Raw genomic sequence first — 144,179 nt, 5'->3', positions numbered from 1 at the left:
CAGGAGGACTGCTACAGTCTGTGCGCTGTGAGGTGAATCCAGACCAGGGGGACTGAGGAGAGAGAACAACAGGGGGGTGGTCCTGACAGGTACACCGCAACAGAGACGAGTTAAAAGGGAATAGGCACACCGTGTAGAGTACGACGTCTGACCAGTGAACGGACTATTGGTGATTTGGCTTAGGGCAGCCACAGTGTCGGAAGCTGTAACTACGTCAGGAAAGGAGAGAGGACAGGACATACATATACGTCCCTGGCGAGAAACACGGTGTGTGAAGCGGCTCTGGATATAGAGGGCCATGAGTGAGGTACTGTGCTGTGTCGTGAAGCGGCTCCGGATGCGGAGGGCCGAGAGAGAGCGATATGGCGATGTGTTGCGAGGGCCGTCAGACGGACGGCGCGCAGAAATAAACTTGGACCTGTTGTACCCAGTACCTGCCTCCATCTTGTCTCTGTCTCGTCTCTGCACGGTAAGAAGAGGGACCACCCCCCCCAGCTCGCCCCCCACCAACCCTACAGCTGCACTGGATCTTCCCCAAGGCAAAGCTTGTAGAGCCTGCGACCGCTGCAATACCACCGGCAGCGTCCCCTGTAATCTCTCCATTACCACCGCCGCTGTATGAAGCTTTGGGAGCTGAAGCAGAGGAAGCAGAGTTGCGGTCTGGACCTGACGCGGCTGCGCAGGTCCCACCGGAGACCCCCGTGGGCCGGACAACCACAACTACCACCGCTACCCCTGTGGATTCCCCTGCAGCTGCCCACCGTCTCAGGCCTGCACCGGAACCGCAACACCGCCAGGAGGCACCAGGTATGCCCGTCGGCCCTGAAGTTAGAGAAGCCACTGGGTGCCCGCCGGCCACAGCAGCCGGACAGGTGGTGCTGGACTTGGTTTGGGACTGGGATATCAGTCCCCGGGGGGAAACATCAACCCCTGACAGTGGTGCCGCGGTCCACGGTGGGCAGGGGCCAGTCCCAGGAGGAGGAGGAAGGTACAAGGGACTACTGTCAGGAAACCATCCGCCAACTGGCAGACAAGCAGCAGGAGAGAGAACAGAGGAGGTTGGCTGTGCTGGACCCTGACCTGGACCACAAGGAGAGAGCCCGTGCGGGTCACTATGGGTTCCGGGATTCGGCAGGATGGGTCCAGGTCCTTAATGTGAATCACGAGTGGGGGTTCGGCTTCATCGCAGACCCTACACGGATCTCCGACCTGTTCTTTAGCCGGAGAGATGTGGAGTCTCATCTCCGGAAAGGACACCCTGCTCGAGACCTGCAACCGGGGGAATATGTGACTTTCACACGGCATTAAGGGCTCCGTGGCTGGTACGCTTTAAACGTACGCTGGATACCAGAGGATTTCCTCGCCACCTTCAGGAAGGAAAAGGCCTGCACGTCCCCGGTACCTCCCACCGTGATCACCAAAACTGTGTTGGTACCCACGCCCAGTTGGCAACATTCATTGTTGTTGCATTCTGGTAAACACTAGTGATGAGCGAGTATACTCGTTGCCTGGGTTTTCCCTAGCATGCTCGTATGATCTCCAAATATTTTGGCGTGCTCGGAGATTTAGGCTGTGTTCACACGTAGCATTTTTTTTGCGTTTTTTACCACGGATTTTCCAATAAATCCGCTATAAAACTGCGAAAAATAAGCTTCCCATTCATTTCTATACATTTTCCACTTTTTGTGCACATTGATACGTTTTTTTACCGCGAAAAAACCGCATCGCGGTAAAAAACACAGCATGCTCATTAATTTCACGGATTTTTCCGTGTTTCTGATTTTTTCTATGCATTTAGAAAACGCGCGTAAAAAAACGCATAAAAACCACGCAAAAATCACGGTAAAAACGCGCAGAAAAAAACGCGCGGTTTCTGGGAAGGGAGTCAGGTTTTCTAGCAGAAATTTTCTGCTACGTGTGCACTTAGCCTAAGTGTTTGTTGATGCAGCTGCATGATTTGCGGCTGCTGGACAGGCTGAATTCATGTGGTGATTGCCTGTTAGTTAGGAATTCCACACATGCTGCAAATCATGCAGCTGTGACGACAAACACTAAATCTCCGAGCATGCCAAAATACTCGGAGATCACCCGAGCAACGAGTATACTCGCTCATCACTAGTAAACATCCACCGAGTCAAAATCGTCACTACACCTGTAGATAAATTCCAAAAGGGATATAATTGCCAAAATAGGGTCACTTGAGTGGGAATTCTGCTCTTCTAGCAATTAAGGGTTCTGTATAAGGAGTCCGCAAACTGTTCTAGGAAAATATGCGCTCCAGGAGGCATACAGCGCTCCTTTCCTCCAGAGTCTCTCTGTATGGCTAAGTAGTACCGCACAGCCACATATGAGGTATTGCCATGTTCAGTAGAAATTGTGGGACAAGTTATGGTGCCATTTTTACCCACTTCTTGCGTGAAAATGTAAAATCTGGTGCTAAAACAACATTTTAGTGGCAAAAATGTAGTTCTTTTGTCTTCCTTCCAAATGGTATAAAATTCTGTGACACACCCGTGGTGTTATTACGATGATTGTACCCATAGATAAATTGGTTGAGAAATGTAGTTCGGAAAATGGTGTCACTTATAGGGGGTTCTGCTGTTCTGGTAACTCATGGGCTCTCACAGTGGGTCATGGCACCTGCAAACCATAACAGTAAAATCTGCACTATAGAATGGTGCTCCTTCCCTCCTGAGCTTTGCACTGTGCGTGAAAAATATTTCCCGATTACATGTAGGGTATTGACGCACTCAGGAAAAAATGGACCACAGTTTGTTGTAAAAAACATAAGTTGTATCCTTCTAGCCTTGTATTCCAATCATGTGTATCGCCCACCAAGATTCAGTGATTCCAATAACATCATATTTCTTTTCCTGCGTTAGTAGTTCCAATTCTCCTTGTTTGTTGTCCATGTGTTATGAGCTCATTTTCTCCTTCACCTTTGATGTCCGATGAACTCCCTCTGCTGGTGAAAGGAGGTAGTGAAATTGATTTGGATGGGAAAAACCTGTCATCTGAACAGGTGGAGTGTGATTGGACATCCGGAATCTCTGAGTGGATATAAGGCCGCCGACGCCCTGCTGGGTTGCTGGTGATTCTTTCTGCTCTGAGCTCTGGCCTCCAGTTTAGTCCTGTCTACTAAAGCTAAGTTTTTGCTCTGCTATTGTTCCATGAGATTTTCTCTGGTTAACTTAGTGTTTGTGTTCAGCCAGCCCTGGTTGGGACTGGCTGAACTCCATTTTTGTCTCATCAGTTGATCTCTTTGCTCTGTTTTCAGAATATACCTGAGTGCTGATATAGTGATTTTGAAGTCTAGTGACTTCAGGGCCTTTTCTATCAGACGTGTTGGACATTATTTTTGGCAGGGTTATTGCGTGATTGCAGACAGTTGCTTTTCTGTCCTTCCCTATCTAGTTAGTTGGGCCCCATCGTTTTCTTAGCCTGTCTTTCTGTCTGTGTTTGTGTTTTCATCTGTTTTCACCGTCAATACATGTTGGGGGCTGTCTATTGCTTTGGGGTCTGATCTGGGGCAGTTTAGATTTCCCCTTTCTTTCTTTAGGTTTATTTAGTTCTCCGGCTGTGAACGAGGTGTCTAGGACCACCGTAGGAACACCCCACGGCTACTGTTAGTTGTTGTGAATAGGATCAGGGGTCTGCAATCCGCTAGCTTCCAACCTCTCCGGTTTTCTGGACTTAGCTTGTATTTTTGTTTTTTCCTCCTCCGGTGACTCATTCATAACACCCATGCTTTGTGCATTAGTATAGAAACATTTTAGTTTGTGATTGGTTTCTCTTTCTCCAATATTTTTTTCCCACTTCTAATAACAGAGTTCTCAATAGTATTTTTCAGGTGTATGGCTTTTCTGGCCTTTTGTTTCCCCTAAACCAAATAAAGCAAAGCCTATAACAGTCCGAAATGGCAAATATTTCCCATCAAATTTTACAATATAAAGCAGCAAATCAGATAAAATACAACTTTTAATATACCAATTAAAACAATACCAAAAATAATAATGTCACCCATAAGTGAATTTGTTAAAATACAGAAAGAATGGGTGATCCTCAGAGGATATCTGAAAACACCCAACACTTTCCCTATAAGGAGCGTCCCAACGCGTTTCATCCAAGTAACTCTTCAGGGGACTAACTTGTTTAAAGTGCCATAGTGCTATAGCTAAGAGAAATACATCCTCCCGCTCTTTATACTATCTGCTGTCTGCACTTTAAACAAGTTAGTCCCCTGAAGAGTTACTTGGATGAAACGCGTTGGGACGCTCCTTATAGGGAAAGTGCAGGGCATGTGCAATATAGGGCTAGTTGTGGACTGCCCTTGTAAGGGCAGGAGTCTGGGGATCAGTTTAATGGTTAGCATGTAAGGGAATTGACAGGGTATTGCCTTCCCGTTGCTACCTTCCTGTAGGTATACAGAGTATCCCTGATGACTCCTGACCGTCTGCATTTATTGGTGAGATTGTTCCTTTCTTTGTGAAATCTCGTACCTATTTCTAAATTTCGTTATTTGGGGCTATGAACCCTTTGGTCTGTTCTCATATATTATACATGTGTATACATGTGCGATTGGTTATAGTACTGTGCTATTTTTTATGCTGTATCCATCATATAGGTTGTTGTCTGTTGTAACAGCTACATTCTATATCCCTAATGTTATGCCTTTGGGTGTTTTCAGATATCCTCTGAGGATCACCCATTCTTTCTGTATTTTAACAAATTCACTTATGGGTGACATTATTATTTTTGGTATTGTTTTAATTGGTATATTAAAAGTTATATTTTATCTCATTTGCTGCTTTATACTTTTGTTTCCCCTCCCACATTGTTCTAGTTTAAAGCTCTCCTGATGAGTGTAGCAAGCCGACTTCCAAATACATGTTTTCCAGTCTTCGTAAGGTGCACCCCATCTCTAGCAAGTAGTCCATCATAAAGGTAAATCACTCCGTGATCCAGAAATCCAAATCCTTGCTGACGGCACCATTGACGTAACCAGTTGTTCACCTGCAGAATCTTATTCCACCTCCTTGTTCCATGGCCATCCACTGGGAGGATGGAAGAGAAGACCACCTGCGCTCCCAGTTGTTTCACTTTGTTACCTAAGTTTTCAGAGTCACTGCAGATGGTTTCCTAGGTCGTTTCTTGCTGTGTGTCATTTGTCCCCACATGTATTCATGTATGCACATGCATTGCTTTTATCTCTTCCTTCTGGAAATTCCCTTCCCAGTTCCGTGACTCCGCCACCATGACTCTACGGTTTCCCTAGCCTAAGGCTGTTATTGAGTCCTTCTCTCACTGCTCACTGTCTCCATCTTGTGGCCAAAACCTGATACTACATCGTCCTTTACTATTTCCAGCTGTTATCCCACACATATATATTCACATCAGAATAAAGCATAGTGCACATCATCTTTTACATTATCTTTCCACATCAGACAGGTCCATAGGTGAGTCCACCCCTTACAGAGACTCAGGTAATTTTTGGAAAACTTTGCACATTGTGCAATGGTGAAACTTGTACTCTATATCTCTACCTATTGTAATAACTGCAAAGTGTATTGTGATGTCCCCATCATGGTCTCTTTCAGCGTGTATGATATAGACCCTTCGGGGTAAAATTTGGACACCTTTGTACACTGTGCAATGGTTAAATTTCTACTCTCAATCTCTATATATTATATTATAATTTTTTTATTCTCTTGCCCTTCACATGGTCTCTTGTATCTGATAGCCTGATGTTGATTTTTGGGTCTGCATTTGAACATTTTGGAACATCAATGCATTAATATGCTCCACACAATTCTTCAGCCGCCATTTTGTGGCCAATTCTTCACACCGCCACAAAATGACAATGTGGGATAAGGCGGGCTGTATCACATTCAGCAACAGAAAAAATTATATTTTTTTTTAATGTGCCTTAGGTCTGCAGACAGTTTCATATCACCACAGCACTAAATGACAAGGTGGGATACAGCAGGCTTTTTCACATTTAGCTATTGAAAAAATATTATATAGAATGCTCTTCTTGTGCATGGAGCACAATAGAAGCAATGTACAACACACTTGTAGGACATGTGGCCTGCTGGCTTTGTCTATGGATCTCAGTAATGGCCCCCCAAAAAATTCTGGAAGGTAAATTTTACAGCCACACTGGACACTATTTAGCTACACTATCTGATATACAACCACCTATCTAACTAGCTAAAATGTGGGATAAAGCAAGCTTTTACACATTTAGCTACTGAAAAAATATTATTTAGAATGCTATACTCATACATGTGTAATATGCAGGTGCTTGGATGCAGTAACACAAATGCTGCAAAGCAAGGGTTAACTATTATTTAATTGCTCAACACTAATTAACTCCTCGCAGGGAGATAACAAGGGAAACGGGATGACAAACTGAACTATAACATGATTGTTTAACTAAACAGTCTTTTGTTACAAATTCACTTATCGTGGCTCCGCAGTCCGTCACTCTCTGAAGGTCCAGTGGGTAATGGAATGCTGGCGAAGGTCAGTGCAACATCTTCAGGCGTTCCCGCCCAATACACAGTCCTTCTTCTGGTGGCAGAGGGCGGCCTCCGGTTCTGCGAGCTGAGCCCCTAGTCCATTTAACGGCGGAGCCGAAGGGTATAGATCTCAACAAGGTTCCATGTCTCTTTGAGCAGCCGCCATCACTTTAAGGGCTACACTGCAAAGCTCTGCTTGGCGTGTGCTTCTCTGTGTGCCAGCCGACACCTGAACGTCCATGCTGCAGTGCTCTGTCTGACGCGCATTACCCTGCGCGCATGCCGATATGAGTGAGTTTCTCATGCAGCCTCCCTGTCTCTTCATGCTGTGGCCTATCGTTCCCCTCACTGCTGCCATGATCCGTACCTGCTTAGCGTTCCGGCGGGAAGACCCCTGCATTCCCACGCAACCACTTTTATCTTACTTCCCCTGGTTATGCCCACTTCACCCAGGTTACCTGCTCGCTCCATCTGCAATTTCATTCCCTCCAGCACAGGAAGTTCGGCCCTAACAGTTCCGGACACGGTGCTTCAGTGCCTCTTGCAGCTCATTCCTCTTTTCTGCACTATAGAACTGTAGTAGCAGTGCGCAACACACTTGTAGGACATGTGCCCTGCTGGCTTTGTGTGTAGACCTCAGTAATGGCCCCCCAAAAAATTCTGGAAGGTAAATTTTACAGCCACTGGACACTATCTAGCTACACTATCTGATTGATGTACAACCGCCTAGCTAACTAGCTAACTAACTAGCTAAAATCTTGCTGTTAACAGTGGCAGCTGTTGTGAGTTCATTTTCCCCTTCACCATTGAGGTCTGATGAACTCCCTCTTCTGGTGAAGGAAGGTAGTGAGGCTGATTACCAAGCACCTGAGCAGGATGATGATGACTGGGTGACTGAAATTGCTGACTGGATATAAGGCAGCCAACGCCCTTCTGCCTTGCTGGTGATCTCTCTGAGGGATTCTAGGAGACCAGTCTGATTCCTGCTCCTCAAAAGCTAAGTTTTCTGCTCTGCTTTTTGCATTTGTGTTTTGGTTTGCCTTGTTTTTCTGGATTTCTGCCATTCCCTGCTGGGGTAAGCTGAATTCCTTTTTGCTCTGTCTTCAGAAAATACCTGAGTACTGATATAGTCTTTTTGAAGCCTAGCGTCTTCAGGGCTTTTTTCCCTATCAGTCTGTTGGCTCTTGTTTTGATAGGGTTTTGGCGGATTGCAGACAGCAGCTTTTCTATCCTTTCCTATTTAGTTAGCTTGGGCCCCATCATTTGCTCAGCCTATCTTTCTATCTGTGTGAGTTTTTTCATCTTGCTTCACCGTCATTATATGTTGGGGGCTGCCTATTTCTTTGGGGTCTGCTCTTGGGCAGTTTAGATTTCCCTTTCTGTCTTTAGGCTATTTAGTTCTCCGGCTGTGATCGAGGGGTCTAGGGCACCGTAGGAACCCCCCACGGCTACTGCTAGTTGTTGTTGATAGGTTCAGGGGTCTGCAATCCGATAGCTGCCAACTTCTCTGGTTTTCTGGACTTAGCTAGTATTTCTGTTTTTGCCTCCTACGGTGACTCATTCATAACAGGCAGCATCAGGAGCAGCCTCTCTGCGCTGTTACAATCTCAAAATGGCGCTAAGAAGAAAAGTTATTTCAGCTCACCCCTTCAACGGAAAAAGCCTTTGATTCCATGGATCCTGAACAAGGACTCGTGTCTCCACCAGACACCAGGAAATATGCTTGAAAAAAGGAGAATCCAGCTCCAAGGAATAAAATTGATTTCCTTTATTTAATTCAGCAATAAAATATGACAAAATCATGCATCACGCTAGTACCAGGTATACCAGTGAGAAAAAGTGCCTGGCTGGAAACTGAACGCGTTTCAAACACACGCGTGTTCTTAGACTCAGTTAATTATACACAGGCATGAGATCTATTTATATAAAAGACTCAACAGGTGTATCAAATAAATTTTGACAAGAATTGACAGATATAAAAGCAATAAGTGTTTAAAAAAATATATACAAAAATAGACCTATGTTTAACAAATATCGAAAAACACGCACAATTAATTTCAGAGCAATAAAAAAAAAATTAATAGTGTAATCTTAAGGCCAGCGTCACACTAGAGAGAAATACGGACGAGAGAGAGGCGTTAAAAACACTCATTGCACACAGACCAATGATTTTCTATCGGGTAGCTCCCATCAGCCGTATATTTCTTGCGTATATTTTACGGTCCGTGCCAATCGCAGCATGCTGCGATTGTCAGCATACTACACCCGTAGTACGCCAATTCAAGTCTATGGGTGCACAAAAAATACGGATTACACATGGGCCAGATGTGTGACTTGCGAGAATTATGCACCCGGTTTCCTTTAGAAAAGCCGGCAATTCAGTGCGCGATACAGTAAAATCACAATGACAGGTTTAATAAAGAAACAAAAGAATAGATATATACACATAAAATACATACATATATGTATATATATATATATATATAATGTCATTGAGATATATATATATATATATATATATATATATATATATGTTTATATTTCATAGAGTTCTACATAGCAGAATAGCCGCAAAATCAAATGCCGGCTTTTGTAAATCATTCCCCAACCCGACATGAAATAACACATGGTTTACATACAGTAAACCATTTCATTTCATGTTTTTTTTATATGTCTGTCACTAGTAATTAGATGAGGGTTTGTGTGTAAAATTTGGGAGGTGTAGGTGTTAATTTAAGGGGTTAATTCGTTGTCAAAAACTGCGTGGGCTCTCGTGGTAGTTTGTCAACCAGAGAGGTAAAGCAGGTGAGTGAGGGCAGATTTTAATAGCCTTGAGAGGGACCATTGTTTTAAGCCCCCCCGGCTACAAAAATCTGCCCCCAGACACCCCAGAAAAGGTGCATCTATAAGATGTGCCTTTTCTGGCACTTATCCTCTCTATTCCCATTGCCCTGTAGAGGTGGCAAATGGGTTAATAACAAAGGGTTAATGTCACCATTCGATTGTAAGGTGACATTAAGCCGATTAATAATGAAGAGGTGTCAATAAGACACCGATCCATTATTAACCCTAGACTATGAAAGGTTATAAAACACACACAGACATTAAAGGGAATCTGTCACCCCTTTTCTGAGATATCATATAATGATATCATTCAATTGTGTGTCACATAAGGATTCTCTTAGTACTTTTGCTTCCCTCTGACCCCGCACCTTTCATGCATAAATACCTTTTTTATATCGGTTCAGATGTATGTAAACTGCCGTGGTCAGGTCCGATGGGCAGGGCTTATTCACCTGCTCCCCCCCTCCCTGTCTTGCTCTATGCATTTCTTCTTGCGTAGAGTAAGACGGAAGGGGGAGCAGTTGAATAAGCCCCGCCCATCGGACCGGACCGTGGCAGTTTACATACATCTGAACCGATATAAAAAAGGTATTTATGCATGAAAGGTGCGGGGTCAGAGGGAAGCAAAAGTACTAAGAGAATCCTTATGTGACACACAATTGAATGATATCATTATATGATATCTCAAAAAAGGGGTGACAGATTCCCTTTAATTAAAAAGTCTTTTAATGAAAATAAGACACCAAGTTTTTGACAAAGTTTTATTACTCTGCTATTCCAAAATTAGACCATAATCTGCAAAAAAACCCCCCATAAAAAATCAACAATATACTTACCTCTCCGCCGTTCAGTCATGTCCCATGCTGCAATCCTTCACAAGGGATTAAATTGTTTACAATGAGGACCGGTGCTAATGCGATTAGCCCTACTGTAAACTACTACAGAATGAATTAATTCAGCTCTGCGCAGCCTCCCTGGCTGCCTGGAGACGAAGTTTCTAACTTTTTTCCCACGCTCATCAGTTCACCTCAGGTCAGCCGGGGACTCCGCGCAGCCTCACTGACGTCACTGCCTGACCTGAGGTGAACTGATGAGCATGGGAAAAATGCAGAAACTTTCCCACGGTAATTAGTTCATCTCAGGGCAGCCAGGGAGACTGCGCAGAGATGAAATCATTCATTCTGGCAGTGTTTTACATGGGGCTGGTCGCATTAGCTCCGCTCCCTGTGTAAACCACTTAACCCTTTCTGATGGATTGCAGCGGGGGACGTGACTGAGCAGCAGAGAGGTAAGGATATGGTTGCTTTTTTGCTTTCTTTTTGTTACAGGTCGATGGTTTATTTTTGGATTAACAGCGCAATAAATCTTGTCAAAAACTAGGTGTCTTTATTTCATTAAAATCATTTTTAATTAATGTCTGTGTGTGTTTTTTAACCCTTTAATAGTCTAGGGTTAATAATTGATAAGTGTCTAATTGACACCTCTCCATTATTAATCGGCTTAATGTCACCTTCCAATTGCAAGATGACATTAACCCATTAGCCACCGCTACAGGGCAATGGAATAGAGAGGATAAGTGCCAGAAAAGGCGCATCTTATAGATGCGCCTTTTCTGGGGTGTCTGGGGGCAGATTTTTGTAGCCAGGGGGGCCAAAAACAATGGTCTCTCTCAAGGCTATTAAAATTTGCCCTCACTCACCTGCTTTACCTCTCTGGTTGCGATTTTGCAGCGGTAGCAGAAACAGATGCAATTAACAAAGTTATTTCAGCTCACCCCTTCCATGTAAAAAGCCTTTCATTCCATGGATCCTGAGCAAGGACTCGTGTATCAACCAGACACCAGGAAATATGCTTGAAAAAGGGGAATCCAGCTCCAAGGAATAAAATTGATTTCCTTTATTTAATTCAGCAATAAAATAAGACAAAATCATGCATCACGCTAGTATCGGGTATACCAGTGAGAAAAAGTGCCTGGCTGGAAACTAAATGCGTTTTGAACACACCCGTGTTCTTAGACTCAGTTAATTATACACAATCGTGAGATCTATTTATGTAAAATACTCAACAGGTGTATCAAATAAATTTTGACAAGAATTGACAGATATAAAAACAATAAGTGTACAAAAAAAATACAAAAATAGACCTATGTTTAGCAAATATCAAAAAACACGCACAACTAATTTCAGAGCAATAAAAATAAATAAATAATAGTGTAACCTTAATTCTTTTTTCAAGTTTAAACCCAATGGAACTCTTGTATTAAACTAGTAGATCAAGAAGGCTTCCTTGTCACGAAGTCTCCTCTCTGTCTCCATCTCTTAAGGCCCCTTTACATTTAGCGATGCACCAGCGATCCTGACAATGATACGACCCGGTCAGGATTACTGGTGCATCGCTAAATGGTCGCTAGTGAGCTGCGACCCAGGTAGATCTCACAGTGATGTAGCAACGCAGCAGCGGTCGTTACTTACCTTTCAGACGCAGCAATCCTGACGTCCTCCCGCCCGCGTCCACTTGTCGCTCGTCGGCGCCATCAGGAAGCCCAGCAGGAAGCGCCTGACGAGAAATGGATGTGGACGATCTTGCGCGATCAGCGACAGACAGCGGGGGAGCCGGTCGGAGGTAAGTATCACACACAGCGATATCGCTAGCAATATCGCTATAACGTCACAAAATCTGTGACGCTTTAGCGATATCGCTAGCGATATCGCTATGTGTAAAGGCCCCTTTAGATCCGCATGAATCTGTTCAATTGCAAAGACTTTAAAAAACATTGTCTGTCTGTTGTGAACAGTGACAAAATGGTTAGACAGGTTAGAGATATTTTGGGTAGAAGGATGTAATATATCATTCAAATGTTCTCTGATTCTGCTTTTTAGTTTGCGAACAGTAGAACCCACATATAGCAGAATCAGAGAACATTTGTATGATATATTACATCCTTCTACCCAAAATATCTCTAACCTGTCTAACCATTTTGTCACTATTCACAACAGACAGACAATGTTTTTTAAAGTCTTTGCAATTGAACAGATTCATGCGGATCCAAGATATGGAGACAGAGAGAGGAAACTTTGTGACAAGGAAGCCTTCTGGATCTACTGGCTTAATACAAGAGTTCCATTGGGTTTAAACGTGAAAAAAGAATTAAGGTTACACTATTTTTTTTATTGCTCTGAAATTAATTGTGCATGTTTTTTGATATTTGTTAAACATAGGTCAATTTTTGTATTTATTTTTTGTACACTTATTGTTTTTATATCTATCAATTCTTGTCAAAATGTATTTGATACACCTGTTGAGTCTTTAATATAAATACAGTAGATCTCATGCCTGTGTATAATTAACTGAGTCTAAGAACACGTGTGTGTTCGAAACGGGTTCAGTTTTCAGCCAGGCACTTTTTCTCACTGGTATACCCGGTACTAGCGTGATGCATGATTTTGTCATATTTTATTGCTGAATTAAATAAGGGAAATCAATTTTCTTCCTTGGAGCTGGATTCTCCTTTTTTAAAAAATGGCGCTAAACCAAGATGTCCGCTATTTATATGAAGAGGTACACACGTGGTCAAAACTTGAATCTGACAAAAGTAATAATAAATAAAAAATCTATGAAAATGAACAAATGAAAGTCAGACATTGCTTTTCAACCATGCTTCCACAGAATTTAAAAAAAATAAAACTCCTGAAATAGGCCTGGACAGAAATGATGGTACCCCTGAAAATAATGTGACAAAAGGGACATGTTAAATCAACGTGTGTCCACTAATTAGCATCATAGGTGTCTACAATCTTGGAATCATTGAGTGGGCCTGTAGAGAGGGCTACAGATACTCTCTGTGCTGTTTGGTGACATGGTGTGTATGACACTCAACATGGACCAGAGGAGGCGAAGGAAAGCGTTGTTTCAGGAGATTAGAAAGGAAATTATAGACAAACATTTTAAAGGTAAAATTTATAAGACCATCTCCAAGCAGCTTGATGTTCCTGTGACTACAGTTGCATATATTATTCGGAAATGTAAGCTTCATGGGACTGTAGCCAACCTTCCTGGACGTGGCCGCAGGAGAAAATTGATGACAAATCAAAGAGATGGATAATAAGAATGGTAACAAAAGAGCCCAGAAAAACTTCTAAACAGATTAAAGGTGAACTTCAAGGTCAAGAAATATCAGTGTCAGTTTGCACCATCCGTCGTTGTATGAGCCAAAGTGAACTTCATGAGAATATGGGAAGCAAGGTGTGCCACAGTCCACACTGCTGAGTCCACAAAATCACCTGGGATGCAAGATGTTGTAACAAAGTACTTCTTTATTCCTTCCTATGCGTATCGGCGCCCTTCCTGGCACCTTCCCTGAGGAAGTACTTTGTTACAACATCTTGCATCCCAGGTGATTTTGTGGACTCAGCAGCGCGGACTGTGGCACACCTTGCTTCCCATATTCTCTGGCAGTTTTTCCACGTTGGAGTGGTCGGTGGAGGTCCTGCAGCAGCTGATACTGTGTTATGTCTTCAAGCCAGGTGTGGGTCACACAACTGGAATAGGTGAGTGGAACTGCATTACACCACTCACATCGTAGTGTCACTAGTGATAGGGCACTATTGCGCCTCTTGTTCCCCCACCCTTTTTGTATTGATAAAGTGAACTTCATGGGAGACGACCAAGGAGGACACCATTGTTGAAATAAAATCATAAAAAACCCACACTGGAATTTGCCAAACTACATGTTGACAAGCCACAGAGCTTCTGGGAGAATCTCCTATGGAGATATGAGACACAAATGGAACTTTTTGGCAAGGCACATCAGTTCTATGTTCACAGTTGGAAAAATGATGCATATTAAGAAAAGAACACTGTCTCTACTGTGAAACATGGAGGAGGCTCTGTTATGTTCTGGGGCTGCTTTGCTGCATCTGGCACAGGGTGTCTAGAATCAGTGCAGTGTACAATGAAATCTCAAGCCTATCAAGGGATTCTAGAGAGAAATGTGCTGCCCAGTGTCAGAAAGCTTGGTCTCAGTCGCAGTCTCAGAAAGCTTGGGTCTTGCAACAGGATAATGACCCAAAACACACAGTTAAAACACCCAAGAATGGCTAAGAGGAAAACACTGAACTATTCTGAAGTGGTCTTCTATGAGCCCTGACCTAAATCCTATTGAGCATCTTTGGAAAGAGCTGAAACATGCCGTCTGGAAAAGGCAACCTTCAAACACGAGACAACTGGAGCATTTTGCTCTTGAGGAGTGGGCCAAAATACCTGTTGAGAGGTGCAGAAGTCTCATTGATAGTTACAGCAATCGTTTGATTGCAGTGATTGCCTCAAAAGGTTGTGCAACAAAATATTGAGTTAAGGGTACCATCATTTCTGTCCAGGCGTATTTCATGAGTTTTATTTTTTTTTAAATTCTGTGGAAGCATGGTTGGAAAGCAATGTCTGACTGTCATTTGTTCATTTTCATAGATTTTTTTTATTTATTATTACTTTTGTCAGATTGAAGTTATTTCTGTCACCATTCTTGGTTTTTATGTCATTAAACGAGAGGTACCAACAATTTTGACCATGTGTGTACATGTGACTTCACCAGCCAATTACACAAGCCGTAGCGTGAGGACATTGCGGGTGTTTCCTGTGCCTTGATTGGCTACAGCAATGTGCACACATAAAGTTAGAAAAAAAAGACTCCTGTGCTGTGCTTCCAAGAACGACGTGTCTCTGAGCTCTGGAAACCCCTTCCCCTCATCAAACACATGCAAACGCTCATGATACACCGCCATTATAGTTGCTAAAGTGCTGAAAATATTTTCCCGCACTTTTACCAAATGTTACCGATTTTATAAAATTTTGCTTGTGTTTTCGATCACGAATCCGAATGTGCCAAATTTATGGCTTCTTCATTGACTATTACATTTCTTTTATGGTTGCGGCTAACTATCTGATGATATAATAAACCCCGCATTTTTAGCTGACGTGTATTATTGTTAAGTCTTTATTTTTCCATAACTTTCGCCAACTGTATTTTCTACTTTTCCTCTTTTTTCTTGGCTCCTCACTGTTGCATTGATCAAAGCCTGGCCTTTCTATTTTGTATTTCTTCTCCCCATGGCTGCTTCATTCATCACCATGGTTACTAAACGTGGAGATAAATGAGCACTTGGCTCATAATGGCAGAATCTCAGCTCTACGCGACTGTCTCCACTTTCACATAGTAGGTAGGCGCAGAATGCATAGCAAGCACGAGAAAGACTTTCATGAATAAGGAACAATGATAATTTATTTTTTTAAAGGAAGCGCTTAGAATAATAATGTGTATTTATTATGTACGCTATGTTCTCTAAAGGTTGAAAATAAGGAAATGACGAATCAACATATTAAGGTACTTCCCGTGAAAAAAAACAAACCTTGTTTTTTGCTGTTGAAGGTCACTTGTACATGACAAAGGTGACAGTTTCCAGATATCACTACAATGCCTACATTGTCACTGAGCACATATCTAGTTATTGTTTGTTTTATACTATCCTATATATTTTATTACTTATATTATGATATTTTTTTTTCTGCTCGAGCCTACTGGCATGTATACTTTACAAAGCCATGTTCTTATTGAGAAAACAATGTCCCAGATCTATCTGTGTAAGGGCTTCCCTCATAAAACCCCAGTGTACCCGGTCAAATGCTTTCTCTGCGCCTACTGACAACAGGCCTAATGGTTTTGATGATGCCAGGGCACTCGCCACGAGTGATATGGTTTTGTTCACGTTGTCCTGTGCCTCTCTTCCCTGCATAAACCCCACTTGGTCAGTATGTATTATTGAGGGGAGGATGGGTGCTATGTTATGAAATAGGTCACTGATGAGGATAGTAGGAATAGGCTAGGCCACCAGGAAACCAGAAAGGTTGGTAACTCAGCGGCTTGCAGACCCCTAATCCTAACAACACAACCAGCAGTAGCCGTGGGGCATAGCTACGATGCCCTAGATGCCTCGGCACAGCCGGAGAACTACTGTATTTTTTGGACTATAAGACGCACCAGACCATAAGAAGCACCCCAAATTTTCAGAAGAAAAATAGGGAAAAAAAATTAATGCATCAAATGAGGGTCCGTCTTACTGTCCAAATTATTCAGCTTTCCTGGGGGGAGTAGGGTGTGATTTGGAGCTCTGGAGGAGTGGGGTCACAGGAGGTGGTCTGACTCATCCCTAACTGGTGCAGCAGGTTCGGTGGTGTGGGGGCTCTGCCATTTTGTGAAAGCCCCCACACTTCCATCCTAGGCTGATGGGTGGCGATTTGGCAGATAATCGGTGGTGTGGGGGCTCCGCCGGCATTGGTGGAAATCCTGGGAGACGAGATCTCATCTCCCGAGATCTCACTATGCGCGGCCATTTTCATGAAGCTCAATTCAGCATTACAACGATGGAAGTGCGGGGGCTCCGACCTTTCACAAAAAGCCGGCGGAGCCCCTGCACCGCCGATCACCTGCAAAAGTGCCGCACCAGCCCAGGATGGATGTGTGGGGGCTTTGGGATTTCCACCAATGCCAGCGGAGCCCCCGCACCTCCGATCATTTGCCAAATCACCGCCCATCAGCCTCGGATGTGTCTCCTGGTATGTGAATCTGCACCATAAGACGCACCCCCATTTTTCCCCAAAATTTTTTTGGAAAAAAGTGCGTCTTATGGTCCAAAAAATACGGTAACTAAGCTTAAAGCAAGAAAGGTGAAATCTAAACTGACCCGGAGTTGAACCCCAAAGAAATAGCCCCCAAAACATATGTTGTCGGTGAGACAAGATGAGGCACAAACACAGGCAGAAAATAGACTGAGCAAATGATGGGGCCCAAACTGTCTAGATAGGACAGTAAAAGAAAGACACTGTCTGCAATCATGCAAAAATCCTAAAAAATCCAACACGTCTGATGTACAAAAACACTGAGGTCTCATGACCTCTCCCCCACTATATCAGCATTCTGGTGTGAACTGGCATCAAAGCAAAAGAGACTAATATTAAAAGGGACTGAACAAACTGACACAAGCTGTAACATATGGAGCAGGGTCCAGCACTGCCCAGCAGGGAGCACGCTGAACCCTCACAGCAAAGCAGAAAGAGACAAAACCAGATCAGATGCAAAGGATTAGCAAATGAACAACTTAATTGAAAAATGCAGGATCAGGAAGGAGACAGCAGACCTCAAATTGCACAGAAAGAAACAATCACCAGCAGCAACTGAAGGAAGGCTGCTCACTTATATCCTCCCAGTCAGTAACCCCTGATTTCCAATCATCGTCGTCAGGTGGCAATCGTAACAAATTACAGAATCTGGTGCAATCACTTAAAAACACAATATCACTCCCATTTAGTGAGATCACACATATAATTGTTTACAAGGAACATATGTGAGAAGCCATGCAATTGAGAGGAAACTGTCTTAAGCCACAATGGAATAACAACTGAAACAGAATAAATATAAAAATATATACATCGGAATTTCATGAATGGAGAGTACTGTTGTTTTGCAACAAAAAAACATAATAAAACGAAAAAAACACACACAAACAATACAATGAGGGAGTTCATCAAGGCATTATTTAAATATTGATGATTTAAATTAATCAAAAAAGGGGGTTATGGAATATTAGCATATTAATCAAGACTGTAAAGCACTTCTTTCCTTTCCCTATTTTCTCAATATAAATACATTGTTAGTTATATTATCAGCAACAACCTAAATCTCAAATTTACCTTCTCTGAATTTGGACAATTTCTTTTTTTGACATTTTATTAATAGCAGATTCTGGTACAGGAGGGGTTAATACTACTATTTACCGCAAGCCTACTGCCGGTAATACAATACTCAGGGCAGATAGCTGCCATCCTAAACATACAATTATGGCGATTCCATATGGTGAAATGGTGAGAGCAAAACGTATCTGTACTAATAATGAGCTATTTGATGAGTAGTGTGATATAATACAGTATAGATTAAGACAGAAAGGTTATCAAGACGCACTGTTAAAGTCCAGAATAGATGGAGTTTCTAGGTCTGATCTATTGTTGAACAAGGGAACTACAAAACCTAAAAAAATGGCAACGCTGATTGCATTTTTCAACTCAAGGCAAATAAAAATAAGAAATCTCCTTTTGGGACAGATAATGGTCAGCAAAAAAATAGTTTTGTCACTGTTTACAGCAAACAGTTGAATGAAATTAAACATATAGTGTCTAAATACTTACCAGTTCTAAACCAAGATGAAATGTTTGCATCCTTTTTAAAATCTGGATGCAACTTTATAGCCAGAAAGGTAGATTTCTGGGTGATATTTTATCCCCAAGTTTATTTGATGAAAATGCTAAAAAAAAAAACATAAAAAAAAAAACTGGCTATAGGTAACAGGATTTTTCAAATGTGGATTAAACCAGTGTTCGGTATGTCAATATGTGTTTAAAACACAAAAATTTGGAAATGGACAGAATTCTGATGTTTATTCTATTAGGAGTTTTATTAATTGTGAGAGTACATATGTTATATATGTTATTTGTGTACACAATGCAATCTCATATATGTGAGGTATACTATACTTCGTTTGAAAGTAAGGATTGCCGAACACATTGCAGATATAAAAAAGGGAAAAGTTTCTAATACATCAGGAGCTGCCAAACATTTTTGTGAAAAACATGCTATGAGTCTGGAAATTTTGCATTTTTTGGTATAGTAAGAATAGACAGACCAAAAAGGGGAGGTAATTGGAGAAAAATATTATTAAAACATGAAGCATTATGAATTTTGAAACTTAATACTAGAATTCCTTTTGGATTGAATTTTTGCAAGGACCTTATGTATTTATATTGAGAAAATAGGGAAAGGAAAGAAGTGCTTTACAAGCTTGATTAATAGGCTAATATTCCATAACCCCTTTTTTGATTAACTTAAATCACCAATATTTAAATAACGCCTTGATGAACTCCCTCATTGTAGTTTTTTTTTTTCTTTTTATTATGTTTTTTTTTGCAAAACAATTGTACTCTCCATTCATGAAATTCCGATGCATATATTTTTATATTTATTCTGTTTCATTTATTATGCCATTGTGGCTTAAGACTGTTGCCTCTCAATTGCATGGCTTCTCAAGTATGTTCCTTGTAAATCATTATATGTATGATTTTACTAAATGGGAGCGGTATTGTGTTTTTAAGCGATTGCACCAAATTCTGTAATTTGTTATGACTAAGGGTACCGTTACACCTAGCGATGCACCAGCGATCCCGACCAGCGATATGACGCGGTCAGGATCGCTGGTACATCGCTAGGTGGTCGCTAGTGAGCTGCCAAACAGGCAGATCTCACCAGCGACATCGCTGGGGACGGGGGTCGCTACTTACCTGTCAGACGCGGCGATCCTGCGTCCTCCCGCCCGGCTCCACGCGTCGCTCGTCGGCGCCGCAGGAAGTGACCGACGAGGAATGGTCCAGGAGCTTCTCGCGCGATCAGCAATAACCAGCGGGGGAGCCGGTCGGAGGTAAGTATCACATGCAGCGATATCGCTAGCAATATCGCTGCAACGTCACAAAATCGGTGACTTTACAGCGATATTGCTAGCGATATCGCAGTGTGTAACGGGGGCTTAAGGCTTCCGCCCAAATGCGTCAACCAATTACTGAATACCCTGATGTGATTTTTTAAATGATTTTCTAATAAAAACAAGGATATTTTTACTTCAAGAATCCAGCACAATTCTTTTTTTTTTTTCTTTGGGCGGCTGTGTTTCCTGCTTACATGGATCAGTCAAGTCAGATGACTTACTTGTGATAAACATATTCTGTACTGACTTTTGGTTTAGAGATAGGTTGAAGTCACCTCCGATGATCATTACTGTCTTTGCAAAATCAGATAGAACCTTTAAGAAAGAATGACATGTATTAGCTTGACCCTGGTTAGGGGCATACCATCCTGCGATCGTGTATAAAGTAAAATATACACTGCTCAAAAAAATAAAGGGAACGCTTAAACAACAGAATATAGCTCCAAGTGAATCAAACTTCTATGAAATCAAACTGTCCACTTAGGAAGCAACACCGATTGACAATCAATTTCACATGCTGTAGTGCAAATGGAATAGACAACAGATGGAAATTATTGGCAATTATCAAGACACCCTCAGTAAAGGAGTGGTTCTGCAGGTGGGGACCACAGACCACATCTCAGTACCAATGCTTTCTGGCTGATGTTTTGGTCACTTTTGAATGCTGGTTGTGCTTTCACACTCATGGTAGCATGAGACGGACTCTACAACCCACACAAGTGACTCAGGTAGTCCAGCTCATCCAGGATGGCACATCAATGCGAGCTGTGGCAAGAAGGTTTGCTGTGTCTGTCAACGTAGTGTCCAGAGGCTGGAGGCGCTACCAGGAGATAGGCCAGTACACTAGGAGATGTGGAGGGGGCCGCAGGAGGGCAACAAACCAGCAGCAGGACCACTATCTCTGCCTTTGTGCAAGGAGGAACAGGAGGAGCATTGCCAGAGCCTTGCAAAATGACCTCCAGCAGGCCACAAATGTGCATGTGTCTGCACAAACGGTTAGAAACTGACTCCATGAGGATGGTCTGAGGGCCAGACGTCCACAGATGGGGGTTGTGCTCACAGCCCAACACCGTGCAGGACGCTTGGAATTTGCCACAGAACACCAGGATTGGCAAATTCACCACTGGCGCCCTGTGCTCTTCACAGATGAAAGCAGGTTCACACTGAGCACATGTGACAGACGTGACACAGTCTGGAGATGCCATGGAGAGCGATCTGCTGCCTGCAACATCCTTCAGCATGGGTCAGTAATGGTGTGGGGTGGCATTTCTTTGGAGGTCCGCACAGCCCTCCATGTGCTCACCAGAGGTAGCCTGACTTTCATTAGGTAACGAGATGAGATCCTCAGACCCCTTGTGAGACCATATGCTGGTGCAGTTGACCCTGGGTTCCTCCTAATGCAAGACAATGCCAGACCTCATATGGCTGGAGTGTGTCCACAGCTCCTGCAAAATGAAGGCATTGAAGCTATGAACTGGCCTGCCCGTTCCCCACACCTGAATCCGATTGAGCACATCTGGGACACTATGTCTCGCTCCATCCACCAACGCCACGTTGCACCAAAGACTGTCCAGGAGTTGACGGATGCTTTAGTCCAGGTCTGGGAGATCCCTCAGGAGACCATCTGCCGCCTCATCAGGAGCATGCCCAGGTGTTGTACAGTAGGGAGGTCATATTGGCATGTAGAGGCCACACACAATACTAAGCATCTTTTTCTTGTCATGAGGCATTTCCACTGAAGTTGGATGAGCCTGTAATTTGATTTTCCACTTTGATTTTGAATATCATTCCAAATCCAGACCTCCACGGGATATTAATTTTGAATTACTGTATATACCCGTGTATAAGCCGACCCGTGTATAAGGCACCCTCCTTAATTTTGCCACTAAAAACTCTGAAAGCTTATTGACTCGCGTATAAGCCTAGGGTGGAAAATGCAGCAGCTACTGGTAAATTTAAAAAGAAAAAAACAATAATAGTAAAATTAATTGAGACATCAGTAGGTTAAATGTTTTTGAATAGCCATATTGAATCAGGAGCCCCATATAATGCTCCATACAGTTCATGATGGGCCCCATGAGATGCTCTATACAAAATACGCCCCATATAATGCTGCACAAAGGTTAATAATGGCCCCATAAGATGCTCAATAGAATAATATGCCCTGGCCCCATAAGACATTCCATGGATTAGGTCCCATATGTTGCCCCATAAAATGTTCCATAGAATGGGCCCCATAAGATGCTCCATAGAAAATGCCCCCATATGCTGCCCCCATAAGATGCTCCATAGAATATTCCCCCATATGCTGCCCCCATAAGATGCTCCATTGAATATGCCCCCATATGCTGCCCCTATAAGATGCTCCATTGAATATACCCCTATATGTTGCCCCATAAGATGGTCCATTGAATATGCCCCCATATGCTGCCCCCATAAGATGTTCCATTGAATATGCCCCCATATGATGCTCCATTGAATATGCCCCCATATGCAGCCCCCATAAGATGCTCCATTGAATATGCCCCCATATGCAGCCCCCATAAGATGCTCCATTGAATATGCCCCTATATGCTGCCCACATAAGATGCTCCATTGAATATGCCCCCATATGCTGCCCCCATAAGATGCTCCATAGATTATGCCCTCATATGCTGCCCCCATAAGATACTCCATTGAATGTGCCCCCATATGCAGCCCCCATAAGATGCTGCATTGAATATGCCCCCATAAGATGCTCCATTGAATATGCCCCATATGCTGCCCCCATAAGATGCGCCATAGAATATGCCCCCATAAGATGCTCCATTGAATATGCCCCCATATGCTGCTGCTGCAGGTATTAAAAAAAAAAGACATACTTACCTCTTGTCCCTGGGGGCCAGGTGCCGGTGTGCTGAGCAGGCAGAGACACCTTCGCACTATGGGGGACACGTGTCGCCGCTGGCTCAGGACCCGGCACCTGAGATATTCACCTGTCCCAGTTCCAACGCTGCTCGCCGCTGTCTGCCGGGTCCCTCTTCAGTGACGTTCAGCAGAGGGTGCACACTGACTATGTCATCATGCCCTCTGCTGTCTGAACATCACTGACTGTGGGACCCGTCGGGCAGACAGCGGCGAGCATCGTTGGACCCGGGACAGGTGAATATAGCATATACTTACCTTCCCCTGGCGCGACTCTGCAACCCTGTTCTCTCACGGTCTCCCTTCCTTCAGCGGTCATGTGGTACCTCTAATTGCGCATATTCATGACTTTAATGAGCGGTACCATGTGACCGCTGTAGGAAGGAAAGGAGACCGTGGGACATGCAGGGGGCTGCAGAGATGCGCCGGGGGGGTCAGTATGATCTGACACCCCCGCTCCCCCTCCCCCACCTACTCCACGATATTTAACTCACGTATTAGCTGAGAGGGGGACTTTCAGCTCAAAAAAATGGGCTGAAAATCTCGGCTTATACGCGAGTATATACAGTACATTGATAATTGTTATGTTTTATTGTTCTGAACACATTCCACTATGCAATGAATCAAAATTTGCAACTGGAATATTTCATTCAGAGATATCTAGGATGTGGTATTTTAGTGTTCCCTTTATTTTTTTGAGCAGTGTATTTTAAGATTAAGAATGATGTATCTTCCCTCAGTATCAATGCGTGTGTCAACAACTGAGCGTATCAGGCATTTATGTATTGCTACGGAGACCCCCTTTGAGCGCGATTCCGAGTTGGCACTATGGTGCCATGAGGTCAATGGCGGATCCTAATAGGGGCGGATGGGGCGGTCGCCCCGGGCCCAAGGTTTTTTGGGGGCCCAGGGGCAGGGGCAGGGGCGGGCTGGGCCGGGTGGCAGAGAGGCAAATGCCACCCGGACCGCTCCCCCAGCACCTGTACAGGGCCGGCCGTGCCCTGTGCTGCCTGTGACGCCGCCGGCAGCAGACAGCCGCCTGCGTCACATTCTATGAGGGGCCGGGAGCTGTGCACGGCCGTCACCTTGATGGCTGCTCAGCTCCGGCTCCCTCCGGCTGTACTTCCGGGTCAGATGTCGGGCGTGCGCGATGACGTCATCGTGCATGCGCCGACATGTCCCGGAGGATGCTGCAAGCAGAGGCGCTGCTGGGGAGCGAGCCGGCTGTGAGGTAAGTATGGGGAACTTTTTTTATTTTTTTTTATTTATAAAATGAATTAAATGGGGGACGGGGTGAGTGGGGGCTGTACACAATGAAGGGGGGTGACTGGGGCCTGTATATGATGACGGGGGGTGACTGGGGGCTGTATATGATGAAGGGGGGGTGACTGGGGGCTGTATATGATGAAGGGGGGTGACTGGGGGCTGTATATGATGAAGGGGGGTGACTGGGGGCTGTATATGATGAAGGGGGGTGACTGGGGGCTGTATATGAAGAAGGGGGGTGACTGGGGGCTGTATATGATGAAGGGGGGTGACTGGGGGCTGTATATGATGAAGGGGGGTGACTGGGGGCTGTATATGATGAAGGGGGGGTGACTGGGGGCTGTATATGATGAAGGGGGGTGACTGGGGGCTGTATATGATGAAGGGGGGGTGACTGGGGGCTGTATATGATGAAGGGGGGGTGACTGGGGGCTGTATATGATGAAGGGGGGTGACTGGGGGCTGTATATGATGAAGGGGGGGTGACTGGGGGCTGTATATGATGAAGGGGGGTGACTGGGGGCTGTATATGATGACAGGGGGGTGACTGGGGGCTGTATATGACGGGGGGTGACTGGGGGCTGTATATGATGAAGGGGGGTGACTGGGGTTGTACAGGATGAAGGGGGTGTGGGGGCTTCACATGGTGGAATGGTGGCGGGTTTTCCGTATGGACCCGCAGCAAACCAAGTGCTGCGGTCCTTACGGCTGTCAATTCCCGCACGGGGACCGCAGCGCTCAGGTGGGAAGGGGGGTACAGGGGCCCAGGTTTTATGAACAGCCCCGGGCCCATAGTCCACTTAATCCGCCACTGCATGAGGTTAAGTATCGATCTCTTATGGTAGGAACATGCTCCATTTTAAAGTGAGTCTCCTGTAAGATTAATACTTGTACCTTTTGTTTATGCATCCCATACAATATCTGGGACCTTTTCTGGGGGGTATTAAATCCTTTCGTGTTCAAGGAACCAAATTTTATTGATGGCATTATTATTAGTGCACAAGCCCAAAGAAGGAGGAGAAGAAAGAAAGGTAGAGAACGAGAGAGGAGAAAAAAAGGGGGGTACGAATAAAGAGAAATGAGAAAGGGGTGGAATAAAGAAGGGGACAAGGATGATCTAATAAAATAATATGAAAACTTGAAGCTAAAGTAGCAAAGCCCACTCCTAAAAGGTGGGGCTCAACAAGTGTAAGTATTGGACGAGATGTAATTTAGAAATACTATATCACGACCAGTGAGATATAGTGCCCCCTTCTTGGAAACGGGTTTTCCAAGGAAAAAGCCTCCCCCTGAGCCGATTCTACCCCTATTGATATATGAAGAAGAGAAACAACATATGTAATCACAAACTTCAGCTGTAGATTAATAACGTTCTCCTGTTGGATGATGTGTGCTTAATTCATGTTATATAAGCTGCGTGGCTGAAATGATTTAGTGGCTAGGATCTGCAGCCAACACCAACCAACACAATCTAAGGATAATCGCATTGAAAAGACCAAACAAGTAAACTGAACTCCATGTGATTATGGATTAGAGGTGTCATCCTGTTTTTCTTTAGGGAGATCCAAACAGATCTCTGATGTTCTCAGTCAAGTGAATTTGGAAACTGATTGCCTTTCCCTCTGATCCTCATACGTGCTCTGTCGTTATGTCCTCTGGGGTCTCTTTGTCTCTGTGGCAGAAGCAGGGTGGTTCATCCCGATGAAGTGTTGCAGGCAGAGAGGGCCATTCTGAGATCATGACTGAAGGAATATGGAGAGTGGCTGTGAAAGCTGGAATACCACTTGGGTGACTCAAGATATGTACTCTGCCCACCATTCGGACCCACAGGCGAAAAGGAAAACCCCATGTATAAGGAATGTTGCTTGCGCGGAGTATTTCCAGTAGAAGGTTTCAAAGCCTTTCTCTTCTGCAAGGTTCATCTGGATAAGTCTGGGAGTATTTGAACAGTTTTGCCTTGGTGCTGTATAGCTCCCATTGTGCGAACTTTGGCCATTATGGCATATTTTTGCTGGTATCTGTGGACATGACATATCACATCCCTAGGGTGTTCTGGATTTGATGATTTGTGGCCCAGCGCTCTATGAGGGTGATCAAGTTCTATACAAGAGTCCAGAGGGGCATTGCCAATAAAATTAAAAAGATGACAGAGTTCCTTGCCTAGTTCGTTTGATTCAATCGGTTCAGGAAGACCCCTAATTCTTATGTTGTTCCGCCTATCTCTGTTCTCAGCGTCATCTAATAAGTCTGCAAGGTATTGTATTTGGGATGACTGAGATGCCAGTTCGGTATTCTGAACTTCTATTTTGTCTGCTATGGTAGAGGTTGAAGTCTCCAATGCTGTGACTTTCTCTCCCCATTGTTGTACCTCATCTCTCGGTGAGGATAATTCAGATCTGTAGGAGTTCTCAAGCCAAGTGATATATTGTTCCATGCCCTCCCTTGCAGGAATAGCTTGAATTTTGTTACTTAATTCTCTCAGGTCGAACATTATTGGGTTAATGCCTGAAGTTTGCTGTTTCTCTCTTATGGTGTTACAGTGGGTGCAGAGCAGCTTCTGTCTTGTTGAAGGTGTTGGGAGGGGGATGTGTGACAGGGATCTGGTCTGGTCTGAGGGTCCCCATGTCCTGCCCTGGTTGATGTTACTGCAGCATATGTTGTCTTTTGCATGTAATTAGCCTTAGGGTCACAGTGAGGGGTATAAGGAGGTGTCATTACCTCCTCCCTCATCAGTGATTGTCCCTCCGGAATCTTCCTGTCTGTTATCTGTGTACTCAGCTGAGTGCATACACAGCTATCTCCCCTCAGTTCCCGGGTTTCCTTCTCGGCGCCATCTTGCCTGTGCTGGACAGGTGGTGACTCACTCCTCATTGCAGCCACCGGGTCCACAGTGTCCCCCCTGGGGCTTCTCCTCCATCCCGCCGTCTCCACACATAGTACCTCTGGTTCTGTGTTTCCATACATCAGCAAACTGTCCAGGGGAGGTTGTGAGTTCTTTGCTAAGTCCAGTGAGGCCTGTATCTGTCCGGAGGTGGAAGGTCCTGATAAGATGCGCTTTATATCCTGCAGAGGTTGTGCTGGGATGAAAGGATTAGTAACCTGCTGTCCTCTCCTCTTCGTAAGGCTGTGTGCACACGCTGCGGATTTTGCTGCGGTTCCGCAGCGGTTTTGGCCGCTGCGGACCCGCAGCAGTTTTTGCTGCGGTGTACAGTACCATGATTCCCTATGGGAATCAAAAACCGCAGTGCAGACGGTGCGGAATTTTCCGCGCGGATTATCTGCGGTTTTCAATCCGCAGAAAGAATTGACATGTCAATTCTTTCTGCGGATTCTCCTGCGGTTTGCCATCTCCTCTATTGAGGAGATGAAAAACCGCAGGGCAAAACCGCAGAGCAATCCGCAGGTAAAACCGCAGGTCTTTTGACCTGCGGTTTCACCTGCGGATTTTACAAAATCCGCGCGGATGAATCCGCACCTAATCCGCAGCGTGTGCACACAGCCTAACACCCATTTGTGGGTTTTGTGATTTGAGATAAGGTGCTTTGCTGTGGGTTTCTTCAGCTCAGGTCAGGAGCAAGATGAACATGCATCTCTACTCCTCCATGGCCAGCCACGCCCACCCAGACATACTCTTTTAATATGCCTATTAAGTTTATTGTCCACATATTCTTAAGTTTATCATGAGGTATATCTTGTTTTGAAGTAAATCAGCTAATATCTCCCCTTTCTTTCTGGCAGCACGCAGGCGCAGAGATTAAGGGCCCGTTTGTGACACATCAGCGATTTCTCCAGCGAGATCGCGCTGTGTGACATCCAGCAGCGATCGGCCCCCCCGTGGGGTATCGCTGATCGTGCTGGATCGTCCTGGCCCATTTTTTCATCGCTGGTCTCCCACTGGCCAGCGTGCATCGCTGCGTGTGGCAGCGGGAGACAGTGATGAGCAACGCTGCACGCTGGTTACCAATGTAAACATTGGGTTTCTATGGGCCGCCGGGCCCTTAGAAACCAGATGTTTACCCTAGATACCAGCATGCACTGCTGGCAGGGCGGGAGGTGGAGGCAGAGCGGCGCACAGACCGGAGTAGCTCTGCTATCTGCTACTCCAGTCTGTCGGACCGGAGTAGCAGATAGCAGAGCTACGCCGGTCTGTCTGCGCCGCTCTGCCTGCAGTGCACGCTGGTATCTAGGGTAAACATTGGGTTTCTAAGGGCCCGCGGCCCTTAGAAACCCGATGTTTACGTTGGTAACCAGCGTGCTCGCTGGTCCTGATCGCTGGAGGGGCTGTCTATGTGACAGCTCACCAGCGATCAGCTAACAATGTCCCAGCGATCCCATCCACGTCGGATCGTTGGTGGGATTGCTGGGACATCGTTATCTGTAACGGTACCCTTAAACTAATGAATCCTCATCTGTTCGAGCTCCGGACGCATGCACAGTTCCACGCAACCATTCTCGGCCGCTTTCACCTTGATTCGGATTTCTCCGGCGGTTCCCATTCAGCGCATGCGCACTTCTCACGGCCGATCACATCTAACCCAGAAGTTCTTTGTAAATGCACGGCAGCTTCTTATATAATATCTCTGCTTTTTCTGTAGAACACTGCAATCAGCAGTTCTGTCTTCATTTGTGCTATCATTGGGGCATCGTCTTTCTAAGGACACTAGTGATGAGCGAGTATACTCGTTGCTCGGGAATCCACAAGCATGCTTCGGTGGTCGCCGAGTATTTTATATATAATATAAATATACATGTTTCATGCAAAGATGTATAACCCTGACATAGCTTTATTGTATATTTTTGACATCATAAACCTATATTATAGTCCAGTATTATCTTTATGAGTGTAACCTTTACATCTCTTTACTAAAGGCTGAATCTTTCTACAGCTTTACTGTTTTTTTTTTTCGTTTTTTCCCTTTTTCTATCCTTTTTATTATACATATTATATTATACATATTATATATCACTAGATTGTGCTTATGAACTTTAGGACCCTTGTTGTTTTCTTTTTTTCTACGTTTTCTATGATTATGGACCATTTTACATGTCATAATTACATCATCTTGCATCATCTTGTCTTCACAGAAACAGACTTCTCTTGAAAAAGGCAATACATGCCAAAACGTTGAGATTTATACTTGTCTGTACTACTTTTTTTGGGGTTTATTGTCTACAACAATCTTGTTTACCTTTTTTTCCACAATAAAGTGGATCCTTTAAAGTGCCGGTATTTTTCATTGCAGTGAGCACACCTTTCTGTATTTTATAGGCTGTTAATATGTTATATATATTATGTAGTGTGAGACAGTGACCGGCGTTGTTGTAAATGGCCGGTATGTATCGCAGAGGAGGAGGTCCTCTGTGCTGTAATCCCGAAACGTTGCTCTGGGACCTGTAGTTCCACAAGCCTTGTTTAGCTTATAAGGGGCTGGGCTTACAGGGTTAGCCGGAGTGCTGGGAGGGACTGGTTAACCACACACCTCCCATCAATGGGTGTGTTTAATGCGATATAATGAGACTGTGGTTTGGTCACATGGTCTCTATGTTGGAAGGTCCTGCAAGAGGACATATTTCCTGAATAGCACAATGTGAGGCCATGTAGCTGCAGAGTCTGTGATGGCTAACTGCGTTGGGGAAAAAACCATCCTTCTGAGTGTCTGGAACTGTCAGATTTGACCTGTTGAGCAAGTCAGCATCCGGGACAGTGATCCCAGTAAGGCAGCTTCCCTGGAAGCCAGGACTGACAAGAAGTCAGCATGTGGAGCAGAGTTCCGGGAAGGTAACCTCAAACAAGGGGGTTTTAAGAAGGCAGAGAGGTGTATCTGCTACATGAACAGACTGATTACTTATTATGTTTCGTGAATGTAACGAAACGGACTGTACTCTACCTGGTTTATGCTGTGTTCAAATAAACCAGATGGTCTGTTTAAGTGAGAAACTGTTCCTGTGTGCCTTAATCCTGTTGACAAGCGAGTGACCCCCAACACATACAGTGAGCGCTGCCATACATTAGAGAATGTGTGTGTCTATATACAGTGTATATATATATATATATTACAGGGAATACAACAGAGTGCATATACAGTATATTACATAGGGTATAGATTTGAATGTGAATACATGTAGTTAAACCCTGCTGCAGGGAGATAGAGCTGTGTTTGCAGCCATATGTACAGAAGAAGTGAGTGAGCTCTGCTGAATAGAGCCCCACCCACTCACAAAGCATGAAAAGTCACATGTTTATGACATCATGACTGATTCCAGAGCCAGAAACTGGGAGAATCTGATGTGACATCACAGGATATGTATGACGTTGCAATATTTGGGATATTAAGGTATTTACAAAAGAGCTAATCTTTGACAGTTTGGGTTCTTTCACACGTTTGTGTCTCCGTTATGTGTGGGGACAGTTTTCACATGTACCGGGGACACTGACACACGTAGACCCATTATAGTGAATGGGTCTGTGCACATGTCGGAGTGTTTCCACAGATCGTGTATCCATGTGACTCACACATAGATATGTCCATTTTACCAGCAGTACGGGCCACAAATTGACCTGCACCCATGCACACAGATGACACACTGGGATGTCATCAATGTGGCACGTCCCAGTGCTTGAGAAGCAGTGGTACAGTGACCACTGTTTCCTGGCGCTGGGTAGTGATGATGGCTCTCATCATTCTCCTATGTTCTGCCGGCCATCATCGCGAGCATCGGAGAATGATGACAGTTATATTCAAGTGAGAACAATAACAGCAGGTGCTAGCTGATTGGACTACTACTCCCATCAGCCTACACCTGCTGCCGCTAATAACAGTGACAGCAGGAGCAGCTGATGGGAGTATTCATCACCCGCCGTCTGCACTATAAATAAATGAAAAAAACTATGTGGGTTGCCCTGTATTTTCTATAACCAGCCAGGCAAAACTCACAGCTGGAGGCTGCAACCCTCTGCTGTCAGCGTTAACAAGGCTGGTTATCAAGACTTGACAGGTCCCAAAGTTGTTTTGTTAAGTTATTTAAATAAATAATAAAAAAAGGTGTGGGGTCCTCTCCATTTTGACAACCAACCTTGCTAAAGCTGACAGCTGGGGGCTGCTATTCTCAGGCTGGTAAGGGGCCATGGATATTGCCCCTAGCCTAAAAATTACAGCCCGCAGGTGCCCAGAAAAGGCACATCTAATTCTGGCGCTTTGTCCGGCTCTTCTTACTTGCCCTGTAACGTTGACAAGTGAGGTTCGTATTTGTGGGGATGATGTCACCTTTGTATTGTTAGGTGACATCAAGCCACGGCTTAGTAATAGAGAGGCATCTATAAGACACCCATCCATTACTAATCCTACAGTTGTATTGTAAATAAAGAAACAGCAAGAATAAAGTATTTTATTAGAAATAAAACAAAACGCAGTTTTCCATTTTTATTTCAAAACTAGTTGAAGAGCTCAGCTTTGCCCGAGCATAGTAACTATCTGTGGTTAGTTATAACAAATAATAATGACTATCCTCTATCCCATAGTCCAGTGCCCATATACCCATCACACATCCTTCATCCCATAGTCCAGTGCCCATATACCCATCACAATCCTCCATCCCATAGTCCCTTGCTCATATACCCATCATTCATATTCTCCATCCCATAGGCCCATGCCCATATACCCATCATACATATCCTCCATCCATAGTCCAGTACCCATATACCTATCACACATCCGCCATCCCATAGTCCCATGCCCATATACCCATCATACATATCCACCATCCAATAGACCCATGCCCATATACCCATCATACATATCCTCCATTCCATAGTCCAGTGCCTATTTAACCATCACACATCCCCATCCCATAGTCCAGTGCCCATATACCCATCACACATCCTCCATCCCATAGTCCCATGCCCATATACCAATCACACATCCTCCATCCCATAGTCCCATGCCCATATACCCATCATACATATCCTCCATCCCATAGTCTCATGCCCATATACCTATCATACATATACTTTATCCCATAGTCCGTGCCCATATACCCATCATAAATATTCTCCATTCCATAGTCCAGTGCCTATATAACCATCACACATCCTCCATCCCATAGTCCCATGCCCATATACCCATCATACATATCCTCCATCCCATAGTCCCATGCCCATATACCCATCATACATATCCTCTATCCCGTAGTCCCATGCCCATATACACATCACACATTCTCCATCCCATAGTCCAGTGCCCATATACCCATCACACATCCTCCATCCCATAGTCCCGTGCTCATATACCCATCATTCATATTCTCCATCCCATAGGCCCATGCCCATATACCCATCATACATATCCTCCATCCATAGTCCAGTACCCATATACCTATCACACATCCGCCATCCCATAGTCCCATGCCCATATACCCATCATACATATCCACCATCCCATAGTCCTGTGCCCATATACCCTTCACACATCTTCCATCCCATAGTCCCGAGCCAGGTGGCGCTGAGCAGGGAGTTCCTGGAGATGTGCTGTTTTGTAACCTGGCAGTGTGGCTCTGTGTGCAGCTGCTGATGATGCGATTTTCTATGCCGGTAACAAGAGAGCCTGGCAGTAATAGAGGAGGGGTGATTCATTTCTGTCATGAGTGATCTACTCCTTTCTGGGGGGCACACAATGACTGGGAGCTTATGTTCCTGGGGATGCTAGATTTCTCCCACACGGTCAGTGTCTGCTGAGGTGTGGAGTGGAAAAACTGTTGCTCATAGCAACCAATCATAGCTCAACTTCATCTTTTAAACAGCTCTGGTGAAATGAGAGATTCTTTTAGATGTGCCAATTCTGGCACTTAGCCTCACTCTTCCCACTTGCCCTGTAGCAGTGGCAAGTGGGGCAATATTTCTGGGGTTGATGTTACCCTTGTATTGTCCGGTGACATCAAGCCCACGGATTAGTAAAGGAGAGGCGTCATTAAGACATCTAGCCATTACTAATCCACTTTCATGACTCTGGACAGGATGGTGCCACCTCCATCCTGGTCAGATCAGGGTTAATTTTAGTCCTCCTCTCTTCGATTCTGTTGTGGCTATTTAATGTTGGCAGTTCGTGAATTGTGTGTCGGTGATACTTCCGTATACTTGTGTGCCTTGCTGTGTATGACTTGGTTCTGTTCTTTGACTTCTGTCTTTTCATTCTGCTTTGTTCTTCTCTGTCTGTCCTGGTAATCAGACCCCTTGGCTTGTCCCTGTTTACTCTTTGTCTTATCCTTAGTTACGTCGCTCCATCCTGGCTTTGACCCTCGGCTCTCCTTTACTACATTTTCTGTTTGTGCCCTGCACCCTGTGTGTTCAGTGTCTTTGCCTGCAGTCACTTGCGGTGGCTCCGCCCCTGGTCATGTGACTGCTCCGTACCAGGTCCTGCTCTCTGCATTAGTTTAAGGTCCTTGACCTCAGCGTGCCTTGTTTCTGCACTCCGTACATTTATTCATATGCCCCTGATAGCGCCCCCTATGCAGCGCCAGTGACACCTTAGATGCCATGACATTATCACCGACCCATACAATTTTTCTGCCTATTTTTGTGTACATGTTTTGGACCCGCTGCATGCTCTGACAGATCAGGTATCTAACCTGACCAAGATGATGCAGAATCTATCTGTTGAGCAAAGGCCTTGGTTGCCTCTCACCAACAGGTACAGAGGGAGCTGGCAGATATGGTTAAGGCTGTTCGGAGTGCCTCTTCCTCGTCTGGCAAGGGGAGGGTATTGTGTCTGATTGTAGAGTGCAGTTTGTGTCCAGGTTCTGGAGGGCGTTTTGTAGAAGGTTGGGTATTGAGTTGTCCTTTTCATCTGCTTAGCATCCGGAGACCAAAAGACTGAAAGGACCAATCAGTCGTTAGAACAAATTTTGCGTTGCCTTGCTACTTCCAGTCAAGAGGACTGGTCCGACGCCTTGCATTTAGCAGAATTTGGATTTATTTACTGTGTTAACCACTCTATAGGTACCATCCCTTTCTTCTGTAATTATGGGTTTAATCCACACTTTGGGGAGTTTTCTCGCCTGGAACTGGAATCCAGTTGCCCGGGGCTGTTATTGCTGTACAGCAGTTGGGGAATTTGTGGTGGGAGGTCCAAAAGAATATTGGGGAGGCTCAGAGGAAGTTTAAGCTTTTTGCTGACAGGAAATGGACTGTGGGTCCCACCCTTTGGGTTGTGGATAAAGTGTGGCTACCTACCAGGAACGGTAAACTTAAGGTTCCTTCGGCAAAATTGGGACCTAAGTTTATTGGTCCTTATGAGATCACGGAGATGGTTAACCCAGTGGCGTTTCATTTGCATCTTCCAGCATCTTTTAAGATCCCCAATATCTTCCATAGGGTCCTGCTGAAACCCTTGCGGGCTGTGGAAGAAGCGTCATTGCGTGCCTCGCCGCCTGTGTTGGTAGATAATCAGGAGAAGTTCAAGGTGGAGCGCATCATGGATTCCAGGTTGGTCCATCGTTCCCTCCAGTATTTTGTGCACTAAAATGGGAATGGTCATGAGGACCGATCCTGGGTTCCTGCTCAATCGGTTCGTGCCAATTGCCTGATGCGCTCCTTTCATGCCCAGTTTCCTGGGAAACCTGGGGGTCCGGTGGCCCCCCGTTGAGGGGGGGGTACTGTCATGACTTTGGACAGGATGGTGCTGCCTCCATCCTGGTCAGGTCAGGATTAATTTTAGTCCGCCTCTCTTTGGTTCTGGGGCAGCTATTTAATGTTGACAGTTCCTGGATTGTGTGTCAGTGATACTTCCGTATACTCGGCTTGTGGTTGCTGGCCCAGGTTTACTTTTCCGTAAACGATATGCCTCTGTGCTTGTGTGCCTTGCTGTGTATGACTCAGTTCTGTTCTCTGACTTCTGTCTGCATTCTGCTTTGTACTGCTCTGTCTGTCCTGGTAATCAGACCCCTTGGCTTTGACCCTCGGCTCTCTTTGACTATGTTTTTTTTTGTTTGTGTCCTGCACCCTGTGTGTTCAGTGTCTTTCCCTGCATTCACGTGCGGTGGCTCTGCCTGCTTGTCATGTGACTGCTCAGTGCCAGGTCCTGCTTTCTGCATTAGTTTAACCCCTTAACTCCAGGAGCTTTTTTTGATTTTTCATTTTCGTTTTTCACTCCCCTTCATTCTAGAGCCCTAACTTTTTTATTTTTCCATCAATATGGCCATGTGAGAGCTTATTTTTCGCGGGACAAGTTGTACTTTTGAACAACACCATTGGTTTTACCATGTAGTGTACTTGAAAGTGGGAAAAAAATTCCAAGTGCGGTGAAATTGCAAAAAAAGTGCAATCCCACACTTGTTTTTTGTTTGGCTTTTTTCCTAGGTTCACTAAATGCCAAAACTGACCTGCCGTTATAATTCTCCATTATGAGTTCATAGACACCAAACATGTCTAGGTTATCTTTTATCTAAGTGGTGAAAAAAAATTCCAAAGTTTGCTGAAAAAAAAATTGCGCCATTTTCCGAGACCCGTAGCGTCTCCATTTTTCGTGATCTCGGGTCGAGTGAGGGCTTATTTTTTGCGTGCCAAGCTGACATTTTTAATGACACCACTTTTTTGCAGATACGTTCTTTTGATCACCCGTTATTGCATTTTAATGCAATGTTGCAGCGACAAAAAAATATAATTCTGGCGTTTTGATTTTTTTTCTCACTATGCCGTTTAACGATCAGGTTAATCCTTTTTTTTATTGATATATTGGGCGATTCTGAATGTGGCAATACCAAATATGTGTAGGTTTGATTTTTTTTTATTGTTTAATTTTGATTGGGGTGAAAGGGCATGATTAAAAATTAAAAAAATTAAAAGTTTAAAACACTTTTTTTTACTTTTGGCATGCTTAAATAGCCTCCATGGGAGGCTAGAAGCCTCCCATACTTCATCTGCTCTGCTACATATAGGAGATGCTCAGATCACCTACATGTAGCAGATTTACTGCATTGCTATGAGCGCTCATAGCAATCTGCCGGCAACAACCATAGATTGGTTGTCAAGACAACGCGTCACTGACCTCCGATCACATGACGGGGGTCGGCGATGCACTCATTTCTGTCCTCGCGCCGGAAGTGCTAGTTAAATGTCAGTGGGTTTCTGTCTGCGGGTTTCTGTGTCTGTCTGAATTTGACAGCGGGATTTAACTAGTTAATAGGTGCAGGAGGATCGCGATTGCCCTCCCGACATGTTGCAGCTTTGAGGTAGGCTCACCGCCGGAACCTACCACAAAGCAGGGGATACTTACCCCTGACGCCATGGTACGTCAGCGGTAAGTAAGGGGCTAAGGTCCTTGAGCTCGGCGTGCCTTATTTCTGCACTCCCTATGTTTATTCACATGCCCCCTGATAGCGGCCCCTAGGCAGCGACAGTGATACCTTAGGTGTCACAATATCCTATAGTTATATGGTAAATAAAGACACAGCCAGAATAAAGTTGATCTCCTGGAGCTCTCCATCCTGAATTGTCTCAGCTGTTCTGTGTTTGCCACTCCCCTCTGGTATATATGCTTGCTACTGGCACTTGGGTATGACCAGAGATAATTCTTTCTTCCTTGTTAGATGTTGGAGGAGAAATTCAGTGTTTGGAGTAGGCAGTTGGAGAGTTGTTCAGGAGATTTCTGAGTGGCATTGGTTGCATACTTATCCTGATCCTTTCCTATTTGGTTTTTCCTATCTATAACTCCTGTGTTCTATGCTGTTGCTTTGTGAGTATATTTGTCCAGGGTAATCCAGGGGACAGGGATATTGTAGGGCACCCCCTATTTTGAGGGATCATGTAGGTGCCCACAATCCCCTAGTAATTACGTGACCTTATTAGGGGAAGTACCTTTTTGCATCCATTATGGATCCTGTGGCTGCTCTGGCAAGGCAGCTACAACAACTCAGCCTGGAGGTAGCGGACTTGTGCTTAATTGCCTTGCAGCACTCATTAACTCCAGGCGTAGAACCTGCGGCTCCTGGGCAGCCCCTGGTGGAGGCCAAGATCACACTGCCGGATAGGCTCTCTGCAGGTTGGGATAAGTTTGTGGTTTTCACGGAGACCTACAAACTTTATTTTAGGTTGCATCTTTACTCCTCGGGTGTCAAGACACTGTTGTCGCATGTCCTGGGACCAGGGGATCCTTCCCTGTTCCTAACAATAGGGGCGCCCTATCTCACCCTGTTCCATGGATTACTTCTGATAGTGAAAACACTGGGGCCACATACCTTGCCTTAGTTCCTGAATCCACCCTCAGCCTGTACCCTTCCCCCACCCAGGGAAGAGGGAGTAGTAGTGTACCGTAATACACCAACCAGAGTAGCAAGGTAATATGAACAGGGGTAACGAAAAATACCAATCATAAAAATATACTCACACTTACAACAGAGGAATGCAATGAGAAGTAGAGGATGTGGTTAAACCAAAGTAAGAGAAGAAAGGGAATTATCACACACTCAAAACCTTGCAACAATCACAAATAAATCCACCAAATGCCTTCTCCAATAATAACCACCAACAACCTCCAGCCATGCAGCAAAAGCTACTCTGACAATGAGTGCTAGCCAGGGCCCAGATTATATAGGAGATGGGAGTGGCTAACAGTGCCCAGCTGAGCCTTAACGCAGCAAAGCTTTGCTCTCAACTGAGCAGATTAACCCCTGCACTGCTTAAAGAAACTTGCACCCGTTAATATGAAGGTGAAGTGCTTCTAATCAGTGCAGGAGTAGAAAAAATCAGACGCTGCTGTCTTCTGGCTCCTCTCTGTCGCGGTAAACCCGTGACATGATGAGTAACAGGTGGGGATCATAATCTCTCTTCTCCAGGGTGACCTCAAGCCTGGGCATTTTTTTGTTGTCTGATTCCCAGTCGCTTCAGATGATCGGGGAATTTTCTCAGGCTCTGGGTCTTATCTTTGACGGTCTTGACCGTGTCACTATGGCTAAGTCTACGTCAGCTTCAGGAGGGAGACCGGTCAGCGGAATATTGCTCCGAGTTCCTTAGGTGTTCTATAGATACTAGGTGAAATTACTCTGTGCTCCATAGTCAGTTCTTTCAGGGACTTTCTAAGATGTAAAGAATGCCTTTGCTCTGTATGAGTTGATCGGTTTCCCTGGAGGCGGTTATGCCTCTAGCTATCTGTGGTGGACCGCCATTTACATCAGAGATGCCTCAATTTTTGGGGGCTGGGGGGAGGCAGAGGTCAATGGAACCTAGGGCTGAGTCTACTGAGGAACCAACGCAATTGGGTTGGGGCGACAACTTGTTTTATTGGTCCTCCTGCAGTTCAGTGCAAAGAGGGAGTGTGTTTTTTTCTGTGGCAAGAAGGATAATTTTATGGAGACTTGTCCATCCATACGTAACCTCAAACAGACACAAGAAAACTAAGCAAAAGAAGGAGAAAAAAGTTCCAGCACCAGGCGTCTCTTCATCAAAATCTTCAAGATTTTATTTTCAAGAAAAAACATCTTGCGGGGACGCAGCCCCTAAATGCTGACGCGTTTCAAACAAAGTTCTTAGTTATAGGCATATGAACAATACATAAAAACATCCTTACTGTATATATCCATTCCATTAAGTTAAACCAGGGGCGGACCTACCGCCCGTGCAGCCGGTTCATTGAACGGGGGCCCCGGGGGAGAGGGGGCTCCTCCAGCCTCCTGGACCGCATGGCTAATTATTCAATTTTCAAATTAGCCATGTGGAGCACAGGAGGAGAGGAGAGCAGTGCCTAAGGGTTGAAGGACCTGTGGTGATGTCATCGTTATGTGATCAGGGGGCGGAGCTGATCACAGGCCTTCACCATTGATCAGCTTCGCCCCCTGACCACATGACGATGACATCACCACAGGTCCTTTTAGATGCGCTCACACAGGAGCCGCATCTTCCAGCAGGAGCGGGGGCCAGGTAAGAAGAAAGGTTTTTTTTTTTTTTTAATTATTATGTTTCCCCGCAGGATGGAGACACATGGACCATGTGTCTCCATCCTGCCAGGGCATGATTGCAGACACAGGGGGCATGATTGGAGACAAAGGGGGTAGGATGAAAGACACAAGGGGCATGATAGGAAGCAAAGCAGGATTGGAGACACAGGGCACAGGATTGGAGACAGATGGGGCAGGATAATGGGGCAGGATGGATACGATGGAGGCAGAATGGGGAGATCATATAGGGCACAATGGATACTCATGAGGGTGGGATGGGAGAACATATGGCTGAAGCCAGGAATGAGACACACGGGGGCCAGGATGGGGGATATTATTACCATAGGGGCTAATTAAAGGATATTATTACTGCAGTGATGTATTTATTTTATTTTTTGAATATACTGTTTTAAATGGGGGAGCAGTCCTGTTACTGTGTAGAATGATACTATGTTGCCTTTTTTCTTCGCATGATGTAATGTAGAAATTGGGAAAAAAATAAGTAATGTGTTCTGCACGTGGAGCTCTAGATAACTTTGTTATTTCCTGCAGAGATGAGCCCTGGCTGGAAGAAGTGATGCCGATCTGTGCTGGATTAAAGATGAAAAGCAAGGATGAAGGACTTTACCTAGAGACGTCACTGGTGAGTTAGTGTGTTACCTATACACTGACACTATATACTGTATACTAAATACAGAGGTCCTGTGTATAATGTCATTGATCACTGTATTACCTGTACGTTATATACAGAGCTCCTGTGTATAATGTCATTAATCACTGTATTACCAGAAAGTTCCCACACAGCTTTTGCCATAAAGTGAGACTAGGGACTATTTTTTTACAGTGGCAGAGGAATACAGTGCGGAAGGATACCTACCTTCTGTCACTGGATTATTGAAGCCCCTAGAGAGCGGTCGCATCAGCTGATGCTGCTGTTCTCCACGAAAATCGGCGTGGGACCCTCGTGGATTTCTGCGGATCAGGGAGTATATGGCTTGTTTGTTATTTTCTAATTTCTTTCATAGATGACACTGGCTTCGGGGATCAAAGTGACAAGTGATGGTGAGTATGTACTCTGTTATATGTACTGTATGTCTATATGTATGTATTGTATGAATGTATGAATGTATTGTATGCAGTATGTATGTAGTATGTATGTAGTATATATGTATGTTGTATGAATGTAGTATATATGTAGCCTGTATGTAGTATATATGTATGTTGTATGAATGTAGTATATATGTAGCATGTATGTAGTATATATGTATGTTGTATGAATGTAGTATATATGTAGCATGTATGTAGTATGTAGTATGTATGTTGTATGAATGTAGTATATATGTAGCATGTATGTAGTATATATGTATGTTATATGAATGTAGTATATATCTAGCATGTATGTAGTATGTATGTTGTATGAATGTATTATATATGTAGAATGTATGTAATATGTATGTATGTATGTATGTTGTATGAATGTTGTATATATGTAGTATGTATGTAGTATGTATATATATATATTTTTTACATTCAACACATTAGCCGGATTATAGGACTACTACTGTCCCATCATTGGCTAATATGTCAATCACTGTCAGTGTAGCAGTCATTGCCCGATGGGACTTGTAGTCCCATCGGACGATGCCTGCACACACACAAGACCCCCGGCAGGCCCGCACAGACCACCGACAGCCGGCACAGACCACCGACAGCCGGCACAGGCCCCCGAGAGGGCCGTACAGACCACCGGCAGCCGGCACAGGCCCCCAGCAGCCGGCACAGACCACCGACAGCTGGCACAGGCCCCCGAGAGGCCCGTACAGACCACCGGCAGCCGGCACAGGCCCCCGACAGCCGGCACAGACCACTGACAGCCGGCACAGGCCCCCGAGAGGCCCGTACAGACCACCGGCAGTCGGCACAGGCCCCCGGCAGGCCCGTACAGACCACCGGCAGCCGGCACAGGCCCCCGAGAGGCCCGTACAGACCACCGACAGCCGGCACAGGCCCCCCGGCAGCCGGCACAGACCACCGACAGCCAGCACAGGCCCCCGAGAGGCCCGTACAGACCACCGGCAGCCGGCACAGGCCCCCGGCAGCCGGCACAGACCACCGACAGCCGGCACAGGCCCCTGAGAGGCCCATACAGACCCCCCTCAGTCGGCACAGGCCCTCGAGAGGCCCGTACAGACCCCCCACAGTCGGCACAGACCGCGCATCATGATGCGCACAGACCGCGCATCATGATGACATCATTTCAGCAGCCAATCACAGCCACAACAGTGGCTCATTGCATTATGGGGACTTCCGATTCCGGTATCCGATATTGAAAAAATATCGGTACTCGGTATCGGAATTCCGATACAGCGAATATCGGCCGATACCCGATATTTGCAGTATCGGAATGCTCAACACTACTGATCAGTATTGTAGTATTCAGTCACTATATGGTGGTAATATGTGGTCTGGACATGGTGTTGCGGTATTTGTCCCTTGTATGTGCTATTATTTGGTCACTTTGTGGTGGTAATATGTGGTCTGGTCATGGTGCGGTGGTATTTGTTCCTTGTATGTGGTATTAATTATATGTTACTATATGGTGGTAATATTGTGTTTGGTCATGGTGCGGTGGTATTTGTCCATTGAAAAATAAATACAAAAGTACCTAAATTGTATATTTTAACAAATATTTAACAGGTTACAGTAGAGTAGAGCTCGGCCAAAAGTGTCTACAGTGTTGTGATGGCGGCTTAAAAAATATTTTGGCAAAAAAAAAAATCTGCCGGCTATATGTGTGATCTGGTGATGGGAACTGTTAATGTGTGATTGGTGAGAAGTGGAGATTTCCAAGAGAGGGCGGTGGGACTGTGGACAGTTTGAAGGGTGGAGGCGGGGCTGGGTTGGAGCCTGGGTGGAGTCTTACCGGGGCCCCGAAAATTTTCCCAGTATGGGGCCCCGAAATTCCTAGTAGCAGCCCTGCCCCTGCTCATATGCTGCAGCAGTTCAGGAATGTGCGGAGTGCGGACACTGGACAGTGTGGAATGGATGGATCCTCTTGGTCTGGCCTGCCCTGCCTGCTCCAGGTAAGAGTACTGCCAGAGCTGAGCAGGACTGAGGGATGGGGACCGAGGTGCAGGCATGATTTTGGGGGGTTCCTGGGGTGGGGGAGAACTGAACATGGCAGGCATGATTTTGGGGGGCTCCGTCCTGGGGGAGAACTGAAGCATGATGACCTGGCTGCTCATGAATGGGGGGCCCCTTGCCTGGGGAGAAGGGAAGCATGGCCTTGGCTGCTCTTGAATGGGGGGGGCCCCTGGGGAGAAGCATGGTTGCTCATGAATGGGGGTGACCCTGGGGAGAAGCATGACTGCTCATGAATGGGGGGGCCCTGGGGGAGATGCTTGGCTGCTCATGAAAGGGACGGCTCATGGGGGGAGAAGAAATCGGGTGGCCCACATAGGGGGAAAAGCAGCATAAACAGGGGGGCCACATGGGGAGAAGCAGCATAAACTGGGGGGCCACATAGGGCGAGAAGCACTATGCCAAAAGTAGACCGCATATGTGGGAGAGCATTATGAAACAAAAGGAAACGGGGGTGCCTATATATATTACCTATCTATATGTTTACATAACTTTGTTGCCCTATGAAGGACGGGGGGGGGCCCAAAAAATTTCTTGCACAGGGGCCCACTACAGTCTGTGTCCGCCCCTGCTGGGAACACAACATCCTGATAGAGAATGTGCAAAAACTTATGCATCAGTGCGACAATGTTATTATAGTTCACACTATAGGCATTGTTGTAAATGGCCAGTATGTGTCGCAGAGGAGTATATTCTCTGCGTTGTAAGCTGGAAATGTTGCTCTGGGACCTGTAATTCGATGAGCCTTGTTTTTGTTTATACTAGGGGGCTTACAGGGCTGGGCGGGACTGGCTAACCACACACACCTCCCACCTATGGGGGTGGTTACAGCTACATAATGTGACCATGGTTTGTGTCACATGGTCTAGGGTGTATGGTCCTGTATGAGGTCAGGCCTGTGTGTTGGAAGGTCCTATGGGTGGACGGACTTTCTGAAGAGCACATGGTGAGGCCATGTACATCAAAGGTCTCTGTGTTGGAGGGTCCTGTGAGTGGACCAGATTCCAGAATAGCACATGGAAAGACCATGGATCGGGATGGTCCCTGTGTTGGAAGGTCCCATGAGGGGACCAAATTCCTGAAGAACACAGGGTGAGACCATGTGTGTGCAGAGTTTGTGATGGCACTGCGTGGGGGAAGCTACCGACCTACTGAGAGTCTGGAACTGTCATTAGTGCCCTGGTCACAAAGACAGTGATCCCAGTAAGGCAAATTCCCTGGGAGAGAGGTCTGACAAGGAGTCAGCATGTGGAGCAGGAGCTCCTGTAAGGTATCTCCAGACAAGGATGTTATGGTAATGGCAGACAAGTATCTGCCATTGGAACAGACTGTTGATGCTTGTTGTGTTCCATGGATGTTAATGAACTGTGTGGTCACCCACGGTAACTGGATTAAGTAAGGTCCAGCGTGTTTAGAGGCTGCAACCTAATGTCAGGTATTATGAAATAAAGTTGTGAGAGACATTGGTCTGGCGTATTTAGTGACTGTGAGTTAAAGCCATGAACTGTGAAGTGCTATGGACTATATGTTAGGTGTGTGATATATAACATGGCCTACAGTGGTTTATGAGTGTTTATGAGTGTGTAATAAACCGCATGGACTGTTTGAGTGGAAAAAACATTCCTGTGTGCCTTAATCCCATTGCCAAGTGAGTGTCTCAAAACACAGGCAATAAGCGCTCTCTTAAGCTGGATTCACATTTACGGTTGTGTCCACAGCGTTTATGCCATCATGTTTTCCTGTCTATAACATTGTGGATGCAGGTATATGCGTTTGTATGCTTTCAGCCACGTTTCACTACGCATGCGTCGTTTTGGGTTTTGCGGCGGGGCGCGGCTAGCGCAACATGTTGCAATTTTGGAGGCGGCAATTTGCCTCCGCCATACACATGCGGCCGCTTGCGGAAGGAATGTGTGAAAACAATGCATTACAGTCTATGAGAATGCATGCTAACGCTAGTACACACGTTCGCTAGCGTTTCCATACGCATGTGTTTTTCCAGATTAAACCTGTCTAGACACTGGTTAGCCACCCCCCATGCCTAGATAGATAAAAAGAGAGGCTAGGCAGTGATTGTCCATTACTTTCAAGACACTGGAGACAACAAGACGAAATCACTGAGAGAGCAAGACTTTGCAGCACTGAATTCCAGGCAAATGTAAGTATACAACCTAATGTCTGTGTGTCTTTTGTAATCTTACTCCCTGCAGTCTGTAATATTCTGTCTCTTTCTTGCAGCATTCTTCAGCATGGCCTCTAGCCCTGAGCAGACAGGACAGGATTCTGAAGTGAGTACCTTTGGAACTATGGTTGGTATGTATCACTGTACATATGTGCCAAAATCATGTTTTTTCTTTTACAGAACACTTCATCAAGTGGCCAGGAACCAGACCAGCAGGAGCAGGACCAACAGAGGGAGGCACAAGGACCGGTGGGCAGACGGCGTGTAAGTTTTTCTTTTTTGGGGGGATTTTCCTTGTTTTATCTTGACAACAGTAATGTTTTTATTTCATTTATAGGTTCCACAACGGGAAGAGGACTACATTGATAATGACATCCTCATCTCCCTCGTTGAAGAGAGAATCGCCATGTGGGAGACCCGGCATTGAGACCACTCGGACATAGTGGTGCTTCGGCGGCGTGGAATGAGGTGGCCAAAGAGCTGATGGATAACTGGGACAACGCTACACCAAGAGCCAGAAAGGACTTGCAATGTTGTCTGACGCGGCAGTGAACCTGTGAAGTCCGGGATCACACAACTGTGTGTGATGCGATAAACTCCTGCGAGTTTCTCATATCACACACAGTTGTGTTATTCCGGCATATAGTGCATTGTTTAACCCTTTTTTTATCCCCCTTCACAGTGACCAAAGTCAGAACCCGGTGGAGTTCAATGAAGGATCGCTTCAATGAGGACCTCAGACAGGAGAACCAGGCTCGCAGTGGCAGTGGTGGTGGTGCAGTAAGGCTCAGGAAATACAAGTATCCCCGTATCCTGGCTTTCCTGAGGCCCGTCCTTGCTCAGAGAATGTAAGTATTTTTGTGTTGTATTCCATTGTGTTGTGTTCCCTAATCTGATTTTTTCTATTCCACAGGAGATGATGCTTGTACAATTTATTGTTTTGTGGTACTAATGTTTGGCTTTTGTTTTCACAGCCCATGGAGCAGCACCCTGGAATCTGGTTCATCCTCTGGAGCGGTCCTTCAGCGAACAGCCTCGGAGCCGTCCCAGCCATCCACCAGCGATGCAGCAAGTAGTCTGGCATCACAAGCTGAAGAACAGGCAGCTGGCCCATCAAGTCTTCCCCTGTCCCAGGCCTCCTCCACCTCTTTTTTTAATGTTGGGTCTTCCCAACAGCGGCAGAAGGCCTCGGACAGGACAATCATGCCCGTGTTTCTACACTCGAGCTCGGTTTTCCAGGATGGCATGAAGTCGATGGTAGATAGACTGGAAAGTGCTCGGGCCATGTTGACACACTTTTCCAGTCTGTCCACCAGCGAATTGACCGTCTGGAATCTGACATGCAGAGGCCAGCACATCATTTTTTATGGCCATTGAACGGGGCATGGCGGAAAACCTAACGCCTGAACTTCAGCTGAATGTGATGCAGGCCTGCAATGCTGCTTACGTTTAGGCTATGCAGCAGACTCAGTTGTACCCGCTGGCAGCGGTATTTCCCACTGTGCCACCAGTTACCTGTTTCACATCTCTACCGAGTTCTGCTGCATACCCCTGTATGGCCACCACCATGCCCAGTCCTGCCGCACTCCACTACAGCGCCTCCACCATGCCGAGTGCAGCTGAGAGCCACTTCACCACCACGCCTAGTCCTGTTCCTGTGCGGATTGTCACCGCCACCATCACCCGGAGTCCTGATCCTGCCCAGCCATCCACCGCCACAAGCACGCAGGTTCCTGCTACATCAAGGCCGTCCACCAGCTCACAGATTGCGGGACATACTGCATCCACCGCCACCACGCCTTCTCAAACCACCACTCCAAGACGAAGAAGGTCAAGCAGCCACCCAACACATGTGTGATGGTCAACGTGTGGCTGGACACACCGCCTCCAGCAGGGCGAATTTCTATGACACACGCGACCCTGGATACACCGCCTCCAGTAGGGCGAATTTAAATAATATAACGTGCAGCCGGATACACCGCCTCCAGCAGGCGAATTTCAGAATTACACGTGAAACTGGAGACACCGCCTCCAGCAGGGCGAATTTAAATAATAAGGGGAAACACCAGGGAAACTGATACAATGGAGGGCCCTGCGATAGGGAATGGGGACGTGGAGACCTCCTGCACTCCCTTGAGCCAGTCTCTACACTCCTAACAGTCCCTATACAGAGGCTCCGCACCTGTCGCCGAGCGGGAACCTAAGAACCCTAGCTCGCCCTGCACCTAGCCCTTTCTAATGAAATGGACAGTGCAGAAACTAATCCCACCACTGCACTGAAACACACATAAGGGAAGTCACAAACAGGGATAAAAGCACTTAGCTTTGCTCTGTTGCTCTTGCTCCCAGCAACAGAGTCCACCACCAGAATGCAGCTTTCCTCCAGAATCGCTGCTACTTCTCCAAGCTTTGTCAGAGCTGCAAGGAACACCTCTCTGTAATTCCTTCCTTCACCAGACTTTACACCAGAGCTCTCCTGAGCTGCAAGGAACTCCTCTCTGTAGTTCCTTCCTCCACCAGACTTTGTTGGAAATTAGCAATATCACCACCAGTGATTGCAACACCTGACACTTTTATAGCAGAGCCAGAGCAATCAGACCTGCTTTATAATCGCGTGCACTAAACTAAAGTAACCAGAGTGCAATGACCCTAACGGCCACTGGGGGCAAAATTAGAACTGAAACCACCACAGTGCAATGACCCTAATGGCCACCAGGGGCAAAACTATCTTTAAGCACACAGCTTAAGGAAAAAAAAAGGTTATTAGTGCATTTATCTGTCATAATCCAACCTGGATCATGACAACATGGGAGAAAAAAAAGGGGAACAGAGGTGGGACAGGACAGTGGTGCTCCCTCCACCACCCTCACCTCACAATGTGTCTGTTATGTCAAATTTGTCCCTCCCTTCTAATGTGTCTCTCCCGTCCCATGTTTCCACTCCTAATGTGTCCACCTCCATCCTTGATCTTCCAGACCCCACACATCTATTAGCCCCTACCCCTGGAACCCCTTCAGTATCCACCCCAGGCCAATCCTCCCGTCTGCACAACCCCTGGTCCGTAACATTTCCCCCTCAGTATGTAAGAAAAATTGTTTTATTTTGTAAATAAAAATTTTTGTTTTTTGCCCCACACCACTCTATGTTCTTTGTCTCTTTCGTCGCCGGCAACATACACCGTGCACCGTCAACACACAAATCGCCGTATGCACACACTTTTTTTTCCACCTCATATCTTCATGAAACACAATTTTTTTTTTTTGGTATTGTCTCTGTCATGGAAAAGCTATGAGGTGGAAAAAAAACCCAAAGAGGCCTGATACTCTTCACCCCCAAAAAAAGGTAAACAGCAGAAATGGTCAGGGGTCTGCAATACTCACCTGCCCATGTGTCAGTCCTATTACACTCAGGATGCTGTATTTTTTGGCATCCTGAGTGCAGTAGTTCTGACACACGGGCTGGTGAGTAAAGATATGAGGTACATTTCCTCCATCATCTCTTCAGTGTGCAATAATCTTTTGGACTATAGATTAATGCAGACTGAAGAGATGGAGTTCATAAGAACCAACCATAGCACTGACATAGAACAGGTGAAGTGTAAAGCATGAGACATAAACAAAGTAAACAGGTGTTGTACAAATTTTTTTTTATGTAACATCAAACATTTAAAATACAGCTAAACATTCAAAGGCCATAACATTACATACAATAATAAACATTAAACCATTGCATCTTGCCATGCCACACGTCCAACCTCAGAAACAAAGTAGTCCGCGTATGTATCCCTCATTTCAGCAACTTTCCTTGTTGTCCTCAGAGGGTGATGCTGGTAATCTGGCAATGGGTTAGCAACTGGTTAGTCTAGTTCGAAGGATGGTTGCTCTTTAGCCATTATGTAATTGTGTATAACCACACAAGCCTTGACCACCTCATCGACTGTTTGAATTTTAAGATTAATTGCTGTCCCTAGAATGCACCATTTTGAGAAAAGAACACCAAAGGCACACTCAACAGTTCTGCCCTGGTCAGTCAGTAATTAAAAATCCTTTTTGTGTGGTTCAAGTCCCGACTGGAGTATAGGCTTGAGTAGGTTTCCACACATCTGAAAAGCCTCATGCCCTACCACAACAAATGGCATTGGCGGGCCTTGAGTGTTGTGAAGAGGTCGTGGGAGGGGGAAATTAAAAGTATTGGCATACAACCGTTGGCCCATGTCAGAGTTTTTAAAGGTTTGGGAGTCATTTCCACGGCCAAAAGAACCAATGTCGACGGCAATGAAACTACAGTCTGCAGCTGCTATGGCCATGAGCACTATAGAGAAGTATTTTTTATAGTTAAAGTACTCTGATCCACTTCGAGCCGGTTTTGTTATCCTAATATGTTTCCCATCAACAGCTCCCACACAGTTGGGGAAATTACAAATTTCCCTGAATTTTTCAGCATTTTCCTGCCAGATTTCCGTGTTGAGTAGGGGGATAAATTCATGACGAAGCACGTCCCACAAAGCCTGGCAAGTGTCCGCAACATTCCCAGAAAGGGTGGAAAGGCCTATCCGGAACTGGAGCGATGATTGGCAGATTCCTGGCTACTGGAGAGAGCCTAACAGAGAGAAAAAACTTTTTATGAATAATATTAACGACAAGGGGTTTTGCCCCCCAAAAAGGGACATTGAAGAACAATAGTAATTATGACAGGCGTGCATTTATTTTTAAATATTACGTACCTTAGTGTCACCAGCACACGTTCCTCAGCTGGAATAGCTCTACGGAGCTGGGTGTCCTGTCTGCTGATGGCTCCTTGTACGTGACCCAGCAATTCCTGGAAGATCTCTTGAGACATCCTCGTGTAATCAAAATATTTGTTCGGGTTTTCACGGAGCTCACTGAATAAGGAGTGGTAGGCTCCATGGCTCTCCTGGACTTCAAGAATGGGGTGTTGCCAAAAGCAATGACGGCGCCTTCTTCTCCTTTCTCTTTCCCTTTCTTGCTCACAAGCAAAGGAAAGGCAAGAGCCAATTTGATATTCAAATCCAGGTAGTTTAAACAAGAAACTCTCCTTGGAAATATCCATCTTGGCGCAGGATACAGCCTCAAAATCTGCTGTTTTCAGCTCTACAAGGGTCTATATAACGAAATCCCATGAGACACGCCCATTAGGCATGATTTGTGTCCCAGAATATCTCCTGGAAAATTTTTTCCAAATGGGAAGCATGCGCATAAAAAACGCAAACGCATGCAAAAATGCATAAAAACGCAGCGTTTATTTGACGTCTTGCGTAAGATGATGGGGCTAAAAACCACTGGGTTTTCAGGCGTTTGCATGCGTTTTTGCATGCGTTCATGGTTGCGGACAATACGCTGCGGACTCAACCGCAAATGTGAACCTAGCCTTACACCTTGTTATGCTGCTTGTGTTGACAAATGCTCTTGCCGCCTTTTAGTACTTTGTAAATGACATTTTTTGTTATCTGGCAGGTAGATTGGTGGCAGTCTATCTGAATGACATATAAATTTATTTGCCAGACCTTGATCACATCAGGTACATGTCATGTCAGGCAGGTCTTACAGATACCCAGGTACAATAAAATATATGCCAAACCAGAGAAATTTTGGTTCAGGAGATCCCTTTTCTGGGTTATTTTTTATCATCCACCGGTTTTCACATGGATCCAGCAAACGTCCGGGTGGTAGTGGATTGTGATCAACCTGAAGAATTAATAGCTTTACAAAGGTTTTTAGGGTTTGCTAACTAGAACCATAAATTCATCAAGAACATTTTGGTTGTGACCAAATGACTGACGGATGTGACCAGGAAAGGGACGGACTTTTCTAAATAGTCCCATTCGGCCAGTGAGGAATTTGCTACCGTAAAGAGATGTTTTGCTATTGCGATGATTATTTTACAACCTCATGTCACTCACCCATTAATTGTAGAGGTTTATGCATCAGAGGTGGGGTTGGGGTTATATTGTCACAGGGTTCATCTCCAAGTAAATGGCATCCGTGTGCATAGTTTTCCAAGAATCTGTCATCTGCCAAGAGAAACTACGACATTGGTAATATAGGGAACTCTTGGCAAAAAAAGGGCCTTTGAGAAGTGGCATCATTTTTTTAAGGGGGCTGGCCATGGTAATCACTGATCATAAAAATATTTTGTATTTGGAATCTGCAAAACATCTGACACCTAGACAGGCAAGATGGCCATTATTCTTTACCAGATTCAACATTTTTGTGACTTATAGGTGTGGGAATAAGAACATTAAGTCGGATGCCTTATCTCATTGTTTTCCGGGTGGAGCAAGTAATTGTGAGCTGCTTACTATATTATAGAAAGGGGTACTTATTGCTACTATATGTTCTGATCTGGAGAAGGAGGTCATAGAGGCTCAGGGGAATGCTCCTGCTGTCTGTCCTTCAGTTTCAGGCCGGCATCACAGTAGAGAGAAATACGGATGAGTGAGAGGCGTAAAAAGAACGCATTGCATACGGACCAATGTTTCTCTATGGGGCAGCTCCCATCAGGAGTATATTTCTCGGCCGTATTTTACGGGCTGAGAAAATCGCAGGATGCTGCGATTGTCAGCGTATTACGCCTGTAATACGCCAATGCAAGTCTATGGGGGTGCAAAAAATACGGATTACACATGGACCAGACGTGTGACTTGCGAGAAATACGCACCTGGTGTCCTTTAACAAAAGCCGGCAATTCATTTTGCAAGACAGCAAAATCACACTATGTTTAATAAAGAAATGAAAGAATAAATATATACACATAGAATACACATATATATATATATATATATATATATATATACAGTACATATACATGTCATTGAGACACACACATATATATATTTTTACATTTAATAGAGTTCTACATAGCAGAATAGCCGCTAATTGAATTGCCGACTTCTGTAAAATCAATCCAAAACCTGACATGAAATGACACATGGTTTACATACAGTAAACCATTTCATGTATTTTTTTTATATGTCTTTGACTAATAATTAGATTAGGGTTTGTGTGTAAAATTTGGGACATCTGGGTGATGAACTAATGAGCATGGGAATGTTTCTGCCTTTTTTCCCCATGCTCATCAGTTCACCTCAGGTCAGCCAGTGACGTCAGTGAGGCTGCGCGGAGTTCCTGGCTGACCTGAGGTGAACTGAGTGTGGGAAAAAGGCAGAAACTTTTCCACGCTTATTAGTTAATCTCCGGGCAGCCAGGGAGGCTGCGCAGAGATAAACTAATTCATTCTGGCAGTGGTTTAGAGCGGGCTGGTCGCATTAGCACTGGTCCCGTTCTAAACCACTTAATCCCTTCTGATGGATTGCAGCGGGGGACCTGACTGACCAGTGGAGAGGTAAGGATATTGTTGCTTTTTTTTATTTATTTTTGTTACAGGTCCATGGTTGATTTATGGATTAGCAGAGGAATAAATCTGGTCAAAAACTAGGTATCTTTATTTCATTAAAATAATTTTTCATTAATGTCTGTGTGTTTTTTTTTTACCTGTTAATAGTCTAGGGTTAGTGTCTTATTGACACCTCTCCATTATTAATCGGCTTAATGTCACCTTCCAATAGCAAGGTGACATTAACCCATTCTTATTAACCCATTAGCCACGGCTACAGGGCAATGGGAATAGACAGGCTAAGTGCCAGAATTGGCACATCTTATAGAGAGACCATCGGACTCTAAAGCGAATTGTGAGATAGGATCGCAAGACCACGGCTCCGAAAATCACTGCTGAGCTCAACAAACACCTACAGAATCCAGTTTCCACGAAAACTGTTCGTCGGGAGCAGCACAAATCTGGATTCCATGGAAGAGCTGCAATTCGAAAACCTCTGCTCTCAATGACAAATGTTTCCAAGCGTTTAGAGTGGTGTAGAAACCTCCAGAATTGGTCCCTCGAGCATTGGAAACATATGATATTCTCAGACGAATCATCGTTTACCCTATTTCCGACCTCCGGCCGAGTGTACGTGTGGAGACAGCCGAAAGAAGCATTCCATCCAGACTGCCTTCTCCCAACCGTAAAACATGGTGGATGTTCTGTGATGATCTGGGGTGCTATTACGTCGAGATCCGCCGGGCTAATGATGTCCCTTCATGGAAGAATTAACAGCTGAGATTATTTAAGCATTTTGGGCGACCAAGTGCATCCTATGGTTCAAGCACTGTTCCTGGAGGGGAACGCCATCTTTCAGGATGATAATGCACCAATTCATACAGCTAGAATCGTTCAAGCATGGCACGAGGAACATTCTAATGAAGTTGATCATCTCATCTGGCCCCCACAATCCCCAGACCTCAACATTATGGTCGATTTTAGAGATTCAAAGAACTGGAAGGTGTTTTAACTGAATAATGGGCTAAAATTCCTTTGGAAACAATTCACACCTTGTATGAATCCATACCTCAGAGAATTGAGACTGTAATTGCCGCAAAAGGTGGACCTACACCATATTAAACTAACTTTTGTTGATTTTTCCAGGTGTTTCCATTATTTTGTCCAACCCCTGTATATATATACACATGTATTCTATGTGTATTTATCTATTCTTTCGTTTGGGTTTTAACCTGTCATTGGGCTCCATTATATGTCCATTTTGCAAGCCTGCGAGAAAATCTCGGCATACGGATGCCATATGGATTACATACGGATGCTTACATGCTCAAAATATGCGGCCACACCTTGACAATGGATGACATACGGATCACTGTTCAGGGAACATTTCTGCATATTACGACCAAACAATACGGTACGTATTTTTATACATTAAGTGTGACTCCAGCCTAACTGTCTGTTCCTGAGAACCTTCTTTTAAAATTTTGAGTCAACACCCTGGTAATAAAACCCATACAGATCTTATTACTCTTTGTTTTTGATGGTCTAGGTTGCACCAGGGAGTACGTAGCTGCTTTCAGAACTTGTGCATGTTCTAAGACCCCAGATACTTGTCTGTCCGGGTCTCTTCAACCTTTGGCGATTCCCTGTAGACCATGGACTCATTTATCTTTGGATTTTATCACTGATCTGCCAGTATCATTAGGTAAAACTGTAATATTGGTGGCTTTACCAAATGCCAAGACTTTGGTTCAATTTTTTATTAAAGAAATCATGAAATTACATGGGATTCCATCTGATATTGTTTCAGACCGGGGGTTCAATTTATTTCCAAATTTTGGAAAGCATTTTGTGCTCGCTTGGGGATTCATCATTCATTCTCATCCGCTTTTCATCCACAGTCTAATGAACAAACTGACTGAGTGAACCAAAATCTTGAGGCATATCTTAGGCAGGGGTGGGCTGGGCTGGGTGGCAGGAATGCAGGAATACATATGCCCCCCGGGCTGGTGCCTAAGCAGCTGCACAGGGCCGCTGGAGGACTGGCACGGCATGCAGGGCCGGGCTGAGCATTGGGCACTTCTGGCAAATACCAGAAGGGCCAGTGCTTATAGTGGGCCGCATTGTCAGATATGTTCTTAACAGTGTCGGTGTTATCGGGACGCCCAGACTGTGCTAAAAGCCTGTATACCTGCCTTTTCATATTCTTTTGCCCCACTTCCGTCTTATCTGCATCCGCCTCATCTCAGTGTATGTTCTTTAAGTGCCTCACTTCCACCCTCCCCCCTGCCCCACTTCACTGTGAACGCTCTCTGCCACATTTCTTATGCAATCACAGAATGATGTCATCTCCAGCAGGAGCGGTTTATTCAAACCAGGCTTGTTGACACCTCCTGCATCTTCAGCAGCAGAAGGACATTTGTCTCCCCTGCCTGGTGAGTGCTTGTGAGGCTGTAGGACAGGGATGGGGAACCTCAGGCCCCAGGGCCATTTACGGCCCTCAATGACCTTTTATCAGGCCCCTGAGCAGATTCTCAGGGACCGTATTCTTAGGCAAGGAGCTGTATTTTGATTGCAACCAGTTCATTAATTTCTTCTTGCTCTGTTAGCACACACACGCAGTGTTCACTACTGAACACTGAAGATCATACAATGAAAGATTACATCCTGACACCATTGCCTGAGGCAGTATGTACTTTGTGGGTGGAGTTTGTACGGCCCCCGAAGGATGGTATAAATATCCAAATGGCCCCTGGCAGAAAAGAGATTCCCCACCACTGCTGTAGGAGGAGAGGCCCCCGCCGAGTGTCTGAACCGGAACCAAGGGGACCGTTATCTAGGTTCCTAGGGGGTCCGTTTCCGGGGAGCAGAGTTTGGGGACGGACCACTGAGACTTCCAGGACAGTTGGGGGAGGAGCCCATATAAAAGGGGCGGGAAACACCAGTCAGAGTGAGTCAGCAGAACGCGAGAGAAGGAGCAGGAGACCGTGGGTACGCACGGGAGCCAGAGCCTCCAGCAGTAACCAGAGAGGTGGACAGCGACAGAAGGGAGACTTTCGGTGGACCGCAGGGAGACGGCGCCAAGCCGACTGACAGAAGACTGCCGCTTCTCCGCCACACGTGGCCGTTGCCGCCTTGCTCCAGCGGCCTGCCTGCAGCCACCTGCGGCCGTTGCCGCCTCGCTCCAGCTCATGGTTGCGGCCTGTTCGCAGCCACCCACAGCCGTTGCCGCCTCACTCCAGTCCATGGCTGCGGCCTGCCCGCAGTCACCCACGGCCGTTGCCGCTCCACTCCCGTCCGCGGCTGCGGCTTGTCCACTGCTGCCCGCAGCCGCCACCACCCTGCAGTAGGGGCAGGGCTGTCGCCCTCCGCGGGTCCCCTAGTGCAGCCGCTGGCTGTGCCGGTGGCCTACCAACTGCTACTCAGCACCGCCGCTGCCCTCCCCTGTCCGGGGCCTGTGGCCTCCACTCTCCCACTCCCAGGCGGTATCCTGCTGCCTCCGCTGGGGGGACATTCCGCCAAAGAACTCTTCTAGGGCCTGTTGTGCCCCTGCTTTGTCTGGGTGTTGAAACGCACAAAGACTACGCCAGATCCTCAGCGGCTGGGCCCAGCGGCTGCGACGCCGGAGCACCACCGAACGACATACCGAGGGACGTCAGGACGACTAAGTGACACATAAAAACTAAGGACCTGTAGTCGGCCATACCGCGGCCCTATAGTGACCGGCCTTTGCCGGAGTAGTCATGTTCTCATTATCAGTGTTTTCTTGTATTTGGTCCCTGCGAGGACAATTGCTGTTATTTTGCTTGGTTGCTTAGGATAGCCCTACCGTCATCTATCTATAAAAGTTACTACCTAAAGTTTAATCCGTCTCGCGTCTCGTCACTGCATCCCGTGTACCTGCCATGATCACATTTGGCATAGTCGGCAGGATGCAGTCTCCGAGCGGACAACGGCACCCCAGACCAGAGCGGGGCCATAGACTCAGCAAATAACGAGGGCCCCCGGTCCAGCATCTCTTTGGGGGCTATGCTAAGCAATCTGCCTAGGTTCTCCGGTTCCAACACCATGCTGTGGAGCTGGGCAGAGCAGATGCGAGGGCTCATTCGAATGCATCCAAAGATCCCTGACCTGGAAGCCGAGGTAGCTCTCATGGCATTAGAGGGGGAGGCCCGGGATTCAGTAATGTTGAGGCCCCCCGGGACGCCGCAACACCTTTGCTAGGGTCTTGCGGATTCTGGAAGAGACCAATGGGGATCCATCAAATGTGGGAGAGTTGAGGACCCGGTTGTTCAGTCGTATGCAGGGAGAGGGGGAGACCATCACCCAGTATATGAATGTCCTCCAGGATTTATACACGGCCATCGAGCGGAAGTACAGCGTAGGGGTAGGACCCATCGATATTACCCTACGTGACCGGCTAGTGACTGGACTCCGAGACCCTTTGATAAAGCAGGCAGTATGGGAGCAGGTCCTAGTAAACCCACGCATGACTTTCTCTGAGGTGGGGAGTCAGGCGCGTGTTCGAGAGCAGGAGCAGAGACTGACGGTCCCGCGGGGAAGGTCCGGAGTGTGGAGGCCTCCGTGAATGTTGTCGGGGAGCCCCAATGGATAGAAGAGATGAAACAAGAGCTGAAGAACATCAGGGGGAGTTGGCCGAAGGGAAAAGAAGTACCGAGGTCACGACTGAGAGGCCCAGTTCCAAACCAGGGCCCTGGGGGCCTCGCAATGCCCGGGGCAGCCGGCCCTCGCAACCCTGGTGTTATGAGTGCGGGGAGCTTGGCCACTTCGCACGAGAGTGTCTGCGGCATGGGAGATACCCACCCCGGCAGCCATTAAACTTGAGGGCTCCGGGACGGGGGGACGCCGCTCGGAGCCAGAAGCCACGACATGGGGTGGTGGAAGTCCCGAAGATCTGGTTGCAAAGTGTCCAGTGGTATGGGAAAAGAGGTTGAGGGCCGTGCCGTACGGTGCCTAGTGGACACGGGGTCACAAGTAACAACCATGCCTGCAACTTACTTTCGGCAGCATTTTCCCAAGGCAGTGAGACCCCAGTGGGGGTCCATGATTACACTGGTAGCCACTAATCAACTACCGGTCCCTGTTGCCGGAGTGGTTTGGATGCAGATGACGCTGTGTGGCAAATCCCTCGGCCACCGGGGAGTAGTCCTGACCCAAGGGGAACCCAATGACAAACATCCAGGGGTATGAACATACTGCAGGAGTTTGGCAATTTACTCCTCAATGACCCCACGCAAGAGACCCTGAAACAGTGGGGTTCCTGCATGCCCCAAGGGCGGGTCTTCCAGCAGTTGGTGCGGGAGGCGCGAGTACTGCAGGACTGCCAGGAGGGTGAGGCACTGGGCAAAGTCATCGCGCCAGCGGCTCCCCCACTCATGCTGCCCCCCCGGGCAGACAGTGGTGGCCCTGCCTATTCAGGCCCCGGTACCTGTGGAGGGTGTGGAGATGCAGGTGGAGCTGTGCTACTCAGATCGCCTACATCCTGGCATACTGGTGGCCCGCTCCCTGACTACTGTTCGGAGAGGGACCGTCCTGGTGCGCTGCGTCAACCTAGAAGACCAAGACATCGTCTTAAAGCCCCGGACCAAAATGGCCAAGCTGGTGCGGCCTTTAGAAGAAGTGCTGCCAGCCCCTGCGGTCCAAGTAAGGATGCAACCCGAGGAACCTTGGGCAGTGACTAGCCGAACCCTGCAGACTGCCGAGTCCTCAACCCAGGAAAAGGGCCAAAACATCCTGGAAAGAATGCGGGCCAAACTCTCCGGCCTGACTCCAGCCCAACTTCTCAAGGTGGAAACATTACTAGGATAGTACCACAAGGTATTCGCCTGCCACGAGGATGATTTTGGATGCACCACAGCCATCACGCATGGAATTCGCACGGCACGTTCCGGCCCCCATTCGAGAACGATATTGGCATATCCCTCCACAGCTATACCAGGAGGTGAAAACTTTATTGGGCCAAATGCTGCGGAAGGGGGTCATTCAAGAAAGCCAGAGCCCCTGGGCGGCTCCCATCGTGTTGGTTCGCAAAAAGGATGGCACCCTGCCGTTCTGTGTGGACTTTCGGAAGCTGAACACCTGCACCATCAAAGATTCGTACCCGCTGCCCCATATAGAAGAGTCCCTATCCACCTTGGGGAAGGCGACCTACTTCTCGACGTTAGATCTGGCCAGCGGGTACTGGCAGGTGCCGATGTCAGAAGAAGACAGGGCCAAGACGGCGTTCATTCTTCCCATGGGACTGTTTGAATTTAATCGGATGCTGTTCGTGCTGGCCAACGCCCCGGGGACCTTTCAGCGGCTGATGGAGCGGTCTCTTTGAGATCTCAACTTCGAGGCCACGCTGATATATCTGGACGATATCATCATCTATGCCGCCACGTTTGAGGACCACCTGCAGTGGTTGGGGCAAGTGCTCGGCCGGCTGCAGAAGTACGGGTTGAAGGTAAAACCCCAGAAATGCCACTTGTTTCGCTCCCAGATCGAATATCTGGGGCATATAGTTTCTGCCGGGGGCATTAGACCGCCCCCGGAAAAAGGTTGCCGCCATCCAGGGATGGCCTACCCCCCGAGACGGTAAAAGACGTGCTGGCCTTCCTGGGGTTGGCCGGATACTACCGTCGTTTCGTAAAGAATTTTGCACGCCGAGCCCGAGCCCTGCAGGGGGCTCCTGCCGGGACGAATGGGCGGAAAATCCAGTGGCAACAACTGCAAGAGGAAGCCTTCCAAGACCTTAAGGCTGCACTCTCGGGTGCCCCGGTGTTAGCTTATGCGGATTTCTCGCAACCGTTCATACTGCACACCGACTTGAGCCTCCACGGGCTAGGGGCTGTATTGTCAAGTCCAAAACGGCTAGGAGAGAGTGATCGCTTAAGGTAGCCGATCACTTCATGACTCCGAACGTAACCCTGACAATTACAGCTCCTTTAACCTTGAGCTCCTCGCGGTAGTGTGGGCCATGATGGAGCGGTTCGCAGAGCACCTGGAGGGCTCCAAGGTGGTGGTGCGAACCGACAACAACTCGCTGGCCCACCTTGAAAATGCCAAACTATGGGCTCTGGAGCAGCGGTGGGTGGCCCGGATGGCCAAGTTCAACTATAAGATCATTTATAAGAGGGGAGCAGAAAATGTGCACGCTGACGCCCTCTCCAGGATCCGGCATGCAACTCCGGCGAAGAGTCGAGACGATGAACTAGAAGGGGAAGAGACACCGTTCACCCTCACCGCCGCCGTGCTCATGGCTGCTACGCAGAACGTATCCCATCTAGGACCCCCAAGGGGTATGCTGGAACAATTACGTGACGGATGGATCCAACAGCAGCAAGAAGACGAAGAAATTGGGCTCCTACGCCGATGGGTGACCACCGGCAGACTACCTAACATCTCCCGAAGACAGACCTTGACTCAGGATATGTTGCTAATGCTACACCAATGGGAGAAACTAGTCATCAAGAAAGGACTATTGTATCGGAAGGCAATATCACGGGTGACGTCTGCAACAACGTGGCAAGTAGTCGTGCCCGGGGCCCAACTCAGTGAACTGGCTCAAGAAGCCCATGAAAAGGGGGCTCACTTCGGAGCTCAAAAGACCTTGCAATGGCTGCAGCAGATAGTTTACCATCCGCGTCTGCACGCTGCTGTGGAAGAAACTTGCCGGGCCTGCTGCCTATGCAAGCTGGCTAAACCCCGTGCAACGGGCCCCGGTAAAGACGATAGTGACATCAGCGCCCCTCGAGCTCTTGACAGTGGACTACTTGACCATTGGCCCTGCATACCAGGGGTATGAACATTGTCTCGTCATGGTGGATCATTTCACCAAATTTGCCACGGTAACTCCCACCCGAGATCAAACTGCGAGTTGGCCGCCTATGCAATCTGTAAGAACTTTATTCAAGTGTACGGCTGCCCCCAATGGATACATTCAGACCAGGGAGCGTGCTTCCTGGGAAATGTCATGGAAGAATTATATCGTCTCTATGGTATCAATAAATCCCGGACCACGCCGTACCATACGCAGGGGAACGGTGCCTGCGAACGATTTAATTGGACACTAATTCAAATGTTGCGTACCTTGGAGAGTGACCGGAAGGCCCGCTGTCCAGAGTATGTTCCTGAGCTCGTGTGGGTTTATAACAACTGGGTGCACCGGGTTACCAGCTATACCCCCTACTCGCTGTTGTTTGGGCGGGAAGACAAAGGGATCACGGAGGTGGAACTGAACCCGAAGGAACCCCAACCCTGGACCGGGGTGTCATCGTGAGTCTGAAACCACCAACAGCGGCTACAAACCCTCCACCGAATCGTCCATACAAAACTCCAGGACCTGGAACACCCAGGGGGGACTCTGCCTCTGCCAGCCAACCTCCAGACTGGGGATCGAGTACTCGTGCTAGACGAGCACCACAAGAACAAGTTAGAACCTCGGTGGGAAGCAAGTCCTTACCAAGTATTGCTCCGAATAAGCTCCGACGGGCCTGTGTACGAGATACAACCTGAAAAAGATGGGGCCCTTCCCACTCGCACTGTGCACCGTAATATGTTGCGTCCCTGTACATCCACCGACCCCATGTGACCTGAGCTTCCTCCTCAGGTCCCCAAACAGTCTGGGACCCAGATGACGAGGAAGATCACCCAGCGATACAAGCAGGCCCTCCAAGGAGTAATATCTTAGCAGGTCCAGTCAGGCCGCCAGAGTCGACCAGCCCACCACCTGCCACCACCCCAGAAAGCCCCACCACAGTCGAACCAAGATGCTCCGAGCGGTCAACAGCTGGCAAAACCCCCGAAAGTTATGAACAGGACCAGTTCGTATGGCAACAAGAACTTTTGCCTCAAAAGGGCAACCCGAGCCCACCAAAGCCCTCGCCAGAGGACTGGCGAGCATACAGGATGGGGGAGTGTAGGAGGAGGGGCCCCCACCGAGTGTCCGGGCCGGAACCAAGGGGACTGTCATCTAGGTTCCTAGGGGGTCTGTTTCCGGGGAGCAGAGTTAGAGGACGGACCGCTGAGACTGTTGGGGAGGAGCCCATATAAAAGGGGCGGGGAATGCCAGTCAGAGTGAGTCAACAGAACGGGAGAGAAGGAGCAGGAGACCATGGGGAAGCCCGGGAGCCAGAGCCTCCAGCAGTAACAAGAGAGGTGGACAGCGACAGAAGGGAGACTCTCGGTGGACCGCAACCGACAGAAGACTGCCGCTTCTCCGCCACCCGTGTCCGTTGCTGCCTCACTCCAGCCCGCGGCTGCGGCCTGCCGGCAGCCACCCGCGGCCGTTGCCGCCTCACTCCAGGTCATGGTTGCGGCCTGCGTGCAGCCAACCGCGGACGTTGATGCCTCACTTCAGTCTGCGGCTGCGGCCTGCCCGCAGCCACCCATGGCCGTTGCCGCTCCCTCTCCCGTCCGCGGCTGCGGCTTGTTCACTGCCGCCCACAGCCGCCACCGCCCCACTCCAGTCCGTGGTAGGGGTCGGGCCGTCGCCCTCCGCGGGTCCCCTAGTGCAGCCGCTGGCTGCGCCGGTGGCCTACCAACCGCCACTCAGCACCGCCGCTGCCCTTCCCTGTCCAGGGTCTGCAGTCTCCACTCTCCTACTCCCAGGCGGTATCCCACAGTCTCCACTGGGGGACATTCTGCCAAAGAACTCTTCTAGGGCCTGTTGTGCCCCTGCTTCAACTGGGTGTTGGAACGCCCGAAGACTATGCCAGATCCTCAGCGGCTGGGCCCAGCGGCTGCGACGCCGGAGCACCACCGAATGACACGTCGAGGGACGTCAGGATGGCTAAGTGACACATAATAACTAAGGACCTGTAGTCGGCCATACCACTGCCCTACAGTGACCGGCCTTTGCCGGAGTAGTCATGTTCTCATGATCAGTGTTTTCTTGTATTTGGTCCGTGCGAGGACAATTGCTGTTATTTTGTTTGGTTGCTTAGGATAGCCCTGCCGTCATCTATCTATAAAAGTTACTACCTAAAGTTTAATCCGTCTTGCGTCTCATCACTGCATCCCGCGTACCTGCCATGACCACAAGGCCTCCTCCTCGTGCTCGTTTACCAGTTATCTATCATGTAGACACTTTTTTCAGAGTATTTCTATTCATTGCATTGCAATCCTCATTTCTCCTCACTCCTAGTTCCCTCCTATTTGCCTTTTTTTTTCATTTTCCATCATAATCGTTTGCTGCATTACATATTTTAGCCTGTGCTCTCCATTTTACTGCTGGCTTTTTTGTTCATCTTTTTTCATTCTTACCTTTATTTACCCCTCCTGTTATATTATTATTATTTTATCACCCTTTTTCTTTTTTTCCCTCACATTCTATACCTAGTTCCTTCCCTTGACTTTATCACCTACTTTAATCCTTATGCGCCTTATACCGTATTTTTCGGATTATAGGATGCTCCAGATTTTGAGGAGAAAAATAAGAAAAATTGTTTTTTTTTAATAAAATGGTGCTTCTTATAATTCTTGCATCTTATTGCTTACCGGGGGTGGTGGCTGCAGTGAAGCGGGGTCCCAGGGTCGCTGCTGGAAGAGGCAGGAGTGGGGTGATGCTGCAGGCCGCAGGCAGGGATGAGGGGAGCTCCGATGTGCAGCGCGCTGCTGCGGGGGTCTTGTGCTGCTACCGGGTGTCTCTGGATGCCCGGCGATTGCTGGCCTCTGCTGCTGGTGTCTCCGGTGCCCAGCGGTGCTGCGTGGGTGTCCGGCGCTGCCCGGGGCTCTGCCGACATTTTGTGACAGGTTCGAACCCCGTCACTTCCACGGTTCCATGTGCGGTGGTCTCCGGTAATATTGCCGGGGGTGGCAGATGGTGATCTAGGGACCAAGATCTCGAGAGAAGAGATTTCAACGCTGAGATCTCATCTCGCGAGATCTTGGTCCCGAGAGCACCATCTGCGCATACGCCACCCCCGGCGGCGGCCATACCTCCAAGCAGCACTGCTGGGCACCGGAGACACCCACAGCACCGGCCAGCAACCCCCAGCCACCCGGAGACACCCGGATACCCCCTCATCCCAGCCTGCGGCCTACACCCACAGTATCGGTAAGGCATGTACGCTTTCTAGGAAGCACCCCCATTTTCCCCCCAAACTTGGGGGGAAAAAGTGCGCCTTACAAAGCAAAAAATACGGGTAAGTTACTCTTCGATTCACTTTTACTGCCGTTCCATGTTCATTTTAGTCCTTATCTTATTTGTTCCCACCCCCAGGACATATTTGCGGGTTTTTTCCCTTTTTTTTCCCTTGTATTCTTTTTCTGCATTTTTTACTTATTCTTTTTCTCTATGGCTTAGTTCCATGTATTTACTGATATATAACTATTATTAATTTGCATTCTTATTGATACTCCTCATGCGTTTAAGAATTTTTGCATAGGCAGTATGTATTATATACGTTTTTATCTTCAATGTTTTTTATTCTATACTTTTTTCACAATTTGCATGTATCCTGTTTTTTCATGTGTGTGTGTGTTTATATGTGTATTTTATAGGCTGTGAGCAAGGTCTGAGGACCGAAACATTGGCCAAAAATTTTGTACAGACAAGTTTTTGCTGCACCATTAAAATTATGTCTTTTTCATTGCAATACAGTATAGCTGCCGTGGTATTTCATTCCATATCAAGTTTATTCTTCCACTGAGCAAGAAATCTATTGATCATCTGAGTGCATACCATATCATTGTCTACTCTTAGCATAGTGCGATTGCAAAGGGTGCCGCAACCTCCCCCCCTTCCTGATCTATGAGATTTCAAACAGCTGCCATAAATCCCATCATACCACAGACAGCGTGACTGACCGACCGCAGAGCAGAATCCTGCTCTAGTGCACTGGACTGAGAACTGTGACCCAGGCAACAGAACACCACTGATAAGACCATCTGTCTCCCTATCTCTCCTACAGTGTTCATTTTAGGACATGATCACATATCAAAGTCAAACATCAGAAATACTCTGTCTGATACCTGACTTTGATACTTGAGTGTGATACTTGACTCTGAAACCTGACTCTGAAACCTGACTCTGAAACCTGACTTTGATACATGATTCCAGGCTTAGTCTGGCTTGGCGAGGTAGCAGGGAAATGCCCAGTGGGCCCCATTGAGGGAAAAAATAGGTCGCTGGGGCCCTTTAAAAATGCATCCGAGTGTTTGCATTGTCGCGCGTGCCTACCATAGCTCTCTGACGCGGCGACACTTGCTTTGATTGGCTGTCAGGCTGCAATTGGCCTGACCCGATGGGTGTTCTGTGGCATAGGACCTGTGATGAGGTCACAGGAGGGGAGGAGTCAGGGGTCACATGATCAGGGGCTTCGCTGTATGCAGGACTCTGCTGTGCTGGTTGTCATGGTGCTGGATGAGGGTAAGTTTTGTATGTGGGGTCAGGAGGGGTTTACAGTGTGATGTAGCAGAGCCGTGTGTGTACAAGGTGTATGGAGTGGAGCCGTATGTGTACGAGATGTAAGGAGCAGAGCCGTGTGTGTACGAGGTGTATGGAACAGAGCCACATGTGTACGAGGTGTACGGAGCGGAGCCGTGTGTGTACGAGGTGTACTGAGCGGAGCCGTGTGTGTGTGTGTACGAGGTGTACGGAGCAGAGCCGCATGTGTACAAGGTGTACGGAGTGGAGCAGCGTGTGTACGAGGTGTAGGGAGCAGAGCTGCGTGTGCACGAGGTGTACGGAGCGGCGCCGCATGTGTACGAGGTGTATGGAGCCAAGCCGCGTGTGTACGAGATGTACGGAGCGGAGCCGCGTGTGTACAAAGTGGCACCGAGTGTGTACGAGGTGTACGGAGCGGTGCCGCGTGTGTACGAGGTGTATGGTGCGGAGCCGCAAGTGTACAGAGCAAAGCCGCGTGTGTACGAGGTGTACAGAACGGAGCCACGTATGTACGAGGTGTATGGAGCAGAGCCTTGTGTGTACCAGGTGTACGGAGCGGAGCTGCATGTGTACGGAGCAGAGCCGTGTGTATACGAGGTGTACGGAGTGGAGCTGCATGTGTATGAGGTGGACAGAGAGGAGCCACGTGCGTACGGAGCGGAGCTGTGTGTGTACAAGGTGTACGGAGCGGAGCCTTGTGTGTATGAGGTGTACAGAACAGAGCCGCGTGTGTATGAGGTGTACAGAACGGAGCTGCGTGTGTACGAGGTTTACGGAGCAGACCCACGTGTGTACTAAGTGTATGGAGCGGAGCCACATGTGAATGAGGTGTACGGAGCGGAGCCGCATTTGTATGAGGTGTACAGAGTGGAAATGTGTGTGTACAGAGTGGAGATGTGTGTGTACGAGGTGTGCTGAGCGGAACCACGTGTGAACGAGGTGTTAGGAGCCGCGCGTGTACATGGTGTATGGAGCAGAGATGTGCATGTATTTTGGCATAGGGGGGCCCCATTTGAAAGTTCGCACCGGGGCCTATAACTTTGTAGTTACGCCACTGCATGTGGGACTGTGCTGTATACCATGTGATGCTGTGCTATATACCATGGGCCTGTGCTGTATACCATGTGGGGCTGTGCTGTATACCATGTGGGGCAGTGTTATATACTATGTGGTGCTGTGCTATATACCATGGTGCTGTGCTATATACTATGTGGTGCTGTGCTGTATTATACATGGTGCTGTGCTATATACTATGTGGTGCTGTGCTACATTATACTATATAATGAGGCTACATTGTATTCTATGGGGGGCTGCATTATATTTTATGGGGGGTCTAGATTATATTGTATGGGGGCTTTATTATACTTTTTGAGGGGGCTACATTATATTGTATTTGGGCTGCATTAAACTATATGAGGAGGGCTGCATTGTATTCTATTGAGGGGCTACATTATACCATATAAGGGGCTGCCATATATTCTATGGAGGGGCTGCATTATACTAAATGAGGGGGGCTGCATTATATTCTATGGGGGGTTACATTATATTCTGTGGGGTGGCTACATTATGCTCTAACGGGTGGCTGCATTATACTATAAGAGGAGGGGCTGCATTATATTCTATGGGGGTTACATTATATTGTATGGCAGGGCTGCATTATACTCTGTGGGGTGGCTGCATTATGCTCTATGGGGTGGCTGCATTATACTATATGTGGGCTGCATTATACTGTATCGAGTACTATGGGGAATACATTATACTATATGATGAACTATGGGGTGCATTATACTATGGGAAGTGAATTGTGCTACATGGATGACTGGCAGTGTATTATACTATATGGAGCACTATGAGGAGTGTATTATACTATATGGAGGACTAAGCAGTGTATTTTAATATACGGAGGAGCGTATTATATTCTATGGAGGACTGAGTGTATTTTAATATATGAAGGGCTATGAGGAGTGTATTATACTATATGGAGCACTATGGGGAGTGTATTATACTATATGGAGGACTGACTCCCCGTAGTCCTCCATATAGTATAATAAACTCCTCAGTCCTCCATATAGTGTAATACACTCCCCATAGTCCTCCATATAGTATATTACACTATATGGAGGACTTAGGAGTGTATTATACTATATGGAGGACTATGGGGCACATTATATTATATGGAGGACTATGGGGTGGAAACTGTAGATGTGCTGCTGATAACATGATACTGTATGGGGACAGATTGATCCATTAGTGATTGTTCTGTCCCCATCATTCTTTCTCAGATGGTGAAAAGAGGCCAGGAAACAAGTGTTGAACGACTTCAATATTGTCAATCACACTCATTTAGCGTCCTGAACTCAGCGCATGTAAATACAATCAAAATGTTTCTGTGTGATGTGCAATATGTTAGCATTTGGGGCCCCATTTACACTTTGCCTAGGGCCCCACTTTACCTAAAACCGGCCCTGCTCATACACATGACATGTTGCAGCATCACAGATCACAATCTCTGCCAGTGCCTCCTATATAAGATACAGTCGTGGCCAAAAGTTTTGAGAATGACACAAATATTAATTTTTACATAGTCTACTGCTTCATTTTTTCTAATGGCAATTTGCATATACTCCAGAATGTTATAAAGAGTGATCAGCTTAACAGCAATTACTTGCAAAGTCAATATTTGCCTAGAAAATTAACTTTATCCCCCAAAACACATTTCAACATCATTGCAGCCCTGCCTTAAAAGGACCAGCTAACATCGTTTCAGTGATTGCTCCATTAACACAGGTGTGGGTGTTGATGAGGACAGGGCTGGAGATCAATCTGTCATGATTAAGTAAGAATGACACCACTGGACACTTTAAAAGGAGGCTGGTGCTTGGCATCAATGTTTCTCTTCTGTTAACCATGGTTATCTCTAAAGAAACACGTGCAGTCATCATTGCACTGCACAAAAATGGCCTAACAGGGAAGAGTATCGCAACTAGAAAGATTGCACCTCAGTCAACAATCTATCGCATCATCAAGAACTTCAAGGAGAGAGGTTCCCTTGTTGCAAAAAAGGCTCCAGGGCACCCAAGAAAGACCAGCAAGCGCCAGGACCGTCTCTTAAAAGTGTTTCAGCTGCGGGATCGGGCTACCAGCAGTGCAGAGCTTGCTCAGGAATGGCAGCAGGCAGGTGTGAGGCGGAGACTCTTGGAGCAAGGCCTGGTCTCAAGGAGGGCAGCAAAGAAGCCACTTCTCTCCAGGAAAAACATCATGGACAGACTGATATTCTGCAAGAGGTACAGGGAGTGGACTGCTGAGGACTGGGGTAAAGTCATTTTCTCTGATGAATCCCCTTTTCGATTGTTTGGGGCATCTGGAAAACGGCTTATACGGAGAAGACCAGGTGAGCGCTACCACCAGTCTTGTCTCATGCCAACTGTCAAGCATCCTGAAACCATTCATGTGTGGGGTTGCTTCTCAGCCAAGGGAATGGGCTCTCTCTCAGTCTTGCCTAAAAACACAGCCATGAATAAAGAATGGTACCAGAATGTCCTCCAAGAGCAACTTTTCCCAACCGTCCAAGTGCAGTTTGGCGATCAACAATGCCTTTTTCAACATGATGGAGCACCTTGCCATAAAGCAAAGGTGATAACTAATAGGAGGCCGACAGTCTGCATGTCTTATAGGAGGCCTAATATGAGGCCGACAGCCTGTATGTCATATACGAGGCCAATATTCCGTATATACCACAATATCGGCATCCTATATACTGTACATACCACATTCTCAGCCTCTTATAGAAAATATCTGTTATAGGAGACCGAGAGTGCGGTCCGTATGTGATATAGGATGTCAAGAGTACAGTCTGTACGATATATAGGAGGCTGAGATTGTGGTCTGTATGATATATAGGAGGTTGAGAGTGCGGTCTGTACGATAAATAGGAGGCTGAGAGTGCGGTCTGTACGATATATAGGAGGCTGAGAGTATAATAAAAATTATTTTTCTTATCTTTCAGGTCGGATCAGGGGCTTATCTACAACATTATAGAATGATGTAGATAAGCCCTGAAAAGGCACTGGCCGCATCTTATAGCGGCCAAAACAGGTGACAGGTTCCCTTTAATCTACATGTCTACAGTCACTATGTGTGAATCTTTATATCGTGCACTGTGGGGATACTCTGGTGACGGCACCGGGAACAGGTGGTCTTGTGACCACAAGCATGCCATATACAGTATATATATTCCCAGACGCATTCCTACTAGACTTTCTGGCCTTGCTCAATACAGCTGCATTAGGCCGTACAAGTCTAGTCGGCATGTGATCGCATGTATGCAAATCACAAACTTGCAGTCATACACCTGAATAACCACAGCACAGAGTGAGTGCACCAATGACACACACAGACACACAGCCCCACTGTACAATGACACACAGCGCTCCACTGTACAATGACACACACATGCACAGCCCCACTGTACAATGACACACACGCACGCACAGCCCCACTGTACAATGGCACACACAAGTACAGCCCCACTTTATAATTACACACACGCACAGCCCCACTGTATAATGACACACACATATGCACAGCCCCATTGCATAATTTCACACACACACCACAGTACTTGAATCTGCGCTAGCAGTAAAACACTTTGCCCAATACTACCTTCCCTCCTCTCCCGTAGTCAGGCCATATAATCTTCAGCTCCTATGTGGATCACTGCTCACCTATCCCACCATCTGCCACTCATGCAGTCCCTCCATAACAGCACCATACAGTCCCTCCATAACAGCAGCACAGCACCATATGCTTCCTCCATAACACCACCATACGGTCCCTCCATAACAACACCATATGGTACCCCATAACAGCACCATATGGTCCCTCCATAACACCACCATACGGTCCCTCCATAACACCATACGGTACCCCCATAACAGCACCATATGGTCCCTCCATAACAGCACCATACGGTCCCTCCATAATACCTTGTCCACCATACAGTTTCTCAACAGAACAGTACACTGTCTCAGTAAACCAATGAACAATGCTTTATTAATACCACCATAATGTGCCTCAGCAAAACCAACACACAGTTTCTGAACAGTACCACACACACATATCCATGGAGAGTACAGTGTCCATTTTAGGACATGATCACATATCAAAGTCAAACATCAGAAATTCTCACAGCTGACACCCAGTACTCAGTGCCTGCACCACTCGAGGCACTTTAACCCCTCAAATACTGTGATCGATATCGATTGCAGTATTTAGCAGGCAAGCAGAGGTAGGGAGCCCTTTCTGCTCTCCAATTGGCGCCCCCAGATAAACCTGGTTCTGAGGTTCCTGAGGTTCCTCTTAGGCGGGGGGGTACTATCATGGGGATACTGAGACAGACAGAGACTAGAAGATATCAGCATCTGGTCATGAAATTCTGTACTGACCACAATTGCTTCACCATCCTATAAACCCCATAACGACCGCCGATACGCCTTTTAACGGCGGAAGTTAAGGGTACGTAACTGTGGAAAAAGTGTATAGCACCCTCCAGAGTCAGATTTTTTCTGGGGGTCTCAGCTGCCGGGGGTAGCCGACACCTCAGAGAACATGATTCATGGCCGGTTTTTACCAACCCCGCTTTTGTGATCACCGTTATTAACCGTATAACGGCGACCGCAAAGAAAAAAAGTCTGATGTGCCATTTAATTTCTCTCTCCTCTGATGTGATCGCACATCAGAGGAGAGAGAAATAGGGTCACTGATCCCCCCTGGTATCTCCAGATTCTCCTCGGCCCTCGTGCTTCCCCTCCATGGGCGCCGCCATCTTCTTCTGGGAAGAAAATGGCGGATGCATGCGCAGTGCGCCCGCCAAGATCTGCCGATCGGCACCTTGCAACAATAGGAATATTTTTCCTATTGGTTCATTTTGGTCACTGTGATAAACCCTATCACAGTGATCAAAATAAAAAAAATAGTAAATAAACCCCTTTAACATGCACTTAGGGAAAAATAATGAAATAAAGAAAATGTATTCATTTTTCCATTAGGATTAGAGTTAGGCTAAAATTACTTAAAATTTTTGTGTACATGTATTCCCTTAAAAAGAACTTTATTGATAATATAGATTAAAAAACACCTATTCCCGTGAAAAGAATGGAACAAAGTCCACAAAAATATCAAAATAGAAGACCATAAAAATAAAGCCCTACAAAAGGACTACAATAACCTATCTGCACACCTTCCTTACCGTGGAGGTTGGTGCCTCTAAAAGATACGATTGTTTGGCGCACCCACTCAACGTTGACTCACCCTATCTCCCCTATCTCACCCTAGATGGAAAGGTGGGAAAACAATGTTCAAATAGAAAGGGGATGAAGGAAGGGAAATAAAGGATGCAGAAAAAACCTTTTGTATAGGAAAAGATAACATATCATATTGTATCCACATGAAGGGCTAACATTGAAAAAGGCTATTTAGCCTAAAAATACTAAGCAATATATGCTACCCTAAAAAAGACCACTTTACAAAGATTTATAAAATGTGATCAAAAAGAAGTACTAAACGTACATTGCCATAATTAAGGATAGGCATAACCCCATGCAGTAATATACATGCGCCAAAAAGCGGTACTGATAGTAAACAACCTTATTTTGGACATTTAAAGTCCAATAGATGAAAACATATATAATATACACCACATGGTGTTACTTATCATAAGAAGTCGCCTCAACGCGATTCTCCGGTGTAACGGTTCATCAGGAGGCCTAAGACTTTAGTACCACAGATGTTGGATAAACTCTATGATGCCCCAGATACCATGATGAAAAAGGCATGGAGGCGGTCTCAAAAGGGCGGACTTAAATAACCCCCATGATGTATGCAGACGATATGTCAGAGTGCCCAATCAGCATCACCCACAAATAGCACGGTCACAGGAAATAAAATCGCTCGCTTACCTAACCAATTACTGATTGCTTCTGCGGTATGTGTTCACTCTGCGTTCCATCCACAGCCAGCTTGCGTGTCAAAACCACTGCGCATGACCGGAAGTGATGCGTTCCAGTTCCTTCAGCGCATGTCTCAAACACAGACGCAGCGCGCCAGCACCAGCACGCGCAGGCGCGTGACCCACACTAAGCGCACGCATCAGATTCACCACGCATGCCCGGATAGGATGCACCAAAAATACAACGGCGCACGTCTCAAAACCAGACCTCATACATCGCGCCAGCATCAATAAGCGCAGATGTGCGACTTACCGCGCACGCCCTGACATAATACATTCTAGTTCACAGAGAGCATGCCCAAAAGAGATATTTTAAACACATGATGCCCATATATGCACGCACCAGGTATAAATATAAGGGATTTAACCCCTACATGACCGGCCAAATGAACAGAAAAAGATCATACAATAGCAGATACTAGCCCAAAGGATTATGTAAGCTTGGATTTAGAACTACAAGAATAATTAATAGAAAATATAATATACAATTAGATAATGATACTATAGCTCATGATAGAGCTAGTGCGACAATATAACACACTACTTGCAATAGGCTAACTAGACATTTTCAAAAACACCTAATTCAGTTTAGAAGGACGAGAAAACCAAAAATACTGACAATATAAAATATAAGAATGACTCCTATAAGAAACATGTGAATGATAAGCATTCGTTAAGGCCTTTAGGGGGAAGAGATTGAAGCCTATATACCCACTCTGTTTCTCTTCTTTGTATGATTTTGTCTAAATCCCCCCTGGTGCTGGCGCGCTGCGTCTGTGTTTGAGACATGCGCTGAAGGAACTGGAACGCATCACTTCCGGTCATGCGCAATGGTTTTGACACGCACGCTGACTGTGGATGGAATGCAGAGAGATCACATACCGCAGAAGCAATCAGTAATTGGTTAGGTAAGCGAGCGGTTTTATTTTCTGTGACCGTGCTATTTGTGAGTGATGCTGATTGGGCACTCTGACATATTGTCTGCATACATCAAGTCTGCCCTTTTGAGACCGCCTCCATGCCTTTTTCATCATGGTATCTGGGGCATCATAGAGTTTATCCAACATCTGTGGTACTAAAGTCTTAGGCCTCCTGATGAACCGTTACAGCGGGGAAACACATCGAGGCGACTTCTTATGATAAGTAACCACCATGTGGTGTATATTATATATGTTTTCATCTATTGGACTTTAAATGTCCAAAATAAGGTTATTTACTATCAGTACCACTTTTTAGCGCATGTATATTACTGCATGGGGTTATGCCTATCCTTAATTATGGCAATGTACGTTTAGTACTTCTTTTTGATCACATTTTATAAATCTTTGTAAAGTGGTCTTTTTTAGGGTAGCATATATTGCTTAGTATTTTTAGGCTAAATAGCCTTTTTCAATGTTAGCCCTTCATGTGGATACAATATGATATGCTGTCTTTTCCTATACAAAAGGTTTTTTCTGCATTCTTTATTTCCCTTCCTTCATCCCCTTTCTATTTGAACATTGTTTTCCCACATTTTCATCTAGGGTGAGATAGGGGAGATAGGGTGGGTGAGTCAATGTTGAGTGGGGGCGCCAAACAATCGTATCTTTTAGGGTGCCAACCTCCACGGTAAGGAAGGTGTCCAGATAGGTTATTATAGTCCTTTTGTAGGGCTTTATTTTTATGGTCTTCTATTTTGATATTTTTGTGGACTTTGTTCCATTCTTTCATGGGAATAGGTGTTTTTTAGAGTTAGGCTAAAGTTAGGGTTAGGGTTGGAATTCGGGTTAGGGTTGGGATTAGGATTAGGGTTGGGAGATGGGTTAGGGTTTAGGGATAGGGGTGTGTTGGGGTTAGGTTTGTGGTTAGGGTTATGGTTAGGGTTGGGATTAGGGTTAGGGGTGTGTTGAGGTTAGAGTTGGAGTTAGAATTGAGGGGTTTCCACTGTTTAGACACATCAGGGGGCCTCCAAACGTGACATGGAGCCACCATTGATTCCAGCCAATTTTGTGTTCAAAAAGTCAAACAGTGCTCCCTCCCTTCTGAGCCCCGACGTGTGCCCAAACAGTGGTTTACCCCAACATATGAGGCATCAACGTACTCAAGACAAATTGCACACCAACTTTGGGGGTCTAATTTCTCCTGTTACCCTTGGGAAACTAAAAAATTGGGGGCTAAAAAAATTATTTTTGTGGAAAAATAATTATTTTTATTTTCACAGTGCTCACCACACATCTAAATAAGCTCCTTAGGGGGGTTTAGTTTCCAAAATGGGGTCACATGTGGGGGTTCCTACTGTTTAGGCACATCAAGGGCTCAGCAAACGCAACATGACGCCCGCAGACCATTCCATCAAAGTCTGCATTCCAAAAAGGCGCTCCTTCCGAGCTCTGTCATGTGCCCAAACAGTGGTTCCCCCCCATATATGGGGTACCAACGTACCCAGGACAAATTGCACAAAATCTTTTGTGGTCCAATTTCTCCTGTTACCCTTGTGAAAATAAAAAATTGTGGGCTAAAAAAATCATTTTTGTGAAAAAAAAATGTTTTTTTCATTTTCTCGGCGCTACGTTATAAACTTCTGTGAAGCACTTGGGGGTTCAAAGTGCTCACCACACATCTAGATAAGTTCCTTAGGGGGTCTAGTTTCCAAAATGATGTCACTTGTGGCTTTTTTTCACTGTTTAGGCACATCAGGGGCTTTCCAAACGCCACTTGGCGTCCGATCTCAATTCCAGCCAATTCTGCACTGAAAAAGTCAAATGGTGCTCTTTCCCTTCCGAGCTCTGCCGTGCGCCCAAACAGTGGTTTACCCCTATATATGAGGTATCAGCGTTCTCAGGAGAAATGGCACAGCAGATTTTGTGGTTCATTTTCTCTTTTTACACTTGTGAAAATAAAAAAAATGGTTCTGAAGTAAAATGTTTGTAAAAAAAGAAGTAAAATGTTAATTCCACATTGCTTCAATTCCTGTGAAGCACGTAAAGGGTTAATAAACTGCTTTAATGTGGTTTTGAGCAACTTGAGGGGTGCAGTTTTTAGAATGGTGTCAATTTTGGGTATTTTCTGTCATATTGACACCTCAAAGGGACTTCAAATGTGATGTGGTCCTTAAAAAAAAATGGTTGTCAATTTTGTTGTAAAAATGAGAAATTGCTGGTCAACTTTTAACCCTTATCAGTTAATAAAAAAATTTTGTTTCCAAAATTGTGCTGATGTAAAGTAGACATATGTGAAATGTTATTTACTAAGTACTTTATGTGACATAGCTCTCTGATTTAAGGGCATAAAAAATAAATTTTGAAAATTGCAAAATTTTAAAAATGTTCTCCATATTTCCGTTTTTTTCTTAAATAAACGCAAGTCATGTCAAAGAAATTTTACCACTAACATGAAGTAAAATATGTCATGAAAAAACAGGATCAGAATCAGCAGGATCCGATAAAGCGTTCCAGAGTTTTAAACTCATAAAGTGACAATGGTCAGAATTGTAAAAATTGGCCTGGTTATTAAGCTTCAAATAGGCTCTGTCACTAAGGGGTTAAACAGTGCATGTTTTTCTTGCTATGTCACTGCAAGGGTGAATCAGTTCAGTTGATCTCCTGGAGCTCACATCTTGAATTGCCTCAGCTATTGTGTGTTGGCCACTCCCCTCTAGTATATATGCTCACCATTGGCACTTGGGAATTGCCAGTGTTAGTTCTTAATTCCTCGTTAGGTGATGGAGGAGGAATTCTGTGTTTTGAGTAGGTGGCTGGAGAGTTGTTCAGGAGATATCTCCATGGAGTTGGCTTGCATGTTTATCCTCATCCTCTCCTATTTGGTTTTATCTACTTTTCCTTCCCCTGTGTTCCACTCTGTATGATTGTAGTTTTCTTTCATCCCTGTCTGTCTTCCCTTGTCTATCTGGTTAGTTTAATCTTATACAGCCTCACACCTCCAGGGTGGGGAAGGGATCAGATGAGGTTAAGACAGGAGCATAGCAAGGTACGCGACCTCGGCATCTCCATCTTCTGGGGTAATCTTTGGGATAGACCAAGGCACCCCTTAGTTTGAGGGATCAGGTAAGTGCCCACAGTCATTAGTCACTATGTGACAAAGTGCTTGCTCTGAAAGTGAGCACTGTCAATCAGAAACAGGAAAAGGTGCCAATATGCAAATAAGGAGGTGTAACAGTGCACCAAACTTTTGGTCATACCTAGTATACATAGAAGTCCCCTCATTTGCATATGAATTAAAAGTTATTTTCTCAGGCACTGTATATAATAATAATACAGTGCTAGTATGATTTGTATTGGGGCTAGGTCCCCTACAACATTGTTTAGCTATTTTAAAATGCATTTTGGGGAAGACATACTCCTTTATAAAGAAAAATTAAGGCACCCTTCAAATATGAGAGACGTGAAGCAGTTTGCAAAAGAAGATTGGTCTAAAATTCCTTTTGAGAGGTGTAAAAAGTTTGTTGATGGTTATAGGATTGCAGTTATTTATTCCAAAGGGTGTGCAACCAAATATTAAGTTGAGGGTGCCAACAATTTTGTCCAGGCCATTTTGAGGATTTAGTATGAAATTATGTCCAATTTGCCTTTTTTCTCTTTTTTGTGTGTGTTGTTACAAAGAGGAAATAAACATGTGTATAACAAAACGTGTAATTGCAATAATTTTCTGGGAGAAATACTTCATTTTCTGGAGCAATTTTAATGTTGGTACCAACATTTTTGGTCATGACTTTAAGTCACCTCTTTGGATAGAAGCAGTGGTAACAGTTGTACCTATTAAACCTTGACACACAAGTTATTTATAATAGATACAAGCATCTCTATTCTGCACCAACTTCACCTCTTCACTACTCTCCTGGGCCTCTTTTCTGCTCAGTAACCATACACTTCGTAATACAGTTCAGTTTTTATACAGTTTTTTTGTAGTGAATATCTGACCCTAACTAAAACATCTCTCAAATTACTACATCTTATAAAGGATATTATTGGCTGTTTGCTAGCAATATCTGTTAGGAGAGGATCGCTTTCTATCATATACTAGTTTTTATGATGATTTGATGAGTTTACTTACAATAGTATATTGGAAAGAAAACACAAATCTTTTATATTTATTCTTTTTACGATACTGAACCTATTGGCTTTGATTTTGGCAAATGTTCTTTAGAAGCCATTATTAATAATACATCTGTGATTCTTCCGCTGTAATAATCTATATTTCAAACTTTCAAATTGGTGTAAAAAAGTACCATTGGTACTGTTTATACAACGCAGTCTTAAGAATTGACCATATTGTGAGGACTTCTTCATAGAGAAAGGGTGGTAACTATCAAACCTCAATAACTGATTTGTGGCTGTAGGTTTTCGATATGCCTTTGTGTGGATGAATCCCTCAATTATTACTATTTGGACATCTCAGAACACTGAACTTATTTCCAATGTTGCTAGTAAATTTTTTCATTTACCTGAATGAGTAATTAACAAAGTCCTCAAATAATTGTGGGGTGCCATCCCACACAATAAAGATATATCAATGTAATGCAAAAAAGGTTAATATTGATGGCTAAAGGATTGACTTCATTAAATACCTTATCAATTTAAAATTGACCTAGAAAAATATTGGCAAAAGTTGAAGTTGTTATCTCAGCATATGGACTTTTTTTTAACACATCCAATTGTGGAACTTATTATTATTCCAAAATCTATTGATTAAAATGTACTTTGTGGGAAAACCCCTTTAACGTTTGCACATACCCTTAAAGGGCCTGTCACACTAAGCAATATCGCTAGCAATATCGCTATGACTTGTGACGTTATAGCGGTATTGCTAGCGATATCGCTGTGTCTGATACTTACCTACGACCGGCTCCCTCGCTGATTATCGCTGATCGCGCAAGAACGTCCAGGACTGTTTCTCGTCGTCAGCTTCCTGCGGCGCTTCCTGTGGAGAGACGAGCGACGAGCGTGGAGCCGGGCGGGAGGACGCAGGATCGCCTAGAGTGACAGGTAAGTAGCGACCCCCATCCCCAGCGATGTCGCTGGTGAGATCTGCCTGTGTGGCGACTCACTAGCGACCACTTAGCGATGTACCAGCGATCCTGACCGCGTCATATCGCTGGTCAGGATCGCTGGTACATCGCGAAGTGTGACAGTACCTTTAGACCACATGGATGACAATAAAGATGAAAATGTGTCTGTTTTTATTGTATCAAAATCAAACAGTTTTTTACATGCATGTGAATTTAGCCTAAATTTGTCCAAATTTCTGCACTTAAGAGAAACTACTTCACCTCTGGTCCCTATAGCAGTTGCTATAGTGAAATCCATGGCTACACCACAGAAAGTTGATGTATCAGAAATATACTTTATAGTTCAGATTACAGTGTAACATCATGAAATATTACATTCCCTTTGACCTCTATGACTACCTTGCAATAATGTATCATTTTTTAGCAGAATTATTCACATATTCTCATTCATTGTATGACTACACTTGCACCTGAAAGACTAGAGAGATGTTTGATAGGATAACCTTTTATTAGTAATTCTTTTCCCAGCAGTGTTTATTGCTTCCACTCTGTGTTGTGCTTCCCCTATTATTATTTTTTCAAGGCATTGTATTTAAATGCCATAACTTACTTTTCCAGCTCATTTCTTTTAAGCTATATTCCACCCACAGAGTTTATTCTTTGTAGACCTCTACAATGTCATGTTTGGTGAGTCATTCGGTGCTTTATTTTTCCTTACTTCATTTTCAATAGAGACTTACCTATATAAAGATTTGTGTAGTGTTATTTTTTTTATCCTAATAGCAGGAGTGTAGTACCTCCCAAAAGTGTCTTAAAGGGGTTTCCAATGAAAACAAGCTACTCGGCGAGCATTGGGTGGTGCTCGATTTAAAACTCAAATCCCTGTCCCACATGGTTACACAGCAAATATCATTCCTAGTTTTTATTTATTTTATCCTGTTTGTATATTTGTGTGTTTTTTGTACATTGGTTTTAACTTTTTTCTTTTGTTTATTTAGTTTTGAGCTATTGTTAGAAGCTCTCTACATTTTCTTTGCAAGAAGGAGGTGAATGGGTCCACTACGTGCAGAAGCATTCTATATAAAGCTATCAAGTTTTTTTCATCTAATGGCCCTGCTTTCTTCTCTTTCTCAAAATAATTATTTGGATTTGTATTTTAGTGATTGGCTTATAAAATTAGTTTTGCTAGATGGGGCTAATATTGGGGTTATATATTTATATAAATATGGATTTTGGTATATTTATCATTGTCTCTACAGTATATCGTTTGGGTGATTTATAGTGGGTTTATTAAGTTTTTGTATATAATTTGTGTATTGTTAAGTAGTTGTATATTTTTGTATTATATATGGATATTCTTTGCACTTTAAGTATATATGAGCTATTTTCTTAGTAATTTATTTATAGTGTTTATATGTATTCGCCTTTTTATGAAATATATATTTAGCCCGCTACTAGATAATTAATTTCTCTATTGGCCAATGTTGTGCTGCTTGCCCTTGTTAATTTATGTTTACACTAGCGGAGTCTCGGTGTCCGGTTAGCGCATGCGCAAGTCTGGACAATCTCGTGATTTCCTGCCTCGCTCTCTGTAGTGACGCGTAGCATTCTACGCTTGCGTTCCAAGTGCGAGGAACAGGAAGTCACTATTTTTAATAGAGGAAGTCCGAGGACCAGCGCATGCGCAGTTACTGGCCGGAGACGCCGACATTGCCATTATCTGTGTTTGGGGATATTTAAAGCCGGACAGTTTAGAAAACACACATGCCCCTTGTTGAGGAAGCCTGAGAGGCGAAACGGCGCTGTCGGAGTAGCTGTGGGGGGTCGTGCCAGGACCTACAGTATATATATGTAAGTAGAGGATATTAATCTGTTTGGGTTGCTAGCGTTTTTTATGCAGCATAGTAATATCAGCACCTTTTGGTATTAGGCACTTTTTGCATTCTGGCTCATAATGAATAGGTACACTGTTATTAATCTATTGCACTAAGCACTTTATTGAATATTGTTTACAGAGTACCCGCCTTTAATGTGAATAGAATTGTGCGTCCTTAATTGTAAATCCCTATATGGTCCTTGGCTTGTGCTGTACCCACCGCATTTATGTGTAAATCCCTTGTTTTATTTTTATGGATTTAATGTTTAATAAAATATTGGAATTTTTAATTAAGCACTGATTTACCTTTGCCTCTTCGCTACTATTTAGTAATGGTGGATATGGATAATGGACAGCCAATATCATGCAGGGATTATCTGCGCATCACTGTAATGCCATAGCCATCTTGGTACTGGCATTGCTGTGATTTGCTGGCGGTATTACATCATCAGGGTATAAACGCACAGACACCGCTACGCTTGACTCACTAATACCATTGCACAGCTCAGGGGCAGTTCATATTAGAGGGAGAAAGTGCTTGTCCAGGTCTGTGTGTGCACAGTTTAACTAATCTGAGCCATCTAGCGTTTATACGGGTGCTGATGCTGAGCCATCATACTAACAGCCCTTCTGGGCTAATATTGTTCTTTGCTGTTTGTATCAGATACATTGTGCATTTAACCTAGGGACACTTTCAGGAGCAGAGAGAGTGGTAGAATACAGACTCAAGGCAGGACTGAGTGCTTCACAGTCCACTGCTAAAAATATAGATGCTGCATGTGACCAAAATTTTAATGGTGCAAAAAATTTACTATATTGTCATCAATAGAGTATTATGTGTTTTTTGCTACCTTTTGGTGTTATAAAACACTTCCAAAAATCATTTAGTTTTTTATGGATTCAATTACTCACCCATATAGTATCACATGCTCTGATGTACATTTTGGTATTATAAAACACTTCCAATAAACTTTTAAAAAATGTTCTGGGTTCAATTACTCACCCTTACAGGATTCCGTGATGTGGGGTACATTTTTGTGATTTCTCACACAAAATATTTTACAAATTGTTCTCATCCACACAGTATTATGTGGTCTGTACATTTCAGTATTATAAAAAACTTCCAAAACCGTGTAAACATTTTTCTGGGTTCAATTACTCATCCAAACAGTATTATTGTCACGGCCACGCATGACTGGACACAGCGCCTCCAGCAGGGCGGATTTAGTTGACACACGTGACCCTGGATACACCGCCTCCAGTTGGGTGAATTTAAATAATAAAACGTGCAGCTGGATATGCCGCCTCCAACAGGCAAATTTCGGAAATACACGTATGTCTGGAAACCCCGCCTCCAATAAGGCGAATTTAAACAATAAAAGGGAAAACCTGGGTAACAATAACAATGGTGGCCCTGCAATAGGGAAACGGGGAAGTGGAGACCTCCTGCACTCCCCCGAGTCAGTGTCTCTACACTCCTAACGATCCCTAGGCCGGTTCCGCACCGGGCGCCAATCAGGAACCTAAAAACCCTGAATCGCCCTGCACCTAAACCCTCACTAGTGAAGTGGACGGTGCGGAAACTAATCCCACCACTGCACTAAAACACACATAAGGAAAAGAGACAAAACAGGGGAACACCACTTAGCTTTGCTCTGTTGCTTACGCTCCCAGCAACAGAGCCCACCACCTGCGTGCATCTTTTCCTCCGACCGGATCCAACACCATAGTGCAGCCTTGGAGCAAACAGAGTCCACCACCTGCGTGCAGCTGTCCAGAAACAGAGTCCAGCATATGAGTCCAGCTTTCCAGCAAAAGAGTCCAGCATCTTGAGTCCAGCTTTCCAGCCAGCGAGTCCAGCATCATGAGTGCACCTCTACACCATAGCTGTCACTCCACCAAGCCATGCAAGAACTCCTTGCTGACACCATAGCTGCAACTCCACCAAGCTATGCCAGCCCTCCTTGCAGACACCATAGCTGCCACTCCAGGACTCTCACTGAGATGCCTGGGACTCTCCTTCAGCTCCATCCTTCACCCAGGCTTGCTTGTAACTGACGACTATCACCAACAGTGATTACCACACCTGAAACTCTTTTATAGAGCAATCACACCTGTTTTATAATTACGTGCACAAAACGAAAGGAACCCAAGTGCAATGACCCTAATGGCCACCGGGGGGAAACTATAACTGAAACACACAGTCAAAGGAAAAAAAGATTACTTGCGCATTTTCTCTGTCATATCCAACCAGGATCATGACAATTATGTGGTCTGTTGTACATTTTGGTGTTATAAAACACTTCCAAAGACTGTTTAAAAATTTCTCTGGGTTCAGTTACTTATCCATACTGTATTATGTGGTCTGTTGTACATTTCGCTATTATAAAACACTTCCAAAAAGCGTTTAAAAATTTTTCTGTGATCAGTTACTCACCCATACAGTATACCGTGGTGTGGGGTACATTTCTGTGATATCTAACACTACAAATAGGCATATGAAAATTTTTAAGGCTTCAAATCCTCATCTATACAGTATTGCGTGGTCTGTGGTACATTTTTGTGTCATAAAACACTTCCAAAAGCATTTAAAATGATTCTGGCTTAATTGTCTCATCCAAAAAGCATTAGGATGTCTGTTGTGCATTTTGGTGTTATAAAATACTTCAAAAAGTGTTTACTTTTTTTAAATTTATTATGTGGTGTGGGGTACATTTCTGTGATATCTAACACTAGAAAAAAGTGTTTAAACATTTTTATGACTTAAGTTTCTCATCCATACAGCATTACGAGATCTGTTGTACATTTCAGTGTAATACAATACTTCCAAAATGGGTTTAAAATTTTTTATGGCTTCAATTCCTCATCCATCCATACAGTATTCCATGGTGTGAGGTACATTTTGGTGTTATAAAATATTTCCAAAAAGCATTTAAAATGTTTTCTGGCTTCATTTCCTCATACATACAGTATTTTATGGTCTGTTGTACGCTTCCAAAAAAAGCGTTTAAAAGTTTTTCTGGGTTCAAGTACTCACCCATTGTAGTGCCAGGTGTCTGTGCAAGTGTCCAGGATTGCACTCACGGGCACACGTGCATACTTCCCCTCTCTTAAAGGGGCCATGTGCATCCTCCTAAAGTGTCCCCAGCCAATTGCTGGAGGACACTTACTATTTAAAGCACCTCATCTAGCATATATGTGCCTGTGCAACATTGTAAGCTTTTTCCTAAAACACTCATGTTAGTTCTCAAGTTGCCAGTGTTTGTATCCCCTCATACCTGCCTATCTATCAGCCATGGCCGCCTACCTGTCTATCATCTGTGCCTGCCTACGTGTCTCTCTGCTGTGCCAGCTCAGCTAGTCTAGTCTGCATTTGTCAGTGCTCATCTGTTCAGCCGGTCCAGTCCGTACCAGCCAGTGCTCTTCTGTTCTTCAGCCAATCCCTGGGAACTGCGGCTGTCTGACCAGCGGTGATGATTTTACTGCCGATCAGAAGCTGTGCTTGCTGCGCTGTCATGCACTCGATGTTCAAGCACCTCATTCAAGTGAATGTGATCTGGGTTTGGGTCTGGGTACTGTTCTGGTACCTGAACCCAAACTTTTTGTGACTGTTTGGCAGAACAGAATATTACATGCTCTGTGGCACATTTCGGTGGTATATAACATTATAAAAAAGCGTGCCCCATTAGCTAGAAATTGATATGTTCTGGGTCTCGGAAAATGGTGAGACTAGCAAAATTTATTTTACAAATTTACAATTTTTTTTGCCACTTAAAAAACCTACCATACCTGTAAGCCGAGTTTTTAAGCACATTTTTTTGCCATTAATTGAGTGTCTAAACAGAAATGCATCGCGTTTAAGCTTCTGCATTGCAGATCCCCAGGAAAAAGCTTAAATGGGAAACGTGCATTGGGGTTTTCGCTACTTCCCTTTATTTTACTAAATCTAATGTTGAGTGCCTCTTTATTTCCTTTAGTGTGTCAGACACAAATTGCATATATGCTAAGCACTTTTCATGCACAGCACTTTCCTGCTTTAGGTCTAGGCCAAATACTGCTTTACCTATTTCTCAATGTTGGACTTTTACAAACTCCTTTGCACAATGCTATGCACTTTTCATTGCTGCATTTATGTTAAGACACTCAACTAATCATATAATCACCAGAAACCACATATTTTATACTAATAAATAAAATTTTTTTCACCCTAGCCCTCGGGCCTTTAAACATTAAGAACAATACTGGGGTTATGATTTAGCCTCCATCATGCCACATAGTGTTTTTTTTGTTTTGATATTTCAGCTGTTTAGAAGTTTTACTATGTCAATTATGTTCCCATACTAGTGAATTACTACGTTAAAGGAATAGGTCATCTCCTGCAGGTGTAGTTTTCTGCACTTTCCCCCCCCCTATTTTTTATCATGGTTTTTAACTTGATATCTATTTGCTTAAAAAGTTTCAATATTTACTCTCAGTGGTGTCAGCTTTTGCTTAAGCATAGATCTAATTAGCTAAATGGAAGTGCTGGTACCTTAAGGGCCTTTAAAAGGTATACTACTTGTATATCACCAGTTAGTGTGATGCAAGTCACTACTTATGGACAGACTGTGAGGCAGAGAAGTCAGACATTCCAGGGTCAGTTCCAAGAGAGCACGTAGTAAACTAAGGGAAAAGACAAAGGCGTAAGTCAGGTCACAGTCTGGGGCCAGAATACCAGAGAAATAGCGGATCTAAGCAAAGGGGCAAAAACAAATGGGTAGTAAAAACATGGTCAAAAGGTAAGGCAGCGGTAGATCAGAACTTACAGCACAGGAATCAGGCAAACACACACCAGAGAGCAGAAGCTTTGACTGGCAGTGATCTGGGCCAGACAGCTCACCTAAATAGCAAGGCAATTGCTAAGAAAAGGGAGCACCTGGAGAAATTTCTGTACCTCCCAGTCTCAGGTATGTCAACTAAGCTGTCAATCAAAATACTGACAGCTTAACATGTCCCAGCACTGGATATGATGTCATAGTTGTCCATCACTGAGTCCCTGAATAAGCAGAGGAATCATGAAAGTACCCGCTCTCCTAGGTGGGGCCACCGGCTCCCAGGTTTCCCAGTAAACTTACAATGAAAAAGCCTGACCAAACGATCACACTTCACCAAATGATCCAGAACCCAGAATCTCTCCTCAGATCTGTAACCCCTCCAAAGAACATGATTTTGGAAGAAATTTCGAACCCTCTGAGAATCCTCGATCCTTTTTAACTTGTTTTCCAAACCTCCGTCGACATACACTGGAGGAGGTGAGGATGAGACAGACAACACTGAAGGGACAAACTTCTTTAACAGGTATCTGTGCAAAACATTAGGGCCTTGATGGGAATGGGGAATCTTTCATCTAAAGGAAACCAAATTGACTACCTCCAGAATCTCATATGGGCCAATAAATTTAGGATCCAACTTCGCCGAATGTACCTTTAGCCTAATTTTCTTGGACGATAGCCAAACTTTATCACCAACTTTGAAAGTCGAATCCGCCTAATGTTTCATATCAGCCTTACGTTTTTGACTAAGCTGAGCCACCCGGATATTCCTCAAAACTTCCCTCCAGATTTCTGTATAACCATTTCTACTCTATGACACTCAGAACTCATCCTTTAAAATTCACCAAAATGAGAATGAAAACCATAATTGCAAAAGAAAGGCAAGGTTCAAGGCAAGGCAAACTCAGCAAGAGGCACAAATGAAGAACAGTGCTCATGCTAAGCCACAACAAAACATCTTAAAATTTGTTCTAACTAGTGATGAGCGAGTATGCTCGTTGCTCGGGTTTTCCAGAGCATGCTCAGGTGATCTCCGAGTACTTGGAAGTGCTCGGAGATTTAGTTTCTGTTGCCGCATCTGCATGATTTGCGGTTACTTGACAGCCTGAATACATGTGTGGAATTCGTAACAAACAGGCAATCCCCACATGTATTCAGGCTGTCAAGTAACTGCAAATCATGCAGCTGCGGAGACAGAAACTACATTTCCAGGACTTCCAAATATTCGGAGACCACCAGAGCATGCGCGCTCATCACTAGTTCTAACGATTGATTCATCCTCTCTATCTGACTGTTGGTTTTAGGGTGGTAAGCATCAAACAGCGACAAATCAATCTCCAATTTCCCATGAAATGCCCTCCAGAATTTGAGACAAATTTCAGCCCCTATCACATACAATATTCAAAGGAATGCCACATAATCTTACACCATTATTGATAAATAACCTGGAAAGCTTTTTAGCATTAGGTAACCCCAATAAAGTAACAAAGTGAGCTTGCTTACTGAGACATTCAACTACCACCCAAATAGCAGTTTTCCCACCCGACAAAAGCAAATCAGTAATGAAATCCAAGGATAAATGAGTCCACGGTCTTTCTGGAATAGGCAATGGAGCCAATTTCTCAGCCGGCTGGTTATGACAGACTTTAAAATGCACCCAAACCTACTACCATCACCTCAGGTAGGTTTAATTAGCTGATTTATTCCTGCCCCATAAATTGTAGGCAGTGACCCAACTATAAGGTACACCTTGACGGTGGATGTTGGGCTCATATACATTGGTCAATTTATTTGCTAAGTGCCTTCTATTTGCTGTAAATTTTCCTGTAGCAATAATGCAGTTCCAATTTTCCAAAATTCCATATGTACTGTACATAATGTAGCACTTACCTATTTTCTATGGCAGTAATGCAGTTCCAATTTTCTAAATTTATCATTCTTATTCCAGAGTGTAGCATTGTTTTTTTTATTACATTTGTGTTATCTAGCTCCTGTTGTTCACACCAGTTTGGATGTACTAGTCGATTTTTCTGTTTGTCACAAACCTCACAAGCGGATACAAAATCCTTAATGCCGCTAAGCATGGATGGCCAAAAAGAGCCTAGCTATAGCTTTCTGTGTAGCAGTGATCCCTGGGTGACCACTTAAGATGAAATCATGACACTCCTTCAATAAACATAATCTTATATACACAGGTACAAAAAGTGTAGGTTGCAGAGTAGTAGATGGGGCCAACAAGTGGACCACAGAAATTTCAGTTTCCAATTCCGAGAATGCCATAGAAATCACAATTCCTAGAAGAAGAATGGAGGATGGAGGTTTTGGAGGAGAAATGGAATCAAGATTGTGTTACGATGCATTAGCCCTAACATTCTTAGACCCTTGCAATAAAGAAGTGATATTAAAAAAATGTTAATTTTTATTCACATAAATCCCATTAAAAACATTTAAAATAGAAGGGTACTGAAAAAAAGGGTTGAATGTAAGAGATATATGTACAGCTTTCAGCAAATTACCTTGCCATCAGGGCATTAAACAAATGAAAAGCCTTTACCTGGTACTAACAATTGTCAAAGTGAGGTGCTAGTGATGGAGTCCCTCTGCCCCAACGCGCATTTCGCCCAACTTCTTTGGGGGGCCTGTCAAGGCAGGGCTTGTCCCAGTTAAAATCCCTTGAAAAGCTAATAGGAGAGGAGTAGAGTGATGACGTTACCAATCCCTGAATTAAGCCGTCACATACGCCAGACAGTATCAACATCACATTGTCCCAGTGATTTAAAGCGGTGGTCAAGTAGCAATGAAGTCTCATGTTTGTGAATTTTTATGGCGCATGCACCAGTTAGTCACAGCACAGGTCGTGATGCCAAGGTGACTTGGAGGGGCAGTCATATGAACCAGTTGCAAGTTAGAGTGCTTATCGACACGTATTTTTAAAAAAAGTTTCTTATTTATATTCTCTTGCATTTTTTGGGTGAAGATCCAAGTGTTAATCTTCTGCATTGGACTTCCCCAATATTCTTCTAATTTTGTCTGTCTTTTTTTCTCTGCAAGCCATGGTTAGTTTTCTACTTTTTCCTTAAGACCAAACTCAACATCTTGCTGAAGCTTGACGTATCAAGGGACCTCTATATGGACGGCTCTGATAGACATGCAGGTGAACATACTGCCTAATGTTTATTATTGGTTTGGCCATCTATCGTATGTTTTGTAATAACTGACCAAGGCCCAAACACATTGAGACCAACGCTGGTAAAAGGAGGGTCTTGGCTGAGTCTGTCTGCTGGTAGGTCAGCCATCTTTTGAATTTGAGTGAAACCACGAAACTTATGACAGGTAATACATTTGTAGATGACACTACTGATGAGTTTCTTTGCACAGACAATCCACAGACCAGCAGTTCTGATGGCTCCTTCTGGAAATAATCTTCCTTGGTGCTTGACCAGATTGTGGTGGTGTTTGTATGATTAAGTAAGCAACATGACATTTTCCAGGAAGTACAAGAGGGAATTTCTCCACAAACTCCATTTTAGATTCTTTGCGTTGGCCTCCTACTCTCAGCAGGCTGCTGTTGTCGATGGATAGGTCGAGTTTTCTCAATACGCTGTCCTCCGGTATTGGAGCTTTGTTAATAAGACATTGGATTTTTGCAAAGTAGGTTTCTCTTTGAACAGTGAAGATGATGTGGTTTCTAGAGAATTCTAAGTCGGCGGTGACATAGGTATTTTTACAAAGATGTCAACCTTTACATTTTTCCATCTCACAAGTTCTGCTGATCCTGAATGAGCGAGCTATATGGGTCAGGCAGGTAATGGCTCGAATAAGTGACTTCCAACTTGAGAATTTGTCGAATTTGCGAGATCCAAGCTGGATAGCAGAGGTCATCGTATGATGTGCTCCTACTAGTTCAAAGGTGTCCGGAAAACGTTCCTCAGTGTATAATAGTATAATAGTTTTGGTCCCGAGAGCCATGTTGTGCTTCCCAGTCGACTTGCATCAACTAATCTAGTTGCATGATCTGCGGGATTCTTGTCCGCGGGTATGTAATGCCACTGTTTCAGATGAACTGATTTCCTAATTCGTAGCTCTCTGTTATTGACATAAAAGTAGAATCGCCTGGTTTTGTTGTGAATATATCCCTGGACTACTTTGCTGTCTGAGTAGAACTTGGCCTGTGTCAGGTCAATATCCATCTCGGTTGCGATGAAATCCGCTAACACAAAGCTCTAACCTGGGTATAGTGTGCTCTGGTTGTGGATTGAGTTTGGCCTTCCCTATAACGAACCCAATGTGGCTCTGACATTTAGAGTCTACAGTTTTGAGATAGGCAACAGTGGTAAATTGCTTTGACAGAAGCATCTGCAAATATGTACAGTCTTTGGCTTTGTATTTCTGTAGATGGCACAGGGGTGTATGGTCTTGGCACGTTCAGGTTGGACAGGGCTGATAACGAGTTCTTCCATCCTTCCCACTGGATTCTCTTATCAGGTGGCAGAGGTGCATCCCAGTCAGATGTTTCCCTAGTTAAGTCTCTTAGTAGGGCCTTGCCTTGTATAGTAACAGGAGCTGCGAAACCCATGGGATTATACAAATTGCTGATGATAAACAGGACACCTCTACGTGTGAAAGGTTTTTCTTCCTGGCTGACCTGAAAGGTGAAAGTGTCTGACTGTAGATTGCAGAGAAGCCCGAGGCTGCATTGCATTGATGCGGGGTCTGACCCCAAGTCCAGGTCTCTAAGACCATTACATAAATCCTGAGAAGAGAGTGTTTCCATGAGTTCTTGGCTGTTTGAGGCTATTTTGTGAAGCCTGAGGTTCGAGCAGGCAAGCATCTCCTGGGCTCTCCTGAGAAGACTGATGGCAGTCTCATTTGAAGGCATGACTTTCAGACAGTCATCAACAAAAAATATTTTTCTATGAATTGTCTGACATCAGCTCTGTATTGTGTTTCTCCTTCTTGAGCCGACCTTTTGAGCCCATAAATGGCGACTGCAGGTGAAGGACTGTTGCCAAAGATGTGCACTCTCATGCGATACTCTGCAACTTCTTTAGCAGGATCATTGTCTCTGTACCAGAAGAATCTTAGGAAGTTCCTGCCTCTCTCTCTCTCACAAAGAAATGATGGAACATTTGCTGGATGTCAGCGATGATGACAATGAAATCCTTACGGAAGCACATAAGTACGGCCAGCAGTTTGTTATTGAGGTCTGTTTCTGTCAGTAGAATGTCATTCAATGCGACATCATCAAACTTAGCACTGGAATTGAACACCACTCTAATCTGGCCTGGTTTCATAGGATGGTGTACTCCAAACATGGGTAGGAACCAGCATTCTTCAGAGTCTTTGAGAGTGGGAGCTAGCTTCGCATGACAGTTTTCGAAAATCTTGCCATGAAGGAGAAAAAGTGATCTTTCATCTCTAGTTTCTTTTGCAGATTATGTTTGAGAGAGGAGAAACATTTTAATGCCTCATTTCTGTTGTTCGGTGACATGGTCTGTGGGTTCTGAAGGGAAGAGGTGCGACCCAGCTGTTGGTATCATCTTTAACAAGTCCTTGTCCATTACCTCTAAGAACAACTTGTCCTCTACTGACATTGCCATTTGGTTGTCCTGCTTAGTTCTCTGGAAGACTGTGCACCCTAACTGATCCTAGTAACTTCTCCACACTATACTGCTTTTGTGAGTAAAGTCTATTAAATGATTGGGCAGTTGGTTGGATGCTATGTGGTAGTTCTCTGACACGGAACTTGTTGTTGCAAGGTTGGAAGAGAGATGACATCCTTTCTCCAGTGTATTTGTCAGCATGCTTGTCACAAAAGAACGGGCATGCATGCGTCTCAAGCATACGTTTCCTATTATGAGTTTATGACCCATCCTAGGTCTAGCTTTTGGGCATAGGGAGCATTGTGAAGTCCAATGATATGATGTCTCACTTTATGAACCTGTAGGATATCTCTCCCCAACAGCAAGATTATCTGGGCCTGATGGTCGAGTTCCAGTATAAGGTGTGCTATGTGCTTTAAGTGAGCGTGATGGATTGCTACATCTGGCGTAGGAATTTCAGATCTGTTGTCTGGGATCTGATTAATTCGATGATCGTAGGTAGTGGTAGGATTTGATTTGGTAGCTTGTCTGCCTGCTGTTGTCACAGTACCTGCACACATCTTTAATAAGTAGGGAGTGCTTGGCCCTTTGATGTTGAATAGGTCAAAGAATGTTGATCTAGCCAACGATCGATTACTTTGGTCATCCAGGATAGCATACAGTCTTACAGCTTTGTCTCTATGGCCTTTTGGGTACACTCTGATGAGGCATATTTTTGAACAGGACCTACTGTCTATTGTCCCTCTGCAGACTTCAGTTCATTGTGAAGTGATCTCTGGCATAGCTGTAGCAGTGTTCCTTTCTTCCCCGCCATGCTCGCTGTCAGCTGATGTGTTTTGTGTACTCCATGGAGCTGGGCCAGGGTGTAGAGTAGTGTTATTATCTGTGGTGTCACATTCTGTGCATTTTACACTGACCTTGCAATCATTGGCGAGATGAGTTGTGGATGAGCGGCAATTGTAGCAAAGACCATTTTCTTCAGCAAGCTTCTGTGATCTGGCATAGATTTTCTTCTGAAGGCTCTGCATTTCAGGAGAGGATGAGGCTTCTGATGGAGAGGGCACTGCTTGTCAGGGTCCTGCATCTTTTTCTCTGATTGGGAGCAGCCAGTAGACCTGTAATTAGAGCCTGGAGAAGAAACATAAGTCTTGTGTACTGCCACAGACGTTCTGCGTGGATTTGCAGCTGTGACTGTGTGGCATATGACATTGCAAAGACAAAGCTTGGATCGTTTCTAATTCTCACTTGTTGGTATATAAAATCTACAAAAATGGAGAATGGAGGGAATGGAACACTGTGGTTGTATTTGCATGAGGAACCTTGTGTGAGCTACCTCTCCTGTAGATTGTAGGGCAACTTTTGAACAATAGGGTTAACACCTCTGGCTGTGTCAAGTAATGAAAGTCCCTGTGGGTCATCTTTGTATTTGGCAACTTGGATTTCCATTAGCAGGTTGCTTAGTTCTCTAAGTTTCTGGAGACCTTTGTTAGATATTTTAGGAAAGTCATCGATTCTTTTGAACAAGGCTCTTTCTATTACCTCTGCTGAGCTGTAACACTCATCCAGCATCTTCCAGATCTCTTTGAGGCCAGTCTCAGGGCGGTTTATATTAATGTCTCTGATCCTTACTGTGTGTTTGACTGACTCTTCTCCCAGGTATTTGACTAAGAGGTCTATCTCTTCCCTGTGTTGTAGCCCCAAGTCTCTAGTGACATTTTGGAAGGAAGCTTTCCAAGCGCTGTAAACTTCAGCTTGGTCAGTGAATTTCAGGAGTCCCTTGGCAACCAGTTCACATCGTGTAAAGAACTTAGCAAATTCTGTTGTGAACCATTGTCAGCAGAGTATACTGGTGATGGGTCGCCCTGATAGTGATGGGAGGTGCATTCGTACCTGTTAGTATCCTCTGGGTGGTGCCAGCCAGTCTCGTCTTTCTTCGGTCTGATGTACGATGTGTCAGCAAGGTGATTTACGTTGGTTACCTGGTGAGGGGCAAGTTGTTAGCAGAGTTGTTTTGCACCAGGTTTTCATGTTTATATCTGTCCTGGAGCTGAGCCTCATGATGGCTCTTGCTTACTTTACTGGAGATGTCGTGTTCTTGTTTTGGTACAGGCTCAGGGTCGTAGTTTGGATCAGGAAGTTCATTAATGTACTGAAATGTGCATTGTAGTGAATCTTGCAGTGGAAACTCCAGACTCGGTATACTGCTTTACCTATGCAGCTCAGAGTTTTGCATGGCTTCTAGCGATTCCGCTTCGGCAAGGGCGGCGGCAGCTTCCCTTTTTGCTGCTAGGCTCTCTAAGGCGGCATCCACGCGTGCCTTCTCTAACTGCGACCTTCTCTCTTGGTCATATAGGTGTGCCTTCTCAAATTTAAGTTGCATCTCTTGGTCAGCGAAGCCTGCTCGCATTTTGGCGGCTTCAGCATTAATTCAGCTGTAAATGCAAGTTAATTACCTGAAAACTGTACATATATCTCTTACATACAATACAACCCTTCAGGAGAGTTATTGATGGGAATCATACCAGTAGCTATAAACACTTTTAGTATTAAAAGTTACCTCTCATTTACTATCTCTGCAGTTATCTCTGCAGTTACCTCTCATTTACTATATCTTTCAAATGGGTGGCTGAACTTCTAATATGGTATAATGCTATTTTTATCCTATAATATGGGTTGTTAAAAACATACTAGAAGTTATTTATTAATAGGCATATTTTGACTCATATGGGATTTAAATAATCATTTAGAGATATTGATTCTATGTACCTTGCTTTACCTGAATCACATGCATACTTATGGTTTTATTCCTTTTATTTTTCTGTACTTTTTCTATTTCAAATGTTTTTAATGGGATTTAGATGAATAAAAATTATTTTTTTTTAATATTTCTTCTTTATTGCCATCAATAATTTTTTAAGAATGCTAAAAATATTTCAGATAGAAAACTTGAGTTTGCTTGAAGTGTGACCCATATTTAGGGTGTTTATTTACTTTATGGACAAGTATGATATAATTCTTAGATCCCGGTCTGAATGTGATGGAAAAATGGAATATGGAAAAAATAAGGCTTGTCTAGGAGTTAAACATTTAGCAGATTCAATATAAGCTAAATTTTTATAATCTGTCACCACAGCAACTGGATGACTAGTTCCCTCCAAAAAAGTCTCCATTCTTCAAACGCTAACTTGACAGCAAGCAGCTTGCTATTACCAACATCATACTTTTTCTCAGCAAAAGAAAAATGCACAGTCTCAAGTTGGTTAGAGTTTTGGAACCCTGAGACAAAACAGCCCCTTCACCAACTTCTGAGGCATCCACCTCTATGATGAATGGTTTCTGAAGATTGTGTTGGATCAAAACTGGAGTGGACATGAAACACTCATTTAATTTATCAAGGGAGCCAAAAGCATCCAAAGACCAAACCCTAAGAGGTCAGTAAGAGGTGTAACAATCTCAGAAAAACCTCTAAAATATTTTCTATAGTAATCCTGAAAATCGTTGTAATGCTTTCAGGTCACGAGGATGAACCAAATCAATTATAGTCTGTACCCTTCCCAGGGTCCATCTTAAACCCTTCAGCTGATACAATGAACCCCAGGAACGATATTTCTTGAACAGAGAAGGTACATTTTTCCATTTTAGCAAACAAAGAATTTTCCCTGGGTTTCTGTAAAACAAACTGAATATGCTTGTATTGTGAATCCAGATAGGTGAAAAAAATAGAATGTCATTAAGGTATACCATAATAAACCTTACAATAATATCAGAAAAAATGTCCTTCATAAAGTGCTGAAAGGCTGCAGGTGCATTGGTTAACCCAAAAGTCATGACAAGATTTTCAAATAGAGTCTCCAACCTTAAAAACGCTGTTTTCCACTCATCACCCTTCCGGATATGTATCAAATTATGAACTCCTCTAAGGTCAAGTTTAGAAAACCATTTAGCCCCAGTAAGCTGATTATATAGGTCGGGGATGAGTGCAAGTGGGTAAGTATTCTAAACTGTAATTTTTATTAGTTCAAAGAAATCGAGGCAAGGGCAGAGACCCCCATCTTTTTTAAAAAAAGAACCCCTCAGCTATGTCATGATCCAGGTTGGATTATGACAGATAAATGCACTAGTAACCTTTTTTTTCCTTAAGCTGTGTGCTTAAAGATAGTTTTGCCCCCGGTGGCCATTAGGGTCATTGCACTCTGGTTACTTTGGTTTAGTGCATGTGATTAATTATAAAGCAGGTGTGATTGCTCTGGCTCTGCTATAAAAGAGTGTCAGGTGTTTCAATCACTGTTGGTGATAGTGGTCATTTCCAACCATCCTTGGCGGAGGAAGGAGCTAGAGAGAGTTCCTTGCAGCACAGTCAGAGTCCTGGTGTGGAAGGAGTCACAGAGGGGATTTCCTTGCAGCTCTGACAGAGCTTGGTGGCAGCTATTCAGGAGGAAACCTGCATTCTGGTGGTGGACTCTGTTGCTGGGAGCAAGAGCAACAGAGCAAAGCTAAGTGGTGTTTCCCTGTTTGTGACTTCCCTTATGTGTGTTTCAGTGCAGTGGTGGGATTAGTTTCTGCACCGTCCATTTCATTAGAAAGGGCTAGGTGCCGGGCGAGCTAGGGTTCTTAGGTTCCAGCTCGGTGACAAGTGCGAAGCCTGTATAGAGACTGTTAGGAGTGTAGAGACTGGCTCAGGGGAGTGCAGGAGGTCTCCACGTCCCCGTTCCCTATCGCAGGGCCCTCCATTGTATCGGTTTCCCTGGTGTTTCTCCTTATTATTTAAATTCGCCCTGCTGGAGGCAGTGTATCCAGTTTCACATGTAATTCTGAAATACACCTGCTGGAGGTGGTGTATCCGGCTGCACGTTATATTATTTAAATTCACCCTACTGGAGGCGGTGTATCCAGGGTCACGTGTGTGAGAGAAATTCGCCCTACTGGAGGTGGTGTGTCCAGCCACACGTTGACCATCACAAGCTACAGGCGAGGAGAAAGGATGAATATGACCCTTCCGTAAAGTTTCGTTTACATATTCTTTCATGGTGGCAAACTCAGGTCCCGACAAATTATACAGGTGAGCTTTAGACAATTTGGCATTCTAAGGTTGATGAGGAGGTAGTATCTCTGCCTCTCTTTTCAGAGAACACATCTCCGAAGTCTTTCTGACCCTCCAGACTCGCGTAGCAAATTTGTGCAGAACTAAGATATTTATTATGACAATGGGAAGCTAAGTAGCAAAACGCACGTTGGGGTTCCTTCAGCCCACACTACAGTAAGGTTGGCCTCCTTTTTGGCTTCATTACATTTATTTCAGTCCCATTTACCCACTTTGGCAGTCTGGCTATTGTCAGCGGCGGTCACATTAGGCATTAGACACTAAAAAATTTCTTTGTGGTCCAATTTTTTTGTAGGTCCGTTTTTCGGATCACTAAAATATGCACTGTAGCACTTTATAGGACCACTGATAAGTTATTTATATTTTTTGCACTTTATGTATTACCCCCTTTTATGGTGGTTGATACTTTTTTGCATGTTACTTCATACCTTTTGTGTACTCATACAGCCAATTTGACTGGTATATGTAATTTCCATTATATCGCCACTTTTTTTACCTGACCTTTCTGTATGTAGTGTCTAGGTGTTGCTGACTCCCTTATATACTATATCATTAATTATTTATGTATGATTTTGTTTTTATGTTTTAATGGTTGTACAATAAAATTCATATATTTTTATGAACTGCTTCTAGTCCATTTTCTCTTGGGTTTTGTTATGTTATTATGGATGAGCTTTAAATACGCCTAGCCTTTTTTGGGATCCCTCCAGACTAGAGTAGCAAATTTGTGCAGAACTAAGACATTTATTATGACAATGGGAACTCCATTTAACAATATCCTTCTGACTTAAATCAATAACAGGATTATGAATACGCAGCCATGGAAATTCCAACAGCAACAGGTAAATTATTCAACACATAGCAGAAGATGGACCCAGACTGAAGAATTCCCACTGTAAGGCATATAGTAGTGGAACCACTGCGCCATGGTTCGAGAAGAGCTTAGAGAGCGTATTTACACCTGACTCTTTGCTAGAGCCCCGGATGGAGGGGTTAGACTTGGCTCCAGATGTACACCAGGTTCTACTCCATGACGGACCTCAGACGCACAGCAGCTGACTCCCAAGGACATTGAGTTGGAACAGCCTAGAAAGGTAAAGCTCAGCTGGTACAGCAGGCATGACAGGAATACAGAAACAGCAGGTGATGGCGGGTAACAAAGGTTTTTTCCACTGCAAGAAATGTACAATGTGTAAAGAAACAAAAAGTCACATTCCCACATTTACTTTTTCAATTTGAGATGATATATTTACAATAAAAGCACATATCTTGCTACTATACCAAAGGAATAGTAAATAGTATACAGTGTCAATGCCATAAGTATGACATAGGGAGAATGAAATGTGAACTAGGGGTTAGAATGAAGGAATAACATATACAACATTACACTGTGTTCCAAATTATTATGCAAATGATATTTTTCTCTGATTTTCCTAAATAGTCGGTACAAATGACAGTCAGTCTAATAAAAGTCATCACCGATTAGAGTATACATAAAATTTTATTGAAGAAACCTCCCAATAATAACAGTATAATCTCCAAAATAAATAAAAACTCAAATTGCACTGTTCCAAATTATTAGGCACAGTAGAATTTCTAAACATTTGATATGTTTTAAAGAACTGAAAATGCTCATTTGTGGAATTTGCAGCATTAGGAGGTCACATTCACTGAACAAAAAGGATATTTTGGAGTTAAATAGCTTAATAGGCCAAGTGACATGTTAACATAGGAACCCTTCTTTGATATCACCTTCACAATTCTTGCATCCATTGAAATTGTGAGTTTTTGGAGAGTTTCTGCTTGTATTTCTTTGCATGAAGTCAGAATAGCCTCCCAGAGCTGCTGTTCTGATGTGAACTGCCTCCCACCCTTATAGATCTTTTGCTTGATGATGCTCCAGAGGTTCTCTATAGGGATGAGGTCAGGGGAAGATGGTGGCCCCACCATGAGTTTATCTCCTTTTATGCCCATAGCAGCCAATGATCAGAGGTATTCTTTGCAGCATGAGATGGTGCATTGTCATGCATGAAGAGGATTTTGCTCCTGAAGGCACGTTTCTGCTTTTTATACAATGGAAGACAGCTGTCAGTCAGAAACTCTATATACTTTGCAGAGGTCATTTTCACACCTTCAGGAACCTTAAAGGGCCCTACCAGCTGTTTCCCCATGATTCCGGCCCAAAACATGACTCCTCCACCTCCTTGCTGACGTCGCAGCCTTGTTGGGACATAGTGGCCATCCACCAACCATCCACTACTCCATCCATCTGGACCATCCAGGGTTGCTCGACACTCATCAGTAAAAAAGACTGTTTGAAAATTAGTCTTCATGTATGTCTGGGCCCACTGCAACCATTTCTGCTTGTGAACACTGTTTAGGGGTGGCCGAATAGTAGATTTATGCACCACAGCAAGCCTTTGAAGGATCCTACACCTTGAGGTTCGAGGGACTCCAGAGGCACCAGCAGCTTTAAATATCTGTTTGCTGGTTTGTAATGGCTTTTTAGCAGCCACTCTCTTAATCCAATGAACTTGCCTGGCAGAAACCTTCCTCATTCTGCCTTTATCAGCACAAACATGTCTGTGCTCAGAATCAACCACAAATCTCGTAACAGTACAATGATCACGTTTAAGTTTTTGGGAAATATCTAATGTTTTCATCTCTTGACCAAGGCATTGCACTATTTGATGCTTTTCAGCAGCAGAGAGATCTTTTTTATTTCCTAAATTCCTTGAAACCTGTGCCCTGCTTAACCCCTTTCTGCCATCCGACGTACTATCCCGTCCATGGGACCTGGGCCCCTATGCCCATGGACGGGATAGTACGTCGGCGCGATCAGCGGCGCCCACGTGGTGAGCGCCGCTGATAGCGGCCGGGTGTCAGCTGATTATCACAGCTGACACCCGGCACAATGTGTCAGGGGCGGTCACGGACCGCCCCCGACACGTTAACCCCTTGCACACCGCGATCAAACATGATCGCGGTGTACCGGAGGTTAAAGGGAAGCATCGGCAGGGAGGGGGCTCCCTCCGTGCTTCCCTGAGCCCCCCACGGCAGCGCAATGTGCAGCGCTGCTGCGGGGGGCTCCTTTCCTCCAGGCCCCCGAATCCAAGATGGCGACGGGGGCCTTCGGGGGCCTGAGGAAGCTGGCTTCCTCAGTGCCTGCAAAGCGCAGGCATGAGGAAGCCTTCTGCAGTGCCTGTGTCAGATCGCTGATCTGTCACAGTCATCTGTGATGTGACAGATCAGCGATCTGTCACAGGACAGTGATGTCCCACCTGGGACTATTTAATAAAGTAAAAAAAAACATAAAAAAAAGTGTTAAAATAATTAAAAAAAAATCGCCAAATAAATTAGAAAAAAAAAAAAAATATTCCCCCAATAAATCCATTTTTTGGAAATAATAAAAAAAAAAAACAATAAAAGTACACATATTAGGTATCGCCACGTCCGTAATGACCCACCCTATAAAACTGTCCCATTAGTTAACCCCTTTAGCGAACCCCTTAAAAAATAAAAATAAAAAACGAAGCAAAAAATAATGATTTATTATCATACCGCCAAACAAAAAGTGTAATAACGCGCGATCAAAAAGACGCATATAAATATCCATGGCACCGCTGAAAACGTCATCTTGTCCCACAAAAAACGAGCTGCCACACAGCATCATCAGCGAAAAAATAAAAAAGTTATAGCTCGCAGAATAAAGCGATGCAAAAATAATTATTTTTTATATAAAATAGTTTTCATTGCATAAAACCGACAAAAACATAAAAAAACGACCTAAATGAGGTATCGCTGTAACCGTACTGACCCGAAGAATAAAACCGCTTTATCAATTTTACCGCACGTGGAACGGTGTAAACGCACCCCCCCAAAAGAAATTCATGAAACGCTGGTTTTTGTTCATTCTGCGTCCCAAAAATAGGAATAAAAAGCGATCAAAAAATGTCACGTGCCCGAAAATGGTACCAATAAAAACGTCAACTCGTCCCGCAAAAAATAAGACCTCACATGACTCGGTGGGTCAAAATACGGAAAAATTATAGCTCTCAATATGTGGTGATGCAAAAACTATTTTTACAATAAAAAGCGTCTTTTAGCGTGCGACAGCTGCCAAATATAAAAACCGCCATAAATAGTAAATCAAACCCCCCGATATCACCCCCTTAGTTAGGGAAAAATAATAAAATTAAAAAAAAAGTATTTATCTCCATTTTCCCATTAGGGTAAGGCTGTGTGCACACGCTGCGGATTAGGTGCGGATTCATCTGCGCGGATTTTGTAAAATCCGCAGGTGAAACTGCAGGTCAAAAGACCTGCGGTTTTACCTGCGGATTGCTCTGCGGTTTTGTCCTGCGGTTTTTCATCTCCTCAATAGAGGAGATGGCAAACCGCAGGAGAATCCGCAGAAAGAATTGACATGTCAATTCTTTCTGCGGATTGAAAACCGCAGATAATCCGCGCGGAAAATTCCGCACCGTCTGCACTGCGGTTTTTGATTCCCATAGGGAATCATGGTACTGTACACCGCAGCAGCCAAAACCGCTGCGGAACCGCAGCATAATCCGCAGCGTGTGCACACAGCCTTAGGGTTAGGGCTAGGGTTAGGGCTAGGGCTAGGGTTAGGGTTAGGGCTAGGGTTAGGGCTCAGATTAGGGTTAGGGGTGTGTTGGGGTTAGGGTTGGAGTTATAATTGGGGGTTTCCACTGTTTGGACACATCAGGGGCTCTCCAAATGCAACATGGCGTCTGATCTCAATTCCAGCCAATTCTGAGTTGAAAAAGTCAAATGGTGCTCCTTCCCTTCCAAGCTCTGCCATGCGCCCAAACAGTGTTTTACCCCCACATGTAGAGTATCAGCCTACTCAGGACAAATTGCAAAACAATTTTTGGGGTCCAATTTCTCCTGTTACCCTTAGGAAAATAAAAAATTGGGGGCAAAAATATCATTTTTGTGGAAAAAAATGATTTTTTTATTTTCACGTCCGAGTGTTATAAACTTCTGTGAAGCACTTGGGGGTTCAAAGTGCTCACCACACATCTAGATAAGTTCCGTGGGGGGTCTAGTGTCCAAAATGGGGTCACTTGTGGGGAGTTTCAATAGTTTAGGTACATCAGGGGTTCTCCAAACGCACATGACACCCGCAGACCATTCCATCAAAGTCTGCATTCCAAAACGTCACTGCTTCCCTTCCGAGCCCCGAGTGTCAGCGTACTCAGGCCAAATTGGACAACAACTTTTGGGGTCCAATTTCTCCTGTTACCCTTGGGAAAATGAAAAAATTGGGGACTAATTGATCATGTTTCTGGAAAAAATACGATTTTTTTATTTTCATGCCCTGGCATTATAAACTTCAGTGAAGCCCTTGGGGGTTCAAAGTGCTCACCTCACATCTAGATAACTTCCTTAGTGGGTCTAGTTTTCAAAATGGGGTCATTTGTGGGGGGTTTCCACTGTTTAGGTACATTAGGGGCTCTCCAAAGGCAACATGACACCCGCAGACCATTCCATCAAAGTCTGCATTCCAAAACGTCACTACTTCCCTTCCGAGCCCCGACGTGTGCCCATACAGTAGTTTTCTCCCACATATGGGGTATCAGCATACTCAGGACAAATTGGACAACAACTTTTGGGGTCCAATTTCTCCTGGTACCCTTGGGAAAATAAAAAAATGGTGACTAAAAGATCATGTTTGTGGAAAAAATACGAATTTTTTATTTTCACGCCCGGGCGTTATAAACTTCTGTGAAGCACTGGGGGGTTCAAAGTACTCACCACACATCTAGATAAGTTCCTTGGGGGGTCTAGTTTACAAAATGGTGTCATTTGTGGGGGGTTTCCACTGTTTAGGTACATTAGGGGATCTCCAAAGGCAACATGACACCCGCAGACCATTCCATCAAAGTCTGCATTCCAAAACGTCACTACTTCCCTTCCGAGCCCCGACGTGTGCCCATACAGTAGTTTTCTCCCACATATGGGGTATCAGCATACTCAGGACAAATTGGACAACAACTTTTGGGGTCCAATTTCTCCTGGTACCCTTGGGAAAATAAAAAAATGGTGACTAAACGATCATGTTTGTGGAAAAAATACGAATTATTTATTTTCACGCCCGGGCATTATAAACTTCTGTGAAGCACTGGGGGGGTCAAAGTGCTCACCACACATCTAGATAAGTTCCTTAGGGGGTCTAGTTTCCAAAATGGTGTCATTTGTGGGGGGTTTCCACTGTTTTGGTACATCAGGAGTTTTCCAAATGCGACATGGTGTCCGATCTCAATTCCAGCCAAAAACGTCAAATGGCGCTGCTTCCCTTCCGAGCTCTGCCATGCGCCCAAATAGTGGTTTACCCCCACATGTGGGGTATCAGCGTACTCAGGACAAATTGCACAATAACTTTTACGGTCCTGTTACCCTTGGAAAAATAAGAATTGAGGGTGAAAAGATCATTTTTGTGGAAAAAATATGATTTTTTAATTGTATGGCTTTATGTTATAAACTTCTGTGAAGCCCATGGGGGTTCAAAGTTCTCACCACACATCTAGATAAGTTCCTTAGGGGGTCTAGTTTCCAAAATGGTGTCATTTGTGGGGGGTTTCCACTGTTTTGGTACATCAGGGGTTTTCCAAACGCGACATGGTGTCCGATCTCAATTCCAGCCAAAAACGTCAAATGGCGCTGCTTCCCTTCCGAGCTCTGCCATGCGCCCAAATAGTGGTTTACCCCCACATGTGGGGTATCAGCGTACTCAGGACAAATTGCACAATAACTTTTAGGGTCCTGTTACCCTTGGAAAAATAAGAATTGAGGGTGAAAAGATCATTTTTGTGGAAAAAATATGATTTTTTAATTGTATGGCTTTATGTTATAAACTTCTGTGAAGCCCATGGGGGTTCAAAGTTCTCACCACACATCTAGATAAGTTCCTTAGGGGGTCTAGTTTCCAAAATGGTGTCATTTGTGGGGGGTTTCCACTGTTTTGGTACATCAGGGGTTTTCCAAACGCGACATGGTGTCCGATCTCAATTCCAGCCAAAAATGTCAAATGGCGCTGCTTCCCTTCCGAGCTCTGCCATGCGCCCAAATAGTGGTTTACCCCCACATGTGGGGTATCAGCGTACTCAGGACAAATTGCACAATAACTTTTAGGGTCCTGTTACCCTTGGGAAAATAAAAATTGGGGTGAAAAGATCATTTTTGTGGAAAAAATATGATTTTTTAATTGTACCGCTGTACGTTATAAACTTCTGTAAAGCCCTTGTGGGTTCAAAGTTCTCACCACATATCTAGATAAGTTCCTTGGGGGGTCTAGTTTCCAAAATGGGGTCACTTGTAGGGGGTTTCCACTGTTTAGGTACATCAAGGACTCTCCAAACGTGACATGGCGTCCAATCTGAATTCCAGCCAATTTTGCATTGAAAAAGTCAAACGGCGCTCCTTCCATTCTGAGCTCTGCCATGCACTGAAACAGTGGTTCCCCCCCACATATCAGGTATCTGCGTACTCAGGACAAATTGCACAATAACTTTTGCAGTCCAATTTCTCCTGTTACACTTGGTAAAATAAAAAAAATTGAACCTGAAGTATTTTTTTTATGAAAAAAAGTTAGATGTTCATTTTTTTTTAAATATTCAAAAAAATTCCTGTGACGCACCTAAAGGGTTAATAAACTTCTTGAATGTGGTTTTGAGCACTTTAAGGGGTGCAGTTTTTAGAATGGTGTCACTTTTGGGTATTTTCTATCATATAGACCCCTCAAAGTGGCTTCAAATGTGAAGTGGTCCTAAAAATAAAATGGTGTTGTAAAAATGAGAAATCGCTGGTCAACTTTTAACCCTTATAACTTCCTAACAAAAAAAACTTTGGTTCCAAAATTGTGCTGATGTAAAGTAAACATGTGGGAAATGTTAGCTATCAAGTTTTTTGTGTGCCGTATCTCTGTGATTTAAGGGCATAAAAATTCAAAGTTGGAAAATTGCGAAATTTTCAAAATTTTCGCCAAATTTCCGTTTTTCTCACAAATAAACGCAAATTATTTGAATGAAATTTTACCACTAACATGAAGTACAATATGTCACGAGAAAACAATGTCAGAATCACCGGGATCCATGGAAGCGTTCCAGAGTTATGACCTCATAAAGGTACAGTGGTCAGAATTGTAAAAATTGGCCCGGTCATGAACGTGCAAACCACCCTTGGGGGTGAAGGGGTTAATAATGTGGAACATCATTCTTAAGTAGCTTTCCTTTAATTGAGCTCACCTGGTAAACTAATTATCACAGGCATTTGAGATTGATTTCAGTGATCCAAAGAGCCCTGATACACAATAACATCTATGAGTTTATTTGATAAACAAAAAATTACATCTTTATCGCACTTAAATCCAATTTGCATAATAATTTGGAACACAGTGTAAATGACAATTTACTGGACATCCATTGTGCCACCATTACAAAATAGCAAATAATGGTCAATTAACAGGTATTAAATTTTGGGATATAGGAAATATCAAAGAACATTAGAGAGGAAATGATATTCACAAAATGTTGAGAACAGAAAGCAATTTTTTTTTATTATTAAATACATTAAGACCATACAGTCTAAACAGTTAAGTATAATTATTTGCCTGTTAAATTTAACCTTCATACTTCTCCAATGAGAACCTGCAATGTGAAGATACAGTGATCTATATGAGAATTGCCGGTTGCTGTGCATGTTAGCCCTGAAGAAGGAGGTTGAAGCCTCAGAAATGCCTTGGATGAACCACGCAGCATGCTCTCTACACAGTCTGCAGAGGATCAATCACTGATCCAGGACAGCTGGCTTACCACTTTTTGGTGGATCCAGGACAGCTGAATCATCAGGTCTTCATACCAGGATATTTGTCATGTCGGACGCTGTTCACACCACAGCGTCCGGCAGGCAGAGGTAGTTCCACCTCCATCCACTATAGCCTCAGTGGCGCCGGCTTGATCTTCAGGCTCTCGGGGGTTAATCTTGCTGGAGACCAGGTTGGATGTTTAGTCACGCCCACGGTCTTTAAATAGTCATGCTGGCCTATGGGCGTCGCCGATTATAGCTTGTGTTTCATACCAAGTGGTTCCGGTCTGGAGTGGAGGTGTTGAAAAGAGAGAGATTCGTATCTGGTGGCGTATGATCCGTTGTTATCCTTTCTCCTTCCCATATTTGTGTTTAGTTGTGCCCTGTTCACATTACTGTATGTTCCTGTGTGCGTGCGGCGCAGTGCAGTTTAAGTTCTCCCTGTCTGTCATAATTTGTGTGGGGCTTTGGTGGTGTGTCTCCTCACTGGGTGGAGGGTGGAGGGTTAAGTGCAGGGCTGAGCAGGAGATAAGGAAAGGTTGGAGGCTCAGGCATTTGCACCATCAGCAAAAACCCTGGTTTGAGGGTCAGACAGGGTTTCCCCTAGTTAAAGGGACATCACAGGGGCCCCGGGTATTTCAGCCTTAGTTTAACTAAGCCCCGCGTGACATTGTTTTTTACTTGTTTCAATTTTCTTGTGACTTACCGTCCCAGGGCTAAAAACACCAAGGTGGATGCTTTGTCTAGGTGTTTTCCGGGGGGAGAACCTCGGGAAGAGCCGGTACCCATCCTCCAGGAAGGGGTAGTGGTCTCGGCTCTCACGACGGAGGTAGAGGCGGAGATTGCCGAGGCCCAAGAGGAGGTACTGCCAGGACTTCCCACCAACAAATCATTTGTACCCCTGCATCTTCGGCTTAAGGTGTTGAAGGAACACCACGACTCGGTACTGGCTGGTCATCCAGGGGTGAAGAGCACCTTAGAGCTGGTATCGCGTCGTTTCTGGTGGCCCAAAATCCAGCAGGACGTGGTCTCATACGTGGCAGCTTGCATCACGTGCGCTAGGGCTAAGTCACCCCGAACCCGTCCTGCTGGCACGCTACAGCCTCTGGGGGTACCCAATAGGCCATGGACAGAAATCTCCATGGATTTCATCACTGACTTGCCAGCCTCGGCGGGGAACACGGTCATCCTGGTGGTGGTTGACCGTTTTTCAAAGATGGCGCATTTTGTGGCATTGTCTTCATTGCCCAATGCAAAGACGTTGGCTCAGGTATTTGTGAAGGAGGTGGTCAGACTCCACGGAGTTCCGTCGGACATAGTATCTGATAGGGGTACGCAATTTGTGGCGAGGTTTTGGAAAGCTTTTTGCTCACGTTTGGGGATCAAGTTGTCACATTCATCGGCGTTTCATCCACAGTCTAATGGACAAACTGAGCGCATGAACCAAAATCTAGAACAGTATTTACGATGCTTTGTGTCCGACAACCAGGAGGAGTGGTCTACTTTCCTTCCTCTGGCCGAATTCGCGTTAAATAATCACCGCCAAGAGTCATCGGGAGAGTCTCCATTCTTTTGTGTGTACGGTCAACATCCTCAGTTTTGTACCTTACATCAGGGTGACTCGGGGGGTGTCCCGGAGGAGGATCAGCTAGGAGCCCAATTGTCATCGGTCTGGAGGAGGGTGAAACAGCGTTTGTTGTGCATGAGTGCTAGGTACAAACGGGTGGCTGACAGTAGACGCGTGCCAGGTCCGGACCTGAAAAAGGTGGTAGGCTTGGTGGACACGAGCCGATGCCACCTCCAGTCATGGTGGATTGCGATTTAGAGTTTGAGGTCGCCAAGGTAGTGGACTCTCGAGTAGTACGCCGTACTCTTCAGTACTTGGTGCACTGGCGGGGGTATGGTCCGGAGGAGAGGTCTTGGGTTCTAGCCTCAGACATACATGCGAATCGGCTGGTCAGTTCCTTTCACCATCGTCATCCGGACAAGCCGGGTCCTATGAGTCTTGAGGGTCCGGGGGTCCCTCGTAGAAGACGGGGTAATGTCATGTCGGACGCTGTTCACACCACAGCGTCCGGCAGGCAGAGGTAGTTCCACCTCCATCCACTATAGCCTCAGTGGCGCCGGCTTGATCTTCAGGCTCTCGGGGGTTAATCCTGCTGGAGACCAGGTTGGATGTTTAGTCACGCCCACGGTCTTTAAATAGTCATGCTGGCCTATGGGCGTCGCCGATTATAGCTTGTGTTTCATACCAAGTGGTTCCGGTCTGGAGTGGAGGTGTTGAAAAGAGAGAGATTCGTATCTGGTGGCGTATGATCCGTTGTTATCCTTTCTCCTTCCCATATTTGTGTTTAGTTGTGCCCTGTTCACATTACTGTATATTCCTGTGTGCGTGCGGCGCAGTGCAGTTTAAGTTCTCCCTGTCTGTCATAATTTGTGTGGGGGCTTTGGTGGTTTGTCTCCTCACTGGGTGGAGGGTGGAGGGTTAAGTGCAGGGCTGAGCAGGAGATAAGGAAAGGTTGGAGGCTCAGGCATTTGCACCATCAGCAAAAACCCTGGTTTGAGGGTCAGACAGGGTTTCCCCTAGTTAAAGGGACATCACAGGGGCCCCGGGTATTTCAGCCTTAGTTGAACTAAGCCCCGCGTGACAATATTACGCCACATCACAAGTGCATAGAAGCACAGGTAGGCTATGTGCACACGCTGCGGATTCTGCTGTGGATCTGCAGTGTTTCTGGCCCTGCAGGTCCGCAGCAGATTCTGCTGCGTTGTACAGTACCATTGTTTTCAATGGTAATACCAAAAACACTGTACACATGCCGCGGATTTTTCCGTGTGGATTTGCTGCGGTTTACAATCCGCAGCATGTCAATTCTTTGTGCGGATTCCGCTGCGGTTACACACCTTCACCATTGTGAGGTGTGAAACCGCAGGGCTAAACCGCAGGCTAATCCCCAGGTAAACCGCAGGTATTTTGACTTGCGGATTTTTCAAAATCCGCACGGAAAAATCTGCAGTACTTCCAACTACGTGTGCACATAGCCGTATACTTCAGATAAGCACTAGTTATTTTTAGCGCATAAGAGTTTATGCACTATTAACAGTTTATTTGCGCATTTGGACTGCAAGTGCACCAATATGCGGCTTTAATAACATAATACTGGGAAGTGCTGATGTAAATATTGTAACATAAATAAAAAGAAGGTACAATAATCAAATGATACCAATAATCTTTATTTATATAGCGCCAAAATATTCCGCAGCACTTTACAGTTTAACAGTTTCAAGACACAAGTAACAACGTTAACAATACATTAAAGCAAAATAAGACGACCCTGCTTGTGAGAGCTTACAATCTACAATGAGGTGGGGAGATACAAAGTACAGGTGTGTATTTACAATGATGTATTTACAATGATGGTTCAGCCATCTTGAGGGAGTGAGGAATAGATGGAGATAGTGAATAGGCTACACACGCACACTTTCACATAAAATGACTTTGATTAGTGAATGTGATAGGCCGCTCTAAACAAATGCGTTTTGAGGGAGCGCCTAAAACTGTGCAAATTGTGGGTAGTCCTAATTTCTTGGGGTAGAACATTCCAGAGGATTGGCGCAGCACGGGAGAAATCTTGGGAGTCGGGAGTGGGAGATGCGGATTAGTGCAGAGGTTAGTTGAAAGTCGGTAGGCCAATAGACAGAAATTAGGGAGGAGATGTAGGGGGGTGCTGCACAGTGGAGAGCTTTGTGGGTGAGAACAAGTACTTTGAATTGGATCCTATAATGAATGGGCAGCCAGTGTAATGATTGGTGGACGTGTCTGAGTACCGATAAGCCAGATGAATGACCCTGGCTGCTGCATTAAGTATGGATAGGAGTGGGGAAAGTCGAGTAACGGGGAGGCCAATTAATAGAGCGTTACAGTAGTCCAGGCGGGAGTGTATCAAGGCGACAGTGAGGGTTTTTGTTGTTTCCATGGTGAGAAAAGGTCGGACTCTAGAGATGCTCTTTAGATGTAAGCAGCAAGAGCAGGCAAGAGATTGTTTATGGGATGTAAAGGAGAGATTGGTGCCAAACATATCACCCAGACAGCGCGCTTGCTGCCGTGGTGTTATTATGGTGCCACCCATGGAGAGGGAAATGTCAGCTTTAGGGAGGATAGTAGATGGAGGGGGAAGAAGAAGTTCAGTTTTTGAGAGGTTAAGTTTCAGATAGAGAGCGGACATGATGTTGGAGACGGCGGACAGACAGTCACTGGCATTCTGTAGTACCGCAGGGTAAGGTCGGGGGATGACGTGTATAGTTGTGTGCCATCAGCATAAAGATGGTACTGAAAGTCAAATCTGCTGATGGTCTGTCCAATTGGGGCCATGTAGAGAGAGAAGAGAAGGGGGCCAAGGACTGAGCCCTGAGGTACCCCGACAGTGAGAGGAAGAGGAGAGGACATCGAGCCAGCAAATAAAACACTGAAGGAGTGGTCAGAAAGATAGTAAGAAAACCAGGAGAGATCGGTGTCCTTAATTCCTAGTGACTGGAGCCTAGGGAGTAGGAGACAGTGGTCAACAGTGTCGAAAGCTGCAGAAAGGTTGAGAAGAATGAGCAGAGAGTGGTCACCCTTACATTTTGCAGTAATAATACGTATATATATAATTTTCACGTGTATATATAAAGTGATGGTAGCTATAATCAATAAGCATAAATTAAGATCGGATTCGTAATGCTAGACATCCAACGTATACTGTACTTTATATAGTGGTGACTGGAATCACACCCAAAATATGATTTAATTTAGCACTTTAACAACATGCGAAGCACATATGGGGCACTGCGGAAAGTGTTTTCCCGCTGTCATGGGGATACCGCGACAGAGAGGGGCCAGAAGATGACGGTGTCTGGTTTCACACAAATTCCTGCACTGGTTATAAGTATTTCACCATTTTATTAAACAGTGCAGGTTTTTTCCTTGCTGGCAGTGCAAGGGTTAATTTGATCAGTTGAAGCTCTTGGAGCTTTTCTACCTGAATTGTCTCAGCTATTCAGTATCTGGTACTCCCCTATGCTATATATACTTGTTTTTGGGACTTAAGAATTGCCAATGTTAGTTGTTACTGCCTGATTTGGAGTTGGAGATGTAGGTCGGTGTTGGTGTTTGGAGATTTTTTCAGGAGATTGTTGCTTGGAGTTTTTTTTGTGTGCACATCCTCTCCTATTTGATTTCCCCTTCCTTTTAGTCCCCTATGTTCCACTCTGCTTGAGGAGTTTATTTTGTATGATTGTTATTTTCATTTATCCCTCTCTGTCTTCCCTTGTATGTTTGGTTAGTGTTATCCTAAGCACTTTGGCTTCCCACCTACCTGGATGGGTGATGGGACAGATAAGGGTTTATATAGGAGTTTATATAGGAGTATTGCAAAGAAGACGAACCCGGCATCTCCACCTTCAAGAGTAATCAGGGGACTATGGTGCCCCTAGTCTAAGGGTCCTGGTTAGCACCCTCAGTCCTAAGGCATTGTGTGACACCCACAAACCACTGTATGAGTACGATGCAATGATCAGTGTTGGCGTGATCATCAGTGGGTGTCAACTATACATCATAGCTGACACCCTGCAGTAACGCCCATGATTAATGCTAGTGCTGATCGTGGCGTTTGGCTCCTCTGAAGCACCTGTCAATAGCGACAGCAATATCGATCACCTTACAGAAGAAGAGATCTCCCTCTGCACTCCGATCAGCACATCACAATTGCGATCTTATTGTGCGGATTAAAAAAAGGAGAGAAAGGACTACAAAACAATGTGCACACCTAAATGTTCATAAGAATATGCAAAATATTTATAGATGCAAAAGTGGACAAACATTTAAAAACATTTAAAATAACCAACAACCCTGCCACAGTCCATTACACAAGGACAGTTGCATAGATAAAGCAGAAAGTTGAACCCAGAATGCCTAATATGAAAACCTATAGTAATAACAGGTAGTTAATAGTGATGAGCGAGCATACTCGGTAGTGCTCGTTACTCGCCCGAGCATCGCTGTACTCGCGGTAGCATTTCCGGGATTGTTTGGCGGGAATTCGGGTCCCCGCTCTGCATGTTTAGAGCGCCAATCAACATGCAGGGATTGTCTGCCACGCACTTTAATGCCGCAGCCTTCTTGGTTGTGGTATTATAGTGATTGGCTGGCTGCACAGTGTCATCAGTTCTTTAAGAGACCTGGCACCACCATGCTTGTCACATTCAACTCCGGAATCAGCTAGTGTAGGGAGAGCTGCTGCCGAGATAGGGTCAGATTTGGCAGTTTATAAGTTAGTGTGGGTATACCATAATAGAATACACAAATCCAGCTTAATCAACAGTCCTTCTAATAACTAATTTCAGGGCATATAAACTGCAGTGCTAGGTAGGCAGGGAGTGTCTGTGGGTATATACAGTGGGGGAAAAAAGTATTTAGTCAGCCACCAATTGTGCAAGTTCTCCCACTTAAAAAGATGAGAGAGGCCTGTAATTGACATCATAGGTAGACCACAACTATGAGAGTCAAAATGAGAAAACAAATCCAGAAAATCACCTTGTCTGAATTGGAAAGATTTATTTTTCAAATTATTGTGGAAAATAAGTATTTGGTCACCTAAAAAACATGCAAGATTTCTGTCTCTCACAGACCAGTAACTTCTTCCTTAAGAGGCTCCTCTGTCCTCCACTCATTGCCTCTAGTAATGGCACCTGTTTGAACTTGTTATCAGTTTAAAAGACAGCTGTCCAAAACCTCAAACAGTCACACTCCAAACTCCACCATGATAAAGACCAAAGAGCTGTCGAAGGAAACCAGAAACAAAATTGTAGCACTGCACCAAGCTGAGAAGACAGAATATGCAGTAGGCAAGCAGCTTGGTGTGATGAAATCAACTGTGGGAGCAATAATAAGAAAATGGAAGACATACAAGAACGCTGATAATCTGCCTCGATCTGGGGATCCATGCAAGATAAATACGTTTTTTTCCCCACTGTAGATATCAGTAGCAGGCAGGCATTATATGTGTCATACTTCATTGCATAAATCAAGAGGGTCCATTACATTACTGTCTGCTGCTGCCCATTACATATATTGACCGTCTATACATAGGTATCGGTGGCCAGGAAAATTTTTGTTTGCATCTTAATCGTGATTATTACAAAGCAACACAGAGCCCTCTTTTTATCTCCATTTGCTTGTTGACACTGCAAAATACAGCCAGACCCTCTTCATAGTACAGCGTGAAAATCCAGCTATTTTAAACAAATTTTCCCGTCCCAGCCATCACATCTGAGTGCGCAGAAAATTCTGCCATTTTTGTGGTACTGTAAAAATTTTTTGGAGTGTCTTATATAAATTCTTGACACCATTTTGCTGCCAAAAAATATTTAGCTGCCAAAAAAAATTTAGCTACAGGGCAGATATTTTACACTGGGTTTTGTCAGCTACACGGATCACATATCATTGTGCTCAAAATTGTGCCATTTCAGGCCTCCATAGAATTTTTTTTGCTGTGTCTTAGCCTACTTGTTGACACAATTTAGCTGGGCAAAAAAAAAAAATACAGGCCAGATATTTAAAAGTGGGCTCTCTCTGTCAGATGCCTCATCTATCTGTGGTCTACAAAATGTGGCATTTCAGACCTCCATTCAAATGCTTTTGCTGTGTCTTACCCTAGTTCTATACACTATTGTGCAGGAAAAAAAAAACCACAGGCCAGATATTTGAAAGTCTTCTGTAATGCAACTGCAGAGCAGTTGTGCGCAACCTCCACCAGGGGGTGCTGGTAAGGGAAAAAGGATTTCACTCACTGTGTAGCACCACAGTGCAGGTGTGCAGGCCACCACTAGGAGGCGGCAGGGTAGTCAGTCAGCAATGCCTGTAATCAGGGACAAGCCAGAAGTCAGAGCCCGATGGGAACGTGGTATCCAAGACGTGAAACAGAAAGGGGAGTCAGGGTACAAGCCAGTGAGTCATAAGCCGGTTGGTAACGTGGTATCAGAGACAGAAAAACAAGAAGTGGGGTTCAGAGTTCAAGCAGAGTCATACACTGTAAGGAAACCACCAAACGTACACAAAGTCAGGGATAGAGATCGGGTCAGACACTAATATGGGAGGTCAGAGGCAGAAGGATCACTAAGGTATATGGGTCAGCTGCTCTAGCCTGGAAGCATGAACTATCACTGACGTCGCTTGCAGGCTGCAGCGAACTGAAATAGCAAAAACAGTTCCAAAACGAGGCAGAGGGGATTAAGCCCCGCATGACCAGTCCAGGGAGAAGATAGCAGAAAACAAATCTCGGATTGGATCATGACATCTTGGAGCTTAAATTTCTGAAAAATATGTGCAACTGTAGTCAAAGGAACATCAAGTTGCTTGGAGATGGTCTTATAAAATTTACCTTTAACATGTTACGTGTAGCATGTTTTCATTCTAATCTCCTGAGACAACTCTTTCCTTCACTTCCTCTGGTCCATGTTGAGATTGATACACACCATGTCACCAAACAGCACAGTGAGTATCTGTAGCCCTCTATACAGGCCAACTCACTGATTCCAATATTACACTTGTGATGCTAATTAGTGGACACACCCTGATTTAATATGTCCCTTTTGTCACATTATCAGGGGTACCAGCTTTTCTGTCCAGGCCTATTTCATGAATTTTATTTTTAAAAATTCTGTGAAAGCATGGTTGAAAAGCAATGTTTGGCTTCCAATTGTTCATTTTCATAGATTTTTTATTTATTATTACTTTTGTCGTATTCAAGTTATTTCTGTCATCATTGTGTGTTTTTCTGTCATTAAACGAGGGGTACCAACAATTTTGACCACGTGTGTACATTACTGGAAAAACAAAAAATAACTAAAAAAGTACACATATCTGGTGTAGTCAGTTGCAGAACAACCTGATCTATAAAATGGTAACACCAGTTAACCCCTTCAGTGAACATCATACTTTTTTTAAATTAAAAACGTAGTAAAAACAATGCATTTCCATTCATACTGCTCGAAAAAAGTGGAGTAAATCGCAATCAAAAAGTCAAGTGTAAATAAAAATGGTATAACTGAAAATGTCATCTTATCCTGCAAAAAGCAAGCCACCATACAGCTGCATCAGCAAAAACATAAAAGTTCTAACTCTCAGAATTCAGTGATGCGAAAAAAATTTTTTTTCTGTGAAACAGCTTTTGTTATGTAAGGCTATGTGCACACGTCCGGAATTCCGGTGGATTTCATGCATTTTTGCCGTGTATTTTTGCCGCAAAAACACATTAAAATAAGCAACCCATTGAATTCAATGGCATTCCGCACATGCTGTGCTAATGCTGCGTATTTTTCCGTGGCAAAATCGCATCGTGGAAAAATACGCAGCACATAGGGATGCATTGTTCCGCTTACTTTCTGCATGTGGCTATGCCCACCATGCGCAAATTAAGCGGAAAATGTGCGGCTGGTACCCAGGGTCTGGAGGAGAGGAGACTCTCCTTCAGGCTCTGGGTACCAAATCCCTGTAAAAAAAGAATTAAAATAAACAGTGTTAGTCTCACCTTCCGGCGTCCCACGCAGCGTCCCCAAGCCTCAGAGATGCTCCCGCCAACACCCGTTCCCAGCGATGTCTTGCGGCAATGACCTTTGATGACGTAGCAGTCTCACGAGACCGCTACGGTATCGCGAGACTGATCCGTCATCAAAGGTAAGGCATCGCTGGGAACGGGACTTGCTGGGAGCATCGCTGTGGCCTGGGGACGCTGCGTGGGACGCCGGAAGGTGAGAATATCCCGATTTTTTATTTTTTTATTATTTTTAACTTTATATCTTTTTACTACTGATGCTGCATAGGCAGCCTCAATAGTAAAAAGTTGGTCACACTAGTCAAACACTACGTCTGACAAGTGTGACCAACCAGTTAATCAGTTTTCCAAGCAATCCTACAGATCGCTTGGAAAACGCTAGTATTCTGCAAACTTGCAAAATGCTAGTTTATCGCGGGAAATACATGGGAATTGCGCATGCAGAATTCTAGCGTAATTCCCGCGGCAGGTAGTTGTGGAATTCCCTCGGAAATTTCGGAAAAACGCATGCAAACGCATGTTTATGCAGCGTTTTTTTTCGCATCATCTTACACATGACGCCAAAAAATGCTGTGTTTGCATGCGTTCGTGCAAGCGTCTACATTGCTTATGCGCATGAGTTAGAAATTTCCAGTGTTTTGTAGTAGCTTTTCCTTGACATCAAACACTCAGTAGGCGTGTCTCACAGGATTTAAATAAATATATATATATAAATATATATATATATATAGACACACTGCACTGAGGAAATCCTCGTCTTTGGCTGATGTATGTAGCTGCAAGATGGATCTTGACCTGGACAGCTTCCTAGAAGATCTGGACTTACAACTGAAATTGGCCTCTGCCTTTCCTTTTGCTTGTCAAGAATAAAGAAGAGAAAGACGGAGAAGATATTGTCATCACTATTGGCAACACCCCATCCTTGAACCCTAGCTCGTCCTGACCTAAACCCTCACTAGGGAATTGGTCGGTGCGGAAACTAATCCCACCACTGCACTAAAATGCACATGAGGAAAGATGACAAAACAGGGGAAACACCACTTAGCTTTGCTCTGTTGCGTACGCTCCCAGCAACAGAGCCCACCACCTGTGTGCATCTTCTCCTCCACCCAGATCCATCACCATAACTGGATCCTTCACCATAGCGCAGCCTTGGAGCAGAGTCCACCACCAGTTGCAGCTGTCCAGTAACAGAGTCCCAAAGATGATTTCAGCTCCTGCCCAAAAAGTCAAGCATGCTTGAATCCAGCTCTCAGCAACCAAGTCCCGCATGCTGAGTGCAACTCTCTCCATAGTCATCACTCCACCAAGCCATGCAAGCACTTCCTGCCAACACCATAAACTGTGACTCCACCATGCCATGCCAGCCCTTCTTGCAGACCACCTAGCTGCCACTCGTCCCCTCTGGCTGGGCTGAGCAGGACTCATGTTCAGCTCCTTCATTCACCCAGGCTTGCTTGTGAATGACTAACACACAATCAATATCACCAACAGTGATTGAACCCACCTGGCTTCCTTTTATAGAGCCTAACACCTGATTTGTAATTGCGTGCACATTAACCCTAAAACTAAGGTGCGATACCACTCACCAACACTGGGGCAATTTAGAATGAACGACACCACGTGTAATAATTCTAATGGCTACTGGGGGCAATCAACCCACTTTGGCACCAAGCCAAAGGAAAAAAGTTCACTTTGTGCATTTAAACTGTCAGATCCACCTTGGAACATGACAGTACCCCCTCCTTAATGAGGGGCCTCTCGACCCTCAAGACCACTCCTCATAAGGGAAAAACCTATAGCGGGGCGCCCAGATCCTGAGTTCACCCCACCACTACCTGACACTTCAGGTTAATGACAAACGCACCGCTGGTATTGGCAATATGTGTTCTGGAGGCACCACTCATCTCCACAGCAAAGACCTGGGGAACGAGTTTATGTATGTGTATGTTTGCTATGAGCTGATCAGACTCCACAACACACTTCCACAAGATATTTTTTGGTGGCCACCCATACATGCTCGTTCACACACAGGTCCGGACCTGAACGTTTATTGCCACACATTCGTTTGTCATATTTTGGTGAACTCATTCTGGACTCGACAACAGTGGCATCCCCCTGCTGTCACCACACTCACACCCTCGCTATTCACCAAGGGACACCACCCTCCAACCCTTTCACCATGAGGTCTATGCCTCCCAGGGTTGGCTAATGGCGAGGGTTGAGATATGCCCCCACTCCCCCGCAGCACACCTGCTGCTCACACCTGGAGGAGAAGGGACCGGGATATGGAGGAAATATACACTCGCTGGTCGCCTTCCTCCAAACGACCAGGAGGGGGCGGCCTCTTCAGTGGAATAGAAGATTTGGCGTGGGCCCCGCGGACTATCACCAGTCTGCTCACTACAGGGACGTACCCCAGACAGCACCATGGGGATCACCAACTCCACCCACCTGTCTGGTTACGTCCACCTGTATGAACAAGTCCCGCTCCCCAGCAGCGACTCAAGGGGGCTTTTGCCAGACCCGCAATTTACCAAAGCTGCCATTTTGATTTCCTGGTTACCTGAGCAGAGGCCCCAGACCCTTATAACTGATACCTGTTCCCCAGCCTGTGAAGCCTGCAAGGTTGCACCATTGCTGGTGGATGATTGGGACTGCGTCTGTTCAGTGGCTGGTAGATGAGGGGCCGCTTCAACAGAGGAAGATCAGGGTTGTGTTGTGCTGCACCAGTTTCTGTGTGAAGAAGAGAAAAATGTTAGTCAAGAAATCCAGGTTGTGTTGTGCTGCTCCAGGTTCTGTGTGGGAAAAAAAAATAAAACATTATTAAAAATAAAATAAAAAAAATACTTATGTTCGCTGAGCAAGCGCAGGCCTCAGAAATGCAAGGTTCCGATGGTAATTGTATTTCCTGAACCTTTGAGCAGCACTACTTTGAACCCGAATCTCCTCTCTCATGTCCTTGTTGAAGCGGTCCTTCATCGAGCGCCAGCGGATTTTGATTCTCTTCACTATGACGGGAGAAAAAAAAAGAAGGTTCACTGCCGCATCAGACCACACTGCAATTCTTACCAAAATCATTTCTGGCACGTGGCGTGGCATGGTCCCAATCAGGCAGCAGCGATGTTGCCACTTCTTCCCAGAGATGTCGAATCACCACATTGTCGGAGTGCTGACGGTCATGGGTGTCCCACAACGGTACTCGCTCTTGCACAAGGTGGATTAGTAGCTCATTGTCGATATCCAGTGCGGCTTCTTCCCATTGGGAAACCTATAGATAAAATAGAAAAAAAGAATTTTAAGTAAAACTGAAAAAAATTCTAGTACAACGCTGATGAAAAGAACACTTACACCATGTCTTTCCTCCTGAGACACATGACCCCAACGACCCTGGGAAGAATCATCTCCACTCTACTGCTCTTCATCAGTGCCAGGTACCTGTAAAGAAATTACATGATTTAACACATAGAGCCACAAACAGAAAAAAGATGATCAGAAGGCTATATTTTGATCAAAAACCATACAAATTTTATTATAGAAAATTGCTTTCTTTAAAAATTACACAATATTAATAGGGGAAAACAGAAAGATAGAACATTACACCCATGGAGTGTGTGTATACCGACGCATTCATCCAGATACACAGCATGTATGTACTATTTCATAGAGATAAATAGAAGAGACAGAAGATTCGGCACTGCTCCTTAACCCCTCAGCATTTCCATGTAATCTGATTATGTGCAAAAGAGAAAAAGTGCCCTTTTGGCGCTGCACCGAGCGCACCAAAATGCAACACAGTGCGTTTTTGTGTGCTCAGCGCAGCGCCAAAAGGGCGCAAGTGCCAGCAAAAGTGTACCAGTGCACGACCAGTGTACCCAACGCTAAATATAAGGTACGTTGATCACATGCAGTGTCATGTGATCAGAGGAGGAGCTGACTGGAGGGGGCGTGGCCAGGGGCAGAGTTTAGCGGCAGCCGTGTGCTGCGCCCGGTAACCCTTGTGTGAAACTAACCTTAATGACATGTTTGAAGAGCAGGCAGCAGTCAAGTGAAACACTACAGAAAAGAACAGAGAAGAAAAATTATACTTGTTAAGATCCAAACACAATGTTGAAACAAAAAATACATGGACACCATTACTTACATCACAGGCAGTAGTCCAACAGCACAGCAGGTAGCACAGGTCAAGGACAGACGACAGCACCAAGAGACAACCGCAGCACCAGGAGACAACAACAGCACCAGGAGATAACCAGGAGAAAACAGCAGCCCCAGGAGACAACAGCAGCCCCAGGAGACAACCAGGAGAAAACCGCTGCACCAGTAGACAACCAGGAGACAACCACAGCACCAGGAGAGTCGACAAGTCTAAAAGTAACAGAAAAAAAATTACAAACAGCAGTGGGAGAGACAGAAATTTTCAACGGTTCTATACTTACATAGCCAGTGTTGTGGTATCGCCCACAGTCCAGAGAGTTATGGCCTTGCAGTGTCCAGACTTCTTTTTATAAAGCTATCAATTAGCAGGTGGTTGAATCACTTCCTGGACCAACTCATTAAAATTATGCATGCGTATCGAACGCATGCTTTCCCATAGATAGCAATGCGTTTTTTTGACGCTCTCATCCTCATGCGCATGACTGCGCATATTTGACAGATTTTTGCCACTTCAAAAAATGTAACATGTTGCGTTCACTGGACCCCACCACACACCCATGAATGACGCATGAGTACGCTAATGCATGCGAACTGATGCAAACGCATGTCCCTGCGTAACCAAAGATAGGTACACATGACGCATACAGATCTATGCGGATCAAACGCTGTGCTCACAGACGCAAATGTGAAACCAGCCTAAATGAGGCCTTACACTATTATGTTAGCACAACATTGGTAAGGTTGTACTGGCATCATATCAGATATGTGTAGTATCGTGTTATGGGCGCAGTGGATTGTATTAAGTAAAAATGAAGACTAATGTCAGAAGTCACATTTAACTTTGCTCACATGTTCATCTTAGTGTTCTAAGTCATAGAAACACATTTCTTACAAATGGTATGATTAATTCTCAATTTTCTAAATTGTTGGTCAATTCATGTAATGGCTTGTCATAGTGTATCAGTAGACTTTCCAGTATATATGCTGGAAGCGCATACCAAAGTTGTTAGTGTGAACAGAGCCAAAAGTCTGTAAGGTTTCAGCTTCAGAATATTTCTTTTTTTACTCATTGATAAGAAACAGACATTGAAAATGTTGAGGAATATTAGAAAGTTAGATAGCTTTTCATTATTTGAGGATTAAGTTTTACTGAAATAAAAGCCCAAGAAAAATTATTTTATCTTATGTTTTCCTTTTCTTCACACATGTTAGATGCAGTACTTCACAAAAATAATTGATATAAACCCTATCAGATACCAAAAACACAGTGGAGGAAAATGATATCCTCAGGCAAAAAAAAAAATTCCATAGCTGAATAACATAAAAGTAGCACATTCTGTTGTATACTTAGTGTTATGCAAGTGTTTTCATTAAAGGTTATATCTGAGCTCGCTTGTGCCATCTGCTGTTTATTATATGAAACACTGACAGTTTTGCTAACATGAAAAATTTTGTACAAGTAAAAGGTAAAAATATTGAAATATACAGATTTAAATACTTTTGAAATGGAAATCTCTGATGTTGTTTTCAAGAGAAATTCATCTTTGAAAAACCATGTGTGTTTTATTTATGAAGTTTGCAGATCTGATGAGGTTTTTAAAGAGTTTTTTTCTTTACATGGCTTTGAAGAGGTTTGAAGGTATGTGCACACAGCGTCTTTTTGAGGCCTGAAACTCCGCCTGAAAAAGTGCTGCAAAAGTACCCCAGAAAATGAACATAATGGACCCCATGTTCTGTGCCCATGTTCTGTCTTATGTCACTTCTTTTAACCGCTTCAAAGTTCAGAAACCATAAAGTTGTTAAAAGTTAAAAGAAGTAACATACTCATTATAGTGGAAGCCGCTCTCTATAATTCACAATATAGAATGAGAGCCGCTAGGGTCAGAGCCGACGCAAGAACGATAGCAAAGCCTCCGGAAAAGCTGTCTCAGGAAATTGGCAGTTGATTCTTTCCTGAAGCGGCTTTGCCTGGGAAAACCTGAGAGATCCTCTGGCATCTAAATGACGCCGTGTGCACATATTCCTATAATGTAATTTTTCTCCATAAGTCTTTATGTTGCCTTTTGACTTGACGTATCTGTACGTCCCTGTGACCTGGGTCTTATTGACCTGGGATGTTTGGATATGTCCCAACGATTTTGCGTGCACATGGGCTGTGCATGCACGATCGCCTCCTGGTGTCAGCTGATTCCAGGGCCGGACTGGGACTAAAATTCAGCCCTGGCATTTGAAGTTACACAGGCCCACTAGTCACATGGTGACTATATAATATGTTTGTACACTTGTAGGTTACAAGAAGTGAGAGGAGATTAACATGACTATATAACATGTAGTCAGAGCTGCGCCCAGTATTTCAGCTCAGTCCTATTTATTGCTTTTAGGTACAGTACTCCTCCCAAAGCTCTGTCCCCTTTTGTACGCATGGTGACAGAATTCCTGGCAGAACTGCTATCCATTGGACAACCAGACCCCCTGGTCATAGCTGCCCCTATCATACCTCCCAACTTTTGAGGAAGGGAAAGAGGGACAACGCGCCGCTGCAAATTTTAGGCCACGCCCTGCCACACCCATTCCGCAACTAGTCACACCCATGTCCACGCCTAATTGCACCCATTTAGCACTGCTGATCACACTGACTTGTACTGAGGGCACAGTGGCTGGCATTATGGGCACACTGACTGGCACTAAGGAAGAGAGAAAGCAGAGAGAGAGAGAAAAAAGAAAAAAGAGAAAGAAAGAAAGATGGGAAAGAAAGAAAGAAAGAAAGAAAGAAAAGAGAGAGACAGAGAAAGAACAGAGAGAGAAAGAAAGAGGGGAAAGAAAGAAAGAACAGAGAGAGACAGAGAAAGAATAGAGAGAGAAAGAAAGAAGTAAAGAAAGAACAGAGAGAAAGAGAGGAAAGAAAAAGAAAGAAAGATGGGAAAGAAAGAACAGAGAGAGAGAGAAAGAAAAAAGAAAGATTAGAGAGAGAAAGAACAGAGAAAGAGAAAGAAAATGAGGGAAAGACAGAACAGAGAATGAGAAAGAAAGAAAGAACAGAGAAAGAAAAAGAGAGAAAGAAATAAAGAAAGATTCTATAAAGATACTATAGCAGCCTGGCTCCCATTGTAATGCCCACCTGAGCCTCCCGATGCAGTACATATCATGATCCGCTCACATGGCCGGCATCCCCGATTCCAAGGCGATCCTGCTGTCTGCGCTGTCGGAGGACACGGTGATGGATCTGAAGCATTCCTGGTTCTGTTACAATCTCCTCAAGAAATTATCTCATTTCCGGTCAGCTTCAAGCACATCACTTCAGGTGGAACGTCATGTGTGTGTTTTACAATGCCCCTCGGGGCTCCACCGTGTACTCCTGTGTCCGTGGGAAAAGCATGCTTTGTATGCTTCGTACACACTTGGCTCCGCTCCGTACATCCCGTACACATATGTCTCCACGCCGCACACACACGGCTCCGCTCCGTATACCCCATATACATGCGGCTCCGCTCCGTACACCAAGTACACACGCGGCTCTGCTCCGTACACCAAGTACACACGCGGCTCCGCTCCGTACACCTCGTACACGCGGCTCCGTTCCGTACACCTCGTACACACACGGCTCCACTCCGTACACCTTGTACACACATGGCTCCGCTCCGTACACCTCGTACACACGGCTCCGCTCCGTACACCTCGTACACACGGCTCCGCTCCGTACACCTCGTACACACGGCTCCGCTCCGTACACCTCGTACACACGGCTCCGCTCCGTACACACGGCTCCGCTCCGTACACACGGCTCCGCTCCGTACACCTCGTACACATGCGGCTCCGCTCCGTACACTTCGTACACACGCGGCTCCCCTCCATACACCTCATACACACACGGCTCCGCTCAGTACACCCCATACACATACAGCTCTGCTACATCTACCCTGTAAACCCCTCCTGACCCCACACATACTTATCTCATCCAGCACCATGACAACAGCCAACAGCACCGCAGACACCAAGAGGCAAGGCTGAGCGCACAGGACCTGTGATGAGGTCACAGGAGGGGCGGAGTCAGGGGGTCACATGATCAGGGGTCTGGACAAAGGCTCCTGATCATGTGACCCTTGACTCCTCTCCTCCTGTGACCTCATCACAGGTCCTGCGAACAGAGAAGGCAAGCGACACTGTGAGTGGCTGCGGGGGGGTGTCTCATGCTACAGCGAGGATGGGGTGCGTGAGGGGGCGTGGTAGCTTATCTCCCTGCAGTGCGGGAGGAACTTGGAAACTATCACCGCCGTGCCGCAGAGGGCCGGCGGCAGGAGCAACAGTGGCCGCAGCAGCTGGCAAGCGGCCAGATGATCGGGCGCTGCCACCCGCGGCCCACATGACAGCGGCCCAGCGGGAAAATGCCCGGTTGGTTATATTGCCAATCCGGGCCTGGCTGATTCTAACAACTGACACCTGGCACTCAGTGCCAGGAGCGGTCTCTCACCATTTGCACTTTAACCCTCTAAATACTGCGATCGAACACAGCCCCTCTGCCCTTGGATCGGAGACCCCGTGATGTCACCGCAGGGTCCCGATTGCTGCTATCATGTCCCGAAGTCATCATGATCACATCCAGGTCACCAGAGTTAGCAAAATTGCTTGATTATGCTCAGAGCATGATCAGCAACTTTGTAAATGCAGGCCTGACAGTTTGGCTGGAGTCACACTAACCTGTGCAAAATACGGTCCGTAGTTTACTTGCGTAATACGGATGAATGACTACTAAATAGTGCTCCGTAGGTCATCCGTAAGCAAGGTGAGGTCGCGTATTTTGCGCATGTGTGCATCTGTATGTAATCAGTGTGGCATCCGTATGCAATCCGTATGGCGAGATTTTCTCGCAGCCTTGCAAAATGGACATTTAACGGTTTTGAGGCCTGCAAACAATTTAAATCATTAGCCTGCACCCTATTTAGACACTCAGAAACAGGTGGATGCCTACATTCTGTACATTTGTCACCTTGCTTTCACGAGGTGTGTTGGTGTTCTTTGTGCAGCATGGCAGAGGGTCTGCGATTCAATACAACTGAGCAGGTTCTCTTTACCTGGCTTTTGTCACGGCGCTTTGGGCAACCATATCCTGTGATAGTGGATCCGCGGAGGAGGAGATGCATGTGGGTCCATCCACTTTTGAGGCAACGACTCACAAGAGGGCATTTTCACCGCCTCTATTCTTCTCTGCGGGAGCATCCGGAGAAATGTTACCAGTACTGTTGCATGAGCATTTCCACATTTGATCGACTCTTGGAGACAGTGCGCCCTGGGATAACCTTTCAGGACACAAGGATGCGCAAAGCCATATCTGCAGAGGAGCGACTTCTACTCACAATACGGTATGTACTACACAACCACATTCTCTATGTTCATAATGTGTGTGCTAATTTATGCTTTTTGGCCTTCTTGGACAAAGTTTAATGCCCTCATCTTACTCCAAATATGTTTCACCGGACACAGCAGAATGTTACATCTAATATGTCCTGCATATCACTTAGTCATTGTGCCACAAAATATGTGTGTGTTCTTCTCTCTCATTTCCTAACAAGTTTGGTCGGCATGTAACTGATTTTTTATACTTTACACATTCTAAACTTTCCTATTTCTGTTGTTCTACAGCTTCCTGTCCACTGGCCTGTCTTATGCCGCCCTCCACCATGAGTTTCTCATTGGAAAGTCAACCATTTCAGGCATAGTGAGGTCTACATGTGCACAAATCTGGACAAGACTCCATCAAGTGGTCATGCCCGAGCCCAGGATGGAAGACTGGTTAAGGATATCAAGGGACTTTGAGGAGGACTGCCAGTTTCCAAATTGTATTGGGGCCCTGGATGGCAAACATATCAGGGTGCGTAAGCCGCCAAACTCAGGCTCCCAATTCTTCAATTATAAACAATACTTTTCTGTTGTATTGTTGACTCTGGTCAAGTTTATAATTGTTGACATTGGGGCCTATGGAAGGACGGGAGACTTTAGAGTCTTCAATACTTCCATAATGGCTCGGCGGCTACGCACAAACCAGTTGGATCTACCACCACCACGACAGCTACCAGGCTCCCCCGAACAATCAGTCCCTTATGTCCTTGTGGCAGATGAGGCCTTTCAGTTATCGCGCAATGTCATGAGGCCATATCCCCGGCGCAACCTTGACCACAGGCGCAGAATTTTTAACTTGCGCCTATCACGTGCTAGGCGACTGGTGGAGTGTTCCTTTGGGATTCTTTGTGCCAAATGGCGGGTACTCCAGTCTGCCATTCAGTTGAGTGAGCAAAATGTGAATGAAGTTGTGAAAGCCTGTGTTGTTCTGCATAACTTCACGAGGATACATGATTGCTCCTCCTCTGATGGTGTTGTGCGTAGGCCGGACAATGTGCGCAGGGTGAGACCACCTATGAACCCTCAACGTAGACCGCTCTCTGGCCTAAAAGTGCGTGATATTTTCACTAATTACTTTATCTCACCTGAGGGGGCAACTTCTTGGCAAGAGCATGCTGTGTCTATGTTATAATTTGTTGCTTTAAGTGTGTCTAAATATATATTACTCAAGCCTTTATGATTCTTTGAGTGTTTCATTGCATTGGTTGGTGTCTGTTAGTATGTTGTGAGGGATTGTGAAAAATCACACAAAGACGTTAACTTGAGTAGACAAATTTTTAGTTTTGCCTTTTTTTTTTTTTCTCCGCTTAAAGGCAAACATAATTTTGCCATAAGACAAATTTGGCAATGGCCAAAATGACCCTTTGTGCCTTCTTTAACTTGTTGTAAAATGAACATTACATAACAAAACAGCAACAAACATTAGTCAAAAACAACATTGCTGCATGACTAGATTAACCTAGATTTGTCAACAAAAGGTGAGCTCCATCACCAAAATAAAGAAAACAAGATAACACTCACATTTCCTCATAATGTTATCCAATCATAGAAAGATTCCACCATGACAGGCAAGGCTACCTCACAGCTTTCACACAGATATTACCTGTCTGTAGAACAGACAATATTTAAGCATGCTTTACTGGAAAGGATGAAAATACAAAACTCACTTGTTAAGACATAGAGAGAGCGTGATATTCTGAATGCTGGTCGCCTAGAATTTTTAGAATAGAGATTGCTAACAAAAAAGGTGACTACTTAAATAAGGCGAGCACGCCTTTCCTAGGCGTTAGCAAGTGAGTAGTGTATTTTCATCCTTTCATTTTACAGTGTAGCGCATTTAAATATTCTCTTTTCTACACACATGTAATATCTGTGTGAAAGGCGTGAGGTAGCGTTGCCTGTCATGATGGATTGTTTCATATGTTTGGAAAACATATTTTAAAAATGTGAATGTTAAATTATGTTCTAAATGTTGGAAAAGGAGAACAACTCTTTTTTCATTTAGATTAGGAGCACCAGTTGCATCTCACTGGACATCTCCAACCATCAAAATCATAAATCCTCATATGTTGGGGAAGGGGAACGTGGAAGAACAGCCTGTGGGTGCTGCTGGACATTGTGGCCAACATCGCCCTGTGTGGGGCCATACTGTTGCCCATGATGCTGACATTTGTGGCTGCGGAATAGAAGGTTGGGTAGGGGGAGGAAGGGGTTGAGGTGTTGGCCCACGTATTAGGGGCTGTTCAGACCCTGCTTGAGCAAGCATCTGTGTGGATGGTCTCATGCGCATTAAATTTCGTGTTGAGAGCTGCCACCTCTCCAGAAATTCAAAAACCTCATATGGGGTATTGGGGGGGGTGCTTGCATCAAGCAGGATCTGAATACATCCCCTAATATGGAGCCAGACCTCACGGTTAAGGGCACGGAGATAAAGGGTGAGGCTACGTGCATAGGCCTCCTCCCCATCATCTGTAGTTACTCTGGACAAATAATTGAGCACCCCTGTGTCCACATTGGTCCTGCTCTCTTGAATAGTGACCTGGCGCCTTCTTCTTGTTCGCCGTGATGCTAGAGCAGCCTGTGGGGAGGACCTGATCTGGGCAGTTGGGCTGCTGCTCAAGTTGCCCGGCTCTTCCAGGATGGGTGAGGTTGCAGCAGCAGACCGTCCTGGTGGTGTGGTGTGTAGGGCAGCTATTGTGTGGTCTTGTGATGCCTCATCTTCAGCCATCCTTCTTGTAGGGGGAGAAGATGGGCCAGCCACCTCATCCCCTACAGGATCTATAATGGGCTCTGCCTCTGAGGCCGTTCCTCGATCTGTAAGGTTGGATTGAGTTCTGTTATGAAATAGAACAGAGGCAAAAATACATCAATATTTTTGTCCCTGTAAAGTATTTGTGTTATGTATTTGTGTAATGTGGTGTGAGGTATGTACTTACGGTCTCAGATCCAGAATTGGGGCGAGGAAGTTCAGCCGGTCATAGTATATATATTTTCGTTTCACATGTCCAGCATCTCCACTCCTGGATCGCTGCTGGCGTTCCCGGCGGAACTGGTCCCGGAGGCTTCGCCAGCATTTCATCACATCTTCCACTGCAATGTGACAGGAAATATTGTCAAATTCACATATTTGAGAGGTCACATTTTCTAACAGTAGTCTAGGCATGGGGCCTTCTGGGGTGTGCTTTCTACCCATGGTGGCATATGTAATTGGGCTGATATACAGGGTCTCATTAGCTACACTTAAACTAATTTTATTGGCTAGGAGGATGAGGAGCTTGTGGCCTAACCCCTAATTATGGCTGTGTGAAGCCACGTGTCACATCCAAATGTAACGGCCTCATGAGGCTAATAAAATTACATGCACAGGAAGGGGGGTGCTGATTGTAGAATCATTTTTTAGCGCGCGCTAAGGTTAGGCTGGTTTCACATTTGCGTTTTTTAGCGCTGGAAAAAAACGCACACCTGCGCATGCGTTTTTTCCCCTATATTTAACATGGGTGCGCATACCTGCGCGCTGGTAAGCGCATGTATGCGATTTTCATGCGCTGCGTTTTTTTGGGGTGTGCGTTGGGATTTTCCAGACGCAGCATGTTGCATTTTTTGGCCCTGCAAAAAAGCGCATGCGCACATATGCGCACGTTTTGCGCTAAAAATGGCCATTATAGCCTATGGATGCGCATATGTGCGCACTGGCATGCTCATGTATGCGTTTTTTTGCATATGCGTTTTTTTTTTTAAACCATGGAATTTAGGGGTTTGGGTTAGAGTTAGGGTTAGTTAAGGGGGTTTAGGGTTAGGGTTATGGTCAGGGTTAGGGTTGGGGTTTGGGTCAGGGTTAGGGTTAAGTATGGTTTTGTTAAGGATTAGGGTCATGGTTAGGGTCAGGATTAGGGTTAAGTATGGTTTTGTTAAGGGTTAGGGTCAGGGTTAGGGTTAGGGTTAGGGTTAGGGTCAGGGTTAGGGTTAAGTATGGTTTTGTTAAGGATTAGGGTCAGGGTTAGGGTCAGGATTAGGGTTAAGTATGGTTTTGTTAAGGGTTAGGGTCAGGGTTAGGGTTAGGGTTAGGGTTAGGGTCAGGGTTAGGGTTAGGGTTAGGGTTAGGGTCAGGGTTAGGGTTAAGTATGGTTTTGTTAAGGATTAGGGTCAGGGTTAGGGTCAGGATTAGGGTTAAGTATGGTTTTGTTAAGGGTTAGGGTCAGGGTTAGGGTTAGGGTTAGGGTTAGGGTCAGGGTTAGGGTCAGGATTAGGGTTAAGTATGGTTTTGTTAAGGGTTAGGGTCAGGGTTAGGGTTAGGGTCAGGGTTAGGGTTAGGGTTAGGGTTAGGGTCAGGGTTAGGGTTAGGGTTAGGGTCAGGGTTAGGGTTAGGGTTAGGGTTAGTTAGGGTTTAGGGTTTGGGTTAGGGTTAAGTATGATTTGGTTAAGGGTTAGGGTTAGGGTTAGGGTTAGGGTTAGGGTCAGGGTTAGGGTTAGTAAAGTCATGGTTTGGGTAGTGTGAGGGGCCACCTAAAAATGTTGGAAAAAAACGCAAACGCTGTAAAAACGCGCTAAAAACGCATACAAACGCATAAAAACGCTGCGTTTTTTTCATGCATGCTCATAAAAATGCTTGAAAAAAACGCAGCAGTTGTATGCTTATGTATGCGTTTTTTCAATGCGTTTTTTTGCGGGAAAAACGCGCTGCAAAAAAAAGCAAGTGTGAAACTAGCCTAAATGATGTTTTTATGGTTGCACTTACGAATTTTATGCTGCTCATCACGTGGTCTGTCACCAAAGTCATGGTACATCTGGCGACAGATGCGCCTCCATGACGCCTCCTTTCTTGTCCGGTTCGCATAATTTGCATCGCGTGGGTCCCATATTTCGGGACGCTCCTGCACCAGCACAATTAGCATCTCAACATTAATATATGTGGATGCCATGCTGCTGCTGTACTCCATGGAGGCGTACTTCCTGGATGTCTGGAGCGCTTTTTGAGCTCATTTGCATGTCTAGGCTTCCTGATGATGGATTGGCCCATTTCCTGTCACCAGCCAAAAGACCTGCGTATTGCTCGCAGGTCACACGTGTGTTCCATGTGTAATCCGTATTTTTTGCGCACCCATTGACTTGCATTGGCGTACTACAGGCGTAGTTTGGCACTGAGCGTAGGATATGGATGAGAAATATACGCCTGGTGCGAGTGACCCCATAGAAAATCATTTGTCCGTGTCTAATGCGTGCTTTTTGCGCCTCTCACGCGCCCGTATTCCTCTCTATGCTTTACAAGTGATCAGCCTGCAAAAAATGAAAGTCCCATAGTGGGACAAAGTAAAAAAGTTAAAAAAAAGTTTTTTTAAAAATTGTAAAACTATATATATATATATAAATAATAATAGCATTAAAAGCACACATATTTGGTATCGCCGAGTCTTGAACAACCTAACCTATGAAACTGTCCCACTGGTTAACCCCTAAAGTGAACACCATAAAAGAAAATAAAAAACAAGGCAAAAAACAATACTTTATCATGATACTGCTGAACAAAAATTAGAATAAAACGTGATAAAAAAACAATATAAATAAACATGGTACTGATAAAAACGTCATCTTGCCCCGCAAAAAACAAGCCATCATATAGCTCCATCAGTGGAAAAATAAAAAAGTTATAGCTCTCAGAATAAGGCGATGCAAATATAATTATTTTTTCTATAAAACAGTTTTTATTGTGTAAAAGCACCAAGACACAAGAAAAGGTATAATTGGAGTATCATTGTAATTATACTAACTTGAAGAATAAACCTGCCTTATCAATTTTACCACATGCTTAGTGACATAAAAAAAAAATTCTGAATTGCTGGTAGAAAGCGGTAGAAAGCGATAAAACGTGATAAAAAAATATCATGTACCCAAAAATAAAAGCATCAACTTGTCCTGCAAAAAACAAGCCCTCATTTGACTCAGTGGGCCGAAATATTGAAAAAATTTAAATCTCAAAATATGGTGATGCAAAAACTATTTTTTGTAATAAAAAGCGTCTTTTAGTGTGTGACAGCAGCCACACATAAAAGCCTAATATAAATCTGATATTACTGTAATCGCACTGACTAAAGAATTAAAGTCATCTAATCACTTATATTGCAATAAAAAAACTCAATCCACAAAGAAAGCAAGCTTTCACGTTACTGGTAGTATAAAGGCTCTGGAAAAGTGAAATGGCTCCTTGCCCCTCAAATTTAATTCAGCAAATTCAGCACTTTCAAATCCAAATGCCCCCTCCTTTCTGAGCTCCACAGAACCACATATAGTGTCCACATGTTTGGCATTTCTGAAGCGAAGAGAGCCCACCTAACTTACTGTGTCCAGAAGCATGAGCTGAGCATAACGTACTGGTGACTGCAACTTCCAGCAGGAAGTACGGCAGCGGCTAAAAATCGCTAAAATTGACAAATCCTCGGGCCCGGATGGGATACACCCCCGAGTACTACAGGAATTAAGCACAGTCATAGATAGACCATTATTTTTAATCTTTAAAGATTCCATAATAACAGGGTCTGTACCACGGGACTGGCGTATAGCAAATGTGGTGCCAATATTCAAAAAGGGGACAAAAACTGAACTTGGAAATTATAGGCCAGTAAGTTTAACCTCAACTGTGGGTAAAATCCTGGAGGGTTTTCTAAGAGATACTATAATGGAGTATCTGGATAAGAATAACCTCATGACCCAATATCAACATGGGTTTACACAGGGCCGTTCCTGTCAGACTAATCTGATAAGCTTTTATGAAGAGGTAAGTTCAGGACTGGACCAAGGGAATGCAGTGGACGTGGTGTACATGGACTTTTCAAAAGCTTTTGATATGGTGCCACACAAAAGGTTGATACATAAAATGAGAACAATGGGGATAGGGGAAAATATGTGCAAGTGGTTTAAGAGCTGGCACAGGGATAGGAAACAAAGGGTGGTTATTAATGGAGCATACATGGACTGGGTCACGGTTAGCAGTGGGGTACCACAAGGGTCAGTTTTGGGCCCGCTTCTTTTTAACATATTTATTAATGACCTTGTAGGGGGCATAGAGAGTAGAATTTCAATATTTGCAGATGACACTAAACTCTGCAGGGTAATCAATACAGAGGAGGACAATTTTATATTACAGGAGGATTTATGTAAACTAGAAGCTTGGGCTGATAAATGGCAAATGAGCTTTAATGGGGATAAATGTAAGGTCATGCACTTGGGTAGATTGAACAAGATGTATAATTATGTGCTTAATTGTAAAACACTGGGCAAAACTGTCACTGAAAAAGACCTGGGTGTATGGGTGGACGACAAACTCACATTTAGTTGCCAGTGTCAGGCAGCTGCTGCAAAGGCAAATAAAATAATGGGATGCATTAAAAGAGGCATAGATGCTCAAGAGGAGAACATAATTTTACCTCTATATAAGTCACTAGTGCGACCACACTTAGAATACTGTGTACAGTTCTGGTCTCCGGTGTATAAGAAAGACATAACTGAACTGGAGCGGGTGCAGAGAAGAGCGACCAAGGTTATTAGGGAACTAGGGGGTCTGCAATACCAAGACAGGTTATTACACCTGGGGTTATTTAGTTTGGAAAAAACGAAGGCTTAGGGATGATCTTATTACAATGTATAAATATATGCGGGGACAGTACAAAGACCTTTCTAATGATCTTTTTACTCTTAGTCCTGTGACGGGGACAAGGGGGCATCCTCTATGTCTGGAGGAAAGAAGGTTTAAGCATACTCAGATGCGGATTCTTTACTGTAAGAGCAGTGAGACTGCCATATGATGTTGTAATGAGAGATTCCCTAATAAAATTTAAGAAGGGACTGGATGCCTTTCTTGAAAAGTATAATATTACAGGGTATATACACTAGTTTCCTTAATATTGCGTTGATCCAGGGAGCTAGTCTGATTGCCGTATGTGGAGTCGGGAAGGAATTTTTTTCCCCAATGTGAAGCTTACTGTTTGCCACATGGGTTTTTTTTGCCTTCCTCTAGATCAACATGTTAGTGCAAGTTAGGATAGGATATGGGTTGAACTAGATGGACTTAAAGTCTTCCTTCAACCTTAATAGCTATGTTACTATGTATTGGTCACTACAATGTACTGGTCACTACAATGGCAGTTTGCAATTTTTGCTCGGCAACATTCATTGCTGCTTGTTTTTAGAAAACACCCATGAAGTTAAAATCATCACTAAACCTATAGATAAATTCCCAAAGGGGTATAATTTCCAAAATGGGGTCACTTGAGGGGGGACTCTGCTTTTCTTGCAATTAATGACTCTGTATATGGAGTGTGCAAACTATTCTAGTGCTTCGTCCCTCCTGATTCTCTCCATATGACTAAGTAGTACTGTACGTGGTATTGTCACATTCATTAGAAATTGTGGGAAAAATTGTGGTGTGAAATTCTTGTATGAAAATGTAATATCTGAGGCTAAAAAAAGTTTTGCTGGTAAAAGTGTAATTATTTTTTCTTCACTGCCCAATGGTATAAAATTGTGACACACACATGGTGTCAATATGATCACTGCACCCCTAGATTAATTCGTTGAGAGGCATAGTTTGTAAAATGGGGTCACTTATTGTGGATTCTGCTATGCTGGCACCTCAGGGGCGCTCCCAGTGTGTCATGGTACCCGTAAACCATAACAGTAAAATCTGCATTATAGTATAACGCTCCTTCCCTTCTGAGCTTTGCACTGTGCCTGAAAAATATTTCCCAATTGCATGTAGGGTATTGGCACACTCAAGAAAATATAGATCTCTGTTTGTTGTAAAAAAAATTCCTATTAGCTCTTAGAAAAATTAAAAACTTGGGGCTAAAACATTTTAGTGGTAAAAATGTAATTTATTCTTTCTTTACCGCTTAATGGTATAAAATTCTGTGAAGCACATGTGGTGTCAATATGATCACTGCACGCCTATATGAATTCATTGGGGAGTGTAGTTTGCAAAATGAGTTCACATATGTGGTTTTTCTATTGTTCTGGCACCTCATGTGCTCTGCCAATGTGACATAGCACTCTCAAACCATTCCAGCAAAATCTGAAAGTAGTATTCCCTCACATATGAGCTATTGGCGTGTTCAGGAGAGATTGCACAACAAATTGTATCATGCAGTTTCTCCTGATAATCTTGTGAAAATGAAAAAATAGGGCTAAAATTACATTTTTGTGGGGGACATTTGATGTTTTTATTTTCACTATTCAACATTATAAACTTTTGTGAAGCACATGGGGGATCAAGGTGCTCATCACTCATCTAAGTACATTCCTTGAGGAGTCTAGTTTCCAAAATGGGGTCACTTGTGGGGGGTTTCCATTGTTTATTAACATGAGGGCCTCTCCAATTGGGACATGGCATCCACTAATGATTCCAGCAAATTTTGCAGAGCATTTAAAAAGACAAAGAAGACAAATGACTCTCCCTCCATTCTAAGCCCTGACGCGCGTCCAAACTGTAGATTTCTCTCACAAAAGAAGTATTGGCGTACTTAGGAGAAATTGAGCAACAAATTGTATGATGCAATTTCTCCTGTTACCCTTATGAAAATGCTAAATTTGGGGGCTAAAATAACATTTTTGTGGGGAAAATGCAATTATTTTTATTTTCATGGCTCAACGTTATAATCTTTTGTGAAGCAGCAGAGGGTTCAATGTGTTCACGACAAATCTAGATCCCTGAGGGGTCTAGTTTACAAAATGGTGTCATTTGTGGGGCATTTTGACTGTTTGGGCACATCAGGGGTTCTTCAAATTCGTCATGACGATTGTTTATTGTTCTAGCAAATTTGGATTCAAAAAGTCAAATGGCGTGCCTCCCTTCCGAACTCTGCTGTGTGCCCAAACAGTGGGTTTCCCCCACATGTGAGGTATCAGCATGTTCAGGAGAACTTGCGTAACAAAATTTGTGGTCCAATTTTCCCTGTTACCCTTGTCAAAATGAAAAAAATGGGTCTAAAGTAATTTTTTTGGGAAAAAATGTTAAATGTTCATTTTTTTTCCACATTACAAAAATTCCTGTGAAGCACTTGAAGGGTTAAAAAACTTCTTGAATGTGGTTTTAAGCACTTTGAAGGGTTTTTTAGAATGATTTAACTTTTGGTATTTTCTATTATATAGACCCCTCAAGGTCACTTCAAATGTGAGGTGGTCCCTAAAAAAATGGTTTTGTAAATTTTGTTGGAAAAAGGAGAAATCGCTGGTCAACTTTTATCCCTTATAACTTCCTAACAAAAAAAAGTTGTTTCAAAAACTGTGCTGATCTTAAGAAGATATGGGGGAATTGTTATTTATTAACTATTTTGTATGACACATCTGTCTGATTTAAGGGCGCAAGACTTCAAAATTTGAAAATTACAAAATTTACCACTATCATGAAGTAGAATATGTCACAAAAAACAGTCTTAGAATTAGTGGGATCCATTGCAACGTTCCAGAGATATTTTAACTCATTAAGTGACACTTGTCAGAATTGTAAAAATTGGCCTGGTTATTAACATGCAAACCACCTTGTGGAGGTGAAGGAGTTAAACTAGCTAAATAAAGTTGTAAGTTTTTTTTTTTTTGCTTTACATGTTTAAGGGCCCCATAGGTTGATTGCTTTGGTTGCTGTTGATTGAGTGGGCTATGTGGGGGCTCATATTGTATCTGAGGGGCTATGAGGGGGGGCTCATACTGTATATTGGGGGATTTCAGCATACTAAATTCTGCTCAATATTAAGTCATACAATTTGTCATGTTGGACACTGTTCACACCAGGGTGTCCGGCAGACAGCGGTAATACCCTGTTGGGTATTCTGTTCCAGTCGGGATGGGGTTAACCAGGTTGTCATGCTGGCTGAGGGCTGGGCCACGCCCTAGGTCTTTAAATAGTTCGTCCTGACTATGGGCGTCGCCGACTATAGCTTTAGCCTAGTGCTAGCAATACCGGTCAGCAGTGGTGGTGTTGGAGCGTCTGATATCTGGTGCAGTATATCCCTCAGTGGTTCTTTCTCCAATCTGTTATATATATATTTGGTTGCCCTTGCACATTATTGTATTCCCTTGTGTATTTACTGTGTGGTGTTTTCTTTTACCCCTGTCCATACGTATTTGTGGGGTCTGGTGTCTGGTCCCCTCACTGGGTGGAGGGAGGTGGGTTCAGCTTAGGGCTGGACAGGAGACAGGGACAGGGTGGAGGCTCAGGCAGGCACACCTTCAGTGTAAACCCTGGGTAGAGGGACAGACAGGGTTCCCCTAGTCTGAGGGACATCACAGGGGTCCCGGGGTTTTTGCCTAAAGTAACCTAGGCATTCCATGACATTATAGTCGGCCCAAATAATAAAGTGAAAAAAAAAAAGGGAATATAGGGGTTACTTACTATGGATCCTATACTTTCCCTAACCAAGCAGCTGGAGGCTCTATCCATACAGGTCACTGAACTCAGGGGGGCGGTCCAGCAACAAGGCCTGTCAGCTCCTGCAGTACCTGCTGAGGCTGCAGCCAGGGCAGCTGAGCCCAAGTTTCCCCTTCCTGAACGATTTGCTGGTGATCGTGGTAAGTTCACGGTGTTTCGTGAATCATGCAAATTGTATTTCTGTATGCGTCCACATTCCTCAGGTAATGAGGCTCAACGCGTGGGCTTGGTGATTTCTTTGCTGAGTGGTGACCCACAGGCCTGGGCCTTTTCACTCCCTTCAGACTCACCGGCATTTGAATCTGTAGATTTTTTTTTTCTCTGCTCTGGGTTTGATCTATGACGATCCAGATAGATTAAACTTAGCAGAGTCTAAGATACGCTCACTGCTACAGGGTGATCGACCAGCTGAGGATTACTGCACGGAATTCCGGCGCTGGGCGGTGGACACGCAGTGGAATGACCCTGTGCTTAGAAGTCAATTTTTGCATGGGGTTTCTGGAAGGGTTAAACAGACTCTCCTAATGTACGAGACTCCCGCCTCTCTGGAGGCTGCGATGGCACTTGTAGTACGCATAGACTGACGTCTCCGTCAGGGGGCGCTGGTTTCGTTGCCTCCGGGAGGTGGGGGAGTGGTCGGTGAGGTTGCCGCGGGTGAATCCGTGGAACCCATGCAGATCGCTGGTATAGCACAGTCACCGAGTAACAAGCCTAAACGTCCTTGGCACAGAAGGCAGGGGCTCTGTTTTTTTTGTGGCAAAGGAGGACATTTTATTAACGCTTGCCCCCTGGTACCTAAGAAGGGCGCGCCGGCGGAAAACTGATAGGCTCAGAGGGTTTGGAGGAGTCTAGTCTGAGCCTTTGTGTATCCTCCGTCATGGTTTCCAAGTGTATGCTCCCTGCTAGGGTGGTACTTGGGGGGCAAATGCTCTCTATTACAGTATTTATTGATAGTGGCTCAGCTGCCAATCTCATTGATGAGAGGTTCGCGCATACAGCGGGATTTCCGGTGGAGAAATTGCCGAACCCCATCCGGGTGGTTACCATCAATGCTTCCCCGTTGTCTCAAGGGGAGATCACAGAGTGTGTGTTGGATATACGACTCCACATCGGAGTATTACACTCAGAGCGGGTAACTTGTAAGTTGCTTAGTAACTTACCAGCTCAGATGGTTCTGGGCTTTCCATGGTTGTCAATGCATAATCCTGTTATTGATTGGAAGACCCAGGACATAATTCAGTGGAGCAGGGAGTGTCAGGAGAGGTGCCTGGCTACATGTATTTCCGCTTTGACCCCCAGTATCCCGGAGCCGTTGCTGGATTATGCTGATGTATTTTCTGAGAAGGGTTGTTCGGAACTACCACCTCATCGCCCCTATGACTGTGCTATTAGGTTGAAACCAGGGGCCAAGTTACCTAAAGCTAGAATGTTTAATATCTCAGGTCCCGAGAGGCTAGCTCTCAAGGAATACATTGCGGATAGCCTGAGCAAGGGTCATATTAGACCTTCCTCTTCTCCTCTGGCTGCTGGCTTCTTCTTTGTTAAAAAGAAGGATGGCGGTTTACGCCCGTATCTGGATTTCAGAGAACTCAACCAGATTACGGTCCGTGATCCTTACCCTATGCCACTTATACCCGATTTATTCAACCAAGTGGTTGGTGCCAGGTGGTTCTCCAAACTGGACCTCAGGGGGGCGTACAATCTTATAAGAGTCCGTCAGGGGGATGAGTGGAAGACAGCGTTCAATACCCCTGAGGGTCACTTTGAGAGTTTGGTAATGCCGTTTGGGTTGACTATGGCACCGGCGGTCTTTCAACACTTCATTAATGATGTCTTCTCTCAGTTGTTGGGGAGGTTCGTTATAATTTATCTTGACGACATCCTCATTTTCTCTCGCGACCATGATACACATATAGAGCATGTTAGACAGGTTCTGCAGTTGCTCAGAGAGAACAGGCTCTATGTCAAGCTTGAAAAATGTGTGTTTTTTGTACAGGAGCTACCGTTCTTGGGTTATATAATCTCCGCCTCAGGTTTTAAGATGGACACCGCAAAGGTGCAGGCGGTACTACATTGGGATCGGCCTGATAATCTTAAGGCGCTTCAGCGATTTCTTGGCTTCTCCAATTACTATAGGAAATTTATTAAGAACTTCTCTATGATTGCCAAACCACTGACTGACATGACTAAGAAGGGTACCGACTTTTCTGACTGGTCTGAGCCTGCGGTACAGGCGTTTGAATTCCTCAAGAATAGTTTTGCCTCAGCGCCCATTCTGGTGCAGCCCGATGTCTCCTTACCGTTTGTCGTGGAGGTGGATGCTTCGGAGGTTGGAGTGGGGGCTGTACTGTCTCAGGGCCCTTCTTGGGCCAAGTTGCATCCGTGTGCCTTCTTCTCCAAGAAGCTGTCGCCTGCGGAGCGTAATTATGATATTGGCAACAGGGAACTATTGGCCATCAAATTGGCATTTGAGGAGTGGCGACACTTCTTGGAGGGGGCTGTTCATCAGATTACTGTGATAACCGACCATAAGAATTTGCTTTATTTAGAATCTGCTAAGCGCCTGTCCTCCAGACAGGCTCGCTGGGCATTATTCTTCACCCGGTTCAACTTCATTGTTACCTATCGCCCTGGGTCGAAGAATGTTAAGGCAGACGCTTTATCCAGGTGTTTTCCTGGTGGAGAGTTATGTGAAGAGCCGGTGCCTATTCTCCAAAAGGGTGTGGTGGTATCTGCCATCACGACAGAGATTGAGGCAGAGATTGCGGAGGCTCAGGAGGTGGTACCGCCGGGGTTGCCTGCTAATAAATCTTTTGTGCCGCTACATCTACGCTCTAGAGTGTTGGGCGAACATCACGACACGGTACTGGCAGGTCATCCAGGGGTTAAGAGCACTCTGGAACTGGTATCGCGTCGTTTTTGGTGGCCTAAAATCCGGCAGGATGTGGCCTCATATGTGGCTGCCTGTAACACGTGCGCACGGGCCAAGACTCCTCGTTCCCGTCCCGCTGGTAGCTTGCAGCCTCTCGGGGTGCCCAGTAAGCCATGGACTGAGATTTCCATGGATTTTATTACTGACTTGCCCGCCTCGGCAGGGAACTCGGTCATTTTGGTAATTGTTGATAGGTTCTCCAAAATGTCACATTTCGTTGCTTTACCGTCTTTGCCCAATGCTAAGACTCTTGCTCAGATATTTATTCGCGAGGTGGTCAGACTTCATGGTGTCCCGTCTGACATTGTGTCTGATCGAGGTACGCAGTTTGTGGCAAAGTTTTGGAGAGCTTTTTGTTCTCGCCTTGGAATCAAATTATCTCATTCATCGGCTTTCCACCCTCAGTCGAATGGACAGACTGAGCGGATGAACCAAAACCTGGAGCAATACTTGCGCTGCTTTATTTCCGACAATCAGGAAGAGTGGTCAGCGTTTCTTCCTCTGGCAGAATTCGCAATAAACAACCATTGCCAGGAATCGTCTGGAGAATCTCCTTTTTTTTGTGTGTATGGTCAACATCCTCAATTTTGCACCTTGCGTCAGGGGTGCTCAGTTGGCGTCCCTGAGGAGGACCAGTTGGGAGCTCAATTGTCGTCTGTTTGGAGGAGAGTCAAGCAGCGCTTGTTGAAGGTGGGTTCCAGGTACAAACGGGTGGCTGACTGCAGACGTGTGCCAGGTCCGGACCTGTGTGTGGGTGATTGGGTGTGGTTATCTACTAGGAACATTAAGCTCAAGATACCGTCACTTAAGTTGGGTCCCAGGTTCATTGGCCCATTTAGAATCTCCGCAGTGATCAACCCCGTGGCATTTCGTTTGGAGTTGCCGGCTGTGTATAAGATTCATAATGTATTTCACAAAGCATTGCTAAAGAAGGTCGTGGGTTTGGTGGATGGTTCCCCCGGGCCACCACCTCCCGTCTTGGTGGATGGCGCATTGGAATTTGAGGTGTCCAAAGTGGTGGACTCTAGGGTTGTGCGTCGCACTCTACAGTACCTGGTCCACTGGCGTGGCTATGGTCCTGAGGAGAGGACATGGGTGCCGGCCTCTGACATTCATGCTGATCGACTGGTTACTATGTTCCATCGTCGCCATCCGGACAAGCCAGGTCCTCGACATGGTGAGGTTCCGGAGGTCCCTCGTAGAAGGCGGGGTACTGTCATGTTGGACACTGTTCACACCAGGGTGTCCGGCAGACAGCGGTAATACCCTGTTGGGTATTCTGTTCCAGTCGGGATGGGGTTAACCAGGTTGTCATGCTGGCTGAGGGCTGGGCCACGCCCTAGGTCTTTAAATAGTTCGTCCTGACTATGGGCGTCCCCGACTATAGCTTTAGCCTAGTGCTAGCAATACCGGTCAGCAGTGGTGGTGTTGGAGCGTCTGATATCTGGTGCAGTATATCCCTCAGTGGTTCTTTCTCCAATCTGTTATATATATATTTGGTTGCCCTTGCACATTATTGTATTCCCTTGTGTATTTACTGTGTGGTGTTTTCTTTTACCCCTGTCCATACGTATTTGTGGGGTCTGGTGTCTGGTCCCCTCACTGGGTGGAGGGAGGTGGGTTCAGCTTAGGGCTGGACAGGAGACAGGGACAGGGTGGAGGCTCAGGCAGGCACACCTTCAGTGTAAACCCTGGGTAGAGGGACAGACAGGGTTCCCCTAGTCTGAGGGACATCACAGGGGTCCCGGGGTTTTTGCCTAAAGTAACCTAGGCATTCCATGACACAATTACACTGTATAATAAAAATCATGTTAATAATAATATTGAGCAGAATTAATTTCTGATTATTGGTCTGGCCTCCACAACAATCATGGGCTCTCATGTGGCCCGTTGGGAAAATTAATCTCCCACTCCTGCTCTATTATGTATAGTGCTATGTTATATATAGTGTTGTACATAAGAGAAAAATTTGTGCCAGATGTGCACCAGAGCACCTGTGTGTTACTCACATGACCTATCACATGATCTATCAAAGGGGATCATGTGACATGTGATATGTTACATCAGGTACCTGGGGGCTACGCCTTCTAAACTGTCCGAGGCATTGTCTACTCATAATCTGCCCTTACTTCCACCTGTTACATCTATTCAGGGGAACTCCAATGGGTAAATTTTTACAAAAGCGCAGGATATACTCATCGAATCATATTTTCTTCAAACAGGCTGTTGATTTGTTCAAGAGATTTCAGGAGAGAGGATACTCAAGAAGGAACAGTAGGGATAGCTTTCAGAGAGCTCTTCATTCCATTAGAAGAGACCTACTATGCCCAAGAAGATTGAAACCCAACTACTCACCACAGTAATATTCATCTGCATGTACAATAGCAAATGGTTTGATATGAAACAACCTCTTAATAAGTTTTGACAAGTGACCAGACACTCTCAAAGTATACAAGTGAACATGCTTCAATTGCATATAAAAGAGCAAGGAATCCGAAAAATTTCACAGGACACAGCTTTTATGAAAGTTCAAATCTAGAAAAAGCATTTGGATTAAGAGGACCAAAATGGGGCTTGCATGAACCTCTAACTTCAAATATAGTGATGGCAAACAGGAATTCAGAATCACACAACATATTACCTGTAATATCATTTGTGTAATTTATTGTGTGACTTGTCCATGCCATCTAAGCTATGTGGGCCTAACCTCTAGACATTTGCAGAAATGTATCAGAAAACATGTGCAGGGTATCAGAAATGCATTTCTGATCATACTATGCAATTGAAGACAATCTCAAAACACTTTAAATTGTACCATGACTGTAACACCAACCTATTGAAATCCATATCAATACACGTGGAGGAAATTGGAAAAAGAAATTGCCACAGTTGGAGGCCAAGTGGATCATAAAGATTGGTTCTGTCCATTCTCAGGGATTTAATGAAGTTCTCAGTGTTGCACCATTCCTGATAGACTTTTGTTTTAGGGTTTTTAATTGTTGTATAGTGTTATTTGTTCTTGTCTTATTTTCTTATCTTTCAGACACCATGCTGTTGTCTTTTGACATCGGTCGACCCAATTTTACTGGACTATAGAATCTTACTGTCTCCTTGTGATGTGCTGACTGATTGGCTAAATAAACAATCAGTGGACCTCTTCTTCCTCTTAATTCACCTGGATTCTCAAACTGGATTCTACTATCTATTAATCTCTATACTCTTTATACTGTATTAATCCACTTTTTTCTAGATATGGCTGCTGCCAACAAATAGGCCCAAGCCTTTCCCACTTATGAATATTGTCGCTGCTGTTTCAGTTCTGACCCAGAATCAGATATGCTAGATCACCAGTGAGGCTAAATTAGGAGTTTACGCCCTTAATTTACTAGCGCTTGGAGACAAAAGAGACTGCACATGGGCCGTGGGCAAATCACTTTATCTGACGTAATGAAACACAAGGCAATATTTTATACCATTTACAACAATATGTAATTCTATGGAGCTCATGTGGCCCCACCGTTATTCCCAGGGTCATACCATGTACCCAGAACATGTTGTTGCTGACTATTGAGAACATATATGATAGCAAGTATAGTCTCCTTGAAGCAGAGACTAATAGTCTGCTGTGTCATCAGAATAAAAAAACATAACAATGAAAGGCAAAAGGCAATTGAAGAATTAAAGGCAGTTAAAGGGATATAAAGGCAAACCATTAACCCTTCTATATCAATTTCCCCCTTTTGTAAATGGTATAACCTTTGCCACAGGGTGAGCTGATGTCCACAAAGGAGCTACTGTCTCGTGGGTCTAGTACCCATAAGGGGGCTTCCTACCTGCTTCGCCCATCCACCCTCAGTGTGGACACTCATTTTCCCCATTAGCAATGGCTATCTGGGATCTATGATACACTACAGAAGGTTCAGCCTTAGATTCCTTTTTCACACATACATTATTCAGTAGCTTAAGTAATACATATATTATTGCTTTTACGACTACATAAAACAATAAGCAAAACAACAAAATTTGCATACAAGTCTGTACAATGCCAAAAATCCATCCTGCTAGGCCATTAAACCAATTTGCTGGATTTAAAAAAGAGAATGTGTTACCCCACCAGGAGTCTCTGTTTGCACTGTGTTGTTTTAACCATTGGTCTCTAAGTTCACCTATTTTGTCTATACTGGCCCTGATCTGGAGATTGCCAGCAGGGTCGATATAATTACAACAGGTGGGACCAATTATTTGACACACTCCTCCTTCTTTTGCTGTCAGGTAATCTAGTACTATAATATGTTGGTTAGTAACTATGATTAATTGTCTCTGTATTGTATTAGTTTCATTAAGAACTTCAAGAATCTGGAAAATCTGATCATCCAGGTAGTCGGTAGCTTCCACTAATTTATCCCACATTTGTGTTATGAAGGGGTATATTAGCATACTACTGAATATTTTATTTGTTATCCCCATTTCTACTAGATGCGGCCTACCATTTGGACGGTGCTTATTGTCTGCAGCCCTTCTATACATAATATGAATTGGAACTGCTGCTGTGTCTATTTTACTTTGAGGAACTATGAAAGTGGCTGGTGTTAGTTTAGCAAGAGTGCAAACTCCTCTTATGTCTGGGCTCACCCACCTGTAGGCACGGTGTCCGCAAATCAAGAATACTCCTTCTGGGAGAACACAAACCTGACCAGGGGTTTGTATACATTGGTATAAACTCAAAAGTCCTGACATAGGCTTATGGGCAAACCAAGTATTATTCACTTGTTTTGTACTTATACCAGATGTACATTTACCACTTTCTTTCCTTATTATTTTACCCATAGATGCTTTACAGTCTGCAACACCATCCTGGTACACCGTCACATTAACCTGTCTTTGATCATGAGTGTATATACAGAAGCAATTATTGTCCTCACCACAGGTATTTGCTTCAGTGTGCTGAAGACTGAACCACAATCCATCATTGGAAATGGGGTCTTATTGAGGAATTTCAGTCCTCCTCGTGGTGACCATATTTCCGACGTCTGAATCATATTCCCGCCACCACATTTGTACCTTAGGCCGCGTTATATTAAACTGAAACCAGGGATTAGAGGCCCATCCGATTATAGCCAATGAGGCAGATATATCACGGGGCACATCTTTTCCCCAAAATCTAGATTGAGTCCAAGTCTCATTGTGTATGCAGTGTGGGGTTAATACCTTCCATGGCTCCAGAGGTAAGGCTAAGTACGGCATAGTCCTTGCAGATACTGGGCTGTGTGTACAGATCCAACAGTCTTTCGGCTTCTGTCCTTCCATATCCTTTATAAGAACAGCATGATGCCGAATAAGTTTGTTGTCCCAGTCAGCATTTAAGAGTTTATCCTGTGTCTCTGTAGAGTGCAGTTACCCTGCCACTGCCAGCAAGGTGATTAGGAGAACAGTCATTCTGCTGTTGAAAGGACCTTCTTGCAGTGACTGGCGTGGATCCAGGTGGGCTTTCCCTCAAGTTTTACTGAGGTGGATGTGGTCAGCTGGACTTGGAAGGGGCCGTCAAATCGTGGGTCCAGGCTCCTTCTCACGTGTCTGCGTTTAACCACCCAATCGCCTGCATTCAGCTGATGCACATCTGCACTGACGTTAGGATCTGGAATGGATGAAAACACATGTCTGTGTACCACATTAAGTCTTTCCTGTAAGGCCTGGACATAGGCTGTCATAGAACCGTGTTGCATTTGTTGCACTTGTGGGAAGTACAGACCAGTCTTTGGTGCACTACCAAACAGGACTTCAAACGGAGACAAGCCTGTATTTCTATTTGGAGTGTGTCTGACTGAAAAGAGTGCAAGAGGCAAGCACTCTACCCAGCTCTTTCCTGTATCTGCCATGGCCTTTTGAATTTTTAGTTTAAGTGTTTCATTTAGTCTTTCCACTTTCCCACTACTTTGTGGCCTATATGGTGTATGAAATGCTTGCTGTACACCCAGGGCCTGCATGACTTCCCTCATTATTTCTCCCTTGAAGTGTGTACCCCTATCGCTTTCTATGGTTTCTGGGACACCATACCTGCAGATCAGTTCTTTCATCAGTTTGTCTGCAGTCGTTTTAGCAGTTGCACATTTTACCGGATAGGCTTCCGGCCAACCAGAGAAGAGATCTACACATACTAGGACGCATTCACACACTCCTACCTTGGGTAGCTGTATGTAGTCAATCTGCAGTCTAAAACGGGTAGAGAGGCCTAGGTGTCGCTTTCGTAGGGACTTTTACTGTTTTACCTGGGTTGCACTGTGCACAGATGAGGTGTGATTGTACAAGTTTCGCAGCTGCGTAACTGAAACCAGGAGCGATCCAGAAGGCATCTATTATGGCACACATGTGACTTTTTGAGGCGTGAGTGGGGCCATGTGTTGCTTGTGCCATGTTTGGCAACAGGGACTTCAGTAGGCACAATTTAACCTTATTCCCCCAATACTCCATTTGAGTTCAGCTCAGCCCCCAGTCTCCCCCAGTGTATCTTCTCTGTTTGGGCAGCCTGTTGCTGGAGGGATTTCAGGACATCTAGGCTCAATGTGGCTGGAATACGCTGACTCTTCGCCACCGTCCACTGCTCCCTCGGCCACCTTGCTGCTACTTTAGCAGCCTCGTCCGCCCTCCTGTTGCCCTCTACCTCCACGGTGTCACCTTTTGTGTGTGCTTTTACCTTGACAATGACAACCTGGACTGGTAGCATCAATGGCTCCATCAATTGTTTCACCAGCTCTGCATTTTTAATGGGCTTACCGGCTGATGTAAGAAATGCCCTGCTTCTCCAGATAGGGCCATAATCGAGGGCTATTCCCCATGCATAATTCAAATCTGTGTAAATATTAGCTACATTACCAGCAGCGGCTCTACACGCCTCAGTGAATGCCTTCAACTCTGCCTCCTGTGTCGACATGTGAGGAGGGAGTGGTTCCGCTCGGATTACCTCATGTGAGGATACTACTGCATATCCAGTGTAGAATCGTCCATCCTGGTGGTATCTGGAGCCATCTACAAAAAACTCAAAATCTGCATTAGGAGCAGGTTTTTCATGAACGTGTGCAAAACCCACTGTCTCCTGACTCATCAGTGCTATGCAGTCATGTTCATGTGTCATGTCAAAGTATTCTTTCTCACTTGCTAATACGGTCACCAATTCCCCCTTTTCTGAATCCACAGGCTGGAGGGTGGCGGGATTCAGAACGTTACACCTTTTGAGGGTGACATACTCGGGAATTAGTAGAGCGCACTCAAGTCGAAGCTGTCTGGCCATAGACAGATGTTTTGGTTGAACTTGTATGAGTATGGAATGGATGTCATGTGGGGAATAAATTGTCAAAGGAAACATC

At 44.8% G+C, this 144,179-nt stretch overlaps 1 long non-coding RNA gene across 1 annotated transcript; it reads left to right on the top strand.

Annotated features, from left to right (window-relative positions):
• Positions 1–29,673: 29,673 nt before the first annotated feature.
• On the top strand, positions 29,674–79,202 carry LOC141089385 (uncharacterized). The gene is made up of 3 exons (XR_012232269.1): positions 29,674–29,891; positions 39,587–39,677; positions 78,110–79,202. It is a non-coding gene; the product is annotated as an uncharacterized lncRNA (long non-coding RNA).
• Positions 79,203–144,179: the final 64,977 nt, after the last annotated feature.

This window comes from Dendrobates tinctorius, unplaced genomic scaffold (genome assembly GCF_039654945.1).
Source record: "Dendrobates tinctorius isolate UK_male_01 unplaced genomic scaffold, ASM3965494v1 ptg000008l, whole genome shotgun sequence".
NCBI lineage: Eukaryota > Metazoa > Chordata > Amphibia > Anura > Dendrobatidae > Dendrobates > Dendrobates tinctorius.
This window is presented reverse-complemented; position numbering and strand designations above follow the sequence as displayed.